The following is a 139,865-nucleotide window of genomic DNA, read 5'->3' as shown; positions in this document are numbered from 1 at the left end:
TACTTTAAATGTTTGTCCACTATATTTTTGAAAAACATACATCGAATGCATTTAAACCAAATTAATGATTCTATTATATGTGATATCAGATAGGTAAACATGTAGAATTAGTACAACTGGGGTATATTTATTTTTAATGTGGTACAACTAAGTTTTTCAATTTCACTGCCAAAATACAACTATGTACAAACTTGTACAACCCAAAACTTGGTACAACTACGTGTTATTAAAAGAACGTAGTTGTATCGGTTAAACCAGTCATACATTTTTTTCGTAGTTAAAAAAAAAAAACTATTTATACTGATCATATTAATCTACTTTTCTTTTAATTTTGTGTCTTTTAGGCTTTCATTTTCTTGATGGAGGTATTTTTCTATTGATAACATTAAAATATTTTCCAAGTATGTGTAATGTCTATATAAAATCATTGGTATGTCATCTCTTCATGTCGAAATATGTAAGTTTCACCATGTTTTTATTGTATATGTGTTTACAATTTCTTTATTTCATATCTTATTTGTTTTATCCATATAAAGAAAATAGATGTTGGGGTGGGAAGTTTATCATCCAGTTTTTACACCATCACATAAGTTTACATGATCTACCTTATACTTTTAAGGTTTGTTAACTTCTTTGTCCACATAATTTTTGGAAAACATACATGAAATGTATTTTAATAAAATTCATGATTTCATTTTATTGAGGCAAATGCATGTACACATAAAAGAAGTGGTACATCAGAGGTAAATTTAAATTTTATGTGGTACAAGTAGTTTCCTTCGATTTCAATGCCAAAGTACAATTATGTACAAACCGGTACAACTCAAAAACTAGTACAACTATGTACAAACAGTACAACTCAAATACTAGTACAACTATGTTATTTCATCTACGATTAAAACAATTATTTGCAAAAAAAAACACAAAAATCATACATCAAACTCAATCTTTTTCTTCTTTCCGGTGACTCGCGTTTTTAGAGCAATGTTTGAAGAATTTTCTGGCTCTTCATCTAGCTTTTTGGCCTCAAGACCAAAAGATGAAGATGATTTTTTTTCCGAAAATCGTACAACTAGTATAACTAGTACAACTTGTAAACGTATCAATTTCAAATCAAATATTATTAAAAATATACTATTCATATATTTGACACATGCATGCGGGGTAGATTAGACCAATATGTCTTATTGGTTCTACATCATTCTATTTTCTAGCATCTTCATATGCCGAAAACAATAAATAGATGAAATTATTATACATCTCATAATTAAGTGATGTCATTTCATAATTTCTCAAAGCCATGTCATCTTTTTTGTGAGAATGAACATGGTGATGATACATAAGAAAATCAATTTTCAAATAATATATAGGAGATACTCAATATGTACTAGTTGTACTAATTCGAGTTGTACAATTTTGAGTTGTACTAGTTGTACAAGTTTGAGTTGTACTAGTTGTCCTAGTTTGAGTTGTACTAGTTGTACTAGTAATACTTTGCGTTCTTCATTATCTTGGATATCAAATGGAAAAGATGAAATTTGACTCTGGATAAGATATAATTGATTAAACAGACTATGAGTTGATCGATTTGAGATAAGAAAGAGAAAATTAGTGGATGGTTGAAGAAATTTTTTGATTTTGTATTATGGTGGAGGAACTATGAATGGAGAGGAAATGAAGAAGAAGAAGGAGATTGGGTCGGATTTCGGATCTGGATCTGGGTCGGATATTGGGTTGGATAGTAATGACAAACTCTTTAGTTTTTTCAGTTATTTAACATAGATTTCTATTTAAATTTAAATGCAAAATAAATAAATAAAAGATGGGTTTAATTGAGATTTTTTGGAGACCGGTCCATCTGAGCATTTGATCCTCTATATGGATAGACCGATTTCACCGATTCAGAATCAGTGTTTCGATTGATTTAGACTATACCCCACAACTGAGTCGCCTCCACCGCTACCAAGAAACTCCTCTTGGAAACTTTCACTCATTGTCTTCAAATCAAGCTGCAAAGAGAGAGGAACTCCATCGATGGTTCCTAGCGGAACAAACCTCGTCCCCACGTCTTACCTCCTTCTTGGAACAAAAAAACTAACCGTCATGGATCAATAATGGAAACCGAAGCAAAGCAAGAAGACGCGAGTCCAGATCCAATCCTCATAGATTTGGACCGTGGAGTCAAGACAATAGAAACACCGTACAACTGCGGCTATACCAGCGACACCAAGAGCACCAGAAAACCGAAGACAGCACCGGCAAAACACAACTGCCGGAGAGACAGCACAGCACAGCGAAAAATTATCGCCTATGTCTTTAAAAAAAAAAAGAGTTTCAAGAGAAAGAGAACATGTACATTTTTTACATGCATAACTTAGAATAATTTAAATAGCACAAACTTAAAATAAACTATGGAATATAAGTAGTTTGATTTATATTGTAATAAAAAAAATATGACTCTATAAGCTTCTTTATTTTCCACTAAGGGGCTGTTCGTTTTGGATGGCTCATCTGAATGAGTTTTACAAATTTAAGCTTAATTTTGAAAATTAGGTCTGGATGGAGATGAGTTTGTCAAAATGGTATAACGTCTATTATACCCCCAAGTAATTAACAAATTACAAACTCAAACCTAATATCATTTTATCACTCATGAAAAACGACAAAACCACAAAAAATATTTTTCCACCACAACTACAAAACGCATTTTTCCGACAAAACCACAAAACACAATTTTTGGCCAAAATCGCAATTTTCTCGTAAAAATATACTTCTCGCCAAAACAGATTTTTCTGTCAAAATCACAAAAATACACTTTCACATCAAAACATGTTTTCCCGTAAAATTGTAAAAACTGCAAAAACACGTTTTCCCGCCAAAACCACAAAATCTCATTTTTCCGCCACAACCGCAAAAGCACGTTTTCCCGCCAAAACCGTAAAAATGCGTTTTAACGCCAAAACCGTAAAAATGCGTTTTAACGCCAGAACCGTAAAAACGCGGGTTCTCACCAAAACCGCAAAATCGCATTTTTCCGCCAAAACTGAAAAACACGTTTTCCGCCAAAACCGCAAAATCGCATTTTCCCGCTAAAACCATAACTCGTCAAAACCGCAAAATCGCATTTTCCCGCCAAAACCGCAAAATCGCATTTTCCCGCAAAAACACAGTTTCTCGCCAAAACCGCAAAATCGCATTTTTCCGCCAAAACCACAAAATTGCATTTTCTCGCCAAAACCACAAAATCACATTTTCCCGCCAAAACCACAAAACGCGTTTTTCGTCAAACCCGTAAAAATGTGTTTTCCCGCCAAAACTGCAAAATCTCGTTTTCTCGCTAAAACCAAAAAATCGCATTTTCCCGTCAAAGCCAAAAAATTTTAACATATGATTAAATCAACACAAGGGTATTTTGGTAATTTATTTACTAAACTTATTTGGATGAAAATGAAAATAAAGAAATAAACATAAGATCCACCTAGATGATTCATTTAGATGAGTCATCTCGATGGACAAACAAACAGTTCCAAAAATTTAAATGGATTATCCAGATAGATCATATAAATGGATCATCTGGATGAAGATGACAGATGGTGAAACGAACGGCCGAAGTTTTTTTTTGTTGACAACGTCGTAGAAGTTAGAACCCTAATTTTCATGAGACCGACATGATCCGAGAAAACCAAAATATGGGCGCCAGTAACTAAAGCCGACTTGATAGCTAATCGATACTCGTTTGTAACTAATCAAAACTTAAAAGCCAGTAAAATAAAGAAACAGTGCAATTTGGAATTATACTAAAAAACAAGCGTATCCTAATCAGTGGCGGACACAAGATTATTTTAAACCTGGGTCAGAAATTAAATGGGTTTGAAATTTAGATTAAAAAAAGTTAAAAAGTGGTGTCAATTGGAGGTTGAACCCTGGTTTAGAGGTGCCAGTCGAAGTCAAAACACTACCAGAGCTAACAAAACTCAGTTGTACTAGCCTAACAAACCAGATTTATAAAGTTTAAGGGGTGTCAGCTGACCCCCATTCCTTATACATAGATCCACCTCTGATCCTAATAAGCTACTATCCTAGCTAGTGCTCCTAGCAGAATCCAAGCCAAAACTATCACATACTATGGTCTATGGGTATACGGCTAATATATGGCTACATGTACTTACACATACATTTTAGTCTAGCCTAGGTGGCTAGGTATATTATCTATCAATTTCGCATATTGTGACAGCAAGTATATCTATATGTTTGAAAGCGTCGGCATATACTTAATAGTAATGCTCAATAACATGTTGGAATATAAAATTATATTATTGACCTACTTGTAGACATGAGTACCAGTGTATGAAAATTCATCACGATGCATGCAACGTACAAAAATGTGATGCCCGATTAATATACATTCACAACTGGGACACACTCTAATAGCTCATACAACAAACAAACAAAAAAACTACATACATTTTGTGATATTTTCTCCCTTCACTGAATCATTTCATTTTGAATAGCAAATTAGTATAAATATACTTATAGACACGCATATATATAGTGGGGGCTTCCAATAACCTATGATTAGGGTTAATGGCAATAGAAACGATCAGACAGTTTTGATTGAATCAATCACTACTATTCATCTGATATTTTAAGTTTTTGGTCTAAGTTATTCAGAGAGAATTATTCCAATTAAAACAGATCATATGAATCTATAAAAACAAACTCATAAAGAAAGAGAGCATAAATTTAGATTACCTATTGAAAAGATTTATATGAAAAATTATCAAGTACTGGACGACTAATTAGGAGTAGACGAAGAGTTTGCAACATCCTTCTTGACAACAACTGCGTCGTTTTTGATCTTTCTCCTCTTCTTCTTCCTGTACGGAATCCCACGAGCCTTGGCTTGAGACTCTCTCACTTCCCTCAAGTGAACTCGGATCGACCCGTTTGCAAACGGGTTAGTATCAGGTGACCCGCCACCGTGTTCTTCGTAAGCAGCTCTCAATCGTCCGATCAAAGCATCTAAGCTTCCCCAAGCTTGTTTGAGAGGACACGTGCACGGTCCTGGTGGATCGGGTTGTCCGAAGAAGACACAAGCTTGTTGATGTACTTTGGTTTTACCAAACTGATCTAAGTACCTGAGGAAGCATAGCACGTGCGTGTAATCGAACTGGGACATCAACAACGGTGGATTCTGCGATTTTAGGTATTGGATGAACGTGTTCCAATCACGGCGTTTCTGTGACTCGTAGCGGCTGAGCGGTTGCTGCGGTTGCAGTTGAGGAGGAAGCGGTTGCTTCTGGTGGCTGGAGGAAGAAGATGGATGTTCCGGTGGATCTTTCGTCGTCGATATGCGATGATCCGAAGACATTATTAGGGGTTTTTTCTTCTTCTTGTTTTGGTATTATCTATATTCTATTTGATTTATGAGCAAATTGAAGGCTTAAAAGCGACAATAAAGTAAAGGCAAGAAAGAGATGCGTACTGAGAAATAATGGAACAATGAGAGAAAAATATAGAAGTATTTACGAAAATTACCAATATGTATAAAGTGGCGATAATTTGTATTCATTTTCATGCGAATACGCAAACCATTATCTTATTTTATTTGAATACCATGCATGATATCCAGGACTGATGATATCACTAACTTATTTAATTAGAATATATATTTTTGTAAGAAACAATTGTTTTGTTTCACATAGGGTGTCTTTACCGGAACTGAAAATATCAAATATACCACACTGTTCATTTTCTTCTGTATGCACTATTGCAACTAAGTAATGATAACTGTTTTGACATAATACAAATTTATAGGAAATTAGTAAGTATCTCTAATCCAAAAAATTGAAATAACTGTAAAGCAGACTGCAGACACTTGTAAATGAGATTTACATCTTAATTACTCATTTTAATTTCTTAGATAATGCGAACTAAAGCTTTATCGTTTTAGAAACACCAGATATCTATCTATATATATCTTAATGATCATTCTATCTAGTCTGACAAATGAAGAAAATCTATTAAACGAATTACTATCCTTTTTCATATACTACTTTATAGAGGTTTCATTTTGTTGTAGTTATGTTCACACGTTACTTTCTTTGTCATCATCCTACAAAATAGTAATGCACACAAAACAATTCAAATATCGACTTTGTAATAATATATACAACTTCTTTTTTTTAAACGTCTGAACTCAATTAAGAGGGGATAACCAATATTCGTACGAAATCAAAATGATGAAAAACAAACGGAAACAAGGATAAAGCACAAACACCAACAGAATGATCTTAAGGGAAAGATTTAGCAAACGTTGGAGATGGCTTCTTCTTGAATCCTGTTGTGAAGCCAGACTGGGCCTCCAAGGGCAAGGTAAGAGTGAAACCTTCCATCCTGAGTTACACTTCTTGCAATGTCTCGTGCAATGGAATTTGAATAAGTTGACTTCTGTTCAAAAGTCACCGAATCGAATCCAGAGCACACCTCCTTAATCTTATCAAGTAAATGACGATATCTTGGTCATGCTATAGCGTTAGAGATCGCTTGAAAGGCATCATGGGAGTCGATTCCCAAAACCACATCTCTGAAACCCATATCATGTATACTCTGAAGCGCCCAGCAGATACATATAAGCTCTGCAAATAATCTATACCAAGAGGGAGTGAAAGCATCTCTTGAGTGGAACAGAACATTACCCTGGTGATCTCTCAGAATCCATGCAGCGCCTACCATAGCAGTCGCATTCCTCCAACTTGCATTCACGTTGCATTTAATATATACAACTTAATACGCATTATTATTATTTTAAGAAAAAAGAGAATATATATTGAAGGAACCCGTGAAAAGGTGCTCTCGCTCTTTTTTATATACTTTCTCCGTATCATTTTAAATGATATTTATAATTTATAATTTTGTTTTATAAAAGTTGTGATCAATTAAAAAATATTATATTTTTTTATTGGTTAAACTAGTTTTGTTTAATGCTGCTTTTATGTAACTAAAATAAAACTATATAAAATTTTGTATTTTTTTTAATTTTTGTGCAAAAACTTTAAACGCCGTTTAAAATAATACTGAAGAAGTACAATTTTGTTAATTATCTATTGGTCACTGATGGGGCTATTACGCACTGTTATGATATCCTCTTTCTTATGATATACTCTTCTTTTAAAATTTCTTAAGAATTATTTGTTTAAGCTATCCATTGTACGACATCAACCCAAATCAATCATTAGTGGTTTTAATAAGAATTATTAATTAATTTCTCCAACTTGCTTAGTTTAGTGGCTATTGTTGAATCATATATTAGCCTATTATAACTTTATGTATAAGATATAGATTTCAAAACAATAATATTTGTTACAGTAATAATGTAGATGGATGATGATGACCGTATTTGTCATCAGGGGCGGACCCAGCAAATTATAAAACATGGAGCACATAATGAAAGAAAGACTAAATGTAAAGATATATAAATATTTTACATAGGGCACATAATGTAATAACCATATAAAATAAGGGTATTTACCTAAATCTTGAACAAAAATCTTTAAAAAATAAAAAAATAAAGTGTGACACGTGCCACACCCTCACCTTACCAGGGTCCGCCCCTGCTCGTCATCATCGTTACTCGTAGCAATTATCAATAACACTATATTAGTGAATACTAATTAAACATATTATTTTCAGAAGATTTCAAAGATATTTCGTTTTTTTCTGGAACAACTATTCCGTTTTTTTTGTGTGATTAGTACAAATGTACGTTTCATATACCGATATACGTAATTACGTATAACTGTAGTGTTATCATACAAATATGAAGTATATAGTGAGTTTTTTTGATAACTCTGGTATCTGGGCAGCCACATTCCCAACTATCCCCGAAAGGGGTCCAGCGCCCCAACGGAAGGGATGTTAATCTGTTGTGGCCAAAGCTCGAATCCGGGTGGCGGGCAGTACAGATGTATTTCCTTTCTTGGTTAAGTATATAGTGAGTTCGTATTCATATATTATACATTAGCAAAAAACTAAAACAACACATCTCTTACGATGCAGTGAGTAATTAATAAACAAGAATATTCAAAATCGAATGTAAAACGGACAAAAAAACACGATGCAGTGAGTAATTAATAAACAAGAATATTCAAAATTGAATGTAAAACGGACAAAAAACTTTGGTGTTTCATTTTGGTATACTTTATTATTGTTACGATAGAAATTATTGTCACTATTACATGTAAATACATGCTCATGAATTGAAAATTTTAAAGCTAAAGTAATAAATTAAATAAAATAGTTAATACAAGTTGGCTTAATTGATATATGCATATAATAGACACTCCAATTGGAAAATGAGTAATAGAAATTTGGTGTTGGCATAAAAAAACTATGGCTTGGTCCCGCACAAGAAGTAATTTCACTGAATAATTTCGAAGACATAAATACCTAAAAAGCATGAAAATAACGAAATAAAAGAGAAGACATAATAATTAAAGACAAGCATATTATTAATTTGATACACACATTTAGTACCATTTGTCGGGAATAAGAACCTGGCAACCGGTGAAAGATTAAATTCCGGTGACAGAAGAAGAGGAAGCCGACGGAGAAACCCTAAAAAGCATTGTTGGACAAGATTTTGTAAGAGAAGATCTTGTGTGGGGCAATATATCTTCCGATATACTTTTGTTAACATCAACAAACTTCCACTCGATACAAAAAGACAAACAAATAAAAAAATTCACGTGGGACTTGGTCCATATGTTTTTTCACCTGAGATCATTTTTATGATATTATTTGGCAACTGTAACTTTTGTGTTTCTAGTTTTGTTAGATGCTAAAAGCATGAAAACAATTGAAGACCGTTTGTGTTAGTATAGTGCCAAATGTTTTCCTTATGTTAACAAGCAAAAAAGAACACAATCGATGGAGAAGCGCAGTCAAAGTTAATGTTTTAAATCCATACACATGTCTGTGGAAACAGCTTATCAAGAAATAACAAAGAAATGTTTTTAGTTTATTTTTGACAAAGGAGAAATGTCGTTAGATTAAATATTTAATTTAAAGTAATTCAAATTAATTCAATCAAGGAACTTTTTGGAATTCTTCAAGACATCCTCAACTTGACTTGTGATCTCTCTAATTTCTCTTTTAAGCAAATTTCAAGGTCAGACAATGTTCCAGCAGATACTCTTGCAAAAAGAGCTCTGTTTGGTCTCTTTCATGTTGTGTAAGAACTCCCTCTTTTAATTAATACAATTGTCGTTCAAAAAAAAAAATTAAAAAGTAATTCGAAAATGATTCGGCGAGTCGTTGATACTGAATATTTTAGTTTTGTTTAGGCTAATTAGAAAAAACTATTGAAATGAATATATGTGATTCCATGCAAAGGACTAGTTTTTTTTTTATTATGTTGATAATAGCAAAGATTTTTCTTTTGGAAAGTTAAGTTGGGTTTGGTAATGTAAAAATGCAAATTACTACAATATGTAAACTAATAATCGTAAAGAAACTAGGTCCAATTGCTCCGGGTTAAACAAAAAATAATTTGACAAAATACATAAATACTAATATAAAATTTTGGAAAGAAAACAAATTTGTAGAGCCAAGACACTTTAAAAAAAATTGTAAACGTTCCATGTTATGTGATTACAACATTTCAAAATCTCAAATTACAATTATATATGTTTTGTTGTTCATCATCGAGGAAAAAAATCCATCTCTTTGTTAAGTTGTTTCTCTCACACAAAATAAAAATAAAATGACTTGTAAGAGATATTATTTTTGTTGTTGTTGAACCTAAAATTTTCTAAAATCAATGGAGATTTTAGACTGTACAAATAGTCTATCGTAGCACTTCGGGAATGAATTATAGTACAAACTCTATAAATTAATACTTGATAAAGTAATAAATACTATAAATTAATAAATTTCTCTGATCCAATGTTGGATCAGTGTAAAATATGACACTATTCGATAAAATAATAAGATAATAATATTTAGAAAATTCTTTGGTAATATAATATACGGTCACATTAAAATCATAAAATAATAATTATCATACATATAAATTTTATGTAAACATATAAAATTTCTTTTATTGTCTATTTTTCTTCAAAACGAATTTTATCTCTAATTTTACTTTTAATTTTATTGAATTACATATAAAAGTAAATTTGTATTATATAATATGTATTCATCATGCATAAGCTATATCAATACTCTAATAAAAATAGTTAAAATTCAAATCTATAAAATCTAACTAATATATAATATCACAAAATAAATATTCTTTTTATTTTCTACACAAAATATTTTTTTTTTAAATAAAAAATCTCAAAAAAAAATTCTTTTAAATTAATAACTCTATAGATTAATAAATTTTCGTAGTCCCAGCATTGTCAATTTATAGAGTTTTGACTGTAAGCTGAACCTTGGACTTGCGCCATCTAAACCTCCAGTTTTTGCTGAACAAAAAGCTAACATATATTGAACGAGAACAACCAAGCTAGTGTTCTTGGTACAAGAGGAATCATCGAGCAAATCAGTTCAACTGCAAATAGCTAACTTCCATTACGTCTCAACAACGAAGCAGCATGCTAAAGTCATTCTAATGGATCTCTCTCACTTTCAGAGCACTGCAACATCATTCGAAGTCTTTGCCTTAAGTCACAAATAACTCATGGCTGGGTTTCATGGAAACTCTGCTTCAACTAGCAAATATGAGTCCATACTAACTACTGGCTATGGTACCCGTCCGTGATTGGCCACCTAATTAACCAAAAAGCAGTCCGAGTAACGAAGCAAACTCAAACGTTGTTCTGAAGTAAACGCAAACTGAACCCGTTGGGTACTTATAGCAAAACATTATCATTTGCATTAGTCGCAGATCAAGAGCCTCATGAGAGAGACACACTATATGTATATGATGATAATTTAATTTGCTGCTTGAAAAAATATAATAAATATAGAATTGCCGCATTTTTGTATTTTTATCAAATTACTTTTTCTGTATACAAGAAAGCAAATAATACATGACAGTTAAATAACGATCTTGAATTGGTACAAGTCGTCATCATATTTAGAAGATGACGTCAGGGACGATTCCAAGCTCCTTAAATGCGGCGGGACAATCAGCTAACGGCGTCTTAACCATGAAACCAAGGGGGTTAACGATACGTGTCTCGTGTGAGACGATACCGTCATTCGCGGTCAGACTAACCTTAGCGGCGTTACGTAGGTAAGCCTCTGTGCTGACGTCGCTGCAACCACTGTCTGGTGATTGGAGGAGCACGAGCTCGCAGACTTCCTCCTCGTGGTCACCGGTGACTTCCATTTTGTAGCTTCCTGATTTGTCCGTCACGGCTTCTTTAGTCAACGTTACAGTTCCGTTTGTTCTACTCCTGCACTCTAGCTTCACTTTCGCACCTTCACCCACCAAAACAAAAACGAAACAATCCAATTATAGAAAGATGAGTAGTAGTCCGTTTATGAAATATAATATTTTACAAAATAAAATTTTCAATGTTTTCAATGCATTTTATGAGTAAATTATAAATTTCAAATTTTCATGTTTTTTTTCTTTATATGCAAACACATACAAAACATTTAATTTTAGGAGTATTTAATAAGAAAAATAAAATTAAACAATAAACAGCTAATTTTATTTTTCTAAGAAAAAAAATATAAATTATTTATTTAAACATATTGCAACCAAGATACAAATAATTTACAGAATACAAATAATTATAAACATAAAGTTTAAGAAATTTTACACTAAAATTTGAAAATATCATTGAGTATAATTTTAAAAAAAAATCTTTCTTAAAATGTCAAATAATAAAAAAGAACAAGTATTGTTTATTTGGGTTTCGACAAATAATATACCTTCAAGGAATTGGCTGAGGCGGGTAACGAATTGGACACGGCAAGTGTCACAGTAAACCGATCCCTGGATTTGGAAACTGTCAAAGTCGTCGGCGTCAGCGTTGGCAACGCCGGCGAGAGAGGACAGGCACACGGCCGAGACAAAGAAGAAGAAGATGGCTTTGGTCGCCATTTGTTTTGAAAATGTTAAAGATTCTGATCTTGTTTACTACCTCTTCTCTCTTATTACCGTTTTCTTTGTTGAAAATGTTTTAGAGAAGAGGACAACTAATTCACAAGATCCACAAAGTTGTGTGTTTATACAACATAAACCATTTGTTATTTTTAGCTTATTAAAATTGTTTATTTGTTAAATTAACTAATTGTTTCTTGAAAAAAAAAACAATAATGAGGGTTGGTAAGTTCTTCTAATAAGAGCCTATAGTTTCCAAATGTGTCATTCCTTTGACTCCCTCTCTTTTCTCTCTTTGATTCTTCCCCTAAAATTAGAAAGACACAGATATGTTTGAATATAATATAGTTTTACTATTAAACGTTGTTGGATTTACAAAAAAAAAACACACATCAGATGTCATGTTCAATATACTATATAGTAAGGCTTAGTAATGATTTTTATTGTAACCATAAGCTATCCAAGAATTTTTATAAAGAATCTAACGCACGTACCATTCTGAATCAAGGTAGCTTGGTTCCTGGTCAGGACATGGCAAACATCGAACCACTATTAGACTGATAGACTCCATGACATGTCGGATAAGCTCACTCGTCGTGGCTTTTTCTTTTCTCCTTTTGTTTCTTCCTGTTTCGTGTTCTGAGTTTCTGATCCGGAAACGTTTGCGCATCTTGGTTGATATTTTGCAGGAACTACTTTACCGTATTTGATCCGAACTCGTAGGAAACTGCCAGTTTACTACAGCTACGCTCTCTATAACGAGGATTTCATTGGATATTCATCTTTCGATGGTACGTATACTATTACTAACTCACTCTTATGATAACCTTAGTACATGTTCATAAGCTCAACTTTCTTATAAATGGAGAGAGTGATGACGATGACTCATCATCAAAGGCTGTTGAACCCTTCTCTTTGGAGAAAGGCAATGAGAGCAATGCAAGTTTATCTGAAACGGATGGTAACTAGTTTGTTCTTTATATGTAGTTCTTCTTCGTCAATTCAGTCTATGGAAGTCTAATGTGTTTGATGAATTTGGCAGGTGTATCAACGCTGAGTGATGAGGAAGGAATACGTGGTCGTGGACAATGTTGAAGTTTTGCCCAATTCTAAAACAGAGACGGTATGAACAATTCAAATGGTCTGTATCTTTGTTTCTCATGAACTTTTGCATGTATTTTGTCTAGCTATTGTATGTTTGAAGTTTAAGTTAATGAAATGAAAGGTTGCACAAAAAAAAAAAAAACTTTCGCATGTATTTGATTATATACATTTTCTTCTTACACTACTGTCTTTGTTTTATCAGATGGTACTCTCAAAAGATACAGGAGCCGACAGTGATGCTTGATTGGTCGTGTAAAATTGAATCTGCAAGTTTAAGTTTATTTCTGTCTCATGCTTTATGGACCGTTGACACTTTTGTGAAGCTTTCTTTTATCATCAGTACAAATGATAAGATGGTTTTCAGCAAGAGTTTCGTATATTCACATAATTTATCTGTCTTTAAGGAGAACAAGAAAAAAAAAACAAATTTAATAGAGAAAATGACGAAAAATAACAATGATGTGAATATATATCTATATGAAGCTAAGATTGCTTCAACATGAGCTTATGTTGATGTGTTTGGCTTTGACATTGAATATGACATGATCTCGCTTTATCTCTTAGCTCTTGAAATGCCCTCATTGTCTCTGCATCAAATCCTCCTGCGAACTGAACACCAAAAGGACAAAAACAGACAGTAAGAGATAACCAAAGTGTTGTAAGTTTGTAACATTAACAGAAGATGATCAAATGTCTTTTGCTTCACCTGGTGAACACGGAACGCGAATTTGACGCCTTGAACTATAAGCTCCTCTTCTTCAGGGCCACCGCCTCCAATGGCTTCGAGCTCTGCAGATACTCTCTTCATATACTTCATCGCTAGTTTCACAGACGCCAATTTAATCTGAAAATCACATATATAAACGCTACACACTTAATATAAACTTCCATTATCTTACCATTTTCCAAAGTCCCTATTTGCCCATAATTAGTTTTAAGTTACAGAATATACAGTAAGAACACACTACACGCAACATTAAGACTTTAAAGAGTAGTCATGTGAGAATCTGATTCCATTCTCTATTGCTTTGTTTATCTATTCCCTTTATAATGAATGATATAATAAAACTGAACATCCAAATGTCAAAAAACAAACAATGGAAGCAGACAAGAAGATACAATCTTGAAATTCACAGGCGTGCACATAGGAAAACACCAAATACATTAAAGTAACACACTCCATTCAACTTAGATTTGTTCCACATTTACTCACATTTATATATTTGTCATGTAGTGCAATAATAGTTATTACCATGTAAACAAGCAAAACACGCAATAATAGAGTGAAGACAGTAATCAAACCAATCTCCTGCCATTGCCAGAAACAATTGACTTTTTTTATCAGAAACTGGGGACCATGTAGAATTGTTGTTTCTATCTAAGTATTGTCTTCTTCATTCATCACTACTCCAATCAAAGTGTAATAAAATAGCCAAGTAATGATGACCACAAGTAAACTAGACTAACCAGACCATTAAGCTAAACCAAGATTAATGTTGCTGGACCTGACTAGTAATGCCGGTTTCGAGCATCCAATCAACCGGAATCTGGAAAGTCTTGAACTTTGTCGCCGATGATTCCTTCATCCTCGACAGACTATACACACCATGCTCTAACCTTCAAAACCCACAAAAGAGATTTAGTTAATTGTCTTAAAATTTGAACACGAATTGAAAAAAAAAACGATTGGATTTTTTTTATTTATACTTTTCGAACAGAGCTTGCATTTTCTTGAGAGCAGAGCAAGAAGGCTGACGAGGATCTTCCCGGAAACGAGAAGCTTCCGATACGAGTTTCTTCAGATCGAAGTAACAAAAGGCTGCTTCACGTAAAGCGTCTGCTTTTTGCTCCGGCCATTCGAAGTGTTTCAACACCGCTCTCTCGTCGACCAGGTATGAGAGTTCGTCGTCGAGCCATTTCACGAAAGGCACCACGTCTTGTATGTCTGAAAACGCTGCGTTTTCGACTTCTTTGATCAGGAACTTTATGAAGTCTCCTTGCGTTTCTACGTCGGTTTTTATCTGCAAATGATCGGTTTAAATTTAAAACCAAACCGGTTAGTTCTCACTGACGCAAGACAAAAAGAGAAGCTAAACCGTAATCAGTTGAGTTAACTGGGTAAAGAGGATTTTACCGCGAGTAGATAAACCGATCGGTTTTCGATTTCTCCGATCATGTCTCTGGCGTTTGAGCTAGCGAGTACCGCCTCTGCGGCGGCGTTTCCACCGCCGGTGGAATCTCTTCTCGAGTTGGTGGAGTCTCTTCGCATCAACGAGTGGTAAAACTCGACAACTTCCGGTACTCTTCTTACTTTCGCCGACGCTATGTTTAAACTCTTCGGCGGCGGCGGTGGTGGAGGCGGAGGCGGAGCTTTGGAAACGGACGGAGGATGTTGCGGTGGAGGCGGTGGTGGAGGAGGAGGAGGGGCTTTGGAAACGGACGGAGGATGTTGCGCTGGAGGCGGTGGTGGAGGAGGTGGATTCGTTCTCCGCGGCGGAGGATCAGCTCTTTTCTCCGTGGACTCGCTGCATGAAAATGACCGTTGAGGCGGTGGTTTAGGGACTCTGGGAACCCTAGATCTGACGGTTGAGATTGATGACACGTGGAGTTCCTCGATCGTAACGGTCTTGATGTCCTCTTGGTTCGGAACCGGGTCGGGGGGGTCGGGTATGTTTCTCATCGACCCGACCCGTTTCAAACTCCTGATCAGACTCGATTTCGCCGACACATCCACTAAACCCTGAAACCTCTGAGAGACCGAGAGCGCGTGGTCGTCACTCTCCCTCAGCGACGAGACGAGTCTCCGTAGCTCCGCCGTCTCCGCCTCCATCTCCTTCTCCCTCCTCTCGCTCTCTATCCTCAGCTCATCGCTCCTTTCGACTTCTCGCCGCAATCTCTCGTTCTCCTCCGCTAATCTCGCCGTCTCTTTCCTCGACTCCTCGATTTCGCCGTTCTTCTCCGCGATCTGCGACTCGAGCAGCGGGATAACGGAGACGGATTCCTTGAGTAGCTTGAGCTCGAGAACCTCCGTCTTTAACCGAGCTTCTCTCTCGCGAAGCTCTTCCACTTGACGACGAAGGTCGGAAATGACGCTGTTTTGGTCGGAACGAGAGGAAGCATTGTGTACTTGAGCTGAAGCGCGTGGGAAGTAAACGCCGAAGGAGCGGGTGAAACCGGTTTTCTGATTAGAAGGGGGATTTGACGGTTTACCAGCAGAACTGGAAGTCGGTTTAAGCAGCGGAGGAGGCTGAGGGGGAAGAGGAAGTGGAGGAGGAGAAGTCATGTCCTTTGGTTTGCTTGAAGGAGATTTGTGAAAACCCATGGTTACACGGACCTTACCAGCCACCATTGATGATGATGATGATGATGATGATGATGATGAGGCAGAAAGCTTCAAAATTCTAGAGAGAGGGAGTGATTGTGATGACTGATTAGATCAAGAAGAAGAGATGAGAGGATAAAATATAGTTTTTTTTCTTTAAATAAATAAATTGGTCAAAATGCTTTACCTTTTTCGACCGTTGGAAGAATAATTGTATACTTAGCAATATGAAATTGAAACTATGCTTTATATTAATTTGATGTAGTGAGTGTTACACTTGCACGTATAACGAGGACGTTCTTCGGTTCATCTTAGATTCAAATTTTGAAAAGAAGGAAAGAAGAACAACCCTTTTTAAGGCTTTTGGTAAGGTGTCTTGTTTCTTTTCTTTATCTGCCTTTGTCTTATGACAACTTTAATTTTTCATTGGCAATAATACTGAGATCGGTAGCATCATCTTGGCAATATGTATACTACATGTGTGCACTTGGAGGTAGAAACAATGTGAGAACAGAGCTGTGTTTGATGCTGACTTCTACTAGCATTGCTTTCTCAGCAAAAATCTAATTGCTTTTTCCCTTTTTGTATTTTAATCAAGAACAATACTTAGGTTTATCCAAAATTCACCGCATTCTTAATAGCCAACCAAAATGCCATGTATGAATAGTTTAAAAAGACAATAAAAATTAAAAATTAAATTGCTGAAAAAAAACAACACCGACATTAATTAGCGCCTTCTGTAAAATTTTAAAAACCTAAACTCTAAAACCATAAACTCTAAATCCAAAACACTAAACCATAAACCTCAATCCTAAAATCTAAAATCTAAACCCTAAATCTTAAACCCTAAACCCAAACTCTACAATAAACCCTAAATCCTAAAATCTAAATCCTAAAGCCTAAACGCAAAACTCTAAACCCTAAACCCTAAATCCTAAAATCTAAACCTAAATCCTAAACCCTAAACCCAAAACTTTAAATCTTAAACCCAAACCCTAAATCATAAACCCTAAACCCAAACCTCTAAACCGTAAAGTTTAATCTTATTAACTAGCAGATGGGTTTACGGTTTAGAGGTTTGGGTTTAGGGTTTAAGATTTAGAGTTTAGGGTTTAGGATTTGAAGTTTTGGGTTTAGAGTTTAAGATTTGAGTATAGGGTTTAAGATTTAGGATTTAGGGTTTAGATTTTAGGGTTTATGGTTTAGAGTTTTGGGTTTAAGGTTTAGATTTTAAGATTTAAGGTTTATTGTTTAGAGTTTGGGTTTAAGGTTTAAGATTTAGAGTTTAGATTTTAGGATTGGGATTTATGGTTTAGTGTTTCGGATTTAAGATTTATGGTTTTAGAGTTTAGGTTTTTAGACGGCGTTAATTAATGTCAGTGTTATTTTTTTTTCAGCTATTTTTTTATTATTTTTATTGTATTTTTTAACTATTCTTACGTGACACTTTAGTTGGTTACGAAGAACGTGGTGAATTTAACCATTCATCACATTTGTACCACATGGGTGAACTTAACTATTGTTCTTTAATCAAACACATGCATACATCTACATCATCGCCTGAGGCATAATAGTCCATTAACAGTTTCGTCATTTTATATGATGTATTTTTTTTATATTTCTTTATGAGTTATATAGTCTATTTCCCAAATTTGACATGGATTGAATACTTTACACAAACAGAAATTGACCGCGAGCAGTTAAATAAATGTATCTCCAAATGTAGATCGACCAAAACGAACGTGTAAACCTATATGTTCTTAGTTGTTTTTAGACTGACTAGATTGGTTTATTGAGAGAAGATTAGGTAACTATGAAAGTGAAAGGGGTAATTAATGTGAGCAGCGGCGACGAAAGGGAAAGAGCAGAGAATTGAAAAAAATGTCACATAACTTGTGGGGAATGACATATCTATATAGATTTCCATGTGTATATGCTTAATAAACTCCATAAACAACAATATTTTGAAGGTGGTCCTTTTTAAAAAATCAACATCTTGTCTTTTCTACATTGCAGTAACATACAAAATAGACACCAATTTGCACACATTCATTCATGTGTACACATACCCAACTATATTTTATGCAAAGCTTAAATTTCTGAATATGATTGATCGCTTCTGCCATGTTTTTGTGTTTAAACTTTTGTCATTCTATCGTAAAAGGATTTAGACTAGAGCACAAAAAGAAATTGTAATCAACAATGAGTTAGTTCAGTGTGTAAAACTCTTGGATTATCTGATATTTTTCTTTTGGAAATCACATGTTCAAGTCGTGTTGAAAAAATGATCTCCAGAAGAAAATGTAGATTACAATGATTTGTAATTTACATGCTTGCAAAACTCCCCAAAACCTTTTAGTTATTAATAATGTAATTTATACAATACAGTATCTTTTAAAACACGATTGTCAATTGAGCCTTTGAGTGGCAAGTACCAAACACGCGCCCACAAACTTTTTCTCTCTAACTTTTCACCGTGTGTTCTTAAGGGGTGGTGGCTCTGCGGCTTCCGGCGACCGTGCCGAAGCTTGTAGCGGTCCCCCCCTCTCGGATCTTCGCGCAACAAGACGGAGTTAACAGATCTGTCGTTCTTTGGAGGTGCCTCTTCAATCTCATGGCGAATCGGGATGGTCTTGGAGCGTCGACCACCACGAGAGGCTCGTTGCTCTGGTGGCTCGTCGTGAGTACGGCCTCGCTCCCGTTATGAGGACGACGGGAGATGCCGGAAAACGCAAGTTAGTCATCGGGGCTCGTACCTCGTCACCGATTGCGAAGTAGGGTTTTGGTGTCGGCGGTTCTTCATGAGAGATGGCGGTTCTTTCTGGATGTTTCTCGCCGGCTCTGGAACCTCTTCGTCTCTGCCTTGAGTATTGTAGAAGCATGCCGTTACTCGAACTTCGAAGGAGGTGAAGCTGGAGCAGATAGTGGCGGCTAGGGTTTGGAGCTAGTCTTGAGCTAGAGCGTTGGGGCCGCGGGACACCTCCGTGGGTGGTTTAACGGTCTCTGGTGACGGATCCGGCGCCGGATTTGAACACCCCGGCCTCGAAAAGTTCCGGATCTCAGATCTGAAGACCACCGGTGTTCCATGGAGGAGGAAGCTTGCTTCCCGGTCTTCTTTCCCCCAACCCTATACTCTTTTTGCTTAGATCTGTTATTAGTGTTTCTGCCTTCTACGTATGTAACATAGCCGGATGTTTCTCTGAGTCGCCGGAAATGTAATCTCCAATGCCCTTTTGGGATGACAATTAATATATATATTTTTATTACAAAAAAAAAAAAAAAAAACACGATTGTCTGTTTGCATTAAAAACAGTTAATTTGTGTTGAAGTTGGTGATGCTGCATTGACAACTCACAAAATGTGATAAGACATATTAAGAGAAATTTTCCTATTTTGAGTATTGCATCTTTGTTTCTCAGAAGTGGGCTCTATTGAAGAGTTGGTATGTATGAATTTATGAATAAGATTTTGTTGGGGACACTTAGCCATATTTGAGGTGTTAAAGGGAACTCTCCCTTCTCACATGCTGTTGTTTATTTCTCTATGCAAATAAAATAAAAATAGAATGGAATCCATATCTATCCCTTTCTCACCAATCATTGACGTACAAATCCTATTTAAGTAATATCCAATCTTTTAACCTTTGGAAAAATAGCATCAGGTGTAAAAATGTATATACATCAGTGAAATATTTTTGAAATGAGTACATATTCTACAGCAACACTAATTTCTTAAAATCTACTTCACCAAATGATAGATTTAAGAATGACGATGTCATCTATGATCCATTTAACCGTATGAATCATTGAATATATTGTTATGACAGAGAACCAGATTGAGCTTCAAGCATATTTAACAACACTGGTGCTAACGGAAGAGGAAGATTGTTATGAATGGGAAATTGCGGGTAGAACAAGTAATGCTTTCTCTACTGGTGAAGTGTATACTTACTTAAGAGGGAGCATCGCAACTGTGAATTGGTCTCATCTGGTCTGGTCGTCGTTTGGAATCCCAAGACAGAGCTTCTTAACATGGCTGGTGATGCTTGATAGATGCCCAACTAAGGATAGAATGATAAGCTGGGGACTTGATGTTTCACCGACATGTCTCCTCTGTAACTCTCAGCCAGAATCCAGAAACCATATGTTCTTCGACTGCCCCTTCGCTTGTGTGATATGGTCTGCGATTGCCTCCCGAAGAAGACTCCATGCGTTGCAAAACTGGGAAGCGACAGTACTTCAGTTGATGCAATTAACTGGTACCAAACACAGTAAGCGTCTTACCCTTCTCTGCTGGCAGTCTACTATCTACTTCATCTGGCGTGAGCGTAATGATCGCCTCCACCGTGCCATCTTTAGATCACAAGAATTAATCATTCGAGGGCTGGACAGGCTAATCAGAAACAGGATTCAGAGTATAAGAGTTGAAAACCCTCGATCATCTAGTGCTATGATGCAAGACTGGCTGGGATCAAACTGATTGAATCGGGACTGACTGTAAACGTCTCTCCGTTACGGAAGATGATCGTGCTCTCCACTTGGGCCAGTAATGGGCCAAAATGCTTTTAACTCAACTTTCACCTTATGGGTTATGGGTTAAGTTCTAATGATATGTGTTCACTTATAAAAACTCTATTGGGTCTGTTGACCATGATACACTAGCCATCTTGGTTTGTAACATTTTATTTCTTTTCTGCAATTTAAATTGAAAGCCTTTTTTACAAAAAAAAATATATTGTTATGACATAAGTAAGTAGAAAAAGAGTTATGATCCCAATGATCATGCTATTTTGCTTGTTTAACACAGAAAAACATGTTGGGCAACTAGCATTTTCGGGGTAATCGTTTTCTTCTAAACTTGACCGTTAGATTTTGTGGAGTCGATAATGAAATGGGCCTTCGCAAAGCCATGTATTCGACTGAGGACCATTTTTTCACCAAAATGTTCAATAGTTTCACATTATACAGCAGGTCTGCAATTATTACCTCGTGTACACTTGGCTTTTGTGCATCTGTACAATCATAACTTATACTATCATATTCAATTTTCAAATCGGACATCTTGTAATGACTTCGGGTGTGTCCACTATAGTTCTTGAAACTATCATAATAATGAAACCCTTGAGTTTGGAAGTGCGTCCTAGTGTATGTTTCAAGGGACCGTCGAGAAGACCTTCAAAAGATTCCAAACTATGCTTATGCTCTTGAGAGGGAGCTTGATAATGCAATCATACAAGATTGTACTTGCATATTCTCAGTGTCTCATGTGTATACACTATACAATGATGTTTGCACGAGTGATCAGATCTGAATGGGCCTTGACACAGACAGTGTGAGTTGTGAGCATTTGGAAAATGTTAGAACCGGAAAAATTCAATCTGTGATCTCAATCTATATGTGAAAATAGTAATTTAGAGCATGATATTAGAAAGAGTTTAGTGATTCAATTCACAATAGATGATGACAAGTAGAGAGCAAAAACCAATATATTGCTCCTAAGAAATGATATCCTTTATAGACAAAGTGCATTTGACCTTTCAACAATCATAGAGGACAAAACATAGCAAGTAGACTAAAAAAATAATCATACCAAACCAACTATTAAATGTAGAAACTATTCCGGACAAAATGCTAATATACTTCGACCGCCCAACTCTGATAGTTTCATATGTTTAGTACTACTAGTATATTAATAACAACGTGATATAACAAGTGAGCGGAATTATTTGTAGACCTCCATGTTATGGAGCTTCCATAGGCAAGAATAAGATAAAGAAAATAAAATTTATATAGCAATCCTTAATTTTGATCTCAAATCATATAATTTATGTGCATATCAGTTTTGAAGATCTTCTACTATATTAAACGAATATATGATCTTATTTAAATGAAGGGAATAGACTAATAGTTAATCGACCTATTCAAAGTATACTATATGTTAAAGTAGTTTGATCCACGTTTATAAGCAATTGACAGTTAGTGATACCGACGTACACATTATATTTCTGTATTTTATAGACTATTTTTAAGTAGATATATATATTCAGTGTTTTCACTGTTTAGCAAATATAGGAGTTTTGTTCGGTACAAATTTCAGTTTCAATTTAGTGCCTCATAAAGCATATTCTTCAATTCAAGTAATTTTGACACGAAAGTAAACCAACGTTTTTTGGTTTGGTGATTTGGTCACCGACTCACCATTCAAAGTAAAGAAAAAAAAAGAATTGATTGTACTTTGTATGGAGATATCTTATTTAAGCTGTTGCTTTCCTTAAACGTTAAAAGAATTTCGTTTAGATAAATTAAGAAACTGAAATTTTCTGTCTATCAAAGAAAATGTATTATATTGAAGTCTCGACAAGGATTGCAACACGCCTCGATTACGCGAACAAATATCTATATCCACCAAAACCATATTGTATCTCCAAAGTTTCCAACATAATATATCTTCTTCGATCCAGAGAGCTTCTCTCAGCCTAAAGTAGAGAGGAAACATTAAACATCTGAATACTATGGGCGAAGAAGACAAGAAAGTGACGAAGTGTTTCAGCTTCAAGAGAACAAAGAAGAAGAAGAAAGAAGAGGAGAAATTGATAGTATCTACAGAAATTGCAAAGAGATGGAGAGATCTGAGCGGTCAAAACCATTGGAATGGGATGCTACAGCCGTTGGATCAAGATCTCCGGGAGTATGTCATACATTATGGAGAGATGGCTCAGGCTGGTTATGATACTTTCAACATAAATACTGAATCTAAATTCGCCGGCGCCAGCATTTACTCCAGAAAAGATTTCTTTGCCAAGGTAACACTGGAAAATTTCTTCTTCTTTTTTTAATTATAATTTTTTGGTAACTTCTGCTAAAATTAAATTAATAAAGTACAATACGTTGTAATTGGTAAGCGCTGTCCAAAAAGGTTATAATTAAGTAAGCTTTATAACTACAGAACTTGACATTATTATTTTGTTATTCTGAGTGTTCCACATTCAGTATGGTTTTAACGCTTTATTATATATCTTTGTAGAATCGTGATTTGTGTTTGGGTTAAAAGAATCATGCTAATTCATGTCAAATCTTGAAATGAATAAAAACGATATGAGGAGTACAATAAATGATTCATTAGTTTAAATAGTTTGATTTAAAAAAAAAAGATCTGATTGGTTAATATTGTTCTAGTGTGTACTTGAAGAACTTAGGCTTAGATTTTAATGCTACAGGGTTTCATTGTAAGGTTTGAAAATAAATGACCTCATCAATAATCTAAAAACAAAAATATTAATATTTTAGGTAATTTCTTTTTATACAGCTAAAAAGAAGAAGAAATTTTTTTTGTAACATCTGTGTAGAACATGGTTCGAAGAAATTTAATGGTTTTAAAATCTAAAAGGTCACTTATTAATCAAGTCTACAATGACTTTAATCATGAAAACAATCTTCTGTAAACTAAAAAGAACATCTATGTAATCTAATAAAATATTTGATGTCTCACTGGCAGAGCCCCTCTGCCCTGAGTGAGTAAGTGGAAGTCAAATAAAGCATTGGCGGGGAGGCCTTGTATAAAATGATTAATTTAAGGCCCCAAAGTGCTCAAAAAAGTTGTTACTGTTTGCTAGTAAACGTTTATTGTCAATATTAGGACGTCGTGTGTTCGAACATCCATCTTGGGATTTGCTTTTCTTTTATAATTATATAAGGGCCAAAAAAATTTGGCTTGGAAAAATCAAATTCTTAGTTCTGGATCTGCTTGGTGGTATTTTATCCCAAAAACAAAGCCTTAATTGTTGCAATGAACATTTTTTTTGTTTTCCGTATATTTTCTCGATTCTACTTACTTGTCGAGAAAACATTTATGTAACAAATAAAGGGAGAAGGTTTATTCTTGTTGCGCAAGCAACAGAAATCAAACCTTTGATTTGATTCTTAACCGGAGGTTTGATTTGATTCTTAAAACACGTACAGGTTGGTTTAGAGAAAGCGCATCCGTATACTAAGTACAAAGTGACCAGGTTTCTATACGCAACATCCCAGATCCACGTGCCTGAGTCATTCCTATTGTTCCCGTTGTCACGTGAGGGATGGACAAAGGAATCGAACTGGATGGGTTACGTAGCGGTGACAGACAACCAAGGCACTGCGGTTCTTGGCCGAAGAGATATAGTCGTCGCTTGGAGAGGTTCAGTGCAACCACTTGAATGGGTCAATGACTTCGAATTCGGTTTAGTGAACGCCAAAAATATCTTCGGTGAGAAAAATGATCAAGTACAAATCCATCAAGGTTGGTACTCAATCTACATGTCTGAGGACGAACGATCACCTTTTAATAAGGCTAATGCGCGTGATCAGGTTTGTTTATATGTTACTAAGTAAATGGCAATACACCATATTTGATATTATATTTTGAGAAATATCTTAGTGAAATTTTTGAAAAAGGTATTGCGAGAGATTGGGAGATTGTTGGAGAAGTATAAGGACGAAGAAGTTAGTATAAGTATCTGTGGTCATAGTCTTGGAGCTGCACTCGCCACGCTCAATGCCACGGATATAGTGGCTAATGGTTATAACCGACCAAAGAGCCGTCCTGACAAATCTTGTCCAGTTACGGCCTTTGTCTTTGCTAGTCCTCGTGTTGGAGATTCTGATTACAGGAAACTCTTCTCCGGGTACGTCCGTCCAATCTATACATATTTACAACATAGTCATCTAATATCTAAATATAACCGTGGTTGACCGAAATATTTTTAAAATTATCCTTTTCATTGATTTTTGATTAGTCGATATCCAGGTTAACTAAATATCCTGAGTAAATGAATTAATATTTTATTTCAAAATTATCAATATGAAAGAACATATGAATTCAAAAGCAGTTGGTCAATATAAGCTCTGGTTAGCATAATTAATAAGTTAATTTATCACATAAATATCTTACTATAATTCAGGATAGTGACATTCGAATACAGATGAAATCATCCATACCAAATAAATATCAACTAAAATTCAGGATAATGACATTCGAGTGCACGTGGAATCATCCATACACCGATACACGTTAGGATTTAGGAATTTTCTACTAAACCTTAATTTGACATATTACGACCAAGATAGAAAACCCTATCATGGAAAAAATAAAACACTAATAATGACCCTTTAAATTAGATTTAAAATCAGATGATAAATCATTACGAATCAACTTCAAAATTAATAGTATACCCACATTAATACACGTCCTCATAATAAAGTACCGTATATTATGTCTTCTTAGTTCTTACATGCTCGTACATTTTGTTTAAATGCAATCAAAAACAGATTGGAAGATCTCCGAGTATTACGGGTAAAGAATCTACCGGACATAGTTCCGATCTATCCACCATTAGGCTACGCCGAAGTCGGAGAAGAGCTTTCAATAGACACAAGAAAGTCGCAATACATGAAATCTCCAGGAAACTTCGCGACGTTTCACTGCCTAGAATCTTACTTGCATGGCGTTGCGGGGACTCAAGGAACGAGCAAAAATGACATATTCAGACTTGATGTGAAAAGAGACATTGGACTGGTCAACAAATCAGTCGACGGGCTAACAGACGAATGTATGGTCCCAGGAAATTGGAGGGTTCTTAAAAACAAAGGTATGGTCCAGCAAGACGATGGCTCTTGGGTTTTATTGGACCATGAGATCGATGATAATGAAGATTTTGAATTCTGATTTATTCATTTGTTATTTATTTCTTTTTGGATTTTTTTTTTTTTTTTTTACTAAAATTTGGGATGTTGATGAGTGGAAAAAACTATATATGTATTTCATCTTTTAAATTTGTATTTTTTTTGTTTGAAGACTTCGTATGTATATAGCTCGATGATCAAATCGCGTCATATAATCAAACCGTCTACGACTAAAGCAATAATCAACGATCCGTAACTTGTAAACCTAAATAAGTTAAACATGTTGGGTAGCAATTAATTGTCAGAGACTCAGAGTCACTCTAAATTAATTATATAAAAGAAGTACAGTTTTGAAAAGTTCTCTGTCAACTTGCACACCATGTGTAGTCTCACACCGTCACACGTCCTGAATTAAATGATATAGAGAGAGGGGGCGAAGATGCCAGAGAACAAAATAGTTGACACAACTAGGTTTTAGGATATGTTTTTATTTATTACTAGGTCGTTATTGATTGAAATAGTCAGGATTATCGTCGTGATATGTTTACCAAGTAAGCTTATTATACATATCAATCTTTACTCGTCAACATTGTATATCTTTCCATATACTTTTTTCTTCAGGAAATTGAAGGTCTCAATACTTCAAAGTACATATCTATCAACGCAGAACCCTACAAAGAGTAATAAAAAACCCCATGACTGGTTCTTGAGATTTTAAGGGTTGCGAATCATTTTTTTTCTTAAATTAATAAAAAATTTTTTTAACAATTTGGAGGCGATGTAGCTTATTCATATCAACTCTTTAAAAATTGTGAACAAAGCTGATATTTAATTTGGATATGCTCAATACCAACCATATGTAGCCAGATTATGTTAATGGTAAATATTTAAAATTCATGCCAAGTTACAAAAAAAAATGTTTAAAATTCTTTGCAAATTAGGTATCTCCATATGGTATGACATAAATTTGTTATATGAAAGGTTTTTTTTTTTTGGTGCTAATCAGTGGCATTTGACATATTCAGAGCTTCCAAGTCAGAGTCAAACGAAGACGAATAATGTATAACTCGTATGGTATTGTCTTCAAAGGGAGAGATAAAATGACGTGAAAACGAAGGGTTTGTTCTAGTCAATGATGAAAATTTGAATATGGCGATACCAAACTATTAAGAGCATCATTATCCACGGTTTCTTAGGACGGGGTTCTTAAGGAAATATAAGAAATTGTTTCTTAACTTTTAACTAATTGTTTATTATATTCTCCTAGGGGCATAATTAACAGGAGTCGTTAGTGGATTTTTTAGACGGTGGGTTCCACTTTTCTTGTAAAAACAGATCCCAGATACGATTGTGGAGGGTTTTTTGCACTGTTTGCGGGTCTCACCGACACGTGGCGGTCTGCGATTGGTTAGCTTTTTAATTTTTTTTTTTCAGACAAAAATAAAAAATAAAAAATAAAAAAATTTGTCTAAGAAACCATGGATAATGATGGTCTAAGAACCCCACCTTAAAAAACCGTGGATAATGATGATATTATATAAAGAGGAATACTCTTCATGAAGCCATAACAAGCCACAACACAAGATACGCAGAGTTTACTTTACTAGCCTTGCATCTCATGTCATTTTTTTTTTAAAAAAAGGCTCCTTAAACCAGCCAAAGAGAAAGAAAAGTAAAATGGAAAACGCTTCGACTGTGAGATTCTCTAGCTGTCGAGGAGTCGCGTTTGAGATCAAACCTCATGCAAACCCTTTCGCTATCGATCCAACTGATCAAAACCGCAACGTAAACGCTATACCCGAAAGTAGAAGGTTTCGACTTCCATGGGATTTCATGAGAAACGCCTCGAAAGTTTTCCCTTCGTCCATGCAACACACTATGAGCCGAGCCAGCAGCCATTTCTGCGACTTAGACTCCGACAACGACGAGGAAGAGGAAGAAGAAAGAGACAGTCTTTACTACTTAGAAGAAGGTGGGATCAAGGAAGGAGACGAACAACACAGTGAAAACGACGAGAAGGCAATCCTTGCTTCTTCCGCAAGCAAACACAGTGAGAAACCGCAGCAAACGCCTATTCCAAAGAAACGCGCTTCAAGACTATCAATCATACTTCTTGATCAAGGCTTATTCACCGTTTACAAACGCCTCTTCGTCGTTTCATTGCTTCTAAACATCCTAGCTCTCGTTCTCGCAGCCACGGGACACTTCACTTACGCTAGAAACAGAGCATCTCTGTTTTCAATCGCAAACATTCTTGCCCTAACTCTCTGCAGAAGCGAAGCCTTCTTGAGACTCGTGTTCTACCTAACCGTGAACCTCCTCGGACACTCCTTTGTCCCCGTCCGCATCAAACTCGCGGTCACATCGCTCTTACAAAGCCTTGGGGGTATCCACAGCGGCTGTGGCGTTTCCTCAATCACTTGGCTCGTCTACGCTTTGGTTCTCACTCTTAAAGACAGAGACAACACTTCAACAGCGATCATCGCGGTTGCGTCCGCGATTCTCTCTCTCCTCTGCCTCACTTCCTTAGCCGCGTTTCCACTTGTGCGTCATCTACACCACAACGTCTTTGAACGTGTCCACAGATTCGCTGGCTGGTCCGCTCTAGGTCTTGTCTGGGCGTTTGTAGTTCTGACGATATCCTACGATCCAATATCAAGATCTTACACCGATGATCTCGGCTCGAAGCTGATCAGAACGCAAGAGTTTTGGTTCACGTTAGCGATCACAGTCGCGATTTTGCTCCCTTGGTTGACCGTGAGACGCGTTCCGGTTGATGTTTCATCTCTCTCGGGCCACGCGTCCCTGATAAAGTTTAGAGGAGGTGTGAAGTCAGGGATCTTGGGTCGGATCAGTCCATCTCCGTTGTCGGAATGGCACGCTTTTGGGATCATCTCTGATGGGAAGACATCGCACATGATGTTAGCTGGTGCTGTCGGCGATTTCACCAAGTCTTTAGTCTCGAAACCTCCGAGTCACTTGTGGGTCCGTACGGTTCACTTTGCTGGTTTACCTTATCTGGTTAACTTGTATGACAAGGTAAATTAATTTTCTCTTAAACTTATAATTTAACTGGTTTAGAAATTTCAACAGGTTATTTATTGGATATTTGACCATTTTAAATAGATTTTTTAATTAATTTACAAAAGCAAAATAAATCCGCCGACATACCAGTTGAGCATTAATAGCTCTGAATATATTTTTTGTAGGATTGCACTTATATTTGTAGAAATTAGACTAGGCAAAAATATTGTGAAAAAACGTTGATGGTCAACACAATTATAAGTTTAATAAAGCTGTTATTGTTAAGTTTTGTGTAATTTTTTTCAACTGAAATACCTTTACAAATTTAACGTATCCTATATATTTTTTACAGGTGTTACTTGTGGCGACCGGTTCAGGGATTTGTGTATTTTTATCGTTTCTCATGCAGCAGAGTAAGGCCGAGGTATACTTGATATGGGTGGCTAAAGGATTAGATAATAATTTCGGGACAGAGATTGTGAATAGGATTAGAGATTATCCTCATCAAGACAGGATCATAGTTCACGATACTGCGATTCTAGGGCGACCTAACGTGTCTGAAATGACCTTGAAAGCTTCCAAGAAGTTTGGAGCTCAAGTTGTGATAGTCACGAGCAATCCTGAAGGAAGTCGTGACGTTGTTAATGCTTGCAAGGCTTCTGGTGTTCCTGCTTTTGGTCCCATTTGGGATTCTTAGATTACGATTTCATTTTACCTTTTCTGATAATTTATTCTTTGTCTCGCATGCAAAATGATGTAAATATTTGTGTTTCGTATTATAAATGTGTACTATTAAGATTTACGAGTTGATAACAAAAAAAGGAACATACGATACGACGGACTCATGTGCATGTAAAAAGTTAATATGAGTTGGTTGGCTTTACTTCTGAGTCAAGTAGTTGTTATATATAGGAAGAGTTTGACGCGAGAGTTTGAATATTATATACTACCTCCGTTCCCGAAATTAAGATGTTTTAGGTTTTTTTTGTTCCACAAAGATAGATTTTCTATATTGTTAAGGTACTTTTTTATACTTTTGAGGAACATTAATTGATAAAATTTCATTGGTGGAAAATTATTGGAAAGTGTATAATAAAGTAAAAAATAAATTAAATTATAAACATTTATTAAATTCTTAATAAGCGTGCATACTCTAGAAAATCTTATTTTCAGGAACAGAGGGAGTAATATATACTACTACTATGGGTATGATCGGTTTCCACACTACCACCCGAAACGCAGCTTTTGCGGTTGATAGCGGTTGTGAGCGTTTTGCAATAGTCACTTAAACCGATCTAAACCGTTTCAAACTGCTCTAAACCTCACAAATTCAAAAACTGGTTCCAACTAGAGTTTGCGGTTGCTGGAGAATAATTTTTTTTTTCTTTAAAAAAAACAATATAAATAGAGAAATAAAAATAATCAATAAAAATTTTAAATTGGAATTATAAAAATACTAAAATATACCTATTATATTTTAATTAATATTATAAAAAAATTTTAAAAAAATATTTTCTATAATTTTAAAAAAAATTTAAAACTAAAACTTTCTAAATATAATTTTTGTGTTTATTATAATATTATGATTTTTGATATTTTCTAATTATATAAAATATAAATATTGTTAATATATTATTTAACCGCTGTTGCATTTGGTAGTTAACCAGTCATAAGTATCCCGCAAACGCACCAATTTTTAACCGCAGAACCAGTCGTACAAATCTCTTAAAACCGCTAAAAACGCAAGCACCTGCATCCGCAAACTTCCGCAACCGCAAGCGCTGCATTTTAACGCTATATATAAGACCTAATCAAACAGTGATACTTTGACTTAGTTCTCATATATACAATATTTGACCAATTCGTAATCCATAATTTTTTTTCTTCCAAAAACGTTCTTTTGCAGAACCTCTTTTTTGGCACACATGTTCTTTTAGTTTACCATTCATTTGTTAAGATATTTTATTTTGGTTGTTTATTATAGAGGAACAAGTTAACAGATCAACAAATATGGTCCTAGCTAGAATCATTGATTAATTAGTTTGTCAAAATTCGAAGAGATGAATACGAAAGCAAAAACTTAGGAAACTTATCTCAGAGTAGTCCAAACTCAAATATTATAGTCAACAACAAATTGTTGTTTTATCGTTAAGAATAAGAAATGGATAATCATACACAATAAATTGATTGTTTTATAGACCTCTAGACTCTGGACTCATGGACGCTTCGCAGCCGATGATAGTCTGAAGTTTAGTCTCTCATATATATGGGCAAAGATTGAAGCGTCTCACATTTTCTTTTAATACGGAAGAAAAACAAAAGAAACACATCTTGTTTCTAACAAGGTAACATGTACACATAGTTTGCCAGAAAAACGCACGACCTTAGTTTATATTCATAGGAAATACACAAGCAGCAATTCCAAACGAAACCTCCATGCATGGGTTTTAAATGGCTTAATACAAAGTGAGAACCACAAATTAAAAAGAGAACGCTTAAACTTAAGATTCCTGAAGCCACAAACTTGCTACAACAATCAACCAATCAGTCAAAGGTGCTTGATTCAGGTTCGTTTGCGTTTGAGATTTTTGATCTGATGCTTCATGTGAGCAATAATCCCTTCCTTGACTGTCGCTTTTCTCCCATGTTGAAAATTCCACAGTACAGGAACTGGATACCTGCCACTTCCATTATACTCGTACAGTTCCTCGAGTGCTGTCTTGACTGCCTTCTTCACGTCTTCTCCCCACTCAATACTCAGATTTTTAAGTTTCTCATCTTCCTCATCCACAACGCCCTAACGACAACATAACAAAGTCAAGATCCGCAAAACAGACAGGAGTGCTGAGAAAGAAATCAAATGGAAGAACATAACAAAACCTCAATTTTATCTCCAGATCTCTGAATTTTAAATGGTTCCCATCTTGAATCCATGACCATTTTCTGCCATTTAGAGCAAAGCCTGGCGTGTTGCAGTGCAACGTCTTGGCCACTGAATCTCTGCTCGCATACTTTCAGGAAAGGTTTTTCATCAATTCGTCCCATTGCTTTCACTCTGATCGTCGAACTTTCATCCGATAAGTCTCTCAATCCCTGCAGATACATAAACATAGGTAAAACCACCACACAACTTATTATTATTATTATTATTATTATTATTATCATCATCATCATCATCATCATCAGCAGAGAGCATTCAAGAAGATAAAAAAATATATTACACTAATCAATTCTTCGTGTGCTTCTCGGATCTCATCATTGCTTTCGCATAGTTTTTGGCAGAGTTCGGAGTTTGCATCTTCTAAATCACTACGCTCCTCCTCCAGATCCATTATTACTTTCTTCAGCTCTTCATCCTTGTCGCTCATCTTAGACTTCTATAAGTATCTAAGTCAGTGACAAACATTAGAAAGGTTTTGTTAAAGGCAACAGCATAATACGATAACTAAATATGCAAATATGCTCCTTCGTACCCTCTTACAACCCAGAATCAAAATCAGAATAAGACAGAAAAGAATGTCGAAATCAGAAGTTTACCTTTGCTTAGTGAAAAGAAACCCTTCAATATTGTTTTCCTTTCAAGGAAGAGACATCTATTTAAACAAAACCTAACAGAGGCTACGTCGTTTTTCACATAATGATAAATAGGTCAAGGGTCACAAGTCAGCATAGATAGGTCAAGGTCAAGGAAGTCACCATAAATAGGTCAAGGTCAAGGTCAAGGTCAAGGGTCACAAGTGACCATTAATGTTAAGATCAGAGTGAACTTCCACCTCTTTCATTTTTTTTTTTAACTTCACCACTTTCATCTTCAACCTTTTTTCAACTTTATCTTCCACCTCTTTCATCTTCTCTTTTACTTGATCCTTTTCTTTTTGGAAAGACTTCTTTATTACTTGATGTATAATGGAAACTGTGAATTCCAAGTTTTATTAACCCAAGTTTGGTCGTTAAAAAAAAACTTAATCCAAGATTTTGTTTAATGGGACTCTGCATGTGTTTTTTTTTTTGAATGAAAGGAATCTTCATGTGTTTTAGCAGATACTACCTTGATTCGCACGTCCGTGCGGGTTTTAATTTATTTTTATTTCTATAAATTGTTTAATAATATTTTTAAACATATTGGTTATTTAAAAATTTTTAGGTTCCTACCCGAATACGGAAAGATCCGAATCAAACCATGTCCTTAAATTTATAATATCCGAATGGAGTTACGATATAAAAAAATGATTTGTACTCGAAAATATATTTGGATGCTCATGCTAACTCATTCTATGAACAAATAAAATTATTTTTAACCTGTTTGAATTTTTGTCACGAATAAAGAAATTTCATTCAAACCTAAAAAATATTATTGTTAACACGTAAAATAAATAATGTGAATTATTATAGTAAATACAATTAATTAATTAGTTAGGAAGAGAGAAAAAAGGAAGATATAATAAAACATTTTAAGATAGGTAAGTTATATTTAACACTTTATAATAAATGTTACAGAGTTAACTAAAAAAACAATAAATAAAGTAGTCCGAATTAGTTAAAAAAGGAATGAAATTCTGTAAGAATCATTTAAAAAAATATGCAAGTAATATTTTGTACTTCAGTCTTAATAAAATAGATATCTTCGTTGACAAAAATATCGATTTATATTTTTTTAAATAATATATCAAACAAAATTGTAATTTCTGTACATAATTTCTATATTTTAATGTTTTTACAAATTTTATGTTTACATGATTTATTTAATTATTTTATTAAGTGAGTTAAATTGTTGATAAAAATAATTTTGACTTCTACCATTAATTAATATTTTTTATTCAAATATTTTTTACAAGAGCTATTTTCAGTTTTTATCAGAGGTAAAAAGGTTTAATTTTGATTTTATATTGGTAAATAGAAACGGAGACTTTTAGAGTAACTTTTAAATATATTTTTAAAAATATATATTATTAGATTCTACATGTATTATAATGCATGATCATAATATAATATAAATTTTAAAATATAATTTTTAATGAAATAGTCATTGAATTTTTTGTTTTATATTTTTTAATTTTCAGTGTTTTCTATTTTATGCAATAATATATGTTCATATATAATCTATTTGTATTTTAATATTTATATAATACTAAAATTTATATGAAGATGATTGTATGAAAATAAAAACATGTAGTGTAATATTCATCCCAAACCGGGCATTGGTTAAGTGATTACAATAATAAAATTTGATCGAAAAATTAAATTTGGTAAACCAAAGTACAAACAAAACTCTAGATTCCACGCGGCTGTAACCGTCCTCGCCGCTTCCTCCATAGAAGGTTGGAGAAAAAGGTTTAGAGAGAAAAAGTTTTTTATTTTTTAATTTTTATTATTACAAACCGTTGTCTCGTTTCATACCAACTTTGCTCTCACCTAATATTTTTCTGGTTGCTTTTTATTTTTTACTCATCATCATTATGTTTTTCTACAGATCCATATTTGGTGCTGTTTAAAATTTTTCGGGTTTAGGGGTTCGGAAAATCTATGATTGGTTGCGGCTGTAGATGCTTTAGAGAGCCCAAATTTAGTTTAGAGTCATATATATCAACTAATCGAGCTTTTTTTTTCCTTAAAAAATTCACAGCAAAAAAAAGTTCTACAAAATCTAAATATGGTTGTAAAGGTTCGAGAGCAAATAAATAGTGTTTTACAAAGGTACATCAAAATAATTTACATCAAATAAATCTACGGATTAAATTCTACATCCAAAAACATAAAGATACAGTTCATTCCAATCACCCCCCTTAGATTCCTATTATGATAGACTGTTATGTCGTCTATCTTATACCAACTTTAATCTTAGCTAATATTTTTCTTTTAGCATTATGTAATGATCTTCTGTCTGAATGTTTTGTGTTTATTCCGGAGATGATATATTTGGTTCTTGGATTGAGTTTGAATATCTCCCAAGGCGAATTGTCTACTCTACACCACTTTGGTTCAAGATACCAAGACACTTCATGTAGTTGTCTATCCTACGTTTAAGGAAATATGTTATGTTTGTAGCTTATTAGACTATCTCCAATGTATTTTCCAATTTTTCTTCTAAAATAGAAAATTTTTATCATATAGACGAATTTGTTTCCAATGCATTCTTCTATTTTTTTCTAAAAAAGATTATTCTTGCCATATTTTTATAGTTTTACAAATAATACTTTTTCTTTACGAAAATTGAAAATTAACCCAATTAATTTTAACGTTTCAAAAAATATGATACTATATGAACTAAATTTTTCTTTAAAAAGCATTATCTAGCTAAAAAAATTATGATTCTATTTATATAAAAAGTGTATTCCACTAAAAATATTTTTTTTGGTTATAATTATTAAAGTAAAAAGTTAAAAGACAATTTTGTAAATAAAAAAGAATGTCTCCATTATAAAAGAATGATATTTCTTCTTCCATATATAGAGAAAAAATAGCAATCTTTATTTTTTAAGAAGAAATAGATGTGAGTTAGAGCGAGTTTTTCTCTATTATAGTATTTGGAGTTAAAAATAGCTATAGATTGGAGATGTTCTTGGATGGTGATCAGGATTACATTTTTGTTTTTGGCATCGAACTATCATTCATTAGAATCAAACTGGTTCGTTTAGGCGAACTTCAGGAGCAGGCTAGAAGGGAACCAGGGAGTTTATAAACGAGAAACATTGCACACGTGATCGTCCTTCTTTAGCAAAGGAGTCCGCACAGAAGTTATTAGAGCGCGGTAAAAACGATAAAGCAACATTATAAAATTTTGAGCGCCAAAGCTTCATCTCGTCCAATTCTGCAGCTAACGACGCCACTCCTCTTCTTTGCAAGCCAGATTTATTAGTTGTTAACAGTCTGAAGCAAAGGGGATATCATCAAAGCCTCTTTCTCGAGCTTCTGTCATACCCACGTGATGCCTTCTGCTTCAGCATGTAATGGAGACTGTGCTCTGCGAGCGCATCGCTGTCCTTGTAGGATCATCTCATTCGCCTCAAGGAGGAAAAAACCCACACCCATCCATTCATCATTTACATTGAAGTGATACGGTTTACAAAATTATGGGCTACTCCTTATTCACATACCTGCTTGGTACCAGTGCGTATACCTGAGGATGCTCAAGTCTCTAATGATGGTGGTAAAATTATGTAGCTCTTTCATTTATCTTGTGTGACCTTTGGTTTTATTTTTATATCTTGTTATCATATCTGGATGTGTAACAAAGACTTATAACAAATTTAATAATTTATCATCATTAATAAAGATAACAAAAGAATAACATTTATTTAATATTATATTTTTAAATAATTATTCTTATACTATAAGTTTGTTTTTTTATTTTTTTAATTATTATTATATAATTAAAAAAAAATCTACATTAACAACTTAATGAATCATTATCGCTGTAGTCTCTCACCTTACATTGCTAAACTTGTGTAGTTGAATAAGTAGAGATGTACATCTAGAGTTATATAAAATTCACATAAATATCAGATAGTATTTTAGTTTAGTGCAGACATAAAATATTTGAAGGTTAGTGCAGCTGGAATCTGAAAGAAAAAACATACTTAAGCTTAGTCTCTGATACGGTTGAAGATTGAAGTGTGTCATATTTTCTTTTAATACGCGGAAGAAAAAAAAAGAAAAAACATATTTGTTTCTAACATATTGACATGTAGTTTGCCAAAGAACACCCATGGCTTAGTTACAAAATGAGAAACAGAGACTAATAAAAAGAGGTCAAGAGTTAAACTTAAAGATTCCTGAAGCCACAAACCTTTTTAACAACCAATCAACAGAGGATCAAAGGTGCTTGCTTCAGGTCCGTTTGCGTTTGAGATTATTGATCTGATGCTTCATGTGAGCAACAATCCCTTCCTTGAGTGTCGCTTTCCTCCCATGTTCAAAATTCCACAGCACAGGAACTGGAAACCCACCACTCGCGTTAAACTCGTTCATTCCCTCGAGTGCTGTCTTAACTGCGTTCTTCACGTCTTCTCCCCAGTCCCCACTCTTCACTCAGATTCTTAAGTTTCTCATCTTCCTCATCCACAACCTCCTACAACAACATAACAAACAAAGTCAAGATCCCCGCAAAAACAGACAAGAGGAGTAGTGAGAAAAGAAAATCGAATTTAGACCTTAATTTTATCTCCACATCTCTGAATTTTAAATGGGTGCCATAGTGGATCCCTGACGCGTTGCCCCCACTCCGAGCAAAGCATGCTTTGAAGAAAGGCTTTCCATCAACTTGTCCCATCATCTTTACTCTGATCTTGGAACTTTCACCCGATGATAAGTCTCTCAATCTCAGCAGACATAAACATTATGTAATAAACCCCCAACCCCCCCCCCCCCCCCCCCCCCCACTTATAATATCCATCCAGTAAATAAGCATTCAAGAAGATAGAGTATATATATTACACTAAAACAATTCCTTGTGTGCTTCTTGGATCTCGTCATTTGCTCACTACGCTCTTCCTCCATTGCTTTTTTGAGCATTTTCTCGAGCTCTTCGTCCTTGTCCTTAGATAGTTTCTTGTACCCTTCGGTAAATGTTCTCATCAGCAGTTCTCTCTCTTCCTTGAATTTATTCAGCACGTCATTCATCTCGTTCATCTTGTTTTTTATTCCACGGTGATCGTCACTGGTCATTAAACTATAAGTTTGATACTAAAGATTTTACAAATGAGCAAGCATAAGAGGATAAGTAGAGAAGTTTACCTTAGAGATCTCCGACCCCGCTATATTTTTCATTCTAAAATAGAGTTTAGAGTAAAAATGTTCCAATATAATTCTATTTTTTATTCTATAATAGTGTAAACCTATTTTTTATTCTATATATTGAGTAATTTTTTTATTTTTTGTTTATCTAAAATAGAGTACCATTGAAGTAATATTAGAAGAAAAAATAGAATAAATCACCGGAGATGGTCTTATGTCAGTGAAGAAAAGGAAGAAACTTTCGATATTATTGTTTCTCTCAGGTTTGGTTCATATATTACGCCGCCGTTTCAGTTTCATCCTTCACACAACTTGGAAGTGGAGATCAGCAGTGAGAAAGGAACATCGATCTTAAACAAAACGTAACTAAAACGACGTAGGTTTCATTTGTACTAACCTTTTACGGATCCGTTTAGTCTCATATTATTGATAAATGGATCATGGGTCACGACTTTATGCTAAGCTCGTTAAGATCCTCAACTCTTTCTGCTTTTTTAATTGAAATGATTCTTTTTTTACACTTTTACTTGTTGTACAGCTGAAAGCCTGAAACCGTGAATTCCAAGTTTTTGTTTAATGAGGTTATAGGTTGATACCGGTGTCAAAATGAGTTATAGTTGATGAATTAGCTCAGCTCAGTTCAATTTTTTGCAAATATGAGTCTATTATTTATGTTTATTTAATAAATAAGTTTAATGATCGAGTTTAAATTAGATCACGAGTTATATAAACGATCTATAATGAATATGAACCAATTCATGAGCTCGGTAAGTTTCGTACTTACAAGCATATATATATATATATATATATATATATTGGATAAATTTAAAAGATAATTTATATACCAATCATATTTATCTCCTAAACAGGTTCAACCATTTCTTTGTACTCGATCTTCGTTGTTTAGTTTTATGACCGACAATAATGGTAATATATTTTCTATCTCAAATAAGTATTTATAATTTGTTATTATTGTAGCATTAAATATTTATAAACGTTTTATTTTAATTTTATGATTTGGAAAGATGAACACTTTGAAGATGAACTGTCTCAAGACTCTCCTAAGAAATAGGGATTTTGGATCATTGATATAGATTTGATTTAATTATTTTAGGTGTCGGTTTTATGTAGTATTTAATATTAATATTTTGAATTTTTAATATTTAAAATTTTAATAATATTATTGAAGTTATTTTATTATTATTACTTTTATATTGGATTGCGAGTTAGTTTATTTAACTCATGATCTAGATAATCTGAGTCCGAGTTTACATATTAAAGTTTATATAATAAACGAGCTGAGCTTATGTAGCTCATGAAAGATCTGAGCTTACTATGAACTGAGTTGAGTTGAGTGAATTAACTCATTTTGACACCTCCGGTTTAGGATTTTTACTGTTGAAAATTTTAAAATAATGACTTCCAAAAATACTTAGCTGTGACTTTTGTGGATGTGGTTAAAATAATACTCTCTCCATTTCAAAATAGATGATGAGTTAGGGAGTTTTGATGTTTCAAAATAGATGATGTTTTCATATTTCAATGTACCTTTTAACTTTATCAAAAACTGTGTAACCAATCATATTTTGTAGTCTGTTTTGTGATTGGTTGAATAATTTTAAATTTATATTTTAACGATATTTTTTGGATAAAAAAACAAGTTTCTTAATAGTTGTACCCCAACCTAAAACTTCATGTATTTTGAAACAGAGGGAGTAATAATCAAACTGTTGCTTAAAAAAAAATTAAAGTAACATGAAGAAAAATGAGAAGTTAGATTCTAAGTGATTTAAAAGGTTTTAAAAAAAATTAGGAAAGTAAAAATGAATTGGTAAAATACTTGATTTTATAGGCTTTAAAAACCCTAACCGTCAAGAAAAAAAGAGAGATTTTTTTCTAGTTTCAAGCCGATGACCAAAGGCTTTTATAACTCCGTCATCGGCTTATTTAATTCGTTTTGCTTTTCTTTCTTTGATTTGATTTATTTCTTGTTACTTAGTTGTTAGATTGCCAATTTACTTTAAATCTGGTAAAAAAATTTATTGTTCTTTTGTATGCTTCTTCCAATGGATTTAGGAAAACAAAAATTTCGGTTCAGTTGAACCGTTTAGAAAAGATAATTGATAGATCTATTGCGGATGGTGGCGACGAGTCTTACCGGCTTCAATCATTGATGATTCTTATTGTGATGGTGGTAGAGTTCTTGTTTCAAACTATGGTTACTTCAAAAAGCAACATCAAATTCTAAAAAACTGTAATCTCTTTGACTTTATTATTATCAATAGAGCAATATAAAGAGTTGTCGTGTCTCGGTGGCTCCTACTAAAGTATTGAAAAGAGAGTGACAATCATTCTCAATTCAGTTTGAAGTATAGTATTTTTGGATTAACACGAATATTATCTCCTTTGAGATTCAATTATTCCATAAGCAAATTTGGAGTTGTATATGAAAAATCTTTAGTCATTCATACGCAAAATAGATGTGTGTTAGTTTATTTTGGATTCTTACTGGTGTATCCGTTTCATACATTTATTTTGCTAGTTCTCGTTGTTTAGAACTTTTTACCTAGAAAGCTTAATAATACAATCCGGCCTTAAAAAAATGCTTTAGTTCATTTTAAAACCTTCAAATCTTCAAAGTCTAATCCTCAAATAGAGTCTATGCATGTTTAGATAATTATTTTACTGAGCTACAATATCTATTTATTAAAATCGAAACATTGTTTAAAACTAACATTACATATTTATGTGTTTTACACGAACTATCATTATAATTTTTGAATATATCTAAGATTTATATTAGAGTTAATTTGATCATTACTTAGACACTAAACAAGAACATATACATGAGATTATTCTGTTATTCGAAAAACTTTCAAATATTAACTTATTATAACAAAATATTTTTAAAAGTTTAATTTTATTTATTAAATAAGTAATTAAATTTATAATTAATACTGAAATAATAAATATTAATTTAGTTTAATTTGAAAAAATAATATAATATAGTCTATATGAAGTTTGCTAAACTCATCAGCATTTCTGTGGTCCAACACCGAACACATAAGTACATACACTGACTTTTTCCAATCTATGTACCAAAACAATGGTATACACTAGACCACAAAATAACAAGAACAATCTCAAAAGTCTATTCGTGAAGGTAATCCGGTCTGGTTCGGTTTAGATACATCGCTTGGGTTTTCAATACGGATCGACCCAACATATATCATCCTCCACAGCTTTCTTCCAACGTTCCTTGAATCTCTTCATCTCCACATATGATTTCCTCCTCACTTCTGGTCTATTATCCACTTCACGAGACTCTGATGATTCTTGTGAAACCTTCTCAACAAAAATAAGATTATCAAAACATATATTTCTACTTCAAGAAACATATACAAACACTTGAAATTTTTTTGTCGTACCCGTGATTTCGGGTTTGTCTCATTCGGTGAAGAGCTCGAAGCAGTTACAACCACACCCAGTGTGGGAAGACCGTAATGCACTATGTACTCCGCATCAACAACACCTACATTTTTCTTCCGATCACCCTATCCACGACCAAGAATTTGTTTTAATTAAGAACCGAGGTAGTAGATGGTTATTAAAACCTGTTAAGAAAACATTAAAGGTAAGAAAAGCTAACTTGAGCACAATAACCAAGCTGCAGATCCAAGCCCCAGGCATGTATCAAATCGTTCTGCATCGAAAACGAAAGCATTAAAACTATGAGGTCATCCTAGAGATAGGCAAATAAACCAAACGAAAACCAAAAAGTTACCTGAATCATATACCAAGAGCATCTCCATGCTGATCTAGAGAAAACAGGTGCCATCATTTCTACCCACCTAACAGATCCATGTTACATGTTATAACCGGAAATGAGAGGAAGAGATTCACCGAACATTGATATAAAACTTTTACCCGGTGCAGGGAGGATCAGTGCTATGATCATCGCAATGCACCCTGCCTTTGTTTTTATACATACGTCTATGAAATTTTAACTTCTTGCGACGAGCGGTGATAGGATAGTGCACCTTTGTTTTTGTAGTGTCAAGAGCGGGTTGCGATATCTCAAAACCTTCTTCTTTGACAATAGATAGGTATCTAATAATACAAAGATCTCATCATGCAAATAAGAAAACAAGAAAGATAAAAAGAAACAAAAACATAGATTTGGTGGAGTACCGTTGAGGATTGAAATGAGCTACACCAAGATCTTCGTCCCAAAGAAATATATACTCATACTCTGCAACTATATCAGGATGCAAGAACCGCTTGGCGAACCACCTGTGGCATTAACATCATGAAACTGTTGGATATTCATATTATGTGAAAAATGTAAAAGCTAAAAAAATAAAAATTCAAGAATGGAACCATTTCGTTTGATTCATCACGGAAACATGAATTGCATGTTCATTCCATGGATATTGCTTCCATTCTTCCACAACGCCATCGTAATGAAAAAGCATGACCACAAAATCTAGAGAAGGAAACTGAAATTAAAGCATTTAGTATAGTTTCATTTACATAAAAAGGCGAAAAATCGTATTGAGTGAAAAAGACAAAGACAGAACCTTTTGGATAACATTGTTGACTATCTCCTTTTGCTTGATTCCAACTGCCATGGCTAACAAACTCATTGCACGGTTCGGGTTCCCCTGAAAATAAATCGAGAAAGGAGAACATACAACAAAAGATTAAACTACAAAAACAAAAACAAAAAACAAAAATGTGAAGTTTTACAAATATTTTGAGGAATCTATGACCAGTTTACAACCTTTTTATTGTGACGGTAGTTCCATAGATGTTGCGTTTCCAAGTTTGATGTCTTAACGATAATTCCTTGCGGTAATGCTTCAGTACCCAATGGCTTATCGAGATTCTAGTGAAAAAATATTAATCATAAACTTAAGGTATTCAAAAAATCTCACAAAGTAAACTCAAACAAAACTTAGCTTATTCTTCAAAAACAAACCTCGCATGTAGGGGACGTTGCGTTCTGCATCTTATCAGCGACATTATGTATCTTATCAGTGACGTTATGCATCTTATCAGCGACGTTCTGTATCTTGTTAGTGACGTTATGCACCTTATCAGCGACGTTCTGTATCTTATCAGTGACGTTATACATCCTATTAGTGATTTCCCATCTCAGCAATTTCTGTAAAAAAAATTAAAATAATTATTATACCAAAATCAGAACAATCTATCTAGTATATTGACTATAAAACTAGAATTCTTCAAGAATAATCATGTTCTTCTCATGTCATGGAAAAATAGTCAACACTGATTACAACCGAGAAAAGGGAAGGCGTTATAGAACATAAAATATAGCTTACGTGATGTCAAATACAAAGAAAAAGAAGAGAATTTACCTCTTTAAATTCTTCATCAATATAAGCATTTCCAATGAAGTAAGCACCACAGATCAGAGCAGTGGTGATGAAGATACTACAGAGACATGATCTATGCATCGAATCCTGCAAATTCACAGACATCTCCAGATAAGAAAACAAAGAACAGAGCCTAGAGACAGAGTCCGGCATAACATTACATTATCGGAACACTTAAATCAGGTTTTTATTAAACTATTAAAAACGTGTCGATTAAGAAGAAACGTAAAACTAATTTGCTGAGGTTATATGGACATCACACGATATATGAACATGACAAGAAGCTGTAGCTAATGATTCCGTTAGCGATTAACCAACCATAAACACACACGAAAATGTAAATATGAAGTGAAAGGAGACGAAAGAAAGCAGAGAAGCTTTGTACACCTGTTTCATCGAAACTTTTGGGTAAGGAAGAGGAAGAGACCCCAGAAAAGTCGAAGAAGAAGAAGAAACGAATATCCCCCTTTCAACTTCTCGTCTAAAAAAGCTTATAATGAGTAATGAAACTCTGACTCTGACTCTGACTTTTCTTCTCCCGAGTTTTGACCCCATAAAAGGAAAAAAAGTCTCAGAGAAGCTTTACAAAATAAATTTTTAAAAAAAAACTTTACAAAATCATTTCAACTTTGCTTCAAAAAATCAAAAATAAAAGCTGAAATATGAACAAACATTAAACACTGTCGAAGTAGAATCAGAAAACTGATGGACAATTGTAGTTAGAGAGACACGTTTTGTGAGATCGTGGAGCATCTCAAGGTTTTTCAGGGGAGAGTTAGATACTATTGTGTTTGAAAGTGGTAAGTTGCGATACACGTGTTTCATTATCATTGGTTATACAATCATTTTTTTATTATTATATATTTTTCTTCAGGCTTGTCTGTATAACCCGACCGGAGATATTATTTGTTGTTGTCGTCATAATTAAAAGTTTCAGATTAATTTCTTAAAAAGGAGAGAGCTTTATCTGAATCTTCTCCGATTCCGATGTTCTCGTTAACATTGATTCAACCCCACCTCCGGATTCCAGAGATTCCGGCGACGCGAACACTCAAGTCGTCGACTTTACCTCCTCTCATTACCGATTCGAGACCGAAGCGAGATGAACAGAGGAACAGAAGATCATCTGGGTTTCGTCTCTTTTCCAGAAAGAGAACAACTTTCGATATGGGTTTCAGCGATAACTTCGGTTTAGAGCTTCCCCGAGAGAATGCGAGTTACGATTCTTCCCGAGTGGATTACGCTCTGCTCGCCGAGTGGCTACAGTCTTCTAACGGGATGCGGCTAATCAAAAGGATTCACGCGATGGCGTTGAAGTGTTTCGACGATCAAGTAATTTACTTCGGTAACAATTTGATTAGCGCCTGTGTGAGGCTCGGTGATTTGGTTTATGCACGTAAAGTGTTCGACAGTATGCCTGAGAGAAACACTGTCACTTGGACCGCGATGATTGATGGGTATTTGAAGTACGGTCTCGAAGATGAGGCTTTCTCTTTGTTTGAAGACTACGTGAAGCATGGGATTCGTTACACGAACGGGAGGATGTTTGTGTGTTTGTTGAATCTGTGTAGTAGGAGACCAGAGTTTGAGCTAGGGAGGCAGGTTCATGGTAGTATGGTGAAAGTTAGAGTGGAGAATCTCATTGTAGAGAGTTCTCTCGTTTACTTCTACGCGCAGTGCGGTGAGTTGACGAGTGCGTTGCGTGCTTTTGATATGATGGAGGAGAAGGATGTGATATCTTGGACGGCTGTTATATCCGCTTGTTCGAGAAAAGGGCATGGGAACAAAGCTATAATTATGTTTATAGGAATGTTGGAGCATGGGTTTTTGCCTAATGAGTTCACTGTGTGTAGTATCTTGAAGGCTTGTAGCGAGGAGAAAGCGTTGAGATTTGGGAGGCAAGTGCACAGCTTGGTGGTTAAGAAGATGATTAAGAAAGATGTTTTTGTAGGAACTTCGTTAATGGACATGTATGCTAAGTGTGGGGAGATTTCAGCTTGTAGGAAAGTGTTTGATGGGATGAGCAATAGAAACACGGTCACGTGGACTTCGATCATCGCTGCACATGCTCGGGAAGGTTTTGGTGAGGATGCTATTAGCCTCTTTAGGGTGATGAAGAGGCGGCATTTGATAGCTAACAATCTGACAGTGGTAAGCATCCTTAGAGCGTGTGGATCTGTTGGGGCTTTACTGTTGGGGAAGGAGCTTCATGCTCAGATCATCAAGAACTCTATCGAAAAGAATGTCTATATAGGAAGCACTTTGGTTTGGCTGTACTGTAAATGCGGAGAGTCTCGTGACGCTTTCAATGTTCTTCAGCAGTTGCCATCTAGAGATGTGGTTTCATGGACAGCTATGATCTCTGGATGTTCGAGCTTAGGACACGAAGCAGAAGCACTGGACTTCTTGAAAGAGATGATTCAGGACGGTGTGGAGCCAAACCCGTTTACATACTCCTCGGCTTTGAAAGCTTGTGCTAACTCAGAAGCTCTTCTTATCGGCAGATCAATCCATTCCATTGCGGAGAAGAATCATGCTCTGTCAAATGTCTTTGTGGGAAGTGCTTTGATTCATATGTATGCAAAATGTGGGTTTGTCTCTGAAGCTTTTAGAGTATTTGACAGTATGCCTGAGAAGAACTTGGTCTCATGGAAGGCGATGATAATGGGCTATGCGAGGAATGGGTTTTGCAGGGAAGCGTTGAAGCTAATGTATAGAATGGAGGCAGAGGGATTTGAGGTTGATGATTATATATTTGCAACGATTCTATCTACTTGTGGGGATATTGAGTTAGATGAGGCTGAAGCTTCTGCAACTTGTTACTTGGAGACCTCTTGATGTTTCTTTTATAGAAGCACCTATTCAAGTTCTTGAAGAAGATGAGTTCCACAGTAGTATCAAATGTACAAAAAAATTTATTTTAAAAGATAAAGTTTAGTTACCAAATCCTGTCAATCTTTTAAGTAATTTTCACATTTTGTATAACATTCTCATAAGTCATAAGCAAATTCTCTTTCAATGTTTTTAAGAACCTAGACTTATTGGGCTTTTTCTAATTATGTATGGGTCATACCGTCTCAGTTCCTTTCTGATTTTGAATAAAGAAATAAATCATTTTTTGACCAAAAAAAGGAATCAAATCATTTTTATTCGACTACTAAAATAAGAGATTCAGTTGAGGTGCCAATAAAGTAGAAAAGAAAAAAAATATTATAAGGTAGGATCTTGTCTGCAATTTGAATCCACTATGTATCATGTAATCCATTTTCTTATGATATTATAGTCGATGATCTATATTTTTAAGTTAAAGGAATTGATTCAATTGTTTTTTATAAATTATTTAAATATTCAATTTAGTTAATCAATCTCCTCTTTCTTGATTTAAAATTCACATTAAACGGTCCCCAGTTTAGCACAATGAACCGATTTGCTGCCTCTAGTTCCTTTTGATGTTTATATTTTCATCACTAAAATTTGATACTTTTCCACATTGGCTAATATATAGTGCTTAAACAATCCTAAGTGTGAATAAGAGCCTTTCAGTTCGTGTTGATTATTGAATACTCTGATTCGTATCTATTCTGCTTAACAGACCAAAACTGTGTATATGTATTAAGTACCTGCAGCCTCTTCATAGTATTGTTACCTTTTCTTGTTGACAACATGTATTATACCGAATTTGTATATGGATTGACACAATGACGACACTAACATAAACTACTGTTAAACTATTTATTTTGGTTTATATTGTGAATATCTCTCTTTTTTTTTTGTAAAATGCTGTAATATTCCAAAACGACATACAATTTCATATGTTTTGATTTTTTTATATAGAAAATTAAAAAATAGTTTATGCCCTATAAAGCATGTACTATAAGTGCCTACTAATATGTGTGGTTAGTAATATATTTGAGGTTCATTTAAAAACTAAAGCTATATACCAATTGATGTCAACACTATCATATTATATCATTTATCTGATATTAACAATAAAGTTTTTTTGGGTGAAATATGTTAAGTATTAACAATAAAGTTTTCTTGAGATTTACATAAAATACAAATCGTGCGTATGTTTATAAAATGATAAGAAAGTCACGATGCTTTAGTTTATTTTGGGTGATATTAATCTATATTAACAGAAACAATATACACTATATAGGGTCCATTTGGGTCGTGCGATAAGTCATTAGTTTTTGGCTTTATTCCTAAAAAAATACGATTTGCTTTTAACAGAAAAGAATGCTTCACGTTCGCCGTCTTTTGTTCGTCGATAAAAGGACTTTATTATATGATGCCATTTACAGCCGATAATCCCTCCAATTCGGTCTTCACGTTCGTTGTACTTTAGGTAGATGCTTTTTCTTAAATTTGTTTTAAAATGATTTATAAGATAGTGATTTATCTCTTTATACGTGTGTATCGTTAGGTTAATATTTATAAATGTTCATTGATACGCATATGATTTCATCGGAATCTGTCTTTTTCACTCATGACTACCTATATATCACCCATGGGCTGATCATAGTATTATGTGTTTGGTTTACTATAAAGCAATGGTAACCAAACTTTCGATAAAAGATTAATATTTTGTTCACTGATTCATTCAAATGATGGACCGACCCTTTAACTTAATTAACCAAATACAGATCATTAACATATATATTTTGACCCCAAAATCGTTATTAACAAATAAATACGCATTAAGTATATATATATGTATGTGTGTGTGCATGTGTAAATTTATGTAGTTTACAGTTTATATATTTGTGTTTGTGTGTGTTCACTTTCTGTTGTTCAAAAAAAAAAATATCACTTTCTTACTGGCATTTAAAATACGAAAGAAATATCTACCTGTAATAACAGCAAATTAGACGATAATATGATTTTGTTAGTTTTGTATGTTTTGCTCAAAGTAATATCAAGTCAAATTTTAGCAAAGAAGTTTTATTCGAGTAAACAGATGAATCTAAAGTGTCAACGCTTATATATATATATATACACGAAATATTTGCCTATTTTAAGTAGTTGTTTCGGGTTTTAAGACATGCAAAATGATTTTATAAAGTATTTATTTCACAACTAACAAAAGAAAAAAATGTATTAGCCTTAATCATTTTATTTTTTGTTAAACATTTCAAGAATTTATCGTTGTTTACCCGTGAATTCATAGCAATATGGTACGCTCTCTAATTTAATATTTTTTATATTTTTATAATGTTATTAACTACATGCATATAATTCTAGATATTTTGGTCATGTATTTTTCCTCCTCTTATTATTATGATTTAATGAAAACTACTTCTACTGTTTATTCCAAATGTCTTAACTTTCTTTAGTTTATAAAAGTTTTAGTCATCTACGAGTTCCGTCGCATTTTCTTTTATCAATACAACAGGCTCTACAAATAGTTTCAAAAAAAAAAAAAAAAATACCACAGGCTATCCACAATTTTTAATCAAATTGTAAGTCTATGTATACGATAGAGGACACTGACTCAGAAAAACCCGTACAAAATTTTTCAACATTGTATTTTAAGTCCATAGCACATGTGTGATCACGAATGTGCTGAAATTATTCTTACTTCTTAAGAACTTCTCCATGTATATTGCAAAACTAGACTATTCCCATGATTCATAAACCATTTTCACCAATTTAAAGAAATTTGTCGCATATGTCACGTTTAGTTATCATACATTCTATATATAACCCAAATAAGGAAAGAAAAAAAATTCCGAATGTAATTGTGTGAGATTCAATCTTGTGTCATTTACTCCGTCAAAATCTACTATATCACTTTTATTCCAAAAATGTATGTCTTTTTTTCTGTGACCTATTCGTAAAATATTTTCTTTCTATTCTTAAACTCCATCATATTCAAATAACTATCTATTCAAATCAACTAACACTATTTTGTATAAAATTTAATTATTTTTCTTGACAAAGAACTTAAATTATATATCAAAATCAGCTTCCGGTGTTATAACATATAGATTTTCCTTTACTGAACTAATTACACAATTAAAATATGCGAGGAAAAACTATATTTTTGTTTTTTTATTAACATGAAGGTATCCAAATTTATAGAGAGGTGCAGACTAATCCCATAAATGAGGTGTAGTTTACGGATAGTCCATTCTTTTAAGTATGCAGAGAAACCTAAAATATGAGTTCATATCCATGTGAACGTTTAGGAACAATGTGACTTAGTTTTACATATCAAATAACTAAAACTTGTTAGCGTACCAGACCATTCTCTTTATTATTTGACCATAAGTTCCTGAATAATAAAAACATCTTGATATATTGCTTCCAATAGTGTTTTTTTTGGGTCTAATAGTGTTTTTTTTTGTCAAAGGCTTTTACTACTAAATGAATGTCAGAAGCTCTTTTAATCGGAAAAGGTTCTTTTCAGTTCAGAACCCAGAGGTAAATATAAGCTATGCATGTAACTTTAATTTGTGAATCCGTTCTTTGAATACGGTAGTCTAAAACGCGACTCAATGATGGTACAAATATGCACAGATAACCTAAATCGACCACATGTCAATTGTACTATCCTTCTGTTCTACTGTTTGTCGGTTAAAGCAAAGATAGAATGCGTATTTGTTTGATTTTTTTTATCTTTAGAAGAAGTTAAAACGTAGATGTTCATTTTACTTATGTTTTTCCAACGTACTAGTCACAATCGGCATATAATCATAAGGTAGACTCGAATATGTATTACAACCTCATATATATGCAGGACCATTTAAATATGCAGGACCATCTAAATCAACCTCCCTTGCTTTGATATCTATCTAATCTATTAAAGGAGAGTACAAAATTAGATTACCCCTTAATTTTTCACTATATTTACAATGTCATGCCATTGATGTATTAAATGAAGCTATATTTATGGATATTTTGTCTTTTCCTATTTTACTAAATCATTTCCTAAATAAATTTCACCTAAAATTTTGTGTTTAATATATTTCCTAAAATGATTCAGCTAGATTTTAGAAAAAATTGAATTTATAAATGATTTTTAATAATATTATGTAATATTTTCCTAATATCATATAATTTTCACACATTTAGCTTGTAAGGTCTAAAATATATATATTTTGAATATTCCAAGATGTATGTTTAACCATTAAGGTTACCATTAATTACTTTCAAAAATAAAATCTATACATGTTAAGAATTAAATATTTTGAATTACTTGTACAATAATATGGATTATTTATAATCGAATATTTATTTTTAGTCTATCTAAATCTTGCTTAAAATATATATATATTTCAAATATTTCTAAAATATATTTAACCATTTCAGTTACTATTAATTATTTTCAACAAAAGAATCTATTTATATTAATTTTTATAATTAAATATTATTTTATAATGTACAAAAATTTTGCCACATGGCCTATATCTAATCAAAATATTTAAAATATTATTACATTTGTGAAACGATTTCGTGTTAAAAAATATTACTCAAATATATCAATTAGTCAATATTTGTTAAAGATTTAGTATATCGCACAAATCAATATTTTTTTTGCAGCATGTAAACTATTTAATTATTGTGTTTATAAACATTTTAAAATATGATAAATGTTTAAAATATTAAATAATAAATATTTAAATAATATTCATGTATATAAAATGAAAATAAGTATCCGCACGGGCGTGCGGGTCAAGCTCTAATATGTATTGTAAAGGCACAAAGTAAAAGAACTAAAAAAAAGGTAAAGGAAAATAATGATGCGGTCCTTGTTTCAGTCAAAGCATAACAAATAGAATATCTAACGTAAAATAAGGAAATTCAAATTTCTAACATACGATAAGGAAACTTAGAATGATGTATCAAGAAAACTGTTATACCTTTGTAATGATCTTACAAACGCGTATTCATAATCTTATCACAAAAGAAAAACAGATTTATTGCAACCAATTTATTGATAATAAGAAATTCATATGTGGAAGAAATTGAGAGCAACTCTCAATTATCAAGGTAACCCTAATGATGCTGCGGGTCGGATCCTCCTGGGCTTAACCTCTCCGGAGTTTTTTCCTGGCTGCCACTGCCCCCTGTAGCTTGATCATCTGCTACAGTTGAGGTGGTCGCCTCACTAGATGTGCTTAACTCTCTTACCTTCACCCCGACGGGAGTCTTCTCTAGAGGGCGGCTTCCGGTGACAACTGAAGCTAGCAGAAGAAACAAGACGAAGGAAAAGGAGAAGCTTAACTTAGCCATTAAAATGACAAATTTATTGCACCTAGTTTCTATATATAGAAAGATAATAGAAAGGGAGAGAGAGAAGCAATTGTGAAGTAGTTAATGTGGTGTGTATATGAGGAAAGAAGAGATCTCAGGAGGGTTTCTACTTATAGAGAAGGGTTCCTAGTAGTGGTAGTGAGGATAGGTTGACCTAGCTTAGGGCTTGGGTGCTTATGGGAAGTGCAAGCGTGCATTGTCACCGACGAATTACGGTTTTTTGACATGGAGAATATGCAAAACCAAACCAAACTAAACCGAAATAGAAAATATGGTTTGATTATGATAATACCGAACATGATTATAGTTTTAGAAATTGTAGTAGACGTGTATATATGGTTTGGTTATACAGTGATTAAACCAAATAAATTGAAAATTTTAAAATTCGATTCATTATATTAAATGTATATTAATATAGTTATATGTAAACTCTATAATATAAATATTATTTGGTATATAAATGTAGGTGACACAAAATATATATTTTGACATTTAAATTTTAATTCTATTAATTTATTATGTTATTTAGAATTAAGTTTTATTTTTTATTACGTTGATATTGATATTCATAAATTTTATCTATTTAGTAATGTTACAAATATTCATAGGTTTTTTTTGTCATCAGGTTTGTTCTTATTTGCTATTTTAGAAAAATATTCATAACTTTAGGCCAAAATATATATATTCACAACTATTTTAGTCCTTTTTGTTTTCACTATTTATTATTATTTTCATCTAAATAGTTAAATAAAAAAACCTTCCGTTTAAAATTTGAGCATTGATATTAGTTCTTTATGTTTTAAAAGAATCTGATTATCAACCATATAATTCAAAATTCACAGAATTGTACATTACATTAAATATGTTATGCCAAAATCCAAGCAAACAAAACTAAATTATAATAGATGTAACAATATAATAATTAAAATTATACACCAACACTACAAGAAAAAAAAGCTTTTCTTAGCGGACGAAAAACGCTATCTAACGATACAATAGCGGTTTATGAAGCGTCGTATCATCGCCCGTCATAGTAGGTTATGCACATTAGATAGCGGTTTTTCGCGTTGCTATCTTATTGTCATATATTATAGTGTTTTTTTATGCAATTAAACATTCTTTAATAGCATATTTTTTTGTTATTGTTTATATTAAAATTATTTATTTTATAATTATTTTTAGTTAATTATTTTAAAAACATAATTAAAATTTAAAATTAATTCATATGATTAAAATTTCTTTATTATTTAAATTGGTTTACAAAAAAAAAAATCTAATTAAATAATAAACCAAAAACTAAACTAAGCTTTAACCTAATTACACATGAACGCCGCCGCACCACCACCACCTTCGTTGTCTTCTTCATCACTTCCAATCCTCACCCGCCGTACCACCACCTTCGTCTTCGTCGTGTTCTTCATGACCTTCGTCGTCGTGTTCTTCCATGGCCTTCGTCGTTGCATCCAGCCATGACCTTATACTCCATTCATCGTCGCCGTCCTCCTCTTCCATTCACCGTCGTCCTCCTCCTCCATTCGCTGTTTTCGACCAAGCCCTCGCGTCTCTGTCTTCTCTCCTTCTCTGCCTCTCTTCTTCTTCTTCGTGCTCGGTTCTACCTTCACCACCACCGCTAGCTTTTCTACCATCTCCGCACCATAGCTTCTTCAGATCCGGCATCGGTGAAGAGAAGACAGGCTCGGTTGCAAGACGTTGTTTAGTTCGTCGACTTCCTTTCTCTACAGAAGAAACCAACACACAACCACCATTAGAAAGTAAAACTGATGAGAAACACATGAACTTTATCAATCTGTTAAAACCAAAAAAATAAAGGATTGATAGAAGCAAAAGATTGTCATAAGGAGAAGATAGAAGAGAGATTGAGAGAGATTGACGATCTTTAGAAAGAGAAGACGAAAGATCTACAAAACTGAAAAAGAAAAGGAACAGATCTGGACCGTCAGATTTAATCTCATCCAACGGATGAAAAAGTGATCCATGTGCTTAAAGTTTTGGCCAATAAAAACTCTTCATTGTTGTTGCACAAAAAAAAAATAACTTTTCTTTGTTTTTTCACGAGAACTCTTGTTGTTTTGGTTATTAACTTATTATACATGTTTTTTTATATTTTACCTTTTAAAACGTATGAATTATATTTAAATGATTATATTTCAACTTTCTAAATTTTAATAATTTTTATATGCTTGTACTTATGATTAAATCTTGTACTTATGATTAAATTTATTTAACTAAAATTTAAAAATTATATCTAAGTGTTTATGTTTATGAGTTTAAAGTTTGGAGTATGAAGTTTATGATTTAGATTTAAGATTTTGGGTAAAAGTTTGAAAAGAGTAGATTTATAGATTACACTTAATATATGTGGTTAAACTTTAAATTTAGATTTGAAGTTTAAATATTAGTAGATGTATGGTTGTATGGTTTATGCTTGAAGTTAGGGTTTAGGGTTTAGGGTTTAGGGTATAGAGTTTGATTGGAGTTTTAAGGTTTGTGTTTTGAAAGTTATATATTAAGATTAAAAAAAAAAATTCGAGTTTATGTTTAAGATTTGAAGTTACAGTACGAGAATATTAGAGTTTTAAGTTGTGTTTACAGTCTAGGGATTAAAAACTTGTTTAGGATTTGGGGATTCAAAAAGCTAAATATAGTTTTTCATTATGTTTTGCTATTAAAAATATACTATCATAGCGTTTCTAAATATACAAACGCTATCTAAAATTAAAGGGTATGTCAACTATAACAGAAACCATAGCAGAAAGGTAAACAACGTTATAATCTAGTGCTATCAAAACCCTTTTTTCTTGTAGTGCAGAAATCAATATCCCAAAAGCCAAACCGAAATTCAAATTAAGTATTCATTTTTCTTGTTGCCTTCGTTTTACCAAAAACATCTACAAAATCATATTTCACCTGTTACCAGTTTAGCAAGTGACTCTTGCGACACGAAAATTGTAAACTGGTGCTTTGGATAGTATTGAAAATTGATAAAGATCGCCGCATTACGGTATAGTACACATATTTAATACGATCGACATCGTAGTAAATTTCTTATTGTGCAAGGGCCAAGCCCTTTATAGGCTCATGTGTGTTCCATTTTTATACTCTTATTGATTTGTTAGGTGGCCTTTTCTCAAAGGATGAATTTTTTACTAATACCAAAACAACTATATGAATGTAATCGTAGTGGTTAGAATGAAGAATCGATTCCCTCAATTAATTTAGTCGAAACCAATTAATGTTAAAAAATCGTTAGGTGCTAATTAGACGTTTTATATGAGATTAGTGTTGGTCGGACGTACTATAGTCTCCATTTAAACCGATTCTTAAAAAGATATATTCACAAAAATCGTTTTACTTATGACTGCACCTAAACTTATGTTTAGAATACTGGTCTAAACTAATGGCAAACCAACTTGTAATTTACTTATAAACAATTTAAATCAATCTTAATTAGCTATAATGAAGCATTTACGAGTTCTGAATTTAATAAGATCTTTTATCACGGCGTGTCAATATTTTCCAAACCCTTATTGAGTCATATATATATCAGGCATGCATGCGATCATCCGTTTAAAATACTTGCTGATTTTGTTAGGTCACCGCAACTGACATGTCGTTACATGATCGAAAGTAAATGACTAAACCCTAACTCAATGAAATGAGAAATATTAAAATAAGAAGTATTTGATCATAAAGTTTTATCCATTTACGCGACTATTTTCGGTAATTGTATCATCAAGTAAGAAAGATTTGAATCTTAAAAGAATAAAGATATAAATCTTAAGAATCTTATATAGTTACACTGATCTATCAAAAAGAGCGATAAGAGACGGTTCGGAATGCGAATTATAATAAGCATTTAATCATTTGTGTATGTCCACAAAGCACAAATCTTTAACACCAAAAAAGCCACACTATGTCTAATTCGACCGTCCCTAGCCAGTGATAGTATATATAATAAATTAATAATATAAGCATGCGCACAAACAAATTATATATATATATATGGAGAGAGAGAGAGAGAGAGAGAGAGAGAGAGAGAGAGAGAGAGAGAGAGAGAGAGAGAGAGAGAGAGAGAGAGAGAGAGAGAGAGAGAGAGAGAGAGAGAGAGAGAGAGAGAGAGAGAGAGAGAGAGAGAGAGAGAGAGAGAGAGAGAGAGAGAGAGAGAGAGAGAGAGAGAGAGAGTTTTTAAAACGAGGTAATGGTAATAGACGAAGAGAGTGATTCATGAAATTCCGATAAGATAGAAAAAGAAAATTTCTCAAAAAAAAAGATAGAAAAGGAAAGGAGTACAAAATATGAAAATTACTCTTGTTGAAGGCCAAGAGCACTTACATTTGTGGTTTTAGATTGGTGAATCAGTTTTTTTTTTTTTTTTTTTTTTTTTGTGAAAGGATTTAGATTTATAACTTACGTATGTTCAAATATCTCATTCATCAAAAGATTTCATTACAAGAAGAATATTCAGACAATTAAATGAGAAAAAGTATTAAAATCTTTATTACTTTTGTAGCCTACAAATTGTAGGTGATTGTGTAGTGAGGTCAAATTGATTTTAGTTAAAAGGGTAAATTTCCAATTAACTGCAGGTTCTTTATACTGTAACGTGCGTTTTTTACTGAAGCTTTTCTTATCCAAATCCAGATAACATGGCATCAAGGGTTTCACTGTGTTAGCAACTTTTTCTTTAAGCCAAATATTATACAGCGCATCGATTGGTCAATTACTACAACATTTTATTGGCAGCACATCAATTTTTTGTTAATCAATACTCGAATACAAATCTTTGACTTCAATAGAAGATTTTACCACAGAGATAATGAAGAGCGATGTAGTATCGCCCATAAAAATTTGAAGATTACTTACACTACTTAATCAGCCGTCAAAGATTACTTAATCAGCCATCAATTTACTTTTAGTTTTTTTTTTGTTTTGCTAAAAAATTTACTCTTAGTTATAGAAATTAAATTTTATATATTGAATATTTGTTAAATCAGCTAATCTCTATTTTATAGAACTTAGATTATATATCAAAATCAACTTTCTAGTGTTATATTTATAGATTTCCCGTATATATACTAACTAATACACGATTTAACTATGATAAGAAATCAAAAACCATTCTAATATATTGCTTCCAATAGTGTTTACTTTTTCGTTAATGTAAGAAGCTCCTTTAATCCGAAAAGGTTCCTATCAGTTAAGAATCCGGAGGTGAATATAAGATATGCAACTTGAATTTGTTTTTTTTTAATCATTCTCTTCAACTGTTTAATCCTTTCTTTGATAAGCTAATCACCATCAATTTAAAATGCGGCTTAATGATCTACTATGCCCGGACAATCTAAATCGACCACATGTAAATTGTGCATTCAAGCCATTCTACTGTCTTTCGGTTAAAAACAAAGAAAGAATACGTATTTGCTTGATTTTTGTGTGTTTTTGTTAGAAGTTAAAACTTACTTGTTCGTGTTACTTTTGCTTTTCAACATGCTGGTCACAATCGGCATAAAACACGATATAATCATAAGGCAGGCTCACACCTTGCATTGCTATATATATTGTAAAGGCTCAAAGTGATATCGTGTTTTATGCAGGACCATCTAAATATGCAGGACCATCCAAATCAAAGTCCCTTGCATTGCTATATATATATCGTAAAGGCACAAAGTAATAGAGCTAAAAGAAAAACGTGTTCCAAAAGGTAAAGGATACTAGTGATACGGTCCTTGTCTCAGTCAAAGCAAAACAAAATATAGAATATGTAACGTAAAATAGCGAAATTCAATATCTAACGTACGATAAGGAAACTTAGAATAATGTATTATGTGTCAATACAACTGTTATACCTTTGTGACGATCTTACAAACACGTATTCATATCTTATGACAAAGGAAAAAAACAGATTCATTGCAACCAAATTATTGATAATAAGAAATACACATCTGGAAGAAAATGAGAACAACTCTCAGTTTGAAAGGAAACCCTAATGATGTTCCGGGTCCGATCCTCCTGGGCTTAAACGCTCCGGAGTTTTTACCTGACTGCCACTACCCCCTGAAGCTTGACCATCTGCTACAGTTGGGTTCGTAGACTCAATAGAAGTGCTTAACTCTCTCACCTTCACCACGACTGGAGTCTGCTCGAGAGGGCGGCTTCCGGTGGCAACTGAGGCTAGCAGAAGAAACAACAAGAAGCATAAGGAGAAGCTTAACTTAGCCATTAAAATGACAAGATATTGCACCTAGTTTCTATATATAGAAAGACAATAGAAAGGGAGAGAGAGATAGATTGCAGTTGAAGTAGTTAATGTGGTGTGTGTATGAATGTATATGAGGAAAGAAGAGATCTCAGAGGGTTTCTACTTATAGAGATTTATTTGAAGGGTTTCTAGTAGTGGTAGTAGGGATAGCTTAAGCTAGCTTAGGGCTTGAGTGCCTATGGCAAGTGCAAACGTGAGTTGTCACCGATGACGGGTTTTTTTCACCCAGAGAATATATAAACCCAACAAAAAGAAAAATAATATAGTTTGATTTTGATAATACTGTTTAAACTAGCTGTTTTGCCCGCACATGCAGGCATAATCATCTTACGAATACTTTTATTTTATGTCTTATTAATCCAAAAATCGGCATAATAAAACTCTAATTCGTGAACATGTTGAAGGAAAAAACTATGGTGAATTCTTTGTTCCTCAAAATTTATACCAGTTATGTTGAAATTTTAGTCAAATTATTAAAAGGTATATCTCACTTTTTTCTTCTAAATTCTCCATGGAAGAATGAATTTATAAGAAAAAAAATTCTCTATGCAATTTTGATAAGGAACAAATTGAACAAAAATTCATATTTTATTTTATTTTTTCAATTCCTCAAATGAAATTTTATTTTTTATTTTTTTCATTTTTTTCATTCTTCTAGTGGTCACCAACTGAAACTATAGTGTTTCACGGATTAAACTTAAACTGGTTTAAAGTAAAAGCAAGAAAATTTGTTTTGAACTCAGTCACGAGTTAAGTTATTATTTATGTTTTGAAATAGTTAAATCAAACATCAAATTATTTATATATGTTAAAAAAACGTTCATCAAACTATGTTCTTATTATTGTGTTAAAAGTTTTAAAACATTCATATATTAGAAATAGTTTAGAAAATATCTTTATATAAATATATATTGTTTGACTGATATTTAATTATAAATTGTTTTATATCTTATTTTTTTAACTTTATAACAAACAAATATTTTTTCAGATAGCAACACAATATATATAAGAATTCTCTTAATTTTTAAATATATTTTCACAATTTTATTATATTAGTTTATAATTAATTATTTAATATAACATATAAATTTAATATTATTAAAATAAAATTCGTGACTTATTATATATAAAATTCATTACGGGTTTTGTGAAAATTAATAAATACTCATTTAAAAACTAATAATAAATCAATGACCTAGATAAAAGCTTAAAAAAATATGACAAATAAGAAAATAAGAATTTTAATAGAAAATGTAGATTTAAATAATATTAAATCAAAATTCGTTTTTAATTATATATAAAATCATTGCAGATATTTTTTAAATTAATATATTAGTGATCAACTAAAAATTATTAATAAATCAATGACTAAGCTAAAACCTAATAAAAACATGTCAAATAAGCAAAATTGACTAAAATCATGTTAAACATGACAAGTAAGAAAAATCAAAATAATTATAGATTTAATTACACATTTTATAGTTACATTATTTAAATTAATAAATTATGGACTCAATTAAAAACTATTAATAAATTAATGACTCATCTTAAACCGAATTAAAACATGACAAATAAGAAAAATTACCTAAAATCATGGAAATCATGACAAATAAGCTAAATCAATTCATAAATAATAGTATAGATAGTATGTATATTAGGTTTAAGAAACTACAATATATTTATATGGTTTGGTTATAAAACAATCAAACAGAAAACTGAAGAAATAACAACTAAACTAAAATTAAAAAATAAAAAAAATCGTATTATAGTTATATGTGAACTCTATAACATAATTGTTAATATATAAATATAAATGATTTCATTGATATATTTTTGACATTTAAAATTTAAAATTTTTATTTGGGTTTAAAAAAATTTGGTTGACTATATCATTTTGCTAAATGCTATTTATTCAGAAATATAAAAAATGCTAATAGGTTTGTTCTTATCATTTACTATTTTAGATAATGATTATAACTTTTTTATAAATGATTACTAGGTATCTTGCCCGCACATGTGTGCATAATTCTTATATAGGTATTTATTAATAAATGTACTATTAAATTTAAAGAATTTTTTTTATGAATCTTTCAATTTCTTAATTTTTATTAATTTATGAATCTTTCAATTTCTTCATTTTTATTAATTTAAAAACATTATTTTGGACACTATTTTATTATTTTAAAATATGTTATTATCTTTAAAAAATTAATTATAATAATTATCTAATTAAATAACAAATATACAACATCTAAAATAAAGCAATGTTATTCAATCAAATTTTTGAAATTACCAAAACCCACAAAAATCTCAAAATAAATCAAAAGCAAAACAATGTTCAATCTAACCCAACTTTACGTATTATATTAATTAAAGTAAATAAACGATTGATATTGTATAATTATATTGTGAAATATCTTCCATAATACTCCGTCCCTTTCATAATAAGTGTCACTTAGATACATTTCACGCATATTAAGAAAATAACAAAATATACTAATCTATTCTTATTTATTATACAATTATTTAAATAAAAATGATTTAACTAAAAATCTATCGATTATTTAAAAGGATAAGAAAGAGATTTAATGTAAAAAATTACATTGAAAATGTATAATGACACTTTTTTGAAACAAAATAAAAAAAAAGCTAAAATGATATTCTTTTTAAACAAAGATAACTGAATAAACACTAAAATAAACCAACCATGTTGACAAATAAAACATTAATATATAACATATAGAAAATTTGCTATCTATTGTTATACTCATTTTTAAATGCTATAATAGAAGAAAAATAAGTTATATTCAATCTCTATTTTTCATTTATAATAGAGACTGTATTTTCTCCTAAATATAGAGATTGAATAGTATTTTCTTATTATAAAATTATAATTTTTTTTTCAAAATGGTCTTTTAACTTTCAGACTTTAATAATTATAACTGAAACAAATAATTTCAGAAAATACTGTTTTTATAAAAAAAAAATAGAATCACATTTTTCTTTACATAATAGTCTTTGAAAGAAATTGTAATTTAAACAAAGTTATAATTTTATGAAATTCTTGAAAAACATAAAAGTAAATAGAGTTAATTAAAAATTAATATTTTGAAAATATTCTCTTTTGGAGCGAGATGTTTTGAAAATATTTTAAAATAATTTCATTCCCAATAAAAAAATATTTATAAAAATCAGAAATAAAAAACAAATTTAAATCAACTTTATTGTTATTGCTTATATACCTTCTTTTAATATTTTATTATTAAAATAAATTTAATAATTCAGGAAAATATTCCATGACATATTTTGTTTACAAAAATATAAATCAATTTTTGCTATTTTTATTTACATATTTTTAATATTTTAGTATAATGATATTAAGAGTTTTCAATGCTCTTAATCAAATGTTATAGTATAAAGGATGTCAAACCAGTTCTAAGTGATTCTAAAGCAAATGGAATGCAAGATCATGCTTAATCTAAATGATATCAATTGGTGAGATGATTTTTGAACTAGAATACTACTAAAATGCAATAAAGAACAAAGCTTTCCTTTCTTATGAAATGGAAGAACTCATGAGTTAAGAACAAAGCTTTCCTTTCTTATGAAATGGAAGAACTCATGAGTTAAGAGAATTGATCTTGGGTGATCAAGTTTCAATCTAAAGGTGGTACCTTTCAATCAATCTATCAACTTTAGACCTAGACACAATCCTAAACAAACTCTATCTCTAGATGAATGCTCATTCACTGAGATAACTCAAGCATCAAATTTCTTTGGTTGAATATTATCTAAGCAATCATTAATTTCAAGTCCATTAGCCATCTTAACACCTTTAACATCAAATTTCTTTGGTAAAGAATGTTAAAAGCTTAGGAGAGTTGGTTCAGGCATTTCATCAAACACCTTTCGGGTATGAAATGTCTAGAGCTCAACTTTAGAGAGGTCAACTCTAAAATTGCAATAAAGCACTCTACTAGCAAGGAACAAGATGTATCTATACTAAAACACCTTAGATCTAGCTTAATCACCCTTAGTCTCTATAACTCATGAATCCAAAGATGACTACTCATTAATCTTCATGATAAAACCAAGAATCAATGATGATTTGGTGTTAATCATGATTGGTGATCAATATAACTAAGCAATCACACAAGATAATGATCAAGATTAGATCTTTTTCCTAAAGGTTCTTTGTGATTAAATAGAAAAACAAGATTCTCCTTCTAACATTAGATTTAGAGAGTATTTATATGACTTCTAAAACCTAATGGGCTCAGTCAACAACCTGAAAGGCCCAAATAAAACATAAATTATCGATCAGAAGAAAATACACGCCGCGGGTACAGCAGGTCGCTCCACCAGGTCGCTCCACATCTGGAGCGGGTTAGTCACCTCGCTCTGCAACGTCGCTCCAATATGTTTGCTTCACGTCTTCAAATCGTGCGCGGGTACATGACGTCGCTCCACCAGGTCGCTCCACATCTGGAGCGGGTTAATAACCCCGCTGCGGGACGTCGCTCTAAACGCCATCTTCACATCTTCAAGTCGCGTGCGGGTTCATGACGTCGCTCCACCAGGTCGCTCCTCTTCTCGAAAGTTGTCGACGAGAGGTTGAGCTCGGAGCGGGTGTCTCACCCCGGTGCAAGAGGTCGCGCTGTCTTCGTTTCGTCTGGAGCGGGTGTCGTAGGTCGCTCCCGTAACCCGCTCCGGTGCTCTGCTCGCTCAAACAACATTTTTTCACTCCCTTTTTGATCCCATATGCTTACAAGTATCTCCAAGAACTCCAAAGGATACTCCAACACCTGATAAAGACTTATGCAATGCAAAAAGAAAACTAAAATGCATAATCCTTAATCTAAATGATCAAAACATGCGAGAATGAAGAGTTAAAACAATGCAAATATGTAAGATATCATATAATGATAAATATAATTATTATATGTATATATATACTACTAATTATAAAAGTTAGTGAATAAGAAAGAAAGATGTAGATAAACACAAAATAAATACATGAAATGATCTTTTCTTTTTTCAAAAACTTGTTTCATTTTTTTTTTGAGATAACTTTTATAATATTAATTTTTTATCAGATAAATAACGGATTGTATTTTAATTATAGTTTAATTAAAATTATTTACTAAAAATAATAACTCAACCCTAAAATCATGAAGAATGTGACAAATAAGCAAATTCACTTCTCAAATAATAGTATAGATAGATAGTTTTATCTCAATAATTAAATAAGAAAAAGCAAATATTATTTTAAAATACTAGATCATTGGTATTGATGATTTATATTTCAAAGAATTTGATTTCAAACCATATAAATTTAAATCCACAAATTTATAATAAGTAAAATAGTGTTATGATTTTTAGTTAAAAACTAAGTAAATCTAAAATCTATACCAAACAAAATTTATTTTATTTTCATATCTTATAAATTAAAAGAAAAATGTAAAATACTCATATTTAATCTGTACGTTGCCAACTTACCAGCTTAGGAAGTCGCTTGCGACTTGCAAAATAAATTGGTGCTTTGAATAGTATAAAATTTGATAAAGATCGCCGCATTGCGGTTTAGTACACATATTTAATACGATCGACATCGTAATAAATATGCTTATTGTCTTAGGGCCAAGCCCTTTATAGACTCATGTGCGATCCATTTTTAAACTTTTGTTGATTTGTTAGGTGGCCTTGTCTCAAAGGATGGATTTTATACTAATACTAAAACAACTATGTGAATATACCGTAGTGGTTAAAATGCATTCATAATCGATTCCCTCAATTAATCTAGTCTAAATTTATGTAAAATGATTAATTTGATCATAATAAGCTATAATTAAAGCTCTAGTTATCTGAAGCATTAACGAGTATATGTCAAACCTTACTGAATCATATATCGGGCATGCATGTGATCATCCATTTTAAATACTTTCTGATTTGTTAGGTCACTGCAACTGACATGTATTTACATGATCAAAAGCAAATAACACTAAACCCTTAATCAATGAAATGAGAACTATTATAATAAAAAGTCTGAACATAAATTTATCAATTTATACGACCATTTTCGGTAATTAAAAAAAGAAGATATATGAATCTTCGAAAAAAGAAAGAAAGATATGAATCTTCAGAATCTTATATAGTTACATTGGTCTATCAAAAAGAGCGATAAGAGACGGCATGGAGTGCTAAATATACTTTGATAAAAAAAAGGAGTGCTAAATATACTAAAAGGAGTGCTAAATATACTAAACATTTATGTATGTCTATAAAGCACAAATCTTTTATATCAAAAAAATTGTGTGTGTGTGAGAGAGAAAGAGTTAATAAATACGAGGTAATGGTAATGGAGGAGGATAGTGATTCATGAAATTCCAGTAAGATAGATAAGGAAAGGAGTAAAAAATATGAACATTAAATGAAGTCAAAGGCTAAGAGCACTTGCGGGTTTGTGTTGGTTTTGGATTGGTGAATCAGAGATATATATTCACACATCTGAGTCATCAGGAGATTTCATTACAAGAAGAATATTCAAAGTTTTTTCAAAACGAGAAGTATTATAATCCTGATTACTTTTGTAGGTGGTAGTGTAGTTTAAGATTCCACTAAGTAAGGTGAGATCAAAAGTGATTTTATATAAAAGGATAAGTTTCCAACTAATCTCAGCTTCTTTATACTGTAATTAACGTTTTAACTGAGGCATTTCTTATCCAAATCCAGATAACATCGTCTATAAAAGGTGTCACTGTGTTAGCAAGTTTTTTGTTTGAGCCAAGTATTTTGCTGCACATCGGTAAATCACTACAGCATTTTAGTGACAGATGAAAGAGACTTCCTGTCCGACCAAAAAGTCAGAAGTTTACCTTATTTAAAAAACAATAAGTTGACAACAAAATTTAAAATGATAAACTTTGACAAATAAATTGTTGTTTTTAATAGGCTTAGGATGCTGCACATCGGTAAATCACTAATCGTTTTTTTTTTCCTATTGAATGATTAGGTGATTGCGAGTGCATAAGTATGGATTGTTTTGTATATATATTTCTGAAATGTTTTGAGCGATATACATCATTTCTAATTTGATAGTTTTATGGCATTTGCTTCTTCTTTTTTTATCAACATGGCATTTGCTAAGCATTCTTTCACTTTGGCAAGAAAATATTACAGAATTTGATATACAAACAACACAAAACTAAAATTTTTTTCTCTATTAAATGGTCTATTTTTGGTGGTTTTGTTACTCAAACTTCTTAACAAAAATTCTTGTTTTGATCAGTCTATATTTTCATTATGTTTTGATTAGTGTTTTACAATTCAATTATCCAGAATTAAAAATTATAAACATCATTCCAAAGTACAATTAAAATCGTTTCTTAGTTTCACACTGAATATAAAATATAGAATGCTGGATTAGATTAAAAAATAAGTGGGATAGTGCAAAAAGAATGCAAAATCAATGATCATTCTATAAATGTTACACTTTTGTCATGAAAAATATTTGCCTAATGATTCTTCTTTAGAGAGTGTAAGTGAATTGAAACTAATAATGTTAATATTTTAAAGGATAAAAGTAAGCATTGACAAATAAGTGTTAAAAATAAGTAAACAACTTTAATAAAAACTATTGATAATAGTAGTTAATAAGTTTTCAAAAATATTATTTATATAAATGTATATTATAAATAAATTGTTTTTACACTTTTTAGAGTCTGGAAATCATCTATATGTTTTAGATTGCATCAAAGAGATTATAAATGCTTAATTTGAGATTGTAAATGTAATTTTACAGATACAAGGGTAAAATTTATTCAAATAAAAATAATATTTTTTTTTTACAAAAATGCAATACCTTTATTTAGAGAGTGTAAGTGAATTGAAACTAATAATGTTAATATTTTAAAGGATAAAAGTAAGCATTGACAAATAAGTGTTAAAAATAAGTAAACAACTTTAATAAAAACTATTGATAATAGTAGTTAATAAGTTTTCAAAAATATTATTTATATAAATGTATATTATAAATAAATTGTTTTTACACTTTTTAGAGTCTGGAAATCATCTATATGTTTTAGATTGCATCAAAGAGATTATAAATGCTTAATTTGAGATTGTAAATGTAATTTTACAGATACAAGGGTAAAATTTATTCAAATAAAAATAATATTTTTTTTTTACAAAAATGCAATACCTTTATTTAGAGTTTGGAAGATCATATATAATCTTTAGACCGTATTACAGAGGTTATAAATGTTTAATATGAGTATGTTAATATATGTTCTGTCTTCTAAGAACATTTCTAAAAGATATCTTTAAAAATATTGAAGTTTTATTCATTTCAAAAGCAACTTTAAATTTCAGATTTCATCTTTCATTTGCATGCATTCTAATCTATATAATTATTATCTCATTATTTTTTTGTCATACAATTTTTGTCACATATATATTTACATAATTTAAGTGAACATCTTGAGTGAAAATAAAATTATTAAATATTTTATATTTCAATCGTAAACAAAAATTTACACATCAACAATATTATGTTAAAAACTCATACAACATACAGAAAGAAAATTGCATGAACATATATATATATATATATAAATATTACAAAAATGAAGACTGCGTTACAAACTTAATTGTTTATAACGAAAAAATTATGATACAACTTAATTTAATGAATATGGACTTCAATACAAAATACAAAGAATTTAAAACTGCAGTTGAAATTGTTTTTCAAACTTCAAATTTTGAAGTTTGGTGAATCTCAAAAATAAGGTGGGGATGCTCTAAAAAAGGTTCATGACACAGTTATGACTTATCAGTGTACACATAATCCACAATCCAACTCCATGACACAGGTTTTTTCCTAAACCACAGGACATAGTATCAGTTATCATTTAACAGAAAGACGACTTCGATTCACTTCTCAGATGGGGAAAAATTCCAGTAGCTAACATCTCAAATATTCCTGGCTAGTGCATTTTAACACCAAGAGCTAGTCAGAAAGACCAGATCACAATTCGAATGTTCACAGTTTCATATGTTGAAGTTAGGAGCATAATTATAATGACGCTGGACAGAAATTCCGCAAGAATCGTAATAATTGAGAAACCAGTATACTCATGGAAACATATCTCGTGTGTTGAGTACATGAAAGCTAGCTACTTAACTAAAAACTGATACATAATTCCAAAAACTGGAAAAGAACCCAATATATAAACCAATTCTAAAAATCATCTGAAATTTCTACAAGAGAAGGTAGAAGAAGCCTTGAGAGCAACAACAGATCTTCTCTTCATGCATTTGGGATCAACTGATAGAGTCGGAGAAGAGGGGAAGTGACGAATCAGAAACGAAGAGGACAATGGTGATGATGAGACAAATAGATTGGTGATGTCTTTAAGAGGCTGTCTTCTAGATCTCTTTCTCCTGATTCTGATTTGGGTTTTCTCTTTATCAATGGATGAAGAAGAATCCAGAGGCTTGACAGAAGTAATGGTCATCGCCGAGGGCGAGACATTCTCTTTGTTGTCGTTTTGAGCTTTTAGATCGAGAGCCGCCATTAATGTACAACTACAGAGATAGAGAGAGAAGGAGAGTAGAGAGAGAGAGAGAGATGGGCTTGAGGATAGGAGGAACTGAAGAACTGTATATGAAGTGTGTGAATAGGAGGGACTTTGAACCAGATTTGGAAGTTCATAGATCTGAGATTTGTTTTTGAAGTTTTCGTTTCTATGGAGGGAATTTTTGGTTTTGAGGATGGTTCTAAAAATTTTCCGAAACTTGGAAAAGGGCTCTCTGTGTTATGGAGGGAAGTCGTGTTGGAAAGAAAAATTCTCCGTTTCTATTTTGGTTCAAAATTTTGGTTTTCTTTTTACTATTTAAAGTGTTTGACTTTTGACTTGAAGAGATCTAATCATTTCACTGTACCAGGCAATTAGCACAGTTTTACGCGCCATTTGGTTTGGGATGTGCGCCAAGAAGAGGGAACCACCGAGTTTTTTTTTTTCTAAACAAAAATCAAATTATCGAACTGGGCCTAAAACGAGTACATCATTTTCGAGCCCATGGGGTTTATGTGCTTGTAATGCACGCATGCTCATTATTTGGTGGGACCCTAAATATATCCACAATGTGTATGTTAAATTGTTAAGTATGAATGTATTTGTGCGTACTTATATTCAATTGAAATTTAACCAGATATTCAATTGAAAATTAACCAGATATTCAATTTTATCAATCATCTAAGTCGTATATAATGATTGATAGTTCCTTTCACGTCTTTTGAAACAAGATAGTGTTTTAAAAAAAAATTATTTTCTTTGCATAGTGGTTTCTGAGAACTTTATATCGGTTGTTTCCAGATCATAGCTGGAGTCATCCGACATAGAGATGTCAAATGGGCGGGCTATAAATGGGTGGTCCGTGTCCAAATCGATATGGTCCAAAATGGACAGACCCAGATTAAACCATAATTAAAATTTGTCCAGATGGGTGAACCCAATTATATTCATGGACAATATTGGGCTTAACCACTTGGACAATGGGCGGCCCAATAAACTTAAATGTCTAGGGTTTGAAAAATTGGGAGAAAACACAAATCACCTTTTTTTTTTCTTCCCGTCTCACTCTTGTGTTTTTTCTTCGTGTTTGATTCTTCCTCTTCGAATCATCGTCTTCGATTTTTCCTCTTCGAGTCCTCGTCTTCGATTCTTCCTCTTCGTGTTCGATTCTTCTTCCTCGTCTTCGTTCTTCTTCAATTTTTTTTCGATTCTTCACCAACTTCTGATTTCATCATCTCTTAAGATTTGATTTTTCGTGATTTGTGTTATGGGTTTTCACTATTAGCTACTGATTCGTATCATCTACTAATATTGTGTTATGGTTTATGTGTTAAATAGATCGGTGATTTGTGTTCATAATGAAGTTGGTGGCGAGTCTGGCGACTGTTTCTGTTTCCGCAAGTCAGACGAAATTACGAATTTTTTAAACTTATCTTGAATTTTTTATAACTTTGAAACATGAAGTTTAAAACTTAAAGTTTAAGTATGTGACATCTTTAAAATTGAAAACTTAATAATCTTTAAATTTTTAAAACTGAAATTATGTTGTTTACATTAAATGGGCGTATGGGCCGTCCATGGATAGCCCAACAAATCATGGTCTTATTTGGTTATGGTCTCATTTGGACATGGTTCTATTTGGATTTCGACCAAAAATGTCCAGCAAAAAAATGAAACCCATTCGGACACACCCAAACCCGCCCAACCCGCCCATTTGACATCTCTAATCCGACATAACGAAACATGACGTTCCAAATTATAAATGTGACGTTTTTTCCTTTCTTAACCAGCAAATGAGAAGGATGATCGAATACCTTGGAGTAATGTGACGTCAACACTTCTGTACTGTCGACGATATAGTGTTGGTGTAAGTCCATCGAACCTGTTACCAATAGGACGATGCTACCAGGTCAATAAATGAATAACTCCGAGTAGTTAACATTCTTCGGATAAAATCTATCTTGAGATAGTTTCTGAGAGAAGAAAAAGGTCAATATTCTTTTACCTCTTAAGCAACAGTGGTGGTTTGAGTGTCCCTCAAACTCAACTTGGCTGCGAACTTCTGGATCATACGAATGTTTCTGCTTATTAAGGGAAACCAAAACACACAAGAGTCCATACATATACAGCTATAGACAGACAAAATCTAACAACGACACAGAAATTAAAAGGATATCTTGTCTTCATGTAAAGGATGGTTGAGCATCAGTAGCTTATTGTTGTTTACTACAGCACGGACAAGTAACTCTTTCGCTTCCTCATGCTTCTTCTTCAGAGTGTTGCATATCTGCACAATGGAACAAAAGGCAATGATCAAACAGTTTAGAAATGTGGTACAATGATCGAGAGGAAGAAACTTACACTCTCGAGTTCTTTTGTATATGCTTCAGCTTTCTCTATGTTATCAGAATTCTCAGTGACCGGGATTTCCAGATTTGCCATGTTTCCGTTCTGGTGATGAGACGTATTATCTATTCTACTCTCTTGGCTTGAGAACTGGAAAATCAATTGTGTGACAAGTGTTGACGTAAACTAAACACAGAAAGGTTGTCGTGGAAGTAACAATCAAATGTCTGTTGATGTATCTAACCTTTCCTTGCGCAACTCTATGAGTGAGCTCCTCAACGTTCCTTTGCATTCTCAGTCAAATCATATATCAAGAAATAAGAACTAATGAAGCAAGGCTATAGATAGATATGGTTTGGATAACCAAAAGTAGAAACCTGTTTTCTCTTGGAGACATGGAAAATCGTTTAAGTTGTGGCTTCAGTGATCTATCTGCATCCTGTGGAAAAACAAATAATTTTACTCAAGCTGCAGGCATATCCATGAAGTATGAACATCGAAAATTGAGTTGGAGACTAAACCTCATCAAGAGCTTTCCGCTTTAAAGATGGGAAGTGCATGATTTGTGTTTTGTCTCTAGGAGCCAAATGATGAATCTCAGAGCCTTTTACAACTGGAGCTTCGATATTTCTGTCCTTGCTTATTGAAGCGCTAACTTCTGGTTGCACTGCAGAACTGGGTTGGTCTTTGTTTACTCCAATGGTCCTATAGTGGAAGAAATTAGGGAACCTGAATTGATGTATTATCATGAGATTCTACACAAGAAACTGTTGTGCGTTCTTTTTATACCTTTGGGTTTTCGAAGAACGCGGATCAGACATCATATTTCCAAGTTTAGGCCTTTCAAGAGATACCAACTTTGACTTCTGCAAAGCTTCTGCTCCAGAACTCAATTTTTTACTTACCTTCTGAGTCAAGCTAGAAGCATCGAGTTTTGAGCTGCGACAAAATCCATAAGAAAGGAAGCTTACTGCATACCATTATAATAAAATTCCTAGGGAAAAAAACTTTGACGGCTACAAATTTATATACAATGAGGTAGTAACCTACTTAGGGAATCAATAGAATGGCAACAGATAGGAAAGAAGTAACTTAAAACGAGTTTATCTCACCTTATATTGATCTGCAAGATGGACTTCTCTCTAGTTGTATTTTTAGCTTGCATCTTTAAATGATCCAACTGTCCAGCCACATTTTCTGCAGTCTTGGCATTTGAATGGTCCTTATGGATTATCTTTTCATGAGACCTGCTGGTAAAAATAATCGAGTTTGTTACCTAGCTTATATTTATCACCTTAAAAGAAAGAGAGAAGCTTATTCTTATGTTTTAGCATATAATCCCAGAGCATTACCTGATAGAATTGACATTTGCTGTTTCAGAATCCGTTTTCACAAGCTCAACTGGACATGCTCTAGTTTTGGATCCAGGCAACACATCTTGTATATCATGTCTGCATTTTGGAGAGGAAAATATTAATGAAAAGCTAGTTAGACAGACAATGAAGAAAATAAATAGTACCTTCTATCATTTGTAAGGTTCATATTAACCGCAATCTTTTCTCGGGTCACTGGCCGACTCTCTGTTTGAGTTAGAGAGGACTTCAGTACATGGGATTGTGGTTTTTCTGTCTTCCTAAAAAATTTGGATCTGATAAGTCCTGAGTCTTTGTTTTGCGTGATCTTTAAATCACTGAGCCCTGGCACGCTGCACTCAATTTACAGAATATAGCAGTTAGACATTTATTCCAGTTTCCAAGTTTACTGGAATAACGTTAAAGCACAAAGTAGTTTTGGTTTTTTAACCTGTGGGATGGATCCAGTGGTAGTTTTCCACTCGAATCTTGTACTTGGGCAGCTTGGCTTTGACGAGAGCTTGGTGATATTTTTCCTGAGAGAGTTGTTTGAGGATGTCCATGATCTGGATCAGATGATGTTCTTCTAGTGTGATCCTGCATTTCTGCCTGAGTGCCTATACCCATTTCTTCCTGTTGATAATCCATTTTGTCCAAACATAACTGAGATGAGATGCTTGGTTTAGTCTGTTCAGCCTTTTCATAGCTTGTGTCCATTGCGGAAATCATATCTTTGTCTGCATTCTGTTCTGGATCTCTAGGAGAGTCTACTTTTGAGCTAGACCTGCAGATTTCGTTGATATCTGGACTGATTTCTCTGTTTGCAGCAGTATGTGTAGTCTCAGAAGCATGTAATGGCGAGGGTGCTGCGGTCTCGTTTGAAAGACATGGATCACCTGTGTCTTCAAGCATTACACATGATGTCTTCAATGGTGAAGCGTCTACAGATTCAGGTTGCAGACACATTGTATGAGTAGGTGAGGTTTTTATCCTTAGACCTTGGGGTGATTCCACAGCCTCAGAGTTCTCCATCCTCTCTTCTGTAGCTTGCTTCGAGTATGCGCTACTCTCCACAACCATAGTATCTGTAGTCTTGGAATTTATGTTCTCTTTTTCAGCAGAATCTTTTTCCTTGACTTCGGTGTTTGACACGGAGGCAGCTTGTCTGGTTATCGGTAAGTCTTCACCAAAGTCCAAAGAGTCAGACTTATCAATTTTACTTATAGTAGAAATCGCTTCGAAATCCATGGCCTTAGTCGTTGTCTTGGCTCCTTTCTTCGGTGGGCTTGAATCAAGATTAAAGTCGTCTAACCTGCTTGCAGAAAAGAATAGTGGTAAGTAAAATTCAGATTGAAATAAGATTTCTTAGAAGGATATTGTTTTAGTAGAGATTCATACGCATCAAAGTCATAAGAGAAGGGAAATGGATTCTTTTTCTGCTTTAAATCTCCACTAGATTTATCACAAGGGCTTTCTTTCGCTTTTGTGGTTTTCTTGGCTGGGCTGGAGAAATCGAAGTCTGGCATATCTATTTTGAATGATGATGAATTTCCAAAATCTCCATCAAAATCGAAACCCATATCCCTGAAAAGGAGACATAGATACAGAACTTATATGAGAGCCTAAACATTGTTGTCAAGCAACCGCATCTTAAAGATGTAATCCATCACAATGGAGAAAAATATTGGCTTAAGCGCAAAGATGATTTAAGAAGCACATCATATAGGTTACACTCACAGCTTGAAGGCATTCTTCTTCTTGTTAGCTGGCGACCCAAAGGCAAAATCCATCGGATCATCTGCCATTGACTTAAAGTTCCATGTATCTTTTTCCATGTCGTTGTCTGCAGGTAACCCATGGAAATTTAGAGAATACAGACAAATCACCCAGATCTTAACAATGGAACAACATATTAAAGTATCAATCTATGTCAAGAAAAACCAAAGTTGACCAATAACTGGGAATAGAACAATGAGGATATCTTTCTGATGTAAAGCTCATTAACATCAAGTTATCAAGAAAGTCGACTTCATAATTTTTGCCGCAGGCGGCTTGAAGGGATTCCATACTAGTAAAACAATTGGATTCAATAATGTTCAGATCACTGCAAACCTTACCGAGGATAAGATCTTTCTCCTTAGCTTCAGTAGAACTTTTTTTAGCAGGCGCAGACATTGCAAAATCTGCTCAGCATTACTTTTGACAATTTACTGCAAAGAGAAAAAAAGCTACCATCATGGCGAAATCACATTGTTTGATATGTTATGTTCTGATGAACAGAAACTAGTCAATGACGAAAAAAAAAAAAAAAAGAAGTAAATCAAGTCACGTCACAAAGTAAAGAAGAACGTTAGCAGGTAAATGATTCGCTACTAAGATCGAAACTACCGCAGGTCTAACTATCAGCGAGACTGAGAAAATAACAGATCAAACAATGTGATTATACGAGAAGGAAGAGATGTAGCTGGAGAAATCAACACCAAATTCGCAGAAACTCAGGCGATTCGTAAACTATTATCGAGCATTCTAACTCAAATCTACGCATAATCGCTACATCCAGTAGATTAATGTTCACCTACTACCATCATCAATTTTTTTTTCGAACCGGAGCTAGAACGACGCATGAGAGTTAAGATTCTACTCGAGCGACGAGCAAGAAACGCAAAGTTCTTACCGATTGAATTGATTTACAGTTGATTCCGAAGTAGGAGCTAACGGTTAACGTTCAACGGGGAGAAGACGACGACACAGGGAGAGAAAGTTCGCCGACGGGAGCTCAGAGGGAAGATTTGAAATTGCTGGGCTCCGAATGATTTCGTTTTGGTTAATGGACCGTTTGGTGGGCCTTTTACCTACTTTTAGTTAAAAAAAAATTGAAATTTAAAAATAAAATAATTTTTTAGAGAAGAAAATCTATCTATCTCTCTCTCTCTCTCCTTATCCAGACCACAAGAACCAAACAAAACTTCAGAAGAATTCTTAAAAGCCAATCAGAAGCTAGTGAAGCATCAAAAGCTCACACACAAAAAAAAAATGGCGTCTCTTCTGGGAACTTCTTCAATACGTGCGTCTCCTTCTCTCTCGTCTTCTTCTTCTTCTTCTTCTTCCTCAACACCTTCGATCTCTCCCATTTGCTTCAGGCCAGGTAACCCAAACAATCTCTCCAACCCTTAAACCCTACTCTTTTCTCAACTATTTTGAAAAGCCAGTTCTTGTTTACAGGGAGAATCTGTGGAAGAGTGTTAAATGCAGGAATCCAAATAAGGCCAAAGAAGAACAGGTCTCGTCACCATGTCTCTGTCATGAATGTAGCCACAGAAATCAACTCCACTGAACAACAAGTACGAGTTCTAACTATATCATCTTCACTTAAAGTTTCAGTCTTTACTTGATTTTACAAAGAGTAATTAACATATATGATATGATGTTCACATAAAGCTTCAAACTTTACTTGATTTTACAAAGATTGTTGTTGGTTTTTAATGGTGGTTTTGGGGTTTTAGGTAGGGAAGTTTGATTCAAAGAAGAGTGCAAGGCCAGTTTATCCATTTGCAGCTATTGTAGGCCAAGATGAGATGAAGCTATGTCTTTTGTTGAATGTCATTGATCCCAAGATCGGTGGTGTGATGATAATGGGAGATCGAGGAACCGGGAAGTCCACAACCGTCAGGTCTTTAGTCGATCTCTTACCCGAGATTACGGTTGTTGCAGGCGACCCTTACAACTCTGACCCTTTAGACCCTGAGTTCATGGGCGTTGAGGTAAGAGAGAGAGTCGAAAGAGGAGAGCAGGTTCCCGTCATTGCCACCAAGATCAACATGGTTGACCTTCCACTGGGTGCGACTGAAGATAGAGTTTGTGGAACTATTGATATCGAAAAGGCCTTAACAGAAGGTGTCAAAGCCTTTGAGCCTGGTCTGTTGGCTAAAGCCAACAGAGGGATACTCTACGTTGATGAAGTCAATCTCCTGGATGATCATTTGGTTGATGTGCTTCTTGATTCCGCTGCTTCTGGTTGGAACACAGTTGAGAGGGAAGGGATCTCGATCTCTCACCCGGCGAGGTTTATCTTGATTGGTTCTGGGAATCCTGAGGAAGGAGAGCTGAGGCCGCAGCTTCTTGATCGGTTCGGTATGCACGCGCAAGTAGGGACAGTTAGAGATGCTGAATTACGAGTCAAGATTGTTGAGGAGAGAGCAAGGTTTGATAGTGACCCGAAGGAGTTTCGTGATACTTACAAAACCGAGCAGGACAAGCTTCAAGATCAGATTTCAAATGCTAGAAGCTGTCTTTCCTCTGTTCAGATTGATAGGGAGCTGAAGGTGAAGATCTCTAAGGTGTGTTCGGAGCTTAATGTCGATGGGTTGAGAGGAGACATTGTGACTAACAGAGCAGCGAAAGCACTTGCGGCTTTGAAAGGGAAAGATAGAGTGACTGCAGATGATGTTGCAACTGTTATACCTAACTGCTTAAGGCACCGTCTCAGGAAAGATCCGTTGGAGTCTATTGACTCAGGAGTTTTGGTTTCTGAGAAATTCGCTGAGGTTTTCAGCTGAATAGGAGAAGAGGTTCTGTTATCATTTTCTTTTTAACTTTTGTAAAATGTGAGAAGAAGCTGAAACAATGAACAGGCAAATCTGATTCTATGATTGAATATGTAGTTGTTCTTTTCTCCATTAAGCTGATGAAACTCTGTTTCCTTGCATTTTCAAAGCATTCTTGCATTTATTTAGGCTAAGAAACTATCATGAGATGTTGTCAGGACCACTATTACTGTATTGACGTATTGATGTATTGACGCTCTGTTGAGACAATGGATTGGTAGACCACTCACTTCGGATTTCGGAAGATTACATACCAAATAAGCTTTTCACGTTCAAAAGAAAGAAAAAGAATTCAAACTTTTTGATGTACTTGAGGTTTTTGCCAAGTCACATAGCAACAAGATACTACTGCCCTGAACAATACGGATGACGGGGGGAATATAAACTTGAAATAGACTTTTTAGTTTTTTTTTGGCAAAAATAGACCCGCAAGGAGAAAAATGACTAAAAAATGTTTTATTGAAAAGTAAATATGCATTTATAGCATTTGGGTTAACTAATAGTATAAGACTTAGGGTTTAGAATTAAGAGATTGAGTTTTGGAAATGGATTCAAAATTTTAAAAATAAAAAATAAATATTAAAATTTTCAAAACAAAAAAAAAACTATTTGGGTCATTTTATTTTTTTAGGACAAAAAAAAAGTCTATTTGATAGAATTGAGCTATAAACTTCTTCAGACCCTTTGTATGGCTAGAACATTGAAAACAAGGTAGGATGAAGTTTAATAGAGAAATCAAAACCGAGAAGGATGTGCTGACCTGAAAGTCTGAAAAAGAGACCACAAAAATAAGTTTACTTACTTCTTCTAAAGCGGCATGCATTGGGGGAAAAGGGTGCAGTCAGTAACTACTTTTAACTGAAACGTATCTTTCAACTGAAGGCAAGGAATGTGGTACAGTTTCTTACCTCCATGTCATAAAAAAAGAACTCCGTTGCCGGGACTCGAACCCGGGTCTCTCGGGTGAGAGCCGAGTATCCTGACCAGCTAGACTACAACGGATTTGATGTTTGCTTGGTATTCCTTAAAGATATTTCGATAATCCAAAAATGATCTCTGACAACCCAGCCTCCCACCGTTAAACCAAATCGTCTAAAAGACTAAAACCCTAAAGCGCCAAGCTTTCACTCGCTTCCCTAAGCCTGAGATTCTGGAATCTCTCTATAATCACAAAATGGAGCTCAATTTCTCTTCCAAGGCTTTAACCAACAACAAGCTCCCTTGCTTCGCCGCTACACCCACCACCGGCACACTCTTAAACCCATCAAAATCGCTGTGCTTGGCTTCTCACCATCAGCTTCCCAGAGTTTCATTCTCTCTCTCGTCTACTGATCCTCTCAAGCTAATCACTTCAAGAAAGGTAAGCTCTTTTAACGAACCTTCCTCTCCCTGATTCTAATTTTCAGCGATTGGCGACTATAGGTGATAGCAATGGCTGCGGGAAGTTCCAGAGACTTGGAGATGTCGAACTTAACGGCGTTATCTCCTCTGGATGGACGTTACTGGGGTAAAGTTAAGGACTTGGCTTCTTCTATGAGCGAGTTCGGCTTGATCTACTTCCGTGTACTCGTCGAGGTATCTGCTTTTGTGACTTCACGTGTCTGAGTTGAACTAGTAGTTCTGTCCTAATGCACCCATGTTCTTGTGTTTGTTAGATCAAATGGCTTCTTAAGCTTTCGAACGTTCCCGAAATCACCGAAGTCCCCAGCTTTAGCAAAGAAGCTGAGGCTTACTTGCAAGGGATCATCGATGGGTTCAGCGTGGACGACGCGTTGGAAGTCAAGAAGATCGAGAAAGTAACCAACCACGATGTCAAGGCTGTGGAGTACTTCTTGAAACAAAAGTGTGAATCTCATCCAGAGATTGCTAAGGTTCTTGAGTTTTTCCATTTCGCCTGCACCTCTGAGGACATCAACAACCTCTCCCACGGTTTGATGCTTCGAGAAGCGCTTAGCTCCGTTATACTCCCGTCCATGGATGAGCTCATCAACTCTATCTCCCTCATGGCTAAGGAATTTGCATACGTCCCCATGCTTTCTAGAACTCATGGCCAGGTTAAGGCTCCAAATAAAAAAGACTTGTCATGATTTTTGAATCTGACAGTTCATTTGATTCTATATAAATCGCAATGCAGCCTGCTTCACCTACAACGTTAGGGAAGGAAATGGCGATTTTCGCAGTGAGGTTAAGCGAAGAAAGGAGATATCTTGCAGAAACTAGGATTAAAGGGAAGTTTGCTGGTGCTGTTGGGAACTACAACGCTCATATTTCAGCTTATCCTAATATCGATTGGCCTCATGTTGCAGAGGAGTTTGTTACTTCTCTAGGATTAACATTTAACCCATACGTGACTCAGGTATATACTATATAGTTTATGTTCATTACATTTTCGTTGTTTCACTGAGTGATTGTTCTCTCACGGTTTTTTTTTTTTTTTTTTTTGCAGATTGAGCCTCATGACTACATGGCTAGACTATTTAATACAATCAGCCAGTTCAACAACATCTTGATTGATTTCGACAGAGATATATGGAGCTACATATCTCTAGGCTACTTTAAGCAGATAACTAAAGCTGGGGAGATCGGATCATCGACAATGCCACACAAAGTGAATCCTATTGACTTTGAGAACAGCGAAGGGAATCTAGGGAAAGCAAACGCTGAGCTTAGTTTTCTCAGCATGAAGCTTCCCATTTCGCGAATGCAGGTTTGAGCATTTTCTCTTATGTATCTCTTTGACTAGAACAATGGGAATAAACTAAGCCTGACAAAATGTACCATGTGTGCAGCGTGACTTAACTGATTCAACTGTATTGAGAAACATGGGTGGAGCTTTAGGACACTCTCTTCTTGCTTACAAGAGCGCCATACAGGGAATCAAGAAGCTTCAGGTATTATATTAAATATATCACTTTAGAAAGGTTTTAACTTGTCATAGACTAAGAATGTTCGTTGATATATAGGTTAATGAAGCTCGGTTAAAAGAAGATTTGGATCAAACTTGGGAAGTCCTCGCTGAACCGATTCAAACTGTAAGTATCTTCTGTAACGAACTAGCTACTTCCATATCTCTCACTAACTCACGGTATTATATTAAAAAGGTGATGAGGAGATACGGTGTTCCAGAGCCATATGAGAAGCTGAAGGAGCTAACAAGAGGAAGAGCTGTGAATGAAGAAAGCATAAGAGAGTTTATCAAAGGTTTGGATTTGCCTGGAGAAGCTAAATCTCAGCTTTTGAAGTTAACTCCACACACTTACGTTGGTGCTGCTGCTGCGTTGGCTTTCGCCGTCGATGAAGCTCTGCACTTGTGACATTGATGATGGTGATAAGATTGAGCCGTTGTATTATTATTTTCCAAATGAAATGAGAATAACAAAAAAAAAGTCAACTTATTTAGATCGATGCCTTACACGTTGAGTGATGGAGATTCATGAGAATAATCTTGTACTTTTGTGTTATGTTTCCTCTTTCAGATTTTGACATCACCAAATAATCTTTGAATTATATCAGTTGTGGCGGCCCTCTATTTTTTTTTATTTTCTTATTTTTTTATTTATAAAACCATATTTATTCTCAAACCAATTAAAAATTGTGGTAATTAGACAGGTCATATATAACGAAAAATTAATTACATTGGAGTCAAATGATAAAAGAGTTCACAAGTTGAATTCTTTTCTATTGATCCGAGTGGTTATATCTTTATATATAAAAGAGGGTTTACTCCCTCCAGGTGAAGCCACCTCAGCGTCCACATCACTAATTTGAAGTCTGACGTCGCGACACCTGTCCCTCTTCCAAAACGCTACACTTCGTCTGTGTTCTCTCTTTTTTTCTTCTCTTTCTGTCGTCTTTTCTTCTCGCCGTAATACTTCGCCAAAACCGCCAACATAAAAATCGGAGACATCCTGCCCGGTGAATCTCCGGCGTACACACGCAGTCCAACACGCAGTCCTGGAGTTAGAAGAAACGCCAAGAGGTTGGTGAACGGGCCAAGAGAAACCAGGACCTTGGATGGTGAAGCTTCCATAATCGGTATCGATCAGGTCGGATATCCAATTAGCGTTTTCGGGTGACACCATCTCCTCAAACTCCACCGGTAGATCGATTTCTTCCGTTAAAATTTGATTGGATGGAAGGAAGAGAAAACTGTTGGAGGAGACGAAGTGTGGAATAATCCCAGAGATTGGAGTTGTTTTCACGTGCATTACTTCATCTCTTTTGGGCAGTAAAACATTAAAGTTTTTTTGTTTTCTCTGTTTTCTAACACAATCTCATTTTGCATTTGGTTTGAAATCGTTGGCTCTGATTACATTTTGGGGGAGTCCAGAGTTATATCTGATTCCTTAATTCAGTTTTGCACTGTAGAACCAACATGATGAAATCGAAGCAAAGTTCTTCGAGGAGAGTCAGAGAGCAGCACTAGAAGCTAAATATCAGAAATTGTATCAGCCTTTCTATACCAAGGTAATGCAAATGGTCTTTGATTCTATCATCACATGAAACCTCAACTAATAAAAGTTTGATTAAAAATACTTCTATGCGTTGCTACTTACTTATATGTTAATAGTGTTGAGTGTTCTTTACTTCTTTTTGTATTCCCACATGCTTATAACTGATATATTGATGTTTTTCTGCTTTCCTAAGATGACTAATACAAGTTTAACAAGACTTCTCTCTGTCGTATGATTATAAGTAACTGACACTAATGGTTTTCTGCTTTCCTATCCCATTGTTCACATAAAACAGCGATATGAGATTGTCACTGGTGTGGTTGAAGTTGAAGGTGCACCAGAAGAAGTGAAAACAGAAAAATGAGAAGACAAAACTGCTGAAGGTATGCTATCTATTGCGCACACTAAAACCTGATTATGTTTTTAGTTTCTGATGATCGTGAAATATTGTTTCAATTGATACGAGCATCTGTTTTTCTTTTTTGTTTCATGCAGCGAAAGAAGTACCTGATTTATGGCTTATTGCATTAAAAAACAATGAAATTACTGCTGAAGAGGTCCATTATTAGGATACTCTTATATTGTTTTTGTTTATTAAAATTCGATTCTCTTTATCTTGATGTACTTTTTCCCCAATGATTCTAGATACCTGAGATGAAGGTGCTCTTAAGTATTTTAAGGATATCAAGTGGAACAGCGTTGAAGAACCAAAAGGGTTTTTAAGCTCGACTTTTTCTTTGATGAGAACCCTTACTTCAAGAACACAGTCTTGACCAAGACATATCACATGATATGAAGATGAGCCTATCCTCGAGAAGGCCATTGGATATGATCTTTTGATTTTATCATGCATTTACTGTTTTATGGTTCTCTAGAAGTCTTATTGATCTTTTAAGTATTATCCAGGACGGAGATTGAGTGGTTTCCTGGAAAGTGTTTGACTCGGAGGATCCTTAAAAAGAAGCCAAATAAGGGATCCAAAAACACAAAGCCGATCACTAAGACTGAGGACTGTGAGAGTTTCTTCACCTTTTTAAGTCCACCTCAAGTTTCTGATGACGAAGAGGATCTTGATGATGACATGGTATGGACACCCCCCAAGTGCAGTTTTAATTTTTGACTTGGTATTTCAGAATGCGTTAACTTGATAATTCAAAATAATAAAGGGATTGCCACCATCTTTGTTTTACTTTTACTACCAATCCAAATACGTAAAGCTTCCCCTATGATTCTATTATATAAAATTTAACTGAACTACTAAGTTGATAATTAAAATAGCCTTCAGAATAAATATTATACACATTCCTCTAACACTATGCAGTAAAGACAAGTACCTTATGCGCTCTATTTACATCTTCAACCAAATTTCATACAAGAACTTTTTGCTTCAGTAGTAGCAAAGTAAAAGTATATCTCACCTAGGATTTGTTTGTGAATGAGCTATACACATTTGATATCATGCGTTTTCACTAGAACCTAAGTCCAGGCATGAGTTAGGAACTTTTCATTTGTTTCTTTCTATATCATAATACTCCTCCGTTACTGTCTCGGCAGTGAGTCTAACCTCGAGACAAGTCTTGAGCCAAGCTGCGTTTGGTACCCACCAGACATATTTTTGTCTAGAAATATGATTTGCTTTTTGACTTTTGAACAAATGGAACAACTGAAAAGCATAAGGCAGTAACTGAGAAAAATAATATTTAATTAGTTGTACATTTAACAATATTTTATAACAAAACTTATATAAGTAAGATAAATAATATTTAGATAACGAGTCTAATTAAGTGCGTTGTAAATGGAAAAAATTTATTGTAAGAATTTAGTCTATAATTTTTAAGTAGTTGTAAGTTTTTTGATCAAGATAATATTAAAAATTTTAAACATATGATTTAAGAAAAAAATCACAAAAATATATATTGTAGATTTAAGAAGAGGGTCCATTAAATTACTCAGAGACAAATTGAAAAAAAAAAGTTATAAATGAAACATGTCTACAATTCAGCCAATTAAACACCATAACTAAAATTTAATTAATTTTTTTTCATTCTACTCATCATTTTATATATAATTTTCAATAAAAAATTGAATACAAAATTTGGATTTGCATAAGAAAAAAAACAATGAATAATTTAAAATTATTTTTTAATTATCGAGCTACTTATATTTGTGTAATAGATTATAATATTTATATATTAAAATAAACATACTAAATATATAATTAAAATTAAAATTCAAACAAAAAATCCGGGCGTAGCCCGGGCCGATCCTAGTATATTTTATAATCAAGTAGCTAGACAAATACGAAAGAAAAGGGTAATTCAATAAATTTTATCCTTTTTTTTAAAATAACGTTATGAGTTTTTTGTCATATTCAGAGCTTTTGCTATGCAATTTTATTCATTGTTACCATTTACATGAACACAAGTCCAATCTCAAATAAATATTACAGGATCAGTGTAACTAATTTTCACTGAAAAGAAACTAACTACTTTTCCTTTAGAGTTGGTAAGATTTATCTCAATTCTCAACTCATTCAACTAAAACATGCGACTCTCAATAATCTCACCTCTACTTCATGTTTTACTCGTCTTTCCGCTGCAATATCTTAAAAGGGCAATTCTCTAAAATAGTTTTTTTAAAAAGTTTTAATCACAAAAATAGTCCTAAAACAAAGAAAATGACCAAACTAGTCTCTTTTTATTTTGAAATTTTTAATTTTTTTAAAAAAAATTTGATCAATATCTCCAAAACTCCACCTCTTAACTCTAAATCATAAGTCTAAGATTAGTTAACCCTAGGATAAAAATGTACTTTTACCTTTTAATAAAACTTCTTTTGGTCATTTTTCTCGTTGAAAGCTATTTTTGTGACAAAAATTTAAAAATAGCTATTCTATAAAATTTCTCTATCTTAAAACATAAACTTAAAATATCATTTTGACCAAAATATAATTAAAAATGTGATAAGTTAAAGCAGCAATTTATTAAGACCATATATAACATTTCCCAAATATCTTCTTACACATTGCTATCATTTTATTTATGGAAAAGTTTCCTAATGATCAAATTTGATTTTGAGCAAAGCTATCAATTATAAATTGAAGAAATATTCCTTTGGAAATGTATATATTCTGCGTTTACCAGTTCATGGCGGCCACAAACCTCGAGAATTCGTCAAAACATGTTTGTTCTCTAATCTTTCCAACGACTTTCAAAATATAAATGCTTAGTCATGCATTTAATAATAACAAATCATTGATCTTAAACCAACAAGGTTTTCGTCGTTACCCACTCCCCCCTTCTTTATTTCATTACAAAACACAGCAACACATCAATCATACCATATGATCATTGCACCATCTCTCTAAGATTTTTATTTACATCGATCTAACATTTCAATTTTCTTCTTTATTTACATTTTGGTGTGTTCAGAAAAAATCAACAATGGGAGCGTACAAATCCGACGACGACTACGATTATCTCTTCAAACTAGTCTTGATCGGAGATTCCGGAGTCGGAAAATCCAACCTGTTGTCTCGATTCACCAGAAATGAATTCAGTATCGAGTCAAAGTCTACCATCGGTGTCGAGTTCGCTACAAGAAGCGTTCATGTCGACGAGAAAACCATCAAAGCTCAGCTTTGGGACACCGCCGGTCAAGAAAGGTATACAAATCCTCCTTACCTCTCTTTTTATTACATACTAGAACCAATTAGTTTGGTTACTCATAATTTGCTTTATTAAAGTTTTTTGAACTTAAAAACAGTTTTTATTAAGTTTATAAAAGCTTTTGTTGTTTTACATCTTATATCAATCTAGAAGACTTGAAAAATTGATGTAGTTACATAAATATAATTTCTAACTAGATCAATATTTAAATATTTTTCTGTAGAAAAAACCAAACTAAATTAAAATGACATGAATATAAATATCGTATAGTTTGGTTTGGTTTCTCTTTATTTACGTATCTGTTTTGTTGTTGTTACACAGATACAGAGCAATCACGAGTGCATACTACAGAGGAGCAGTAGGTGCTCTTCTAGTGTACGACATAACTCGTCACGTAACGTTCGAGAACGTCGAACGATGGCTCAAGGAGCTTCGTGACCATACCGATGCCAGCGTCGTGATCATGCTTGTTGGGAACAAAGCTGATCTTCGTCACCTTCGTGCTGTTCCCACGGAAGAAGCTAGATCTTTCTCTGAAAGAGAGAATATGTTCTTTATGGAAACTTCTGCTCTTGATGCTACAAATGTTGAGCAAGCTTTCACTCATGTCTTGACTCAGATCTATCGTGTTATTGTTGGAATAAACTTGAAAGATAAAGAAGCTTGAGAGAGAAGTAAGGAGACCTAATCCTACCGAGCTTTGGAAATAGGAAACATAATAAGTTTAGGAGTTATCTAAAGATATGTTTATCTATTAGGATTAGGAAAATATAATCTATATATAAGTAGATATTGAGTTGTGATATCACTTGAGAGGATTAGAGATTTGAGAGCTTGTGTTTTGAGAGAGTTTCACAGGTTATAATAAGAGAGCAATTCTTATTTGAATCTTTAAGTTTTATATTCGAGTTCTATATTTGGTATCAGAGCATTAGGAGATCAAACAAAGAGAATCGAGAATGGGAGATCTTATTACGGCAACTCCGGCAAAGTTAAAAGAAGGGGAGCGATCATCCATAAAACTCCCGATGCTCACTTCCACAAATTACACGGTGTGGGCCATTCGAATGAAGAACATTCTCAGGGTTCATAAAGTATGGAGTCTTGTTGTTGAAGATGCAACAGAAGACGATGAGAAGAATGATATAGCGATTGGTTTGTTGTTCCAAGCAATCCCTGAGGCCCTCGTACTACAAGTTGGAGAGCTGGATACAGCACAAAAGGTTTGGGAGGCTATCAAAGCTCGGTATGTCGGTGCAGAGAGAGTTAGAGAAGCAAGGTTGCAAACTCTAATGGCAGATTTTGACCGATTAACAATGAAAGACACTGAGAAGATTGATGACTTCGTCGGCAAGCTATCAGAAATCTCATCTACATGCGCTGCCCTAGGAGAAGAGATTGAGGAATCTAAGTTGGTCAAGAAATTTCTCAAGTGTCTTCCTCACAAGAAGTACATACACATCGTGGCGTCTCTTGAACAAGTTCTTGATTTAAAGAACACGAAGTTTGAAGACATTGTGGGACGTTTGAAAACTTATGAGGAACGTATACGTGTTTCAGAAGAAAGCCATGAAGATCAAAGCAAGCTTCTGTACTCTAATACGGAACATCAAAACACACAAGATGATTACCGAGGAGGATATCGTGGAAGAGGAGGACGGTCTTATCGTGGAAGAGGTCGTGGTCGAGGCAGAGATACATCAAGAGTGATGTGTTATCGGTGTGACAAAACGGGTCATTATGCCTCTACCTGTCCCGATCGTCTCCTTAAACTGCAAGAAACACATGAGCAAGAAAAGGATGATACACAAGATGCAGACGAACTTATGATGCATGAGGTAGTATACCTCAATGAAGGAAAAGTCATGCCAAGCAAGTATGAGTCCAATAGAGAAGATAATATGTGGTATCTTGATAATGGGGCTAGCAACCACATGACCGGAGATCGTCGATACTTCAAGAGGATCAATGAGACCATCACAGGAAACGTCAAGTTTGGAGATGACTCTCGAATAGACATCAAAGGAAAAGGGAGCATTGAGTTCATCGATCGAAACGGAGAGACAAGAATGATGCGTGATGTCTACTACATACCCGATCTGAAGAGTAATATAATCAGTCTCGGACAAGCGACAGAATCTGGCTGTGACATAAGGCTAAAGGGGGAGTGCTTGACTATGCATGATCATGAAGGAAAGTTGCTTGTCAAAGCCGAAAGGTCTAAGAATCGTCTTTACAAGGTTCGTATGGGGATAAAAGATAACATGTGCTTGCTATCTACAACAACAGACACATCAAATCGCTGGCACGCACGGTTAGGACATGTCAACTTCGAAACGATTCAGTCAATGGTTCAGAGAGAGCTTGTAATAGGAATCCCACACATGTCTTTCGAGAAGAGGGTGTGTGGTTCTTGCTTACTCGGCAAGCAAACACGTCAGAAATTCCCGCAATCAACTGCTTACCGAGCTGATACAGCGCTCGAACTCATCCATGGTGATCTGTGTGGGCCTATAGCACCAAGCACCATTGGAGGAAATAGATACATATTTGTGCTTATAGATGATCATACAAGGTATATGTGGAGTATTCTTGTTAAAGAGAAAAGCGATGCATTCGAGAAGTTTAAACGGTTTAAAACAATGGTGGAACAAGACGCAGGTAACAAGATAAGAACGTTTAGAACAGATAGGGGTGGAGAGTTTGTTTCAAATGAGTTTAATGAATACTGTGAGAAGATGGGAATCAAACGGCACTTTACATCTCCATATACACCGCAGCAGAATGGAGTCGTCGAGAGACGAAACAGAACCTTGATGGAAATGACGCGAAGCATTCTTAAGCATATGCAAGTTCCTAACTACATGTGGGGTGAGGCTATAAGACACAGCACTTACCTTCTCAATCGCGTCGCTACTCGAGTGCTAAAAGACAAGACTCCGTATGAAGCTTATCGTGGAAAGAAGCCGAACATAAATCATCTCAAAACCTTTGGATGTATTGGATATGCAAAGTCTGTCAAGCCACACTTACAGAAACTTGAGGACAGATCACGCATGCTTGTTCATCTAGGCACAGAACCCGGCTCCAAAGCATATAGAATGTATGATCCCCAGATGCAACGAGTTGTTGTAAGCAGAGACGTCATCTTCGACGAAGCAAAAGGATGGAACTGGCGTCAAAACAACTCAGAACAGAGCGAGAATGGAAGCTTCAAAATCATATTTGGAGAGTTTGGAAACCACGGTATTCAAAAGGATCAAGAAGAAAGTGAAGAATCAACACAAAAGGAGACGAGAGAGGTCAGTGTAGCATCCAATGAAGAAAACACGCCGAAGGTAATAGCCATAGAGTCTGATCCCGAAGAAGAAGAAGACGAAACAGAGGTTCTGTTAAGGCGTTCAATGAGACATACTAGTAAACCACGATATCTAGACGACTATGTACTTCTTGCTGAGGAAGAGGGTGAATACCTACTTATGTGTCTGGATAATGAGCCGCGAAACTATGCAGAAGCAAGAGAGACAAAGGAGTGGACAGACGCGTGCTGTGACGAGATAGGTTCTATTGAGAAGAATGGAACATGGGTGCTCGTGGATCTACCTGTAGGAGCAAAAGCTATAGGATTGAAATGGGTATTCAAGCTAAAGAAGAACTCAGACGGGAGCATCAACAAATACAAAGCCCGTCTTGTCGCAAAGGGATACGTACAAGTACAGGGAGTTGATTTCGACGAGGTCTTCGCGCCAGTGGCTAGGATCGAAACCATTCGTTTGTTAATGAGTCTCGCAGCAGCTAATAAATGGGAGATACATCATCTTGACGTCAAGACAGCCTTCTTGCATGGAGAGTTGAAAGAAACCGTGTTTGTTTATCAACCTGAAGGGTTTGAGATAAAGGGCTCCGAAAGCAAAGTTTATCGACTCAACAAGGCATTATATGGATTACGTCAAGCACCAAGAGCGTGGAACAATAAACTTAACTCAATACTAAAGGAGCTAAGGTTTTTCAAATGTTCAAAAGAACCCTCTGTCTATCGAAAGAAGGTACATGATGATCTACTAGTTGTTGCCGTCTATGTAGATGATTTGTTCATCACAGGAACAAATGTGGAGGTTATTAATGCATTCAAGAAAGAGATGGCCATGAAGTTTGATATGAGCGACTTGGGAAAGCTAACGTATTATCTCGGAATCGAAGTTACTCAAAGCCAAGGTATGATCACCCTGAGCCAAAGAAACTACGCGTTAAAGATATTGGAGGAAGCTGGAATGAAAGATTGCAACATGGTGCAAACACCCATGGAATCCGGACTCAAACTATCAAAGTCTGAAGAAGAAAAATCCATTGATGCAACAACTTACAGGCGCAATGTTGGTTGTCTTCGCTACCTGCTCCATACACGTCCGGACCTGTCTTATTGTGTCGGAGTGCTGAGTAGGTACATGCAAGATCCAAAGGAATCTCATGGCATAGCCATGAAGCAATGCTTACGGTATCTGAAGGGAACGACAGCATGTGGCTTAACGTTCAAACATTCAACATCAACTCCCTCAAGACTCATAGGATATAGTGACAGCAGTCACAATACGGATCCTGACGATGGAAGAAGCACAACCGGTCACATCTTTTACCTTGGAGAGAGTCCAATCACTTGGTGTTCACAGAAGCAAGAGACTGTGGCCTTATCTTCCTGCGAGGCGGAGTTCATGGCTGGAACAGAGGCAGCACGACAAGCAATATGGCTCAGCGAGTTGCTTGAAGAAATCAACGGATCTGCGAGTGAAAGGGTTACTATAAGGATTGACAATCAGTCAGCCATTGCGCTCACACGAAACCCTGTGTTTCACGGAAGGAGTAAACACATACACTCTAGATACCATTTTATTAGAGAGTGTGTTGAGAATGGAGTGATAGAAGTTGAGCACGTTCCTGGAAGCCAACAGAAAGCGGATATCTTGACCAAAGCCTTGGGAAGGATTAAGTTTAAAGAGATGAGAGATCTCATTGGAGTCCAAGATTTGAGCAGTGTGGAGTTCAAGCTTAAGGGGGAGATTGTTGGAATAAACTTGAAAGATAAAGAAGCTTGAGAGAGAAGTAAGGAGACCTAATCCTACCGAGCTTTGGAAATAGGAAACATAATAAGTTTAGGAGTTATCTAAAGATATGTTTATCTATTAGGATTAGGAAAATATAATCTATATATAAGTAGATATTGAGTTGTGATATCACTTGAGAGGATTAGAGATTTGAGAGCTTGTGTTTTGAGAGAGTTTCACAGGTTATAATAAGAGAGCAATTCTTATTTGAATCTTTAAGTTTTATATTCGAGTTCTATAGTTATGAGCCGTAAAGCTCTTGATGGCACTGGAGATCCAACATCTTTGCCTAAAGGACAGACCATTGATATTGGAAACAAGGATGATGTTACTGCTGTTAAGTCCTCTGGTTGTTGCTCAAGTTGAAATCATTGTTTTTGTTTTTGTGTACTTCTTTTGGAGAGAGGTTTTGGTTCCTGGATTTTTTGTATCTGAATTTATAATTTTGAAAGGGGGTGTGGTTTAAGGTTGGTTTTACAACACAACCCGCGAATTTGTAGCGAATTGAACAAGAGGTGGTCCGGTTAAAAATGGTGTTTTAGTCGTGAACAAAACCTGAAAAGTAACCAAAATGCTAGTCCCTAGCTCTCTCGAACTGAACATTTTGGTGTAAGATTTGTGTGTGATTTCTAGTCAGCACATGAGCAGTCCACTTAAACGAAAGTTGAAACCAGTGGTTTGGTACTTAACAAGGAAAGAGAGGGAGAAACATATTCGTGATTATTATCGAATCACTAATTAGTAATTTAGATCCGCAATCCAATACAATAAACTCTACCTGTAATATACTAATATACTGTATATCGGATTCGTTAATGTTTAATTTTTTCCATTATGTGTTACTAAACTGCTATAATTAATATTTTCCCATCAGTATATAAGCTTTTGTACGCACAAAATAACATATTATTGAAATGCTTATAACATAAAAGGATCTAAATGCTATATAGACAGAGATAATAAAAGAAAAGGGGCATAATAATTTGTTGAAACCCAAAAGAGAGAAAGAAAATGTACCTTGTTCCACACGGAGCCAAGTTAGGTCCACCGTCCAAATTATGACATGATCTTTCCTCCAAGTCTCATCAACAACATGCCCATGTTTATCGTGTCGTTCACTCGACAATCATCATCATATTGATCTCTAAAATTCATGCAGTCATTATTTATCATATATAAGTTTTTATTATTATATAACCTATTGACAGGTCCGGTTAACTCCAAAAAAAAACATTTTAAAAAGTGGACTTGTTACCACATTACCTGATATAAGTTTCAAATGGTTTTCGATTCATACTAAGGATAACAAGATCGTATGCTACCAAATTACCTGTAAACTATCAAGTCCAAACCCAACCTTTTCACATAGTAATAACTTTGTTTCAGGGGAAACTTAAACTCAAGAAAGAGTGCTGTACCATATTTTCAGATCTCACACTTCTCGTGTTGGGCTTTCTGGTACTTGCCCGATTTCATGAAGAAAATATGTAACGTGCAGGTCTCAATGCGTGTCTTATTTGACTTTCGTAATCTGACGTTAGTTAAAAACTATGCACCTGAAATCTAAGAGCATGATTAATCCGGAGTTCTTATCGGAAAGTTAAGAAACTGTTTTTTTAACTTTTAACTAAAAAACCTAAGAACCGGTTTTTAAATAAAGACTTTATGAACCGGTTCTTAAATAAAGACTTTATGAATCGGTTCTTAGCTTTTTTAATTAAAAATTAAGAAACAGTTTCTTAACTTCTGCTAAGAACTCCACTCTAAGGACTCCGGGTTAATCATAGTCTAAATAATTTTTTCTTTCTAAAAGGAAGAGAAGGAACCACATATAAAAGCCTAAAGGAAACGAAAATCGTGGTTGACTAAGAGCATGATTAACCCTTAGAGTTGTTATATGGGTCTTAACAATTTTTTAATAATTAATGATAGTTAAGAGGTTGTAGTTAAGAGACACTGAATTTATTGGCTCCAATGGTAAAGTTCTTAATGTTGGGTTCTTAAGGAATATTTTTTATTAAACTAAAATTTTATAAAGATTTAATATATTTTTTAAATTAAACATATTAAAAGAAAACATTTTAAACATTAATTAAAAAAAAACAATAAAACAAAGATTAGTAAAATAAACGAGAATAATTTAAAAGAAACATCTGAGCTCAATTGTTGTATTCATCACGTCTGAATTTACCCCATAGATGTTCAACCAAATCAGCTTTCAGTTGTTCATGCATTGGTTTATCACGAATTCTAGTTCGAGCATCCATCAAATTGGCGATATTTGTAGGCATACCCATATCAAAATCGAGATCCACATGTGAACTTCCGGAGTCTTCTCCTTGTTGAAACTCTGTAACATTATATAGAGTGTAGTCATCTCGTTCGTCTTCCACTATCATGTTATGGAGTATGATACATGCTCTCATAATCTTCCCAATTTTGACTTTATCCCAAAAAAGTGCCGGATTTTTAACAACGGCAAAACGAGCTTGCAAGACTCCAAAAGCACGCTCCACATCTTTTCGGACAGCTTCTTGTTGTTGAGCAAATAAAACCGCTTTCGGCCCTTGTGGCATTGAAATTGATTGGATAAAAGTTACCTATTTTGGGTAAATGTCGTCGGTGAGATAGTAAGCCATATGATACTCTCTTCCATTGACATGGAAGGTGACTTGCGAAGCTTCACCTTTTATTATATCATCAAAAACAGGTGAGCGATCAAGAACATTGATATCATTTAAGGTACCTGGAGGTCCAAAAAATGCATGCCATATCCATAGATCATAAGATGCAACCGCCTCTAAAACGATTGTGGGTTTTCCCGAACCACGAGAATATTGACCTTTCCAAGCGGTGGGACAATTCTTCCACTCTCAATGCATACAATCGATGCTTCCTATCATCCCGGGAAATCCACGATATTCACCAATATCAAGTAGACGTTGAAGATCAGCCGGTGTAGGTCTTCTTAGGTACTCCTCGCTGAATAAATATATTATTCCATCCACAAAATTTTCCAAACATGATCGAGTTGTAGTTGAACCGAGTCGGAGGTATTCGTCAACCGTATCAGCCGCAGTACCATATGCCAAGCAACAAATCGCTGCCGTACACTTCTGAAGTGGAGAGAGACTAAGCCTTCCCCGACAATCTTTCTTTTGTCGAAAGAATTCAACTTCATTGGAGAGTCGATCAACAATATGCACGAACAAAGACTTGTTCATCCTAAAACGTCGTCGGAATAGATTATGAGGATATGTTGGAGTTTCACTGAAATAGTCATTCCATAAATGTTGATCTCCTTCTTCACGATTTCGTTCGATGTAAACTCGTTTTTTTCTTTTTTTCTTTTCTTTTTCTTGATTAATGGTAAAATTCTCGAAGGACTGGTCAAATGTTTCTTCAACATATTGATCAAAATGTTGATCAAAGGTTTCTTCAACATATTGATCAAAATATTGATCAAATGTTTCTTCAACATATTGACTATCCAATCCCTCAAAAGGATTTTGAGAAGAAGATCCCATATCGAGTAAAAAAAGAGAAGAAGAAGCTTTGTGTTTTAGAATGAGAGAAGCGTTGTGTTTTAGAATAAGAGGAGAAGCGTTGTGGTCTGATGAAGAAGCGTTGTGGTGTGATGAAAAGCGTTGAGTTTCTCTAATGAGAGAAGCAGAGAAGAAGTGTTGTGTGTTGTAGAATGAGAGCTTCACCTTAATTTATAAAAAGAGTACTAACAATACAACCAAGTCTCGTGAATACAGAAACAGACAAGAGTAGTGTCATGACTACACAACCAGACACAAATAAACATGAGTCTCGTGACTCTATTCAGACACAACATGACAGACACAAACAAGAGTCTCGTGACTCATGACAGACTCCAATACAAAAGTAGTCTCATGACTACACAAACGGACAACAGTTTGATGACAACACACAAACCCGTGACTCTCAGCTTCTTCTCTTCTTCTTAGAGGATTGTCCTTCTTCTACCTTGATACCCTGTCTCAGCTTCTTCTCTTCTTCACGTATGCTTTGCAACATCCTTCTGAACTCAGGTTCAATGTCACCTTCTGAAGCAATCAAGCAATTCAATGGCTGCAAATTAATCATGTCTATTCCTATGTCTATCTACCTGTCGCAAGCATCAAACATCTTAATCTTTACAAAAAGGCCAAAAAGCTTACCAGATGTTTTGGAGTTCAATGAATCTTCCTGCCGTTCCGTCTGTGATCCAGTAGAACACTCGCCGCAACCTCAAAATATACACAAAAAACATCCTTTAAACCATGTTCCTCATTCAACCTCTATGAATTCAAATAGACCAAAAGCTTACCTGAATCTTCTTCTGTATGATGAATCATGTTGTGGCTCCCTCTATGATTTACGATAACACACTTGAGAACCTGAAAAACGTACCAAACATCATGATTGTGTTATACCATGAATCTATAACCAACTCAGCACACATGCATGTCTATGAAAAGACCACAAATTATCTTTTCTTCTTCAACTCGGAGATACACCAAAACAGAAAAGCTCTAACCTCTGTTTTTTTTCTCAGCGATTTGGCTCACCTGAAACAAAAAAAAATCATCAAATCGGTTTTTATTAGGGTTTCAATCCGACGGTTTGATGACAATATAGGAAGAGGATAGAGGAAGAAGAGTATAGATGAAGAACAGAAGACGATGGAAGAAGAAAATACCTCCAGCGATGTGGTCTGATGGTAGCTTTGCTTCGCCGGCTGCGCAAACACGGCCACAGAGGCGAAGAAGAAGAAGATCCACTACAAGAAAACATAATCTTAACGAGGGCGGTTTTCCTCGTTATTTCGTCGTAAAAGAGGCTTTACGACGAATTAGCGAGGAAACACGTTTGCTCGTTACACGTCTGTCGTAACACATATTTCCTCGCTAATTCGTCATAACTTAGCGAGGAATATATTTCGTCGTAAAGACGAAGTAGGGCGATTCGTCGTAAAGACCACGTCAATATTCCACGTAAGGACGTCGCTATAATTCCTCGTAAATACCTCGAAAATAGTTCTTCGTAATCTACACGTAAATACCTTGAAAGAGTTTCCTCGCAAAATACACGTAACAACCACGAAATGATTTCCTCGTAAAATGGTCGTAAACTTTTCCTCGTTATTTCCTCGTAAATGGTTCCTCGTAAAATACTCGTTAAATGTTTCTCGTCATTTCCTCGTAAGGTTTCCACGTAAAGAGGTCGTACATTGGCTACGAATTTACTTCGTTTTTATTATTTTACAGAATTTAAAAATATAATTAAAAAATAATTAAAATTATTTAATTTAATAATAAATTAAAATTCAAAATAAAAATAAATCAATATGAAAATATTTTATATATAAATAAATTTTGAATTTATATAATACAACAACCAAAAAAAAAAACTAAGGGTCGTTCATCGCCCGGTAGAATTCATCACTCCTCCTCGTAACATCCGCCTCGTTATGTACGTCGGATGACTCGCCTTGAATGGGATGTTGTTGTCGCATGTTCCTCAACATGGACTCCCATTCCGGATTTGTGGCCGCAATAACGTCCAAGAAGCCCTCGACTCCACCCATACGAGATTTTGTCGCGGTCAACTCGTTACGCAGCTGAGCGGACTCTCTACGCAGCTCCGTGACTTCATCATCCCGTCGATGACCATAAGACGATGTCGCTCTCGGAACATCGTTGACAGAACCAATACCCAACGTCCGTCCCTTTTTTTTAGGGACAACCTTGAAAACAAAAAATAAATATTGTAAGTAAAAATTTAAAGTTATATTAAATGAATAATTAAAAATTAATTTTTTTGAAAATTTACCTCATCGTAAATCTTATCCACTTCAAGTGTGGATAAGGTGACGGGTAATCCGTCGGTAGACTGCTGGGTCAGCTGAGTCTGGCGGTCTTTAACCCGAGCAACTACGTCGTTGTAGATTTGCTCGGACTTGCCATCTACAAATACGCCCGCCTTGTTCTTGTGGGTCCTCTCGTAAAGTTCCATAAGAGACGGGAGATGTCCCGTCTCTTTGGCCTAAAAAACAGTTAAGAAAGTTAGAATAAATTAATATATGTATTAAAAAAATTATTTAATAAAATATTTAATTACCATTTCCAAACGGACACCGGCGTGGGGTTTTTGGCCCGTAGTGTGAAGCATCGGCCCGTTCTCGTGCTCATCGACCGTGTTACGGGAGTTAGAGCAAGCCTGGGCGATTCTAATGGAATCAGGAAGGCGCCAATAACGGATGAGGCCATCCCACACATCCGTGGTGAGCTCAGCGGGTTTGCCACGCTCATACCCCTTCACGATCCAGTCACCCTTCCAGTTGGAGACCGTGTCCAACAAGCGAACTTTCGCTTTCGCGTTAAACTTCTTCCTCACCCTCTCAGTGATCCCCAAGGCCCAATTATATTTTTGCTGTTGGAAAAAATAAATTAACAATTAGTTTTTTAGAAAGTATATATATAAATCATGAAAAAATTAAAATATATAATTAATTAATAGAAACTTACAGCGTAAATTTTGAACCACGTCTTTCTGACGTAGTGAAGCGTCTTACTCCAGTTTGGATGTGCCATGGAGAAGTAACCCTTGATCGTGTCGGTTACGTCCGATGCAAGACATCCGTCAACCCCCCACCTGGAAAATACAAATTTAAAATATAAATTATTTTTTAATGTTATAAAAGAAATTTAAACGAATTAAAAAAAAATTAATGCAACATACCACAACGTTCCGTCCGGTCGGTCTGGGTCGATGACTGGTAAACCTTCTCTACCTGGCAGACTGAGAATGTCCTCTACAGTGTACTGCGAGTAAGGAGCACTCGGAGGCACCATCAGATCAGGATGAATATCGGCGGCCATCGGAGGAGGCACAGGAGGAGGCATCGGAGGAGGCACATGAGGAGCCGATGGTGCACTAGAAGAAGTAGACCCAGAGACTCTCTGAGTGTACTGAGTCTCGGGGACAGTCTCCTGCCCCGAAGAACTGGGAGCGGAAGAAGAGGCCGGGTCTAAACGACTACCCCGCTCACCGGAGATCTCTCTGTAATGGGCAGTAAGTCTTCCTTTTCGAACCTGGGAAAAAAATGAAATTTTTAAAATTAACATCAACAATATATTTCCCAACATTATCTACCTAATCAACACTAAATAACATAAAATCCGCAAACCTATCTAAATTCCCTATACTAACCACCTAATCTATCCTAAACTAACCAAATTAGAGAGGAATCAGAGAGGCTTACCATTGCTACGAAATGGAGAGGAAGTAGAGAGGAAGTAGAGAGGAAAGAAAGAGTGAGCGCTCGGGTGTATATATAAGATTACATATCGTCGCAAATTCGTCGTAAGTTTACGACGAAATAGCGAGCAGTTACAAAGGCCCGTGTTTTTTTTACGAGGAAATTGCGAGGAATCACAAAGGCCCGTGTTTTTGTTTACGAGGTATTAACGACGATTTTGCCTACGTGGAATTAACGAGGCTTGCTTTCCTATAAATATACTCACAACTCTCATTCTCAAACCACACATAAACTCCCAAATCACACACCTATCTGAAATCACATTCCTTAACAAAATCATATTCAAATTATAAATATTTGAAAAAAATAGGAAAAGGATAAGATATTAGAATTCATGTGGGCGAGACTTACGTATTATAATTGCTGGAAATCTTGCCACATGTTATTCTGGTATTTTGATCCTTTTCCCTTTTTTCTAGTTTTTGCACTACGAGGTATTTACGACGATTTATGCTTACGTGGAATTAACGTGTTTTATGTTTAAATCTTTTTACGTGGTCTTTACGACGATTTCTGCTTACGTGGTCTTTACGACGATTTCTGGTTACGTGGTCTTTACGACGATTTATGCTTACGTGGTATTTACGACGATTTCATCCTACGTGGAATTAACGAGTGTTATGTTTAAATCCCTAGAATCCGAAAACCGAAACCTGAAACCCGAAACCCCATACCCGAAACCCCAAACCCCAACCCCCAAACCCGAAACCCGAAAGCCCAAACCCGAAACCCGAAACCCAAACCCCCATCTTTAATTTTCTACTTCATATATTCAAAACCCCATATTTAATTTTAAGTTTCGTCGTTATTCCTAAACCCCAACCCCCAAACCCGAAACCCGAAAGCCCAAACCCGAAACCCGAAACCCCAACCCCGAAACCCGAAACCCGAAACCCGAAACCTCATACCCGAAACCCCAAACCCCAACCCCCAAACCCGAAACCCGAAAGCCCAAACCCGAAACCCGAAACCCAAACCCCCATCTTTAATTTTCTACTTCATATATTCCAAACCCCATATTTAATTTTAAGTTTCGTCGTTATTTTTAACGAGTGTTATGGTTAAATCCCTAGAACCCCAAACCCGAAACCCGAAACCCAAAATCCAAAACCCAAAACCCCAAACCCCGAACCCCTAAACCCGAAACCCCAAACTCGAAACCCCAAACCCGAAACCCAAAATTCAAAACCCGAAACCCCAAACCCGAAATCCAAAACCCGAAACCCCAAACCCCGAACCCCTAAACCCGAAACCCCAAACTCCGAACCCCTAAACCCCGAACCCCTAAACCCGAAACCCGAAACCAAAAACCCGAAACCCAAACCCCAAACCCGAAACCCGAAACCCCAAACCCCATATTCCTTATTTTCTACTTCATATATTCCAAACCCCATCTTTATTTTTAGGTTTCGTCGTTATTTCCTCGTTGTCTTACGTTGTATTTACGACGATTTCATCCTACGTGGTTTTTACGACGAATTCATCCTACGTGGTATTTACAACGATTTTGTCCTACGTGGAATTAACGAGTCCCGCGTTCTTTATTTTTATATTTCGTCGTTATTTCCTCGTTGACCTACGAGTCCTTTACGACGATTTTTTGTTACGTGGAATTAACGAGTGTTATGTTTAAATCCCTTGAATCTGAAACCCCAAACCCCATATTCCTTATTTTCTACTTCATATACTCTAAACCCCATCTTTATTTCCATTCCAAACCACAATTCCCACATTTGCTTATTCATAAAACAAACTCCCGGCATTACCTTATTCATAAAACAAACCCCACATTATCTTATTCATAAAACAAACTCCCTCATCTTTATCATAAAACAAATACATCAATCGGATACATCGACATTCTCGTCATCACTAGAAACATCATCATTTTCATTAAACTCGTCTTCAACAGCTTCGTCTGTGGCATCATCGGTAAGATCTTCGTACTCGTGATTATGCGGATCAATGAGAAGGAAGTCATCAATTTCTTGTTCAGGTTCCTCAACTTCATTTTTCTGTTCTTCTTGCAATGGTGGTTCTTCTCCACTGATGATTCGTCCTCGAGGTGTAACTTTGATCACTGCTAACCAATTTATACCTGAATCTCTCATCTGAGGGTATGGAAGGAAGCTAACTTGGTCTGCTTGTGAAGCTAAGATGAAAGGCTCGAATTTGTTGTACCTTCGTCCACCGTTGACATCAACTACACCGAATTTGTTAGACCGAACACCTCTGTTGACGACGGGGTCGAACCATTCACATTTGAAGAGGACGCATTTCAGCTTCAGTATCCCTGGAAATTCGACTTCAATAATCTCCGTCAAGATCCCGTAGAAATATGTTTCCCCTTTCACACATATTCCATAGTTACTGGTCGCCCGCTGTCTACCATAGTCATATGTATGAAAAGTATAGCCTCGTGTGAAATACATCTGTGATGTGGTGACCTTTACAAGTGGAGATTGAATTACTTCGTGTAATCACTTAGGATAATCTGCATCGTCGTCGTCATAATCAACCTGCAAAAATAAAGAGAATGTTAATGAAATACAGATAATGTATGAAAAAAAAATTTTAGTTAATACCTGATTCCGCAACCACTTAATGAAGTGTTGATCTTTCCTTTTATCTACGTCACTTGTGGATATACCAGGAAATGTTTCTTCGACTTGAGAAACAAATAGGCTGTAAAATCACATTTTATAGGAATGAATCTCTCGCAATTATACAATTAATTATACTTATATGTGTTTCGAAGTGTCAATATATGTTACCTTTCAAAATAACGCATCAATGGATCTTCGCAATTGAGTAGAATATAGGTGTGTGCACTATGAGCGTCTTCTTCACTCGACCACCAAACCTCTTTAGACTTCCCACCGAGTCGCCCAATCTGGCTAAAGATGTCTGGAACACCAGCAACTGCATATGTTGGCGCAACACCACCATCATCATATCTTCTTGGAGCTCTTCTCCGTGTACGTACTTTTGACGCAAAGTACTACGATGTGAAGTGAGAAACTTCTTCCCTCAAACTTCCAGCAATTATAGAACCTTCAACTTTGGCGAGGTTCTTTGCTTTTCCCTTCAAATATTTCATGGCTCGCTCATACTGATACATCCATCCGTAATGTACAGGTCCACGAAGCAATGCCTCATATGGGAGGTGGACAGCTAGATGCTCCATGACGTCAAAAAATCCGGGAGGAAATATCTTCTCCAAGCAATTATAGAACCTTCAACTTTGGCGAGGTTCTTTGCTTTTCCCTTCAAATATTTCATGGCTCGCTCATACTGATACATCCATCCGTAATGTACAGGTCCACGAAGCAATGCCTCATATGGGAGGTGGACAGCTAGATGCTCCATGACGTCAAAAAATCCGGGAGGAAATATCTTCTCCAAGTTGCACAATAAGATGGGAATGTTCTCCTGAAGCTGTTCCACAACTTCTTCTTTAAGAGTGCGTGTGCTCAGATCCCTGAAAAATGCTCCAATGCCTTTTATATTCAAAAAAAATTAAACACATTGTTAGTCATATATTATTTTGTAAATTATTGTGATATAATACACTACGTACCTGCAAGTGCTTCATGTACGTTTGTTGGAAGTAGCTCCGCAAATGCAAAGGGCAGTAGTCGTTGCATAAATACATGACAATCATGACTCTTCATCCCGGAGAACTTTTGACCCTTTTCAACACATCTAGAGAGATTCGAAACATACCCATCGGGGAACTTCACTTCTGATGTCACCCAGTTGAACAACACCGACTTTTTTTCTGAAGATAATCTGAATATCGGAACGGGAACTTGTCCATTGCTTTTAATATGTAACTCGCTTCTTGAGAAAATATCCGGCAAGTCCAACCTCGATTTTATGTTGTCTTTTGTCTTCCCTGGGACATTCAATATTGTATTCATGATGTTCTCAAAGAAATTCTTCTCTATATGCATCACATCGAGGTTGTGGCGCAGAAGAAGATCCTTCCAATATGGCAACTCCCAAAATATACTCTTCTTGTGCCAGTTGTGATGAACACCGTAAGAATCTGGCATATTACGAGGGACATGCCAATTACCACCCCAACGAACTGTTTCGTTAGCTCCGTAGTAGTCGATTTGCGCTTCAATTTGTTCTCCAGTTAGATATGGAGGAGGAGTGTCTCTCACAACCCTTTTGTGCCTAAACAAATTCTTGTTTCTTCGGTAAGGATGGCCAATGGGAAGAAATCGACGGTGACAATCAAACCAACTTGTCTTCCTACCATTCTTCAGTTGAAACGCATCTGTCGTTCCATTACAATATGGACAAGATAATCTCCCATGTGTAGTCCATCCAGACAACATCCCATAGGCAGGGAAATCACTTATGGTCCACAAAAGCATCGCTCGCATCGTAAAATTCGTCTTCGTTGAACAGTCATACGTCCTCACCCCTGTTGACCACAAATCCTTCAACTCTTTTATCAGTGGTTGTAGGAAAACATCCAGGGACATTTTTGGATGGTTCGGACTAGGTATTAATATGGTCAAGAATAGTAACTCCCGTTGCATGCACATCTCCGGTGGCAGGTTGTATGGAGTAAGAAAGACTGGCCACAATGAATATTGTCTCCCTGACATTCCGAACGGACTAAATCCATTTGTGCATAATCCGAGATACACATTCCGGATATTGCTAGCAAAATCTGGGTGTACTTTGTTGAAATGTTTCCAGGCTCTTGCATCTGATGGATGAGTCATCTCACCATCCGTCTGAGTATGCTCGGCATGCCATCTCATCTTTCCAGCAGTCTGCTCTGATTGATACAATCTTTTCAATCTGTCTGTAATTGATAGGTACCACATTCTTTGGTACGGTACCCTATTACGTCCCCGTCCTCGCGGCTTGAATCGTGGCTTCTTGCAGAATCGACATTCTTCTAGCTTCTCATCATCTCCCCAATAGATCATGCAGTTGTCGATGCAAACATCTATCATCTCCGAAGGCAACCCAAGACTATAAACCAGTTTCTGAATCTCATAATAAGAATCAGCAGACACATTGTCTTCCGGCAAATACTCTTTAAACAAGTCCGCCCATTCGTTCATGCAACTTTCAGGTAGATTGTGATCAGTTTTAATATTCATCATTCTAGCAGCTAACGACAATTTAGAGAGACCTTCTCTACAACCACTGTAAAGTGGTTGATTCGCCGCGTTTAACATTTCGTAAAACTTTTTTGCATCTATATTAGGTTCTTCATCTTCATCATGAGCTACGAATGCATCATCTACCATATCATGAACCCTATCATAATCTACCATCTCCTCCTGATGGTAACTATGTTCATTATGCAAATGATGATCAACCGGTTCTTTTTCCTGAAAATTGCTATTACTACTACTAGCTTCATTCTGATCATAATTAAAACCTTCTCCATGTTGAAACCAGATATAGTAATTTGCCGTGAAACCTCTATTTATTAAATGCTTCCAAACGTTTTCACGATTTGCCAGTTTCGAATTGTTGCATTTCCGACAAGGACAGAACATCTTACCACTTTTTTGGGCGAGTGGTGTTGAATCTTCTTGATGCATAAATGTCTCCAGACCCGCAAGGTATTCTTTCGTCACTCTCCCGTTAGCATCTCTATGCATATACATCCACTTCCGCAACTCGTAAATAGTCCCGGAGCCAGCCATTTTTTTTCTTTTACGTTTTTTGTTGTTGGTGTGTTTAAAATGATGTTCAAACATCCATATTTATAGGAAAATTCGAATCTGGTAGTTGTAATTTTGCTATGAATTTACGACGAAAATTAATTAGGTGGGCAAAAAAAACGTGTAACACCTATAAAGTTGGTGGATTCAAAAATCTCCTCGCTAAATACACGTAAACTATTCCCTCATAAATACCACGCAAAGTTTACGTCGTATTTACGAGGAAATAGTTTTTCCTCGTAAAATACTCGTAAAATTACATCCACTTTACGACGAAACAGTTTTGTCGTTACGTTACGAGGAAATAACGATGACTTTAGTTTTTCACGTAAATTCGTCGTAAACTCGACGCAAATTTACGATGATTGTTTTGCCTCGTTAATTTTCGTCGTTAAGCATGTGTTTTCTTGTAGTGATCTCTCTCTGTAGAACTTGATTTCCGGTGAATTTCGTCTGAGAAGAAGAGATTTTGGGTGGGAAGAGAGAGAGAGAGAGACGAAGTCGATGAATCGAAGAGGCGCCTCTCCCCTAGGGTTTCGCGACACCCGCCTCTTACACCTTTTCATTTTTTTTTTTAATGGGTTTGGGCTTTAGAGCCCACGCGACAGGCGCCGTGTCTAAGCACTTTACGTTATATATCAAATTAATTACTTATTTATTTCGTTAGCTAGCCCTTACTTGACCTCCACGATAGATCGGTCAATTAAAAGAAAATTTCGAGATGATCCAAAGATTCTCAAAACAAACAAATATGATCATGATCGAAGATATTATTTTAAACGGTCGTTTATACAAATCTTCCATGACACTCGTCTAAATGACATTTGACACAGTCCAAATAAGAATCCCACTATGATTTTACAAAATCAATCCATCTAAACGTCAAAAGATATTTACAAAACAAAATAACAAAAATTAAAAGATTTAGCCACGACATGCAGGATTTTGCTCATGCGAAAGTATTCCTCACACGTCAGGAAACTACATGGAAGCTTTAAAAACTATTCAAACATACGTATCAGAACACTAAATGATTATCTTAACCACACAAATATTAACTCTCTTAATTAAAAAGGGTGTGACAGAAGAACATCCTTCGCCCTAACAAAGACTTTGGTTTGGTCTCAAAGGTTACTTGCAAGGCATTTGAAAAAAAACAACTTTAGCTTTTCTATCAACTCTACGTACTGAGTAAAACATAGAGACTGAGCAAAGGAAAAAGCAACGTAGATATGTAGACCAAAGTTGTTGAAGATCATCAAGAAAGTACTAAAGAAGAGATCGAGAAGACACTTGTAGAACAAGACAAGAATAACATGGATACAAAAGGAAATAGGTCAAACGTTTCAAACCACAGCTCATTTAGCTAATCTCATACCAACAAGAACGGTTCTCGCGTTTCAGCTCTTATCGCCATTTTTTCTCAAACGGTGGTCAATGCGATGTAGCTAGCAAGATCATGACATCGATTCTAGTGGCCATATGTGGGTTCTCTTGTTTCATACTTAGCTTCACGGATTCTTACAAAGACAAAAATGGTACAATTTGCTACGGATTAGCAACAACATTGCATGGGTTTTGGATCATTGATGATCGGCAACGCTTCCTCAAGAGTTATCTAAAAAACATAAAGTAAGGTTTATAGATTCTGCTCATGCTTTCGGTCGTTATTGGTCTTTGGTGCGGTGTTTTATTCGATAGAAATGCGGTGAACTGTTTTTTTTTTTCGGCACTGTCAGGGGAAGCTTTGGAGATTCTCACGGCGTTGCCGGTAGGGGTTGATCAAGATTCTTTCTTTTGATGATCTCTAAAAAAGAGTTAACAAAAAACATATAAAATTTTCTAATAGAGGTGCATAATGTATTTAAGTTAATCATAATAATTGAAGGTATGCTATATAATAGCCTGGTATGGTATTTTGGACGGGATACCATTTAAGAACCAAAATCTACGTTTGTCAATCCTGAATATGATTCTAATTTGGTTAAGCCTATTGGGAATTATATGCAGGCTAGGAAATAGAGAAACATTATCCGAAAATGTTGCTCTGGATGAGAAGAGAGATGTGAAATAGATGTCAAGCAAAGCAATATAGCAATTGCAATTCCACATATGCCAACATATTTGACTTTTAAGTACTTCATTTGCTGATCACAACCTAATTTTTCATATTTTCGGTAAAGATAGAATTGGTGCCTTAGCCTTTGATTCTGGAATGTCACTCATGGCCGAGGGTTTGATTGCTGCAAGTGGTTGATGTATTATAAAATACATAAGAAGTGGTATTTGGATAGCAAACATGTAAGAAACATTTTCAATTCATCATATCTTCTGGAATGTTTCCACTTTAGGAAAAGATATAACATTTAAAGTCTATTAGTTCTAGATTTTCCATATGAAAATAATCTATTTCTTTTGTAGTTCTGTAGGAACAATTTTAGACACTGGATGATAGGGCACACTGAGTTGTTTTTTAATGAAGCATGTAAAGATGGAAGCTGGGATTACAATCTTACAAGTTGCAGAAAAGTGTAGGTGTAGCTTGTGAAACCATATGTGAAAACACGTCAAAACGTTTCTTTCTCCTCTTTTAATCATTCTCTGTTTTGGCCTAAAAAAAGGGAAAAGGCAGGCGTTCTCCCACGAATCCATCCGTGAGTTCGTCACGAGTCGTCTCGTGAGTCCGGAGAGATTCAATCCTCTCGGAAATCGGGTACCAATTTGTTGTTCGAACCCTGGTGCGACTCATTTTGCATGCTGAGTCACAACCACTCGCCCTGGTTCGAATTGGTGTCCATACTTCCATTTATTTAATACTTAAAGACAAACCTTTGAAATCACAAAATTTAACTCCCGGTCTGTTACGGTTCGGTAAGGATTCACAGAACCAGAGTGATTTTACGCTTTGTCTCAAATAGAGAAACAAAAAAAGAACGTTCCTCTCGTTTGATCAAAAAAAAAAAAAAAGAATGTTCCTCTCATCATTATCATCAACCACCGTTTTTGTTTTCGATTCGAATAGATTCATGGCCACCTATGATTTAAATTTGTGTTTTTTTTTCTCTAATATACGGTATCTAAATTTTTTTAAAAGATTCAGACTAAAATTATAATAAATGTCCATTTTGCAGGTAAACCTATTTCTAAATATTTAATACACAAGTGCTGGAATCATATACGCTAGCTCTATGTGCTGGAATCATCTCTGCAGTGAGTCTCGAGCTCCCGAAGCTCAAGATGCTCTCTGACAATGCAACACTCATCAGAACTATCAACAACAACGACACTCAGATGAAGAAGATCTTTGGTATCGTTTAAAGATATACAACGAATCTCCTCTAAGTTTGTCGAGATAACCTTTTCAAATGTTCCTTGGTCTTCCAATGTAGAAGCCGATCGTCTTGCTAAACATTCTTTTTCTTTCTCATTTGTATCAGACCCTCTATTGGGCTAACATTGGACCTCTGACCTTTTTTATCTTAATTTAAGAGTAAGTGTTACAAACAAAAAAAAAATTTAATTAAGATCTATATCAATTTTATATCGACATGACCATATTTGTTTAGTGTCATGAGATATTTTGAATCCATATTATTTAGCTTTTTAAATTCCGTATATATATTAGTAGATAATCTAAATTGTTATATTTCTTTTTCTCATGTAGTACTTTCTGAAATTCAAGTTGCAAGCCTATTTAGATATTCTTATAAACTGTTTTTTTTTTCAAGGTTATCAATACTCTTTGAAAATGATATTTTTACAACTTTATAATAAAACTTGAAAAGTTTCAGGAATCACTAAAATATCACGCCGACTCAATATATCATGGTATTTATAATTAAAATGTGAATGATGTATAGAAACTATAAGTTGACTACATACATACACATACCATTAGCTGAGTTATCCTGTAGTATCTTAACATATGATATAATGATTATGTTTTTATTAATTTTCTTTGTGAGTTTCGAGAATATCTCCATTTATAGGTCTGAGATCCACATCTATGAATTGAAAGGTCAGAACGATCAACTAAGAGGTGGATACATACACAATAGTTTTCCATTTGATATAACTTTAACCATAATTAAGCATTTTCTATAAAGAAATCTAATTTGAATTTTTTTGTGTGAATATTTTACCAAATTTTCCCATTTAAGTTTCTGGTTGTCCATATACGAAAACAAATTAAATTATTTTTATAATAAATCGGTTAAAATCTTTGTGTTAACCTTTATACATACATACTTACAGTTTTGGTACAAGTAAGTTAAGTTAGACTGGGCAGGATCTTATTAAAATTACATTTCACAATAATCTGTAAAAAGATTTTGACTAGAAAAAAAGTTGAAATCATTGTTTTTGTTTTCGTATACTTCTTTTGGAGGAACGTTTTGGTTCGTTGATTGGTTGTATCTGAATTTATAATTTTGAGATTACAACACAAACCAAATTTGTATTGAATTGAACAAGAGATGGTCCGGTTAAAAATGGTGTTTAAGCTGTTTCTATTGTTTTATCATCCGTTCTATCAATCAAGGACGTTTTGGAACTAAACTCAGTCGAACCTAAAATATATCGGTTAGAAGTCAATTATAGTTTTCTCGAAGCAAACCAAACACACAAAAAAGGAAATGTGAAATGTACATCCCTAAACATGCGACTTAAATTTATATTTATGATATTTCGTTTTGATATTTTAAAACTTTGTTAAGCAATTGAGTCGTTATCCCCTATATATTAATTGAGAAGCATTTGAAAAATTAGAACCTTAATTTTGTATTAATTAAAAAAAACTCCAAATCCTAGGTGGCACTCTAAATGCTTTCTAAATTTCATTTCAAAGAATTCTAGAGCATCTAATATAAAGTATAGTTTAATCTAATGGTGTCACATTATTCCATAATTATATAACACTAGAGAACATTATATTAACCTAAAATATAGGAAGTGTGTATTCTCTCCTTAAATAAAAGCTACGGAATTACCTAATATGATTTACATATATATGGCAATTAATGATTATGAATAATAAAGATTTGATAACAATTTTTGCATCCTTCTTCATTTTTGTTTAAATTTATATTATTAAAAAAAAAAAAACAATCACATTAACCATATAATAAAAAAATTAGATTTTTTCTTATATGTTATATTTTGAATTTTTTAAAATGACTTTAAAATACAAAAAAAAGAGGAAACCTTATATGTTATATATTTTTTTTTAAATGACTTTAAAATACAAAAATGAAGACATCTTATATGTTATATTTTTCTTATATGTTAGAATTTTCTTATATGTTATATTTTGAATTTTTTAAAAACGACTTTAAATTACAAAAATGTAAGTTTTCCTTAAGTATACGACTAAAAACATTAAAATGACATGTATCAATTCGATGGTTGATTTGAAAGCTTTAAAAACCATAAGGAAGATAAAAGTCAAAATAATTTAACTGTGGAAACAATACTGTTCACTTTTTTCAAGAATGTGTTCGATGGAAAAAATAAGGTTTGTATGTCATAATTTGTTTAATGTCCACTAGAGAACATTATATTAACCTAAAATATAAGAAGTGTATTCTTTCCTTAAATAAAAGTTACAGAATTACCTAATATGATTTACATATATATATGATAATTAATGATTATGAATAATAAAGATTTGATAACAATTTTTGCATTCTTCTTCATTTTTGTTTAATTTATATTATTAAAAAATAAACAATCACATGAACCATATAATAAAAAATAGATTTTTTCTTATATGTTATATTTTGAATTTTTTAAAATGACTTTAAATTATAAAAATGAGGAAACCTTATATGTTATATTTTTTTTTTTAAAAGACTTTAAAATAAAAAAATGAGGACACCTTATATGTTACATTTTTCTTATATGTTAGATTTTTTCTTATATGTTATATTTTGAATTTTTTAAAACGACTTTAAATTACAAAAATGTAAGTTTTCCTTAAGTATACGACTAAAAACATTAAAATGACATGTATAAGTTCGATGGTTGATTTGAAAGCTTTCAAAACCATATGTAAGATAAAAGTCAAAATAATTTAACTGTGAAAACAATACTGTTCACTTTTTCAAGAATGTGTTCGAGGGAAAAAATAAGGTTTTTATGTCATAATTTGTTTAATGTCCACTAGAGAACATTATATTAATCTAAATTATAAGAAGTGTGTATTCTTTCCCTAAATAAAAGCTACGAAATTACCTAATATGATTTACATATATATGACAATTAATGATTATGAATAATAAAGATTTGATAACAACTTTTGCATCCTTCTTCATTTTGTTTAATTTTTTATTATTAAAAAAAATAAAAAATCACATTAACCATATAATAAAAAATTAGATTTTTTCTTATATGTTATATTTTGAATTTTTTAAAATGACTTTAAATTACAAAAACGAGGAAATCTTATATGTTATATATTTTTTTTAAAACGACTTTAAAATACAAAAATGAGGACACCTTATATGTTATATTTTTCTTATATGTTAGATTTTTTCTTATATGTTATATTTTGAATTTTTTAAAACGACTTTAAATTACAAAAATGTAAGTTTTCCTTAAGTATACGACTAAAACATTAAAATGACATGTATCAATTCGATGGTTGATTTGAAAGCTTTCAAAACCATATGGAAGATAAAAGTCAAAATAATTCAACTGTGAAAACAATACTGTTCACTTTTTTCAAGAATGTGTTCGATGGAAAAAATAAGGTTTTTATGTCATAATTTGTTTAATGTCCAATCCGATCAACCCATGATGTATTAATTATAGTTTTGTTCCATTATTTTTAATAAAAATTGATCTGATCCACCGGAAAAAAATTATATAATAACAACAAAAAATATTTTATATATATAAATAAAATGATCAAATATATAAAAGAAACTATCGATAATATATAAAAATAAATTTCCTTGCGCAGGTCTTATCCTAGTGTGTTATTGAACTGCTATGACTGATATTTTTCCATCTTTATAAGCTTTTATACTAAAATAACATATACAATAAAGAGAGATTTAGGTAAATATACCTATATGCGACCTAAATTAGGGAATCACCCCTTGATCAATCAAAACAGATAAAGTGTTTACCATTTTGAGCCAAAAGTGATGATTTTGCCCCTCTGCAAAAGATATGAATCGGCGCAGTACAATATTGTGTCAGACTGACGACGCAGAGCTAGGGTGATTCATAGGGGGTGCTGCACCACAATATCCTCTGGTTTTTAGGACGATTGGTACAAAATTTAATAGAAATTACTACGGAGGTGGTTAGTCGCTAACTATATAAGAGGATGAATAAATTTGTTGTTAACGAAACTATTATATTTGTCGTTAGAGGAGATTGCTAGGCTTTATAGAGTTATTATCTGTTTAAAAACATTCACATAAAAACCATATAATCGCTGATTACAAGCGGTATAGCACTGTCGTGACTTGGTCAAATCAGAATAAAGATCATAAAACTTAAGCACTCTTGTTCCGGCAAATGCCTTTTCAGCTTAATCAAACGAACTAGAGAAAACTTCAAATTATCTTGTAGAATAAGCATGACGGCCATAGATAAGAGTTTTATTACGAGTTTGAAGATAATAACAAAACTGTAAATTTACCATCATTAATAAAAGAAATCGAAAAACTAAAACGATTATGTTGATGTGGCTCGAACTCACCACCCAAAATTTAATGCGACATTTCTTTATCGCTAGGACAGAGAACTCATTTGTCTAGTAAATCGGAAGGAAATATAACTAAGATAATTTACAATTTCTTAAAATAAACCTCCAAATTAATCATGGATTAATCTCTGATTAGTTGATTATTTATCTATTCGGCACTATGCCCGAATCAACCACATCTGTTAGCGTAGTATTAAAATGTGAGCATAAAAGCATAAACATATTTGTGTATGAGCATACGTTTAAAGCACTATGTTTCATAATCATAATGTTTAAAATCTTAACAACTATGTTGGGTTATTAACGACTAACCAACTATGTATCGTTGCTACATAGTTGGTTAGTCTTTAACAATACAATGACTAATTTTTGTGGGTCATTGTTTAAATGGACTGAAGCATTAAAGTGAAACATTGCAATTGTTTAGATGAACAGTTGTGACTGTTTGTGATTGTAACCGTTAGTGATGAACCGTTGCAACTTTTGGTGATAAATGATTAAAGTTTTTGGTGATGAATTATTGTGATTTTTGGCTAACCAATGTAACTATTGGTATTAATGATTATAACTCTTGGCTAACCATTGCAACTCTTATTGCTAATCATTGCAACTATTGGTGCTAACCATTGTAACCCTTAGTACTCTATATAAGGATGGCATTGACAAATCACAACTTGGATAATTTGTACAACTTGTACAAAGAGAGAGATTCATTGTTAGTTAGAGAGGGATAGATTTTTTTTTTTTATCATCAAAGATCTTTGAAGAAACACATATAAGTAATAAAGCTCTATTTGTTATTTTTTTATCTTAGCCTAGACCAAAAATGAGATTTTTGATTGTCTTTATCTTACAAAGAGATTTCTGTAATCCAAAAGCTTCGAATAAGGTTGAAATACTCTTTAAAAAAAGCATGGCGATTCAATCATTATAAAGTATATAGTTCACACCCATTCGGGTTACCAAACCACAAAATTTTAACGAACATGACAGAAGAACATCCTTCACTCAAACAAAGACTTTGGTTTGGCTACTTGCAAGGCATAAGAAAAAGAAATTAAAGTAGCTCTCACGTCTCTTATATATCCTCTACGTACTTGATTCATCAATGATACCAAAACCTGAGTAAAACATAGAAAATGAGCAAAGGAAAAAGCTTCGAAGATATGGAGATCAAATTTATTGAAGATCATCAAGAAAGTACTAAAGAAGAGATCAAGAAGCCACTTCTAGAACAAGACAAAGACTTTCCAGATGTAGAAAGAACAACATGGATACAAAAGGCAATAAGTCCAACGTTTAACCACAGCTCATTAGCTTGCAATATCATGCATCGATTCTAGTTGCCATATGTGGGCTCTCTTGTTTCCTACTTAGATTCACGGATTCTTACAAAGACAAAAACGGTTCAGTTGGCTACGGATTATACTGTAGAGAGATGTGATATGTCAAGCAAAGCAATATGGCAATTCCACATATACTGTCAACATATTTGACTTTGAAGTCCTTCATTTGCTGATCACAGCCTAATGTTTTCATATCTTTCGGTAAATATAGAATTGGTGCCTTAGCCTTTGATTCTGGAATCTCACTCATGGCTGAGAGTTTGAGTGCTGCAAGTGGTTGTCACAACCACTCGCCCTGGTTCGAATTGGTGTCCATACTTCCATTAATTTAATACTTAAAACAAACCTTTGAAATCACAAAATTTAACTCCCGGTTTGTTACGGTTCGGTAAGGATTCACAGAACCAGAGTGATTTTACGCTTCGTCTCAAATAGAGAAACAAAAAAAAAAAGAACGTTCCTCTCATCATCATCATCAACCACCGTTTTTGTTTTCGATTCGAATAGATTCATGGCCACCTATGATTTAAAGGGTATTTTACAGAACGAGCAAGAAGTCAAAGATATTTTGTTCTTCTCGGAAATGCACAAGGGGGTGAATGAAATTGAATTCAAAGCCGGTTTATCAAGTATCAATCGTATCGGTTGTTACTTTGCAATCCTCACTGAATAAATAGAGATAGAATCAGGTCCTCGTGTCGGATCATTACTTTTTTGAACAGCTTCAAGTTCATGGGTCTCAGTCATCTATTCTCTGGCCCACACCTGAAATCAGAAAGCTTGAAACTTGACCAATTGTAACAAGACTAAGCTATATGTAGTTACAGCATTGTCAACTAATCTATATATGCATATACAATGGTGCATATCAGCTGAAAGACTAATCTCCATAGCTATACGTACACGTATTGTTTCTTCATGGTATTGTGCTTGATAATTAAATTGTGCTAGACACGTGTACACGCATTGTGCTTGATAATTAAAATAGCCCTTCATGGTATTGTGCTTAGTGGTATACGTATACATACACACAAATAAAAAAAAGTAGTCTTAGTGAATGAAATAAACTTTCCTATGATCAAGTAGTTTGGTGTTTGTTCTCGCAGAAACTCATTCTTGTTTATGTTCGTTCGTACATGAAGAAGTAGATAGTGTAATAACTGATATCCCGCAGGATGGCCCGTGAAGGCCTGCAAAAAATGTGGTACAAGATTGGGCAGCTATATTCAGGACCGCATCCCGCGCACCCGCAGCGGTCCGGGATGGGACGGGACGGAAGAGCCCAATTGACATCTCTACAATTGTTAAAGCCCAACCTAATAGAGTTAATTGCTATAGAAGAAAGAACAAGAGGAACAAGTTAAACATAGCGAGAGGAGGCGAAAAAAAGAGAAGTGGTGAGAGATAGAAGAAACAAAGTTCAAATATTGTCATTATTTAAACATGTAACAATTAGAGAAACAGTAGATAGGAGACAAAACGTTTTACCTTTCAAGATTCCAAGTTAAAAGCTCTCAAGCGTTCACTCTGTAACAGCCAGTTCTGTTCTTCAATTTGTCCCAGGTTGTTTTTATTTGAGCTCATTAAAGTGGTTTTTCTAGGATGGGGCTTGGGAAACTGTGAAGGGAGTTTCATGGCCGCTTTGTAATTATGAATGCGGTGGAATATGGTTCGTATAGGATGTTTGAAAGCTTTTTTCAAAAGTTTTTTAATCGATGCTAGAGAAAGAAATGATTGCTATGCTTTGTTTAAAGTTAAAGAGAGTTTTTTGTTTGTTTGTTTTTTGTCAACAAATACTTCTAGAGGTTGTAGACTTGTGTCAAAAGAACAAAGAAAATACTTCTAGAAGTTGTAAGAGATATGGAATGTACCCAAACTTTGTTGAAAATCTGTCATGTGTATCTTGTTCACGTAGAAGTCACGGCAAAATCAAAACAAGACTTGTTAAAGCAACAAATACATGGGACCGACACTAATGACTACTTCAACTGTTTATATAGTTCTCCCAAACTTTTTGTGTATTTATTTTTCTAATCTAAGGTATCTAAAATTTATAAAAAGATTCAGGCTAATTCTAATAAAAGTGCATTTTACAGGTAAACCTGTTCCTAGATATTTAATGAAGATCTAAGTTATGATTTTATATCGGCATGACCATATACGTTTAGTGTCATGAGATATTTTAAATCCAGATTATTTAGCTTTTTAAATTCAGTTTATTAGTAGGTCATCTAAATTGTTATATTTCTTTTTCTCATGTAGTACTTTCTGAAATTCAAGTTGCGAGACTATTTAGATATTCTTGTAAACTATTTTTTTTTCAAGTTTATCAATACTCTTTGAAAATGATATTTTTACAACTTTATAATAAAACTTGAAAGGTTTCAGGAATCACTAAATATCACGCCGACACAATATAGCATGGTAGTTATAATTAAAATGTGAATGATGTATAGAAACTATAAGTTGACTACATACTTACACATACCATTAGCTGAGTTATCATGTAGTATCTTAACATAAATGATTATGTTTTTATTAAAAGAAATGGATACATACACAATAGTTTTCTATTTGATATGATTTTAACCATAGCTAGATCTCGATCCGCGCAACCGCGCGAGTTTTTGTTTTCATTTATTTTTATATAAAAATTTTGTTTTCAATTCTAAATTGGTATATATTATAATATATATGTGTCTATCAATTTTAAAACATAATAAGTTTACGGTATATTTTTTCATTGAATAGATTGTTTCAAACTTTCACATGTATTTGTATCTTCTTCTATATATATTTTTGGATTATTATTTCATTATTAAAATCGTAAATATATATATATATATATAAATATTAGTAAAATATTGTTTTATTTTCATATTCAAAGATATTGTAACATTTCACAAATTTAGAAAGTTTTAAAACAAAATAAAATTTTTGCTTTATAGATTTATATTATCGAGTAAATAATTAAAAATTCAGTTTTTTTTAATTTTTAAAATAAACTATATAGTTTTAAATTTGTTTTCATTGGTTAAAGGTAGTAAAGATTAATCATTGTTAGATAATATGATTTTTGTTATTTAAAAAGAAATCTTTACAATTTTAAAAGTTAACATCGATATATATTTTAATAACTAACATATGGAGGTATAGTATTACAACATTAAATTATATCTATTTAATTTATATTATCTATAAATCCAATAGATCATCTATTGCTTAAATCTAATTATTGATAGCCCAATAAAATTTTTTGGTTGGTCCAAAATTTAAATGATAAGATTAGAGATTAAATGTAACATGATTTTCTAAGAATATATCCATTAGGTCTATTTTTAAAAAAAATCATACATGAATCAAGGTTGTGACTTCTGTTTTAATATATAAGATATATAAGATTACCTTTTTATATAAAAAAATATAGTTTGAATTCATTGTGTGGATATTTAACCAAATATTTTCCCATTTAAGTTTCTGGTTGTTCATATACGAAAACAAATTAAATTATTTTTTATAATAAATCGGTTAAAATCTTTGTATCAACCTTTATACATGCATACTTACAGTTTTGGTACAAATAAGTTAAGTTAGACTGGGCAGGATAATTATTAAAATTACATTTCACAATAATATGTAAGAAGATTTTGATTAGAATATATTTGATAAATTTTATTGTTTCCCTTTGTTTTTAGTTTGTGTTTGCTTTTTTTTTGACGTCGTTTTTGTGTTTCCATCACCAAACAATAGATAAAATTGTGGTTGTTTACAGTATCTATTTTTGTCAATATCGAAAGGAGCACGTACGTGTGTAGAAATGCAGACCACTTGCTCAATTTTGACCAGAGACAACGGTTGATCCATCTGTTTTTTTTTTCTTGAATACTTTTGCCAAACAAACTGAAACCGTGTTTTTATATATCTTTGTCGCCGTGAATTAGACTCTGTATATATCATTAGACTCTATATATACATCCAGAATTCTCCATTTGAGATTAATTAGAAGCCAAATACTTTCATAAACATTTTCAAGAATAACAAGAAAAGCTTGAAAAGATCGAGCTATCATGGTCAGATCAGAACTAGGAAGAAGGAGATTTTTATCTCGAGCTGAAATGGCGCCGGCGTCAATGATTTCTCGCCGGAGCTGTTCAATGTCTCCGACACTAGAGACCATATTTGAAGAAAGGTCCGATGATTTTAACCATCAAGATTATTATTCAAAAGTCGTTGTGAGCCAACGACACCGTCTCTTCCTTATCGTTCCGGCGATTATATCGGCCGTGTCTTGTGTTTTGTTGTATAGACATGATCGTGTTGTTCGATTTTCTTGAACATGTTACATACCTATGCACAAGTATTTCAATGTAATTTATGTATAAGCAGCAGGTAAATGTAAAAGCAGCAGGGTTTCTTATATATAATCTTATGTCTCTGTTTCAGTTCATTTCATTCTCAAATTGAATTTTATAACATGTTCTTAATGCTCATTAGTTCTGAATTTTCTTACCAGTAATATATTTTTTAACATGGCTCGAGTTTTTGGCAAATGAAATCCTATGAAAAAACGTCGCCTTAATCCAACAAAGCTAGATATTGTTGAAATTTGCGAACAAATTATGCCGATATAATATTTCAAATATGTTTAAAATAGCTTTTGACCTATGCAAACACACATTTTCTAGTATGACTCTTTATTTAACCTAAAATCATGGACATAACTTGTTATTAACAACATATACAAAGTGCAGATTAAAGAAGTAATCAGTAAGTCTTTGATAGTCTTGTACAACACAAAGTACAAAATCATTGAGAGGAGAAGAGGAAGAAAGATCACAATCCGTTTTGGAGCTTGAACTGGAAAACTACCACATCCTTCTTCAAGAATTGTTTCCAACTTAGGCTGCGAGATGCTCCTCGATAATCGCCCCTGTTGAATCCGTTGAAATAGTGAAGGCGTTACCTCTCCCCATGTTTGAATAAACCTCATTTCATTGGCCATTAGTTATGCAGTTTTAAAAATCTTGTTGTCTTGAAAATGGGCAGAGAAAAAAAGAAGAAGATTAAGGTGTTGTATGAAGGATTTGATTGTTTTACTCCTAGATTGGAACCAAAGATAGGTTATTTATTTTAAAGATCAGAAGACTTTTTTACGGGCAAATCTCTTATGTTTTTATTTTTTTTATTTAAAGGTATTAAAGACAGAATTTGATTAACAAACTGAAATTAGATTAAATACTCACACAATACCATTTTACTTTCTCAGCATCCTTACGCTTTGACTTTGTCCTTTCAGACCCTGAAGTTAGATTAAATACTCACATGTAATTTACAAATTAGACTAAGTCTAACTTATATACAGCTAAAACTACATTTATAAAATAACTTTGATTAATCATAAGAATATGAGTATACTTAAACAAACCATTAAACTTATCATGTATCTCTGATTAACCGCAACATATAAACTTATGTTATTAGCTCACTGAAAACAAATATTAGTTTGGAGCTTTGTCTTACTTCTTTATGTCTTGTTGTTCATGTGTTTTTCCTAATTTAACTTGCAATCTATGACTGATTTCTCTTATTACATTAATAGCTACTATACCCACCGTAGTACTTTAATGGTGTTTTCAATTTATATTTTGTTTTAAAATCTATTGTACAATAGAAAAACAATTAAAACAGAAATATTTTACCTTTTATAAGAGTTTGTTCTTCGTAGACTTCCATGTCTGCATGTTCTATCTTTTTCCTTTTTAGCTGGATCTTACTTTAGATCTCTATTCACTATTGAATTAATCTCCGGTAGTTCAAAGCCATCATATCCACTTTTCTTGAATCTTCATAACCACAAAGAAGAAAAATAACAAGTGGAGAATACAGTTTAATGGAACTCGGCTGACTTGTACCACTATATACGGGTCCAATTCTGTATTATAGTATTGAAATTGAAAAGGAATTAGGAGTGTAATTTTTTCCTAATCTATTTACTTTCGATTGAGACTTTGCTTCCATTTGTCTACCAAATTTTACAAATATATAGGAGCAGGAAAAAAAGGTTGTGTAAGGAGGAGGATTATGGGTAGTGAGATACGTGGGTTACAGTTTTTGACATTTTAATTATTTTTAAATTTTGTAAATATAAATTATGTGGCAAATTTTGATTGATAAAGTGACTTGTATAAAAATGATTATGCAAACCGTTACATTGACACTTGACGTTTTTTCTTCTTAAAATCACACAAGTTTGATATTTGTTCTATTATATAACTCATAATATTTAAAAGTTACAGATAAGTTTAGCGAATTAGATAATCTTTTCTCTTTGTTATGTTGTTCACTGGACAGTTCTATATTTCTTATAAGCTATAAATGAATGAAAAAGGATGTTATTTTTCAAATTAAATAAATACGTTTATATGTATTTCTTAAAGTAAATAAATCATGAACATATTAATCATGGACATATCAAAAATTAAGGTGTAATATATAAAAATAATTCGATTTTCAGATTAATTATTAAAATTTATATTAAATATTTAGTAATAATTGTTTAAATTCCATGAATTTGAGGATCAGCCATGCCATACGCGCAAATAAAAATAAACATTAGAAAGAATTGAAAGAAAAGAAAAATAGCGAAGTCATCCTTTTTCATCAGAAAACATGAAAATAATCGGAAAAAAAGAATCGTTTATCAAATAAATAAATAAATCACAAGAATAATAGAAATTAAAGGTTTTCTGTAAGAACAATTAAAAAAGAATCAATTGTGAGAAAAAGAAACCTGAAACTCCCTTCAATGGCGGAAGAAGAGAAGCCAGCTACTACACCTGAACCTACTCTTCCTTCTCCGCCGGAATTTCCATCAAACCCCGATGATCCGCCACCAGAAACGCCTACTCCTCCGGCCAAATTCGATCCTAGTCGAAGTAATTCTCCAATTTCCCTCTTTTTTCTGCAACAATCAAATTGATTTCTTCAATTAGACTGATGTAATAATCCCCAAAGCTCGTTTCTTTCCCACAAGAACCAATTGGGTTTTGACCAAATGTAGGGAAATAGCTCAACTTTGCTTCGATAGTGAGACATTAGAGCTGATATGAACACTTACTCTGTTTCTCAGTTTCAGATTCATATGAATGTATGTATGGTGTAACAGACGTGTATAACAAGTTGAATCACTAATGTTTCTGAAAGATCCATGATTCAGATTCATTCACCATCTTGCTCTATTTTAGCAAATTCGATCTCTTATCTATTCATTGTAAAGAATGTTTGTTCTTCATATGTTCCCATTGTTTATATGAACTTGTTAGCATTAGCCATTAGGTAGATACATGTTATGTTGTGAAATCGACCAACTGAGCTACAAACTTCTTCACCTATTAACGTACAAACACCGAAATATAAAATTAAACATGTGTCAGATGACACCCCATTCTATAATGTAGGTCCGCCTCTGTTGTACAGCAGTTACACACTTACACGGTTACATCCATTCTAAAGACATCGGCCATGTTCGTTTACGTGTCGCGCGACTTGCGACTAAGATTACGTTCGTTTACGTGTCGCGCGATCTGCGACTTGCGACTAAACCTGCGACCTGCGACTAAAACTATGTTCGTTTACGTGTCGCGCGATCTGCGACCAGTCGCGCGATCATAATTTTCTTAATTTTTAGTCGCTGTTTTTTCGGGCGACTTGAATGGAAACCCGCGACTGGTCGCGTGATCAGTCGCGCGACATCAAAACGACCAACAACCTGCGACTGGTCGCGCGATCAGTCGCAGGTCGCAGGTAGCGACTAATCTTCTAACTAAGAGTTATAGGAAAGGCCCCTAAATTTTTCCACATTGGGCCTTAATTTTGACATTCATGTCCAAATAATTAGACTGGAAATTTTAGTTTTATCCATAATTTTTCTTTTGAAGTTAACTTTTTATCTATAAATTCGTCACATTTTATATTCTTTTTCTCCTTTAAATTACTTTTTTATTTTTGTCATCATTTCTTCGCTTTAATTATAGTTTTAAACCTCGATGGAAATATGACTTTGAGCTCACTATAAGTCTATAACCATATATAAATATATAGATATTGCAACAATATGTACTATCATGGGTGTATGTTTGTGGTCCTTCCATGATTATCTGGAAGATAATTAACCAATAAAAATCAAAGTTTAGTACATAGGCTATTTGAACTAATTTACATGTAATGGGTAATCATAAATTAATTAGAGTGAATCTAATAATAGAAAGGTATATACCTCAGGGTGGACATATCTTTCAAATCGTAATTAGGGTTTATTCCATATAGAGCATTGACAAGCTTAATGGACAAAAGTAATCATGAGTCACGACCCACTAGATTCATTAATGGTCCATTTTAAAAGTACATCAACTTCGCTTATATTTTAATGTACACTCTTAGTTAATACACTTAATCCAATTGGTTATGAAAAAAATCCCATATAATAACTTTTATGTAGTTTTGCTGTCTCTTAGTATTTGTTAGAATAAACAAAAAGATAAATTAAATTGATGAAAAAATAAATCAACTTGGTACTGTTTTGTTGGACTAATATAAAAATAATTTTATATTTTGCTTCAGTCACGGCTATGAAATCTTATCTAAATGGATGAACTACACATACAACAAACCAATCAGTCAATGGATTATGCTCATCGATATAGATATATCATGATTCAGAAGTTCTTTTGTCAAACATAAGCAGTCTTTATCGTTGAACTTACTTTCGTTACGTATAAGTGATATGATGATTCGTATACATGTTCATTTTGTTCCAAAAGAAAGAAGAAAACTAAAGAGAAATATTATAAAATAATTAGATCTTTTATTTTTGACCAAAAAAAAAAAAAATTAGATCTTTTATTTGTGTGCAAGGCAGTACGTAACGCACATAGTTGCAATGACCAGAAAATAGTACATGTGCACTATAAAAGCTGTTTATAAAATCATAACATCACATCACTAACTGTGGTCAAAACAGTACCACTACATACGAATCTAGTAAAGATTCAGATCCATGCATTAGTTTCATTTCCTAAATATTTATAATAGTTTAGTTTTATAGATATTTACAATATCAATACTCTAACGTTTAAATTCCTGAAATATACAATATAACACGTAAAATGCACAATACTTATTCTACAGGCTCGATGTTTTATTTTTCTTTTCCACTTTTACTACTTTAGGTATGTTTATTGTAGTTTCGTATCAAACGAAGGTTGCGTGTTCGATTGACGTCGTGTTCAAAACTCCCGTAAATTTGATCTTTAATTTTGTTTTAAAAAAAAATGTATCTTTTTAACAATTATAGTTTGAGAATACTTATAATACATCAGAAAGTATTTGGTATTCTGCAAAATAACTCTAGGATTTTGTATGCACACGTACACAAGGGTATGTACATCCTAGCTAGACTAAAAGCAATATATAACTTTTTGTATAAACAATGTTTTCAGTTTTCACAAATATTATTTTCTCATTTATTATGTTTAGAGGTCAAGCGGTAAAATGTAAAATAAGATAAACGCATATAAAACATAGAGGATTGGTTTAAAGCAAAAAAAAAAAAACATAGAGGATTGGTGAATTACCAAAGTTAACATGGACAACAACATCAAAGAAGAAACCAGATTATAGGTTATAGAATTTTGTTGTATACACATTATAATTTGAATTCTTTAAAAATTAATTCGAAAAGCAGAAACCTCAAATTTTATACACAGTATTAGAAAAACACCATTGTTGGTTTTTTCATCATGATTTGAGAAAAATAATAATAAAACATGAGAAAAAGAAGAATAAATACATTCATTTTATTTGATTTTTTGAGAAACCATCTATATATTTATAATATTTTAAGGGTATCATTTTCAAATATTAAAAGTTAAATTATATTGAAATAATATATATTACAGTTAAAAAACTGTGTTTGAGAGCGATAAATAGAGAGTAAGCAGAAATTTGGATGACCAAGAAGCAGACACGTGCAGTGGTCTGGTAAAGGCAACAGTGATCGAGAAGTCAGCAAGTGTCCGTTAAGACAGCGACACGTGCTCTCGAGCCCGTCGTGAACCACTTGCTCCTCTTTTTGCTTCTCCTTTATTCTTCTTAATTACTACTCCCTAAGTTTCACACTGTGATTAGTTTTAGTAAAATATTTTTGTTTCAAAATGTAACTAATCTTCATATTTCTAAGTAACTTTTACATTTATTGAATATAGTATAACCAATTAAATTAAATAAATTTATTTTTTGTTGGTTAAATTATATCTAACCTATTTATTATAAAATACTTTTTAAAAACAATAATTTTATTAATCTTCGTGCTGTTAGCCAAAACTACTTATATTATGAAACGGAGGGAATACTATACTATTATTGAATTCCACAAATCACATTAAGTATCCCCCTTATTAAAGTTAATTCAAATTGCGCGAATGCAAACACATGTTTAGCTCTTAAATTAATCTTTAGGTGTTTATTCTAGTATGAGTTTAAGCGGTGTGACCTAAGACATACTATCTCCGTTTCGTTAAGATATACTTTTTAGAAAAAAAGTTTGTTTCACAAAGATGTATTTTTCGTGTTTTTATAAAAAAAAATTGTAAATTTCAAGAAAATTAATTAACTTTATTAAACTAAATATTGGTTAAAAATTATTGAAAATTGAAAAGTATGTACATTTATTATGATAGTTTAATGTGTTTTCTTAATATGTGTGAAAATATTAAAAAGTCTATCGTTGTGAAACGGAGAGAGTAATATATATGGATCTGCATTCTTGATAAATATGATTAGTAGGTGGAAAAGAAACTTATAAAGCTATGTAGAGTAAAAAGTAGTTATATATAGCATATACGTTTGTTGCATATATATATGTTTATTTGCATAAATATGTGTAGTTTTGGGTTTAATATCATCGCTAAAGCTTGGACAACTCACTTAACACTACGTGAAATTCAATTTAAACAAGTTTTGCAGTGTCGCGTTATAGCTACTTTTCGGCTTATTTCTTGATCTTCTAGACCAGTGTTAGGGTGTTTAAGCATATTTCTACAAAGAATCAAACAATGTGATGAATACTACTATCATTTATTTTGGACCCTCGAGACTAAGTAATGTTGCCAAGCTTTCTATAAAGAAGACTTTCCGATCAATGGTTAAAGAGATCAAAAGATGCTAACTCCCTGAGTACTCAGTCTCCGATACGGATCACTTGAAATTTCGTACTCAAAAGAGGATAAGATTCATGCGTATAAACCCTTCACATTTTTCTCATAGTAGGTTACAAAAAAAAAACTATTTAACTCATAGTAGCTACAAAATGCTTAAAGCAGATATTTACATATATATTGTGCAAGTAAACTGTCTCCATCCACACACGTACATTTAGGAATAAATTTGTATAAACCACCGAGCACAAGCTACAGAGTAAGTAGGTAATGATATTCAAGTTCTGTAGGCCTATACGGTACGACCTAGTTGAAAATGATCCGACATCATTTTTCTCGTCTTTCTTTTGATGCTATCTCTATTTGCCTTTTTAAAAATGTATCATCAGAATATAACCATAAAAATTACCCAATACAACATCTATAATCAGTCACCAATCAGAATCTTTTTTTTTGGGTCAAGTACCAAGCAAAATCTTGAAGGTGGTCAACTTAAATAATTTTTGAAAAGGCATATCTACAAAGCTTCTACATGTATTCCTTTTTTATTTGCAATAATGTATTCTATAGCTAACCAGCCAACATCAATGGTTTATTTAGCTATTTCTATTAATTTCAAGAATTGAGTTAGTTTTGTATCTCACTTAATAAAAGTATATGTTTTGAATTTTATTTTAAAGTTAGTAAATATATAAACTGTCGTGTGCGTGTCTTATTTAATGCCAAAATCAGACATATTTTGTCCGCTTTGAAAAAAATTAAATCATTTTACATTAAATAGAGGAATATGGCAAAACAAATATTTAAACCTTTTACATTCAATAAAATTAAACCATTTTGTATTCAATAAATCATAAATATTGTTTCCAAGATAAAGGATGATAATTTAATACAGATATTTTATAGAGGAAGATGGCAATTCAGTGAAAAAGTCATGTAATAAAGGGTAGAACTGGAAATAAACAGAGAAGACTGGTTTGTGTCCAAACTCTCTCTCTCTCTGAACATCACTCCTTTAAATCACCATCAAAGAAATTCCAATTTTCTCGGATTTTCTTTCTAAATTTTTATTCTCACAATCCCTAAAACCCTAGCCCTCTTTCACGCAACTTCAGCTCAAAGCTCAAGCTCCTCTGTTCCTCCTGTAAGTCTCAGATTATCTATAATAAAGTTTTGAACTTTTCCCGGAAAAAAATAAACCAATCAGATAAAGAATCGGAATTTTGAGTTCTTTTTTTCTTCCAATTATGATTCGAAAAGACCAATTTCAGATCGATGATTTAGATATCTTGATGAGAATTTCTAAACCAGGAAAGCCAAATTCAATTTAGAAAGAAACCTCCTATTTTGTTTCAAACAAATCAAGCAAGAGAGCTTGACACCTGTTTCATCTAGGTAGAATCCAGAACACTATAGCAATAAATTTAATTTAATTTATCTACTTGTTGGTAACTATGAAACAACAACTCAATTTTATTATAGTAGTATTTCTTTACATAATTAGAAACACACCCTAACTCTTTATGTACAGATTGAACTCGGTTTCTGCATCTTTTGTCAGTCTCCATTAATACTCGCTTCAGCCGAAAGTTGCTGTGTTCATATCAATTAACTAGCTTAATTATTTTATCATAGCTTCTGATTCTCCTTGTAGCTGTTCTTTGATTTCTCACCTTAATTATCTGTGTTATTAAGATCATCATCTTTAAACCCATTTGATCAAAGTCATCTTTTTCAATCTGTCAGATCTAAAAGAGTAGATCATAAATTCCAAATCAGAATAACTGAATATAACTTAAATATATATGAAAGTCATCTCTTAGAAAAGTATGTAGATAAGGATATAACATAAGCATATATGAAAAAAAAAAAAATACATATATATATTTCTAGAGATTTGTTTTTCTGATGAGATTGTGTCTTTGGTTTTATTTCATCTTGTTATTGCAGTCCTGAGGAGTGTTTCAGACAGTGCTTTTGATGACTCTGCAAACACAGCTGCAGACAAGCTTAAACGAAGCTGTATCTACTGACTTTGATGGTGAAATATCAAAAACCCTAATTTAATTTTTCTTTTCCTCTGGGGGTTTTCATCATCAATGCTCACACAGTACAGTGGGTAAGCAATAAAAAGTCCAAAGTCCCAACCTTTACTCCTTTAAATCCCAATAAAACCCATACACAAATAAGATTTTTAATTTTGGGGGAAACCAAAAAAAAAATGCCCTAAATGGTTATAGAAAAGCTTAGGAATGAGATTATTGGTGATGATGAAATGATTGGAGATCTGATGAAGAACAACAATGGCGACGTCGTGGATAACAGCAATAACAGGTTAAGCCGGTGGCATCACAACTCTTCAAGGATCATAAGGGTTTCGAGAGCTTCCGGTGGCAAAGATCGACACAGCAAAGTCTGGACTTCCAAAGGCCCACGTGACCGGCGCGTCCGGTTATCAGTCTCCACCGCTCTTCAGTTCTACGATCTTCAAGACCGGTTAGGCTACGATCAGCCCAGCAAAGCCGTCGAATGGCTCATCAAAGCTGCGGAGGATTCCATCTCCGAGCTCCCTTCGCTCAACAACACAAATTTTCCGATGAACGATGACGACAACCAGATTCCGACACTAACTGGTGCGGCTAACTCGTTGTCTAAATCGGCTTGTAGTAGCAATTCGGACACGAGCAAGAACTCTTCTGGTTTGTCTCTTTCGAGGTCGGAGCTGAGGGATAAGGCTAGAGAACGAGCTAGAGAGAGAACAGCTAAAGAGACCAAGGAGAGAGACGGTAATAACAACCACCATACGACTTCGTTTACCGATCTGTTAAATTCCGGTTCGGATCCGGTTAACACTAACCGGCAATGGATGGCTCCTTCTTCATCGCCTGCTCCTATGGAGTATTTCAGCTCCGGTTTGATTCTCGGGTCGGGTCAGACCCACTTCCCGATCCAAACAAACTCTCACCCCTTCTCCGATCATCATCATCATCCTCATCAAGAGTTTTCCTTCGTTCCCGACCATCTGATATCTCCGGCAGGATCCAACGGCGGTGGAGCTTTCAATCTCGACTTCAACATGTCGACAACCTCCGTGGCGTCCACCGGGTTCAGTGGTTTCAACAGGGGGACCCTTCAGTCCAATGCAACAAATCATCATCAGTCTTTTCTTGCCAATCTACAGAGGTTTCCATCATCAGAAGGTGGTGGTGGAGGTCCACAGTTCTTGTTCGGTACCGGTGGACTGCCTGCAGAGAATCAACACCCGCACCACAACAACAACAACAATCACCAGTTTCAGCTTTACTATGAGAATGGATGCAGAAACTCAGACCAAAAGGGTAAAGCCAAGAACTGATGATACTCTATTACCATTTGCATCTGTTGTTTTATGTTTCTTTGATTTGTGTTTGCTTCATTCATCACCCAAGTGTCTATCTTCTGATTATCACCCTTAATGTGTGTTAAATCTGTTTAGAGGGGTTCCCTTTTTTGTTTAATGTGTCCAATTTGGAAATCTTTTTTGAATTGGGTTTGTAATGTTGTATTTGTGATAATATCAATTTGTTTGTGGTTTATTATTTTTGGCATGATTTTTTTTTTATCTCTTTAGTTAATTGTTATAGTACTAAGACACTGTTTCTTGGTATTCATGAACAAGTATAGGTCAAGGTAATAGGGCGAGCCTTTTAAGAATACTAGATTGAATCAAATCAAATATCAGAAGAAGAAAAATACGGAAATTAAAACGAAGAGACCACAAACTTAAAATGAAAGTAAAAATATAAAAGTTTCACATTGATAAGAAGAAAAATATCTATGATAGATAACTGAAACTGAAAATTTAGGGCAATGCCCATTACCTATTGAAGAGAGTGAAAATTAAAATTAGTTGTCTCCTGTTGTGATCTCTGCTTGGTTCCCTTCTTCCTTAGCATCTCTCATGTCTTTCTTTCTGTCTCTCTCTATATGTATTGGTTCATATCTATCTATATAGGAGTATAATATATGATATATCTTCCCCATTTGACAGCTGTTGTCTTCAACAATGGCTATTCCCAAATTTTCATAATTTTTGTTACGATCTGTTTTTACAGTATTATTTTAAGTTTTTTTTTTAACTTTTTGTTTCATGGGCTACTTGATCTTCTTCTGCACCCACATGGCTAACCCATCTTTTAGGGTACTAGACAAACTATTATTAAATTCATTCTTTTAGTTGTTTATTTATTTTAGGAAAGCTTTCAACTTTCGTGTGGTTTTGGGATTTAAAGTGAAGTTGGTGTACTTGTGTTTCATGTGTTCGGAGGGATTTATCATGTTTACAGAAAATAAAAAGGATTCCTTCAAGTAACTTTTTATTCAATCTTCCTTAGTTACATTTAAAATTTTGCTGATAAATGGCAAATTCCTATACTTTTTAAGTTCATAAATAATTTTATAGACTTTGAATCAAAACTTGTTTACTGCAAGATTTTGTGTATCCGATTTTGCTTCTTTCGTGAGTATTAAGGTATTTCTTGGTGTTTCGAGTTCCAATGTTTGATATCGTCTCTGTTCATCATCTTTAACGCACACTTTTCGAATTGATTACTCTTCTCTGCATCTTCTGTACGAAGAGAGTCAAATGGTCCATATTATTTATTATGATAAGTTTTTGTCACATTTATAATGATTAAAAGATTGAGACAAAAATATCGTTTAAAGTCAATGGTCCATATTTACAAATAGAAAATGATAGAAAAAAACAGACTAGCCTCCGTCCTGACTCCAGCTCGCGACGTCTTCCCCGAGAGAGAACTGCTGGTTCTCTGAGAACGGACTAGCCTCCGTCCTGACTCCAGCTCAAGCCGCCGCCGCCGGTGACCCTCCTCCCCCCCTCCCTGACCCCCCGGACCCTTCCTCCCTAGCCAACTACCCCCCGCTCTCAAACTCTCCCTTATCCAAATCTCAGAAACGCCGCTCTCTAACCAATGTAGTAGACAATACATCAGCAATGAAAACCACTACCCCTTCTGTTGATGTAGCTTCTACTCCTGATGTGGTGATGGAAGACTCTACTGTTTCTCCCCTCAAAACTATTTCAGATCTTGTCTTTGGTACTGTAGCAGATCTAGAAATTGGTACTGTACTACCGCAGGGTTTTTCCTTTGCTACAACTATGGAAATATCAACTACTGTAGCTTCTAGTGAAGAACTCTCTGAAGATGGTTCTCAAGCTAAAGAGACTGAGCTCTCTTTCCCAAAGCTTAACTCTGACCCAGCCTTCACTATTCTCCCCCAAAAAGACACTGCCCCTATTTTCACTAATAAAGCCTCAGTCTCTCACACCCTTCCATCTTCCTCGACCCCACCGCCTCCTCATCCCCAAAACTCAAATCCCCCAAAAGCTACCCCCCCCTGCCTCGGCAGCATCCAAACCCTCCTCCAAAACCTATAACCACTCAAAAACTAACTCATCCCTCCCCCCCCAAACAGCCAAAATCCTATGTCTCTGCTGCTTCAAAAACTCTAGCTGATAGATCCTTATCTCGTCTAGCCCCTACCTCTGTCTCCCCTGAAGGAAAGCCCAGGGTATTAGTCCCTGATGGTGTGTTTCAGCGTGGTGCTGCCCTGCACAAAGAATACATAGTCTGCTCATTCCTTGGCAAATTACCAGACTATGGCCCGATCCAAAGTGTTCTCAACTATATGTGGGGTAAGGGTTCAAAACTTGAGATTCACCTGCAGCCATTAAAACGCTCAGCATTAGTAAGAGTTCCTAATGATTACATCAGAGGAAAAATTCTAGAGAAGAAACTATGGTATGTGGAGACTTCCATGTTCTACGCTTCTCAGTGGGGCGATGATTCTACTGCCTCCTACCCAGAGATCACTTCCATCCCCCTTTGGGCTCATCTTCATGGAGTCCCTTTCGACTTGAGAACAAAGGAGGGTCTCAGTCATGCGGCTGCGCTAGTAGGAGAACCTATTGAGACTGATGACTACACAAAAAATGTATCTAGTCTCAATGTGGCCCATGTAAAAGTAGAAGCAAATCTCCTGAAGCCGCTGCCGTCTTCTGGTGAACTTGTACGTGAGAGTGGCGAAATTATTCCAGTTGACATCGAATACCCGTGGACGCCACCGTCATGCTCACACTGTTACCGCATAGGTCACATTTCCAAGAACTGCATCTACCCTCTTGCAGCACCCCCCGCCGTCCCCGCTCAGTCCTCCAATGATGCTTCTGTAACCACAGAGATTAGCCTAAAAGGATACTCTCCTCATGTGGTCATAAAAGATCATCAAGTCCATTCTGAACCCGTTTTGCAAGAGACGAGTTTTCAAGGCAAAATTGCTGATCATCCTCTAGACCCAAACCCCACTATTGACTCTCAAACTGCCCTTGATCTCATTACTGATTATGTCCCAATGCTCCCTCCTCAGGTCCCACCCAGCTCCTCCACCCCTCTCCCTGTCCTCCCTTCTCATACTGAACTGCCTATTACCCCTTTTGATCCATCAAATCTCTCCTCTCCTCACCTTAAAGCTCCCAGCTCTCCCATTTCCCCTACTGTACCTCTTGTTTTTTCCTCCCAGCCATCCTCTGCATCGGTTGTAGTTAGTCTCGCTGCGACCCGTGCCCCTTACTCCACCTCTTATATTGCTATAAAGCAAGCTGCCTTTTTCAAATCTCCACCCGTTTCACTCCCCCCTCTCTTTCATGGACACCTCCTCACCCTCTTGGATTGCCACCTCTAATCCCGCCCTTCCCTCCCTATCGCCCATCTCTGAAATCCCTACTGATGATATTTCTTCCACTTCTGACCCATGGGAATCCACCACAAGTGGTGCACCCTCCACCCCTTCTCTATGAGTATAAAAACATTTTTTTGGAACGTCCGCGGTATAAACGAACCGGACAAGCACTTACCTATTAGCTTATGGTTAAATTCTAACCGGCCTGTTTTTGGTGCCTTTTTGGAAACTCACATCAGAGAAGAAAACCTTAGTCGCATCATGAGGAAAATATGCCCGGGTTGGTCGTATACTTCCAATCACGCTTCTGACAGCAGTGGTCGCGTGATCCTTATCTGGAATAACCCAGTCTCCGTCCAGGTCCTTCACCAGTCTGGATACACTATCACTTGTGAAGTCAGCCTTCCCCCTGCCACCAAATTCATTCACACAGCAGTGTATGCTCCTAACACCTAATCTGAAAGGTGTGATCTTTGGGTGGACCTGATCTCTATCCAACAAAACTTCTCTCTACACAATCATCCTTGGGTTGTGGGAGGCGATTTAAATCAAATTCTGCACCATACAGAGCACTCATCGCCTACTGTAAATTATCTCTCCACTGGTATGATTGAGCTTCGAGATTGCTTGCTCCAAACGGGTCTCTTTGATCTTCGTTACTATGGTTTAACAAACACCTGGAGTAATAAACGCCCTGAAGAGCCAATAGCCGAAAAGCTTGATAGGCTGCTTGTAAACCAGACCTGGATCTCTACCTACCCTAACAGCTCTGCTTTCTTCCTTCCCCCAGCCTTTTCTGTCCATAGCCCTTGTATCCTTGACTTATCCATTCCCCTACCCGTTGCGGGTACCAAACCTTTCAAATTCTATAACTATCTGTCTAAGCACCAAAAATTCCTTTCACTGGTGGCGGATTACTGGATTCAGGCCGGAGGCATTGCTTCTAATCTTGGAGACCTCAGCTGGAAATTAAAAAATCTGAGAGGAGTTCTTAAAGAATTAAATAGAGCAAACTTTTCAAATATTCAAGTGAGAGTGTCTATTGCTAACCGTTTGTTGATTACTGTGCAGGAACAAGCTTTGCAAAATCCCACCCATGATCTCTTCCTTAAGGAGAAGGAAATCCATGATAAGTGGCTTTTTCTACGATCAATTGAAGAAGCTTACTTCAGGCAGAAGTCTAGGATCACCTGGTTGCAAGAAGGAGATCTAAACACCTCCTACTTCCACAGAATTTGGAAAGTCCGAACTGCCATCAACTCGATCCGCTCATTCCTTCTCCCTTCTGGACTGCTACTTATTGACCCGGTCGCAATGGGAGAACTCGTAGTTAACCATTTCAAAGGCATTTTAGCTCCTACTATCCTGCCTGCCTCGATCTCCACTCCTCAATGGTTCATCTCTCTCTCGTCTTTTGCTTGCTCACCTGATCAGAGATTGGCCTTAGATTCAGTTCCATCGCTAGAAGATTTATCTAAAGCTATATTAAAGCTGAATCCAAATAAAGCTCCTGGTCCCGACGGTCTTACCTCCGGATTCTTCAAATCGGCTTGGTCAATTGTGGGAGAAGATGTCGTCTCCTCTCTAGCTACCTTCTTCAGGACAGGCTTCCTTCCCACCAGTGTCAACGCCACCATCCTCACCCTCGTACCGAAGCATCCTGGTGCATCTGCTATCACCGACTATCGGCCCATCTCATGCTGTACAACTCTCTACAAGGCAATCTCAAATATCCTAGTCTCCAAGCTAAAGCAGATACTTCCTAAGCTGATCCTCCCTAATCAAACGCATTCATCCAAGGACGCTTGCTGGTTGAAAATACGATTCTGGCCACTGAGCTTGTTGACGGTTATCAAAAGAACAAAGGACCTCCCCGTATAACTCTTAAAGTAGACATTGCTAAAGCGTTCGATACACTGAGCTGGGACTTCTTGTTCATCTGTTTGTCCTCCCTAGGGCTCCCCTCCACGTACCTTCACTGGCTAAGGAGCTGTGTGTGTACCCCATCCTTCTCGGTTGGATACAATGGCACAATTCAAGGTTTCTTCAAAGGAAAGCGGGGATTGAGACAAGGAGATCCTCTGTCTCCTTATTTTTTTGTCATAGCGATGAACTGGTTGTCCTTGATGCTCAATAAAGGAGATGAGAATGGCGTCTTTGGATACCATGAGAAATGCAAATCCTCAAAGCTTACTCATCTCTGTTTTGCTGATGACCTTCTCATTTTCACAGATGGTAAGTTGAGCTCTGTCCAAGGAGTTCTCTCAATCCTCAATGAATTTGCAGCTCACTCAGGTCTTACAGCCAGTATCCAGAAAACCTCCTTCGTGTCTTCGGGTTTGTCACAAGACCAAATCGACCTTATTGGAGCTACCACATGCCTTACTCATGGTTCTTTGCCAGTCAGGTATCTTGGCATCCCCCTCTGTTCCCAGAAGCTCTCCCTCCATAACTGCGCTCCTCTCCTCCAGCACATCAAAGACAAAGTTAACTCTTGGAGTACTCGCTCCCTCTCATTCGCTGGACGGCTCCTTCTACTCAACACTGTGATAGCGGGGATCACTAACTTCTGGTCCTCCACTTTCGTCTTTGCAAAAGCATGTATCTCAAAGATTAACTCTCTCTGTGGAGCGTTTTTATGGCATGGCAGCGCTGAAGGAAGCCACTCGGCGAGGGTTTCATGGGAAACCGTTACTCTGGCCAAGGAAGAAGGTGGCTTGGGGTGTCGGGACCTTGTTGCTTGAAATAAAGCATGTTCCCTTAAGCTCATATGGCTCCTGTTTTCAAACTCAGGATCAATCTGGGTCGCGTGGTATAAGGCTGAAGTTCTCAAAGGATCGCTCAGCAACTTCTGGATCACTAAGGAGAAGAAAAAATATTCTTGGTTCACCAATAAACTGCTCAAGCTTGGAAGCATTGCTTATGATTGGATCATTGTGAAGGTTGGTAATGGAAGAGAAGCAAGATTTTGGACGGATAATTGGTCACCCGTTGGGAGTATCTACAAATTCTTGGCCCCTGTTACAGCGAACTCGATGGGAATCCCCATATCAGCTACACTCCATGATCTGTTTGTCAGGGATCGCTGGGATATAAGACCGGCCCGCTCTGATCGCCAAGTTCAAATTCAAGCATTTTTATCTTCGGTTGCTCTGTCTCAGCTCCCTGATGAATATGAGTGGACAATAGAAGGTAAAGTTTGGCTTAAATATCAGACTGGAACAATCTATAAACTCCTGAAAAATCATGCGCAAACTGTACCTTGGAAAGGAGCTATTTGGAATTCTGGTGGTGTGCCCCGGCATAGCTTCCACGCCTGGCTCGTCACCCTAAATAGACTACCAACCCGAGACAGACTTCTCTCTTGGGGACTTGCTGTTCCTGCAACTTGTCTACTCTGCAATCAAGGAGACGAATCAAGGGATCACTTGTTCTTCTCTTGCTCATTCTCCTCTGAACTTTGGATCCATCATGCTCGACGGACTGAGACAACCCCATCTACTGGATGGAACGATTCTCTTAATCGCATGCAATCACTACCAGGACGTCCTTGGCGCAGGAAGCTTCAACTGATTGTATGGCAAGCTGTAATCTACTCTATTTGGCAAGAAAGGAACGCTCGACTTCACCGTAACACTGCAAAAACCATCACTACCATCTCTTCCATACTGGACAGAACGATTCGAAATAAGATCCATGGCTTCAGAGACTCAAACCCAATCGGAGCTTCTCAGATGATTCAGCTCTGGTTTGCAACTGCTCCATCGCCATATCCTCCAAACCCTCCTCTACCACTTTTGCAATCAACCGACTAAGTCCTCAGTTCTGTCCGTAACTCTTTTTTCTGGCCATCTGGGCTTCTACTATCTCATCTTTTATCAACTGGTTTTCTTCTCTAATGTGGGCTTCGACCTTTCTTTTTTTGTAATAGGGCGCAGCCCAAAAACTAAGGCCTTATGGCTTGTTTTCTTTTTTTTTCTCATGCTTTAAATAGAAGAAAATCTTCAAAAAAAAAAAAAAAAAGATAGAAAGAAGGCAACATTAGGCATGGGCGTTCGGGTCTTCGGGTCTGGTTCGGACCGGTTCTTTTCAGGTCCGGATCTTTTGGATCCTAAATATTTAGATTCAATATGTACTTAAAAATTTTCGGTTCGGGTTCGGGTCGGTTCTTCTCGGGTCCGGATCGGTTCGGTCTATAATTAAAATACCCATAAAATACCCGTAATTTTTCGGGTCCATATCGGGTCCGGGTCGGGTTCGGTTATTTAGGATGTGAAAAAGACATGACATACCCAATTTCATCAAATTTAGTTGATATTTGTCATATATATCTAAAATTTTACAAAATAATTTAAATGAAACTATTAATAACTAAAATAAAATAATTTTAAACTCTAAATTTTACATTTTAAAACTGAATATTACTTGAAAAATGTTACAAAATAATAACAAATATTGTTAACAAAATATATTTCAACTAAATCATAAAATAATATATATAAAATAGAACACAAAAACATCATAGTTTTAAATATACATGTTTCTAAGTCGGGTACAAATCGGTTTTTATCGGGTCGGGTCTATTCGGATCGGTTCTTTTCGGATCCGGGTCTATTCGGATCGGTTTCGGTTCTTTGGGGTAAAAAAAATTTAAACCCAAAAAGTACTTGTAAATTTTCGATCCGGTTCCGGGTCGGGTATTTTTGGGTCGGTTCCGGTTCGGATTTTCGGGTGCAGGTTAAAATGCACAGGCCTAAGCCTAGGCAACAAAGTGATCTTTTTGAGAGTTATATCGAACGTTTTTTTGTTTCGAATGGATCACAAGCCAGTTCCAAAACAAAAGAAAACTAAAGAGTTCTAGAAACTAGTAGTATGTAAATTCAAAATAAAACATGGGGACCCAAATCGTGTGTTAGTACTATTATAGGAAGCAAAAAAACACAAGTGTTATGTTGCGGTAATATGAAAATTTAGCTTTCGGTCATGAAATATTTGAAGCTATTTTAGCCACGGTGATACACACGGCTGTTTCAAAAAAAATATTGAAAAATAAATTGGGCTTTAATATGGACTAATGTGCTATAATGATAATGGACTTAAGGCCAACGTCCCTTTCGCCTGCCCCTACAGACGAGACGTGACAATCTATATCGTCTTTTCCGACAATCGTCTCAGCTGCGGATCGACGCCGTAGATTAATCCTAGGGTTTCCCGAGCCCTCGTATCTGAAGCTCAAAAGACTACTACTACGAACGTACGTCATCTTCCTGTTTGTTGATCGATTTTGGTAGTGTTTATGAACAGGTGGTCATTGTTGTGGCCGTGTGGGGATATGATTAGCTCTCGAAGTTTGGTTATTACATTTATAATATTCAAAGTTTAGAACTTTGATTGTTCTTTTCTTGTGTTCTTGATGTTTTAAGTATATATACAAGAACAAGAGCCTGTTGTGAAAATGGAACAAGAGGGAGCAGAGAGAAGCACCACCATCGTTGCATCAACCTCCGAAGGGTCGAGTTTAGATCCGATAGCTCGAGTGAGGAAGCTCTTGTTTCGCCAGATGCTGGTTGGAATCAAAGACGGGAGATTCTTCCTTGGCAATTTCCACTGCATTGACAAACAAGGAAACATACTTCTCCAAGACGCTGTCGAGTATCGCAGCATAAGAAGATCGTCTCCTTCGCCTACTGAGCAGCGTTGTCTTGGTATAATCCTAATCCCTGCCTCTTGCAGGACGTCTTGCCATGTCGATTGCTCTATCGAGGAACAGCTTTCGTTGATCCAGCTTAAAGAGTAGAGAGAGCCTCGAGAGATTGCATCAGTGTGTAACGAAACACTAGTCTTTCATTATGGATTTGGTCTCTTCACTGTGCTTAAAAGCAAAATTTTATTACATGTCCTTTGTATGTTTTACCCTTTTGAAAATCTTTTTTTGTATTTACATTTATAAGACAAAAGTCTTAAACTTTTCAACAACAATAGGATCGAAGAACAGAGTTATCTCTATGTCCATAGATTGGTAAAAAAGATCAAATAATTCACATCCCTATTGGGTTAAGGTATCTCTCTGCCCAACCCACCTAATCGGGCTGATGTCTGCATCAGTGTTACATATGATATATACAAAGACTCTTCTAACCCTTACCCCTATTGTCTAAACTAAAGTGTTTTTATATCCACACTGTGATTTTACTTTTATTATACCGTTAACCGGTGTTAATCTCAAGGTGTTTATGTGGGGTGAGATCAATCCCCCCCCATATGAGATCTTTGTCGTTGACTGTAGGAATATTTGCGTTCATGCATGAACTGACACTGTACAGTAGTAAAATCTAATAGGATTGCAGAAACTTAGCCGTATACACTGAAAAAGATGACTATTAAATAGAAACTTAGCCGTCTCACTTTATAATAATAGTACTAAATGAAAACAGAGACGTACCTAATTTTGTGACTAACGAGATCTATATCAGGAATATTCAATCCACATTTATATTTTTTATTTTATTCTTCATATAGTTTTCTTCGCCACCTTCCTTCTCAAGAACACCAAGCCGCCCTCTCTCTGTCTTTCTCTCGGCGAACTCTCAGTAAGCTTATCTTGTTTATGATTTGTTTGTGAAAGATCTTCTGAGTTTAGAATCTGTATCAGATTTTTTCTTGGTTTGATATATGTGATCGCTTACTGTACTGTTGTTATAGTTGACTCAGCCCTCGTTCTTGTTGTAAATTCTCGAAATTGATTTTTGATGATGAAAACATGAAAGAGATGTTTTAATTCCACGCAGAAATTTATAAAAGAAAATGGAGATAACGAACGTGATGGAATACGAGAAGATCGCAAAGGAGAAACTACCAAAGATGGTTTATGATTACTATGCATCTGGTGCAGAGGATCAGTGGACTCTTCAGGAGAATCGTAACGCCTTCTCCAGGATTCTGTAAGGAGTCTTAATTTTTTTTTTTTTTAAGTATATTAATTGGTTTGGTCGGGTGTTGATTATTAAAAAAAAAAAACAGGTTTAGGCCTAGGATTCTGATCGATGTAAGCAAGATTGATGTGAGCACGACTGTTTTAGGGTTTAACATATCCATGCCAATCATGGTTGCTCCCACTGCTATGCAGAAAATGGCTCACCCTGATGGTATGTCCTTTCTAGAGTTATCTCTTGTCAAGAAAGAGATGTATGTTTTGTCTTAAAGAATAAATTTTATGTGAAAATGAAATGTCTTATTGTCCTTGCAGGCGAGCTTGCAACTGCTAGAGCTACTTCTGCTGCTGGAACAATCATGGTTTTGATTCTATCTCCTCCTCTATCACACACCTTACTGGATATTTTCTTGAAAGGCTCTCTGGTTTTGTTTTTAACTGGGGGAAGTATTGTTTTGATAATTTTTTCAGACATTATCTTCATGGGCTACGTGTAGTGTTGAGGAAGTTGCTTCCACCGGACCTGGGATTCGCTTTTTCCAACTCTATGTAAGTATGGACAAGACCTTTCATATACTTGTTATTTTCTATGTATCTGTTTTGGCTTGAGTTTGGCTGTATTGATTCAGGTCTATCAGGACAGAAACGTGGTTAGGCAGCTTGTGAAACGAGCTGAAGAAGCTGGTTTCAAAGCTATTGCTCTTACCGTTGATACCCCTAGGCTCGGACGCAGAGAATCCGACATCAAAAACAGGTGATGAAACTTTCTCCATCATCATATAAACTAATTTGTGAGATCTTTTGCTTCTTCTCCTGATGGATATTATCTTTCCAGATTTGCGCTTCCTAGAGGTCTGACCTTGAAGAATTTTGAAGGGTTGGATCTTGGGAAAATAGACAAGGTCAGTTGGGCTACAAATGATTCCAAAAGCTTAATACTTAGATTTTTGTTTTTTTGTTTCTCTTGATAATTGCAGACCAATGACTCAGGGCTAGCTTCATATGTTGCGGGTCAAGTTGATCAGTCACTTAGCTGGAAGGTTAGAAATATGTAAACAAGATTTGTTCAGTTGATAATTAACTACTTTTTATACAGAAACATAATAGTTTTTTTTTTTTTGCTAACAACAGAAACATAATAGTTTCTTGCTTATTTTCTCCGTTTTCTTCTTCTTATAGGATATAAAGTGGCTTCAGTCTATCACAAGCTTGCCAATTCTTGTAAAGGGTGTTATTACAGCTGAGGATGGTAACATTCTACATCAAACCTTTTTTTAACTATAAAATCTCATAATTTTAAGAACATTTTTGTGATCATTCCATGTTTTGGCAGCAAGAATCGTGGTTGAGTATGGAGCTGCAGGGATCATTGTTTCTAACCATGGAGCTCGTCAGCTCGATTATGTCCCTGCAACTATAATGGCTCTTGAAGAGGTTAACCTCTAACTGTTCTAATTAAAGCCTTCAGTTTCTTTTTTTTTTTTTATCATTCTTGTTTTATGGAAATTTGAATATGATTTGACTGAGCAAATTTCAAAATGGCAGGTGGTTAAAGCGGTGGAGGGTCGGTTGCCGGTGTTTCTTGACGGTGGAGTTCGCCGTGGAACAGATGTCTTTAAAGCATTGGCTCTTGGAGCTTCAGGTGTCTTTGTAAGTTCATTTCATCACACACTCTTTTAGCACTTGCAGTTTCCTCTCTTTTATCCTTTTTTTCACATTTTGTCCCAATGTTTTTTGCACATCCCATTGCTATAGCATATGCCTACTTTTTGAAATAATTATTACTTGTTCGATTAGGTTGGAAGGCCGAGCTTGTTCTCGCTTGCAGCGGACGGAGAGGCGGGAGTAAGGAAGATGCTGCAAATGCTAAGAGACGAGTTTGAGCTGACAATGGCACTTAGTGGCTGCCGTTCCCTGAGAGAGATCAGTCGGAACCACATCAAGACTGATTGGGACTTTCCTCATTACCTCCCGGCCAAGCTATAAGGGGAATCTTATTCACAAATACAATGAAAAGAGAGATTGTTTGAGTTTATGACCCAATAATGTGTTTCCACATCCAACTTTTATAATCGAAAACTTACATTTGAGTGAAGAAAAAAAAATAAATATGAGAATTCAGACTGAATTCTTTTTGCACCTAACTTTTGTTTGGGCAAGCTTCTCTCAGTTGTCTGGTAGTAGAAAAGGGCGACTCTCAACACCTGATAGATTAGCTGATTCGTAATAGAATCTCAACGATTCAAACAATGGGAAGGGATACGAGAAAGCAATGACCGTTTGGTTTGCTTGTCAAACGGGTTAATGATCTTTGCACATGTAATCTTTAGTGGTTAGCCTAGTAGATTTTTGAAATAGAGATGCATTCATTGTAAAAATGTTTTTGAATCGAATAAATTTAACATTCATTAAAAAATAAAAAGCGACTCTCTCTAACTAATACTCCACTTTTTTGCACAGTAAGAGCGACATGTGTGAGAAGTAAGAGTGTTAGAGACTTTCGTCCTCTTTGATTTAGGAGATATTCTCATTGGGCTTTTTGACTTGTAAAGTTTTGGTAAAGAAGACTCAAACGGTCCGTCGGTCACCATGACTGAAGAAGACCCAGAGAAGTTTAGTAAGATTTTAGTAGAGAACTATATATACAAGTTGAGGCCACAACAAGTTTTTTCCATTTTATTTAAGCACACTTGCTATACATTATGTGCTGCCAAACAAAAATCCCTACATTTATGTAAATGGTGTCGTATGGAAGCGTTAGCACGAGCATTCTGCAGCCTTCCATCATTCTTAAGTCCCATAGGTTTGATCATATAGAATCTGATCCATCTTCTCATTGAGTGAAGGGTACGAAATCAATTCAATCAGATTGATTTTTGGTTTGTTTTTTTTTCTTTCGTTAGACACTTCAGTTCTGGACTAGCCTAACACTGATGATTGATCCCGCTAGATATTCTTACATATAGATAACCTGTTGAGAACACTAGCGACGAGGAAGAGACTTATAATAATCATGTAAAACAATCTAGCTAGTCTCCGACCCGAGGAGACTACAGGGTACAGGACCGAGATAGTTACTTCAAACATGGTTAGATTATTTTCACTAATGTAGTATCATTTTTTCTGGCTCGGCTATACTATCCAGCCTAGCCATTCACCGATATCAAATTCAAATGATTATAAACTTTGAATATCTGTATAAAGTAGAACAGTTATCATTTTTTTTTGCTTCAATAACAGTTTCGAGACGTTTCTAATTTGTATCTATATATGGAACGGAACAGAACTGATGAACTTAATATATGGTTGACCTTCACGACTATTTGTTTTGGATGACGACCATCGAAGAGATAACAACAATTTAATTTGGTCCAAATAATTTGGATGAAAACGAAAAATGTTACAACGTGGTTGCATTAACCATGCAACGTTTGTAAACAACATGAGGTCCATGACATCACCATCATACATTCATCTGACAATCCCACCGTTTGCATCCGTATATCTAGACATATATGTACGTACATACATACCGAGTTTACACTTACGCGCTTTTACAACATATTGACTGTATAATACCAACTATCTATTCATGATTCATAGGTGGGTTCACTTAATACAACGAATTTCTTGCCCATCATATATAATGTTCAAAATCTATGGATTATTTCAACAGTTCTTTGCTGGTTTCGGGTGTATTCTGTGTATATATACGTACGAGAAATCTACATTTGATTTTTTTTTTTTTTTGAAGATATCTACATTTGATTTTTAAGATCGTCATTTCTACTGTTTCGTCATTGCGCTAGTCATCTTTAATAGTGATATAAGTTTTTATATTCCTATTCATATAAGAGTCAACGCATGCATGAACGCAAATGATCATATTCAGGAACCATATAAATATTAGGAGTTTATATTACATAATATAAGATAAAGAAATTCTTAT

The 139,865-nt window shown here is 34.6% G+C and overlaps 19 protein-coding genes, 1 long non-coding RNA gene, 1 other non-coding gene and 2 pseudogenes across 25 annotated transcripts; 12 read left to right on the top strand and 11 right to left on the bottom strand.

The window, feature by feature from the left end:
• Positions 1–4,641: 4,641 nt before the first annotated feature.
• Positions 4,642–5,541, bottom strand: LOC125590038 (protein LIGHT-DEPENDENT SHORT HYPOCOTYLS 9-like). Its single transcript, XM_048762949.1, has one exon. It carries the CDS (start codon positions 5,369–5,371, stop codon positions 4,796–4,798), a length of 576 nt encoding a protein of 191 aa, XP_048618906.1. The 5' UTR covers positions 5,372–5,541; the 3' UTR covers positions 4,642–4,795.
• A 5,369-nt stretch (positions 5,542–10,910) lies between these two features.
• Positions 10,911–12,343, bottom strand: LOC106409953 (pollen-specific protein-like At4g18596). The gene is made up of 2 exons (XM_013850486.3): positions 11,890–12,343; positions 10,911–11,430 (listed from the first exon to the last, which is right to left on the bottom strand). The coding sequence occupies exons 1-2, from the start codon at positions 12,059–12,061 to the stop codon at positions 11,084–11,086; spliced, it is 519 nt and encodes a 172-aa protein (XP_013705940.1). The 5' UTR covers positions 12,062–12,343; the 3' UTR covers positions 10,911–11,083.
• Positions 12,344–13,519: 1,176 nt separating this feature from the next.
• Positions 13,520–16,928, bottom strand: LOC106411043 (protein CHUP1, chloroplastic-like). 2 transcript variants are annotated; one of them, XM_013851718.3, is made up of 6 exons: positions 16,675–16,928; positions 15,300–16,566; positions 14,873–15,186; positions 14,671–14,782; positions 13,872–14,009; positions 13,520–13,774 (listed from the first exon to the last, which is right to left on the bottom strand). In XM_013851718.3, exons 2-6 carry the CDS (start codon positions 16,512–16,514, stop codon positions 13,649–13,651), a joined length of 1,905 nt encoding a protein of 634 aa, XP_013707172.2. In that variant the 5' UTR covers positions 16,515–16,566; positions 16,675–16,928; the 3' UTR covers positions 13,520–13,648. The 2 variants fall into 2 exon arrangements, with proteins under 2 accessions (XP_013707172.2, XP_013707170.2); XM_013851716.3 differs by having other exon boundaries at positions 15,300–16,592; positions 16,675–16,923.
• A 3,378-nt stretch (positions 16,929–20,306) lies between these two features.
• LOC125590655 lies at positions 20,307–20,966 on the top strand. The gene has a single exon (XM_048764315.1). It carries the CDS (start codon positions 20,307–20,309, stop codon positions 20,964–20,966), a length of 660 nt encoding a protein of 219 aa, XP_048620272.1.
• Positions 20,967–22,720: 1,754 nt separating this feature from the next.
• LOC106409545 (phospholipase A1-IIgamma) lies at positions 22,721–27,019 on the top strand. The gene is made up of 4 exons (XM_013850162.3): positions 22,721–23,289; positions 24,446–24,829; positions 24,917–25,146; positions 25,790–27,019. Exons 1-4 carry the CDS (start codon positions 22,999–23,001, stop codon positions 26,184–26,186), a joined length of 1,302 nt encoding a protein of 433 aa, XP_013705616.2. The 5' UTR covers positions 22,721–22,998; the 3' UTR covers positions 26,187–27,019.
• Positions 27,020–27,696: 677 nt separating this feature from the next.
• LOC106411355 lies at positions 27,697–29,967 on the top strand (annotated as a pseudogene).
• A 1,477-nt stretch (positions 29,968–31,444) lies between these two features.
• Positions 31,445–33,158, bottom strand: LOC106409784 (factor of DNA methylation 5). Its single transcript, XM_013850345.3, has 4 exons — positions 32,705–33,158; positions 32,389–32,554; positions 32,048–32,260; positions 31,445–31,964 (listed from the first exon to the last, which is right to left on the bottom strand). The coding sequence occupies exons 2-4, from the start codon at positions 32,533–32,535 to the stop codon at positions 31,731–31,733; spliced, it is 594 nt and encodes a 197-aa protein (XP_013705799.2). The 5' UTR covers positions 32,536–32,554; positions 32,705–33,158; the 3' UTR covers positions 31,445–31,730.
• Positions 33,159–38,794: 5,636 nt separating this feature from the next.
• On the bottom strand, positions 38,795–44,026 carry LOC106409372. Its single transcript, XM_013850020.3, has 12 exons — positions 43,687–44,026; positions 43,282–43,386; positions 42,882–43,067; positions 42,684–42,788; positions 42,481–42,564; positions 42,281–42,399; positions 42,092–42,193; positions 41,828–42,010; positions 41,685–41,751; positions 41,550–41,603; positions 41,329–41,454; positions 38,795–41,245 (listed from the first exon to the last, which is right to left on the bottom strand). Exons 1-12 carry the CDS (start codon positions 43,852–43,854, stop codon positions 41,105–41,107), a joined length of 1,440 nt encoding a protein of 479 aa, XP_013705474.2. The 5' UTR covers positions 43,855–44,026; the 3' UTR covers positions 38,795–41,104.
• A 164-nt stretch (positions 44,027–44,190) lies between these two features.
• On the top strand, positions 44,191–46,318 carry LOC106411419 (pentatricopeptide repeat-containing protein At4g18520, chloroplastic-like). Its single transcript, XM_013852178.3, has one exon. It carries the CDS (start codon positions 44,287–44,289, stop codon positions 46,135–46,137), a length of 1,851 nt encoding a protein of 616 aa, XP_013707632.1. The 5' UTR covers positions 44,191–44,286; the 3' UTR covers positions 46,138–46,318.
• A 4,821-nt stretch (positions 46,319–51,139) lies between these two features.
• On the bottom strand, positions 51,140–53,496 carry LOC106410121 (CLAVATA3/ESR (CLE)-related protein 2). The gene has a single exon (XM_048762948.1). It carries the CDS (start codon positions 51,535–51,537, stop codon positions 51,301–51,303), a length of 237 nt encoding a protein of 78 aa, XP_048618905.1. The 5' UTR covers positions 51,538–53,496; the 3' UTR covers positions 51,140–51,300.
• Positions 53,497–55,714: 2,218 nt separating this feature from the next.
• On the bottom strand, positions 55,715–58,377 carry LOC106410116 (CLAVATA3/ESR (CLE)-related protein 2-like). Its single transcript, XM_048762947.1, has one exon. It carries the CDS (start codon positions 57,797–57,799, stop codon positions 57,563–57,565), a length of 237 nt encoding a protein of 78 aa, XP_048618904.1. The 5' UTR covers positions 57,800–58,377; the 3' UTR covers positions 55,715–57,562.
• An 8,097-nt stretch (positions 58,378–66,474) lies between these two features.
• On the bottom strand, positions 66,475–73,928 carry LOC106407463 (uncharacterized protein At4g18490). Of its 4 annotated transcripts, none has more exons than XR_007326269.1 (17): positions 73,786–73,928; positions 73,229–73,321; positions 72,849–72,954; positions 72,510–72,695; positions 71,563–72,423; positions 71,279–71,464; positions 71,112–71,210; positions 70,872–71,009; positions 70,549–70,698; positions 70,281–70,464; positions 70,137–70,198; positions 70,004–70,043; positions 69,775–69,909; positions 69,590–69,700; positions 69,419–69,490; positions 69,228–69,295; positions 66,475–66,822 (listed from the first exon to the last, which is right to left on the bottom strand). XR_007326269.1 is itself a non-coding variant. In XM_013848326.3 (16 exons), the coding sequence occupies exons 2-15, from the start codon at positions 73,284–73,286 to the stop codon at positions 69,422–69,424; spliced, it is 2,385 nt and encodes a 794-aa protein (XP_013703780.2). In that variant the 5' UTR covers positions 73,287–73,321; positions 73,786–73,927; the 3' UTR covers positions 69,227–69,295; positions 69,419–69,421. The 4 variants fall into 4 exon arrangements, 2 of the variants coding, with proteins under 2 accessions (XP_013703780.2, XP_013703781.2); XR_007326270.1 differs by having other exon boundaries at positions 66,475–66,716; XM_013848326.3 differs by lacking the exon at positions 66,475–66,822 and having other exon boundaries at positions 69,227–69,295; positions 73,786–73,927.
• Positions 66,840–68,296, bottom strand: LOC106407464. Its single transcript, XM_013848329.3, has one exon. The coding sequence runs from the start codon at positions 67,411–67,413 to the stop codon at positions 67,084–67,086; it is 330 nt and encodes a 109-aa protein (XP_013703783.2). The 5' UTR covers positions 67,414–68,296; the 3' UTR covers positions 66,840–67,083.
• An 80-nt stretch (positions 73,929–74,008) lies between the features above and the next one.
• Positions 74,009–75,787, top strand: LOC106410621 (magnesium-chelatase subunit ChlI-1, chloroplastic). Its single transcript, XM_013851164.3, has 3 exons — positions 74,009–74,256; positions 74,334–74,452; positions 74,615–75,787. The coding sequence occupies exons 1-3, from the start codon at positions 74,145–74,147 to the stop codon at positions 75,665–75,667; spliced, it is 1,284 nt and encodes a 427-aa protein (XP_013706618.2). The 5' UTR covers positions 74,009–74,144; the 3' UTR covers positions 75,668–75,787.
• Positions 75,788–76,644: 857 nt separating this feature from the next.
• On the bottom strand, positions 76,645–76,717 carry TRNAE-CUC. The gene has a single exon. It is a non-coding gene; the product is annotated as a tRNA-Glu (tRNA).
• A 19-nt stretch (positions 76,718–76,736) lies between these two features.
• Positions 76,737–79,227, top strand: LOC106408366 (adenylosuccinate lyase-like). The gene is made up of 8 exons (XM_048762946.1): positions 76,737–77,075; positions 77,138–77,290; positions 77,371–77,769; positions 77,850–78,071; positions 78,162–78,422; positions 78,505–78,606; positions 78,679–78,747; positions 78,817–79,227. The coding sequence occupies exons 1-8, from the start codon at positions 76,890–76,892 to the stop codon at positions 79,027–79,029; spliced, it is 1,605 nt and encodes a 534-aa protein (XP_048618903.1). The 5' UTR covers positions 76,737–76,889; the 3' UTR covers positions 79,030–79,227.
• A 3,835-nt stretch (positions 79,228–83,062) lies between these two features.
• LOC106409700 (ras-related protein RABA1e) lies at positions 83,063–85,586 on the top strand. The gene is made up of 3 exons (XM_022705771.2): positions 83,063–83,351; positions 83,601–83,833; positions 84,159–85,586. The coding sequence occupies exons 1-3, from the start codon at positions 83,289–83,291 to the stop codon at positions 84,502–84,504; spliced, it is 642 nt and encodes a 213-aa protein (XP_022561492.2). The 5' UTR covers positions 83,063–83,288; the 3' UTR covers positions 84,505–85,586.
• A 3,886-nt stretch (positions 85,587–89,472) lies between these two features.
• On the bottom strand, positions 89,473–93,707 carry LOC111207529. Its single transcript, XR_002659776.2, has 6 exons — positions 93,645–93,707; positions 93,483–93,513; positions 93,273–93,342; positions 93,124–93,192; positions 90,267–93,009; positions 89,473–90,080 (listed from the first exon to the last, which is right to left on the bottom strand). It is a non-coding gene; the product is annotated as an uncharacterized LOC111207529 (long non-coding RNA).
• A 9,496-nt stretch (positions 93,708–103,203) lies between these two features.
• Positions 103,204–106,409, top strand: LOC106373263 (annotated as a pseudogene).
• Positions 106,410–114,719: 8,310 nt separating this feature from the next.
• Positions 114,720–124,429, top strand: LOC106410858. The gene is made up of 2 exons (XM_013851482.3): positions 114,720–123,391; positions 124,198–124,429. The coding sequence occupies exon 1, from the start codon at positions 115,102–115,104 to the stop codon at positions 115,366–115,368; it is 267 nt and encodes an 88-aa protein (XP_013706936.2). The 5' UTR covers positions 114,720–115,101; the 3' UTR covers positions 115,369–123,391; positions 124,198–124,429.
• A 9-nt stretch (positions 124,430–124,438) lies between these two features.
• Positions 124,439–125,822, top strand: LOC125575242 (transcription factor TCP2-like). Its single transcript, XM_048762945.1, has one exon. It carries the CDS (start codon positions 124,478–124,480, stop codon positions 125,600–125,602), a length of 1,125 nt encoding a protein of 374 aa, XP_048618902.1. The 5' UTR covers positions 124,439–124,477; the 3' UTR covers positions 125,603–125,822.
• An 8,240-nt stretch (positions 125,823–134,062) lies between these two features.
• BNAC07G35260D lies at positions 134,063–134,991 on the top strand. The gene is made up of 2 exons (XM_013849910.3): positions 134,063–134,239; positions 134,409–134,991. The coding sequence occupies exon 2, from the start codon at positions 134,441–134,443 to the stop codon at positions 134,780–134,782; it is 342 nt and encodes a 113-aa protein (XP_013705364.1). The 5' UTR covers positions 134,063–134,239; positions 134,409–134,440; the 3' UTR covers positions 134,783–134,991.
• Positions 134,992–135,398: 407 nt separating this feature from the next.
• Positions 135,399–138,060, top strand: LOC106407442 (glycolate oxidase 3-like). Its single transcript, XM_013848300.3, has 12 exons — positions 135,399–135,575; positions 135,774–135,926; positions 136,006–136,130; positions 136,232–136,278; positions 136,388–136,465; positions 136,546–136,670; positions 136,752–136,818; positions 136,894–136,956; positions 137,096–137,165; positions 137,250–137,350; positions 137,462–137,566; positions 137,714–138,060. Exons 2-12 carry the CDS (start codon positions 135,790–135,792, stop codon positions 137,900–137,902), a joined length of 1,107 nt encoding a protein of 368 aa, XP_013703754.2. The 5' UTR covers positions 135,399–135,575; positions 135,774–135,789; the 3' UTR covers positions 137,903–138,060.
• The last annotated feature ends 1,805 nt before the right edge of the window (positions 138,061–139,865 follow it).

The sequence above is a fragment of the Brassica napus genome, chromosome C7 (assembly GCF_020379485.1).
Source record: "Brassica napus cultivar Da-Ae chromosome C7, Da-Ae, whole genome shotgun sequence".
NCBI classification, from domain to species: domain Eukaryota; kingdom Viridiplantae; phylum Streptophyta; class Magnoliopsida; order Brassicales; family Brassicaceae; genus Brassica; species Brassica napus.
This window is presented reverse-complemented; position numbering and strand designations above follow the sequence as displayed.

What these genes read in the sequence shown, in the direction of transcription:
- LOC125590038 (XM_048762949.1), bottom strand. Translation starts at nt 5,371, where the DNA reads ATGTCTTCGGATCATCGCATATCGACGACGAAAGATCCACCGGAACAT.
- LOC106409953 (XM_013850486.3), bottom strand. Translation starts at nt 12,061, where the DNA reads ATGGCGACCAAAGCCATCTTCTTCTTCTTTGTCTCGGCCGTGTGCCTG. An exon ending in CCTCAGCCAATTCCTTGAAG is followed by an intron (nt 11,431 to 11,889) that starts GTATATTATTTG and finishes TGGTGGGTGAAG; the next exon opens with GTGCGAAAGTGAAGCTAGAG.
- LOC106411043 (XM_013851718.3), bottom strand. Translation starts at nt 16,514, where the DNA reads ATGGTGGCTGGTAAGGTCCGTGTAACCATGGGTTTTCACAAATCTCCT. An exon ending in ATGCAAGCTCTGTTCGAAAA is followed by an intron (nt 14,783 to 14,872) that starts GTATAAATAAAA and finishes TGGGTTTTGAAG; the next exon opens with GTTAGAGCATGGTGTGTATA. An exon ending in TCGCGTTCCGTGTTCACCAG is followed by an intron (nt 13,775 to 13,871) that starts GTGAAGCAAAAG and finishes TTTGGTGTTCAG; the next exon opens with TTCGCAGGAGGATTTGATGC.
- LOC125590655 (XM_048764315.1), top strand. Translation starts at nt 20,307, where the DNA reads ATGACAGAGAACCAGATTGAGCTTCAAGCATATTTAACAACACTGGTG.
- LOC106409545 (XM_013850162.3), top strand. Translation starts at nt 22,999, where the DNA reads ATGGGCGAAGAAGACAAGAAAGTGACGAAGTGTTTCAGCTTCAAGAGA. An exon ending in GAAAAGATTTCTTTGCCAAG is followed by an intron (nt 23,290 to 24,445) that starts GTAACACTGGAA and finishes AAACACGTACAG; the next exon opens with GTTGGTTTAGAGAAAGCGCA. An exon ending in TACAGGAAACTCTTCTCCGG is followed by an intron (nt 25,147 to 25,789) that starts GTACGTCCGTCC and finishes AATCAAAAACAG; the next exon opens with ATTGGAAGATCTCCGAGTAT.
- LOC106409784 (XM_013850345.3), bottom strand. Translation starts at nt 32,535, where the DNA reads ATGAGCGACAAGGATGAAGAGCTGAAGAAAGTAATAATGGATCTGGAG. An exon ending in CACACGAAGAATTGATTAGT is followed by an intron (nt 32,261 to 32,388) that starts GTAATATATTTT and finishes ATGTATCTGCAG; the next exon opens with GGATTGAGAGACTTATCGGA. An exon ending in GATCTGGAGATAAAATTGAG is followed by an intron (nt 31,965 to 32,047) that starts GTTTTGTTATGT and finishes TGTTGTCGTTAG; the next exon opens with GGCGTTGTGGATGAGGAAGA.
- LOC106409372 (XM_013850020.3), bottom strand. Translation starts at nt 43,854, where the DNA reads ATGGGGTCAAAACTCGGGAGAAGAAAAGTCAGAGTCAGAGTCAGAGTT. An exon ending in TTGATGAAGAATTTAAAGAG is followed by an intron (nt 43,068 to 43,281) that starts GTAAATTCTCTT and finishes TTTTTTTTACAG; the next exon opens with AAATTGCTGAGATGGGAAAT. An exon ending in GCTCATTTCAATCCTCAACG is followed by an intron (nt 42,011 to 42,091) that starts GTACTCCACCAA and finishes TTGTATTATTAG; the next exon opens with ATACCTATCTATTGTCAAAG.
- LOC106411419 (XM_013852178.3), top strand. Translation starts at nt 44,287, where the DNA reads ATGTTCTCGTTAACATTGATTCAACCCCACCTCCGGATTCCAGAGATT.
- LOC106410121 (XM_048762948.1), bottom strand. Translation starts at nt 51,537, where the DNA reads ATGGCTAAGTTAAGCTTCTCCTTTTCCTTCGTCTTGTTTCTTCTGCTA.
- LOC106410116 (XM_048762947.1), bottom strand. Translation starts at nt 57,799, where the DNA reads ATGGCTAAGTTAAGCTTCTCCTTATGCTTCTTGTTGTTTCTTCTGCTA.
- LOC106407464 (XM_013848329.3), bottom strand. Translation starts at nt 67,413, where the DNA reads ATGGCGGCTCTCGATCTAAAAGCTCAAAACGACAACAAAGAGAATGTC.
- LOC106407463 (XM_013848326.3), bottom strand. Translation starts at nt 73,286, where the DNA reads ATGTCTGCGCCTGCTAAAAAAAGTTCTACTGAAGCTAAGGAGAAAGAT. An exon ending in ATAGAGTTGCGCAAGGAAAG is followed by an intron (nt 69,910 to 70,003) that starts GTTAGATACATC and finishes TTGATTTTCCAG; the next exon opens with TTCTCAAGCCAAGAGAGTAG. An exon ending in ATCCTTTACATGAAGACAAG is followed by an intron (nt 69,491 to 69,589) that starts ATATCCTTTTAA and finishes ATAAGCAGAAAC; the next exon opens with ATTCGTATGATCCAGAAGTT.
- LOC106410621 (XM_013851164.3), top strand. Translation starts at nt 74,145, where the DNA reads ATGGCGTCTCTTCTGGGAACTTCTTCAATACGTGCGTCTCCTTCTCTC. An exon ending in TCCCATTTGCTTCAGGCCAG is followed by an intron (nt 74,257 to 74,333) that starts GTAACCCAAACA and finishes TCTTGTTTACAG; the next exon opens with GGAGAATCTGTGGAAGAGTG. An exon ending in TCAACTCCACTGAACAACAA is followed by an intron (nt 74,453 to 74,614) that starts GTACGAGTTCTA and finishes TTGGGGTTTTAG; the next exon opens with GTAGGGAAGTTTGATTCAAA.
- LOC106408366 (XM_048762946.1), top strand. Translation starts at nt 76,890, where the DNA reads ATGGAGCTCAATTTCTCTTCCAAGGCTTTAACCAACAACAAGCTCCCT. An exon ending in TTTCTAGAACTCATGGCCAG is followed by an intron (nt 77,770 to 77,849) that starts GTTAAGGCTCCA and finishes ATCGCAATGCAG; the next exon opens with CCTGCTTCACCTACAACGTT. An exon ending in TTAACCCATACGTGACTCAG is followed by an intron (nt 78,072 to 78,161) that starts GTATATACTATA and finishes TTTTTTTTGCAG; the next exon opens with ATTGAGCCTCATGACTACAT.
- LOC106409700 (XM_022705771.2), top strand. Translation starts at nt 83,289, where the DNA reads ATGTATATATTCTGCGTTTACCAGTTCATGGCGGCCACAAACCTCGAG. An exon ending in TCGAGAATTCGTCAAAACAT is followed by an intron (nt 83,352 to 83,600) that starts GTTTGTTCTCTA and finishes TGGTGTGTTCAG; the next exon opens with AAAAAATCAACAATGGGAGC. An exon ending in GACACCGCCGGTCAAGAAAG is followed by an intron (nt 83,834 to 84,158) that starts GTATACAAATCC and finishes GTTGTTACACAG; the next exon opens with ATACAGAGCAATCACGAGTG.
- LOC106410858 (XM_013851482.3), top strand. Translation starts at nt 115,102, where the DNA reads ATGGTCAGATCAGAACTAGGAAGAAGGAGATTTTTATCTCGAGCTGAA.
- LOC125575242 (XM_048762945.1), top strand. Translation starts at nt 124,478, where the DNA reads ATGGTTATAGAAAAGCTTAGGAATGAGATTATTGGTGATGATGAAATG.
- BNAC07G35260D (XM_013849910.3), top strand. Translation starts at nt 134,441, where the DNA reads ATGGAACAAGAGGGAGCAGAGAGAAGCACCACCATCGTTGCATCAACC.
- LOC106407442 (XM_013848300.3), top strand. Translation starts at nt 135,790, where the DNA reads ATGGAGATAACGAACGTGATGGAATACGAGAAGATCGCAAAGGAGAAA. An exon ending in GAATCCGACATCAAAAACAG is followed by an intron (nt 136,671 to 136,751) that starts GTGATGAAACTT and finishes TTATCTTTCCAG; the next exon opens with ATTTGCGCTTCCTAGAGGTC. An exon ending in TTGGAGCTTCAGGTGTCTTT is followed by an intron (nt 137,567 to 137,713) that starts GTAAGTTCATTT and finishes TTGTTCGATTAG; the next exon opens with GTTGGAAGGCCGAGCTTGTT.